Genomic DNA, 144,179 nt, shown 5'->3' on the forward strand with positions numbered 1-144,179 from the left:
TGCCTTCTCCACTGCCCTACACTGGGCCACTGTTTTGTTGCTTTAATGCTGTTATTTTAAAATTTTTAACCTTGCTCAATGTCCTGGAGTTTACCCAACCAGTTTTACCTCCAAGGAAAGAGCTAAACCATTAAAAAAATAAAGATCTCACTCTCCCCATCTTCAACTCAGCCTCAATTAGTTCATTTAATTTTTACCATTCATGGAAAATCTGATATAAACTTGAAGGGTAAACATCATGAATCCATTCTTTATCACCAAATCTTAGATTATTAGAAAGGGAATGTGGCAGTTTATCAAAGAAGCTAGTTGGCCTCCTTTGTCTTAAACCTTACCTTTGTGCAAAGCCTCTCAAGGGTTGACTCTTTTTTTTTTTTTTTTTTTTTGGTACCCTGTATTGAACCCAGTGGTGCTTAACCACTGAACCACAGCTCCAGCTCTCCTCCCCATCTTTGTTTAAAAAACATTTCATTTAGAGACAAGGTCTCTCTGGCTTGCATAGGGCCTTACTAAATTGCTGAGGCTGGCTTGAACTTTCAATCCTTCTGCTTTAGCCTCCGGAGCCACTGGGATTACAGGCATGTGCCACTGTACCTGGCAAAGGTTGACTTTTGAAGTCACATTTAATGAAGTGGTATGTGCAATCACAGAGGCACCGGAGAGAAGAGAAGATACCAGGTTACTGCAGTATGTATACTGCCGCAGTCTTGGCTGGGCACAAGATCACGAGCCATCACACCTTGTAGATTCAAACAGCAATTCTTTATTCCCGAACTCACACCGGCCCTGTACAAACACGTTCTGGGGAAATCCAAGTTCTCCTGCACAATTTACGTCCCAAATACTTTCTCAATTCCACGAGAACTCAACGGGAACTCAGGCAGCAGGAATGCCCCATTCCCAGCAGGAATAACCTTCAACCTGGAACTTCCCTAAAACCCAGATTGTCTTAAACCGGGAATGCCTTAAACCCAAATTATCCTAAACTGGGATACTTCCTAAAACCTGCAGGATACACCTTAAACCTGGATCCACCCTGGTCCTTGAGCAGGGTCACCTTTCTCAAAGACACATGCAATGTCACAGCAAATTTCCATTTAACATGGGGTACGCTGGCAAGGAAATTTCCATGCGTCATTCCTACTTGGCAATGGCCCTCAGCAGTGTACTTGCATTTTTAATAAATCTTTGGAAAATTATAGAATTATATTGTATATTTTGAATTAAGGTGTACATATTTGAATTAAATCACATTTTAATGTAAATATTTAAAGGATCATCATATATTATAACCAGTTTTATCATATCTTCATATTTTAAGGAAAGCTCTTCATCTGATATGTGCTGCTTCATGCTTCTCAATTTTTTTTTTAATAAGATAGTATCAAAACAAAAAAAAAGAAGGTAGAACAAAAGTAAAACAAATAATACACCACTCTACACACAGGTAGTAAACTTAATAAATTCATGATTACATGAATCAGTATCAAAATACAAAATATTCCACAAAGACTTGAATCAATATATATCATACTGACTTATTTGGATGATTAAGGGGAGCTGGGGATACAGGGCAGGAAGGAAGAGGGATATCCAGTTCATTTCAAATGATACCATATAAGTTGATTATGCATCCATAGACCTTTCTTTGGTACTCAGATAAGACAGTTTCCATGGGCCATCACATGCCCCAATATATGTTGTTTTGTCTTTTGTTTTCAAATCATTTCTTGGAGTCATGGGAGCATCTTTGACTCTGTATTTGAACTTGTCCTCTGCCTACCCTGAATTTTATAACACCTAAATAAATACCTCTAGAATTTTGTCTATATTAGCATAAGGAAAATGTATAGAATATTTTTTCCACTAAGACATTATGTAAATTAACAGTAAATGTGTAGAGCTTTGGTGAAACTGTGCCATCAATAATGTTTCCATAAACATATGTTTCTCTTTTGTATAGTAATTTTACTATAAATTTTCAAGTTTTTTATTCTTTTCCTCTTAATACTTTACTTAAATACAATATGGAATGCAATTTCTAAGCTTCTCAAGAATCATGTATAGAAAATAGTAACTTCATTATTTCATTTATGAGTATTATTGTGCCAATAAATCTATAAATATTAGTTTTTAAAAATAAATGCGTGTTACTTATTAGTGTGATATTTTGAAAGCTTTATGGTGGATACCAGGCCACCAATACCAACTTAGACTTGGCTAAAGTTAGTTTTGCTTTCTTTTAACTCAAATCAACAAATAAGATGTGAACGAGTTCTATACAAGATCATACTTAAACCTGTATGAGAAATGGGGTGCAAGGGGGAAAAATAGAGAAGCAGTTATGACTTCTCATTCCCTCAAAGACTTAGTGAGAATTCTGGGGTTTCATCAGCCCCCTCAGAATGGGAAACCTTCCAGATCACAGGAGCTCAGAACCAAGGCTTGCTCCTATTTCATCTTTGTGTGTGGGCAAGTGGGTACATTATCCCTCAAGACTGTCTTGATCTCATGATAAGAATTTCTTGTTCTACATCATGCACATCTGCTTTTTGTTTCTGCTATGCCATTGAGCCTCTTTGAGGTTCTAAAGCAGGTCTGGCCAGAAAGTACTATAAAGTATTCTGATTTTTTGAGAGAAGTTCATGAGGAGCTTTTGGTTGTCTATTTTTTTTTTTTGTTTTGTGTTTAATTCTACTCTAAGCTGGAAGGGATAATTCTAGATATTCCTAGAAGCTAGTTTTCCAACTGAACACAAATTTTCTACCAAACAAGATTGGTTAAAATGATCACATATTTACTCTGCAATTTCCCCTTACTTGCATTCATTATTGAGCTTTCTTCTTTCACTTGACCATGCATCATTGTTTTTTTTTTTTCATTTTATCATGTAATGGGTTACAATGTTAACATTTATAAACTTTACACTGATCATATACACTTGGCTGTCCATATCTGTAGGCTCTACATTCCACTGAGAACCAAAAATATTCAGAGAAAAATATTGTGTCTGTACTGAACATGTCCAAACTTTTTTCCCTTGTCCTTATTCCCTAAGCAACATGGCATAACAACTAGTTATGTTGCATTTATGCTATATTAGATATTATAAGTAATCTAGAGATGATTTTAAAGTATATGAGAGAATGTATACATGCATTTTATATGTAGAATTTCAACATTTGCAAATTTTCATAACCTCAGGGGTCCTGTAACTAATCCTTCTTGAATATAGAGGCTGGGCTGTCTGCTTCCTGATACTTAATCTGATCAAAAATCTCCTATCTGAATCTTGCAGAAGAAAGGGAAAACAAATCATGAAAAAAAAAAAAGGCTTTGCGGGGTCAAAGCATGTGTGTATTTTATATAATCTTATATTTAGAAAGATTTTAATGAATTGTTTTCCCAAGAGGGAGAACAAAACACTTTCCTCTTTTCCCTACTTTCTGTCCTTGTCAGTACCAGATGTCAATCTCCTATCCCCAGTAGCACTACTATTTATTGTGAAATACTGTGTTCCCTGACATTTATATAGCCCTGACACTTGTTTTTCAAATCATTACTTACCCTTAGTTTTAGATGAGTCTTTTGTAAATAGACAATACTGTACCTGGATTTTATTTTCTGTTATGCATCCCAACTTGGGTAGGCCCTGGGATTTGACATTGGCCCTCAGCATTTTTGAAGGCATAAAAACCAAAGCTTCCAATGTCTGCAGATGAAAACTGGCCTTGGTGTTTGGCTTACCCCTAGGGTTTCTGCCTCCAGTTACATTTTGGTCCATGAATATTCCTTACTAATATTCTTGGTTATCAGTGAATTAAAACAAATTTTAAATAACTTCATTTTACATTTCTATTAATTTTTATCAGGAAGATCAATCAAGGTGCCTAGTTTAATGCATTCCCAGAAACTATAATAATTTGGTTTTCAATACTCAAATTTTATCAATTTTACATCTGAGGCTCCTTAGGATGTAAACTGGTTTGCAGCATTGACTGTGTTGCATTGATTTCTCACAAATAAGGTTGTGGGATGCTTAACACCATATCACACTTAGAAAATTGGAAATAAAAACAGATCATTTGGGCTGGGGTTTTGTCTCAGTGCTACAGCGCTTGCCTGGCATATGTGAAGCCCTGTGTTTGATCCTTGGCATTGCATATAAATAAGTAAATAAATAAAATATCCATTGACAACTAAAAAATACTTTTAGCAAAGGCAAAAAATAACAATCATTTGTGCAGGATATAAATCAGGAAGTTTTCTAATATTCATGGGGAGAAATGGCTAGAATGCCTAAGAAATGCAGAGTTAGCTAAAAATATAGAAAAATATTTTTATTTATCATTCACTTCTGCAAACTTTACTTCCTAATCATAAATTCAAGATCTTTTGCTAATTTATTCTCCTATCCTCAAAAGTCCTAATCTTCTATCATGCTCCCAGATTGGAAAACTGGTTTTCTATTCTCAGTGCATGACTCAATAATTCCCATCTTTAGGTATTTACTATCATGATTTTATACCACTGTGAGGAATTTCCATATTAATACTACCTGGAATATCATCCCTTCAGTCATCCAAGCACTATCTCTGCTAAAATTATAAACCTCATTTTTAAGTAGGCAAAAAAGACTTAAATAAAGGACATTATTTCTTAGTTTTAAAACTGTACCCATTTTTAAACACTGTTGTCTAATAACACGGAATCTGGAAATTCTAACTCATTTCTAATACTTTGAGTTGGAGCTGGGATGAGGATAGATAGGACATTTTTTAAAACTGAAAATGCACAGAGGCTAGGATGGGTTGTGGGAACTTTTTCTAAAAGGGAAATAATTTTTTCATGGCATAAGGTTGCTGGCATATAACTTTATCTTCTTTTTATTTGCACCTCCACAAGCAAAAACTAGGAATCTTTGAAAAAAAAAAAACAGGGCTTTTATTTAACTGGATAGGTGTAAACAAAGAGACCAAAGATGTAGGAAAAGATCTGATATGAAATAATCATGCACAATCTGTATGAACCAGACAGAGTCCACAGTGGTGAGACTGTGGTTCTGGGCAATTTAACTCATATTCAGGAATGGAGTTAGGGATTACTTAGACAACGATGCATAAGCTGTTGTTAATAAAAAGAGGTTTGATAACATTTAAAGATTTGTGTCTGTATACTCTTTTTCAAAGTGGTGCCTTGTCTATGGACACTAGTATCAAACCATAGTTTTTAAAAATAATTCTATCTTATTGAATAGTCATTACCAAGTAGGGAAAGTACATTATTCTTCTAGTGTCAGATAACGATGCCTCTAGAAAGCCCAATTATTTGTATTTGAAGACTAAGGATAACATACCAACTATTGGCTTCTTTCACTGAGGATCTAGAAAGAAAGAGCACCAACAGCATTGGCCTTGTAAATCTTATCCTAAAAAGGGCAGTCCACCAAAGGAAAACTCATGGATTTTCATTAAAATATATTTCCCCTTAACCAGTCACCTTCCTTTTACGATTTCACCACTACAGATTTCTTCCTTTGGGCGACTAAAAAGGTAAAATACTGAATTGTATCTCTCATTAGTCAAATTTTAATTGTGGTTTTAAAAAATATTTATACTTAATTATTTACAACTGCTTAGAAAAGGACTCTGAACATGAGAAAAGGAATTGAAGAATGGTTCTGTAATGAAGAAAATAGCCTGAGAAGCACTGGATGATAGGAGGGTTTGGAGGGCAGTATCTGTCACTTACTCAAGTGTATTTATATGTATAGATAGCAAGTTGATAAGTTTTTGTTGACTATAAAGAAGTGTCTGGCAGTAAGGAAGAAAATTAGCAAATGAAACCTAGAACTCAGAGACAAGCCTACTCAGCAATTTTTCTTAGCTCATCCTTCTAGTACATGATTGTACACATCTGTGTCGGTATCATGCATTATGTATGAATCCTCTATGCTTGTCCTGCTTAGCCCAATGGTGTGTAAGTGCTTTAAAAGCAAAGCTTTAGCTTTCGTTTTTAGTTCTTTTTGGTGCTCTGCACACCACAGGCCCTCCATAAATATTGCTGAGTGACTGACAGCCCGTGTTGGCAGCCTTCAGAAAAACACCTGAGTCAGCTGAGAGTTGGCCAAGAATCATAGTGAAGAGTTATTTTCTGTATAAATATTACAGGACTTTCTCATGCTAAAAACAAACAAAAATTTGAAGAAAGCATATTACAGGAAGAAACTTTAGGTGCCATTTCAGCATACTATAAAGGAAAAGGAAAACTAAATCAGAATCTCCAGGACTAAAAACAAGTCTCTAGAAAGAAAAAGTCATTCAAGATTTCCAGTTAGAAATAATTTCCAAAAATATTTTTTATATCTCCTGACTTTTACAGAAGGGGGCCAATCATTCATTTTCATGACTGTAGCAGGTCCCATCATCCCTGTCACTCTTCAGCCTAGCTAGGCCCCTTCTGTTGTACGGCTTAGATGCCAACCCAGCACTGAAAACTTTGATTTCTCAGGACATCACTATTTTCAATTATTTCTTTAAAATATATTAGCATTATAGACTGTTTGCTATCACACTATATATTGTATACTTTACTATATTTTATGAATCTAAACCTTTTTCATGTAATCTACACAGTATTAAAATCTCATAATTCACACATCTTTAGAGCTGACTTTGTGCCAGTCTCTGTTCTAAGCATACTTAGGTATGTTAATTCATCTGATCCTAACATTTGCCCTATAAATTGGGTTTGCTCTCAGTTTACAAAGGAGAAAATGAAGTCCAGAGAGGTTAAAAAATTTGCCTCAATCATGGAGGTAGGAAGCAGCAGAGGCAGATTTTGACCCTTATGAGTCCACCTCCAGAGGCTAGCTATCTACTTTAGTCCTGGACTGCACCCCTTGTACCATAGGCCTCCTACAGTATAGGGTTAATTGAGTGTTACCTATGCTACAGTACCCAGCAGTACTAGGTAAAAATGTTTTAGGCCATATGTTAGATCTATTGAATCAGAATTCAGTACAACAAGGACTAGGAATCTGCTTTGTTAACAAGGTTCCTGAGAGATTCTAATGGTCACGAAAGTTTGACTATAACTTTCAGAGTGAAGATTTCATTCTAAGCATTTCTAATAGGCTTATATATCTATTAGAAAAAGATGGAGATGATATATTTGTGCATGCAGGACTTTCTACAATTCTCTATTTGTAAAAAGGCCAATGTTGAATTGAACAAAGCCGTACTTTTAAAAATGGTAGCAGCTAGCTGCAAAGCAAGCAAATTTGCTTGTACAATGCTGAAAGAGCATGCAATTTACATTACTATTTCATTTAAATCAAGAATGGTTATTGGTTATTTTAAAATCATAATCTCAAGTCTTTTATTGAGATATAATTTACTTGTCATATAAATAACACATTCAAAGTTTACAAATCAGTGTTTCTTAGGATAGTCACAGTTGAGTGTGACTATCAGAACATTTTTTATCATCCCAATAAGAAAATCTGTACCTATTAGCAGACTGAAGAGGGAACCACTAATTTACTTTTTATCTCTGTAGATTTACCTATTACCTACTATAGACATTTCATATAAATGGAATAATACAATATACAGTCTTCTGTAACTGGCTTCTTTCACGGAACATAATGTGGCATGTTTGAGGACTTTGTTACAGTTCTTTGCTAAATAATATTTCCTTATATAGATATTCTACATTTTATTTTCCCGTTATTTTATTCACCAATTGATTAATATTTGTGTTGTTTATACTTTTTGGCTATTATGACTAGCGCTGCTATGAACTTTCCAGTACAAGTTTTGAGTACACATGTGTTTTCAATTATGTCAATTATGTAGGGTATATACCTAGGAGTGGAATTGCTGGATCATATGGTAACTCTAACTTTTTGAGGAACTGCCAGACTGTTTTCCAAAAAAATGGCACCATTTTACATTCTAGCTAGCTGTGTTGGATGCTTCCAATTTCTCTGCATTTTTATCAACATTTACTATTCTCAGGCTCTCTGATTCTAGCCCAAGTGGAGGTAAACATTGGGTCAGGGAAGTTTTTATTTGCATTTCTTTGATGGTGAATAATAGAATTTTAGTCTGTTTTGTGTTGCAAATACCAGAGGGTGAGTAACTTAAAAGAGATTTACTTAGCTCATGATTCTGGTGGCTAAAGAATTCAAAGAGCATGGTGCTTGCATCTGGCTGTGTCACAACATAGCAGAGAAGTGGAAAGGGAATTCAGCTGCATGCAGAAGGAAGAAAGAGGTAATATGGCAAGACAGGAAGCCAGACTGGGAAGGGGCTAGTCTCACTCTTTTTATAATTCGCTCATATGGGAACTAATCCAGTCACAAGAGACTAGACCCACTCTAGGAGACTGCATTCATTCATTCATGAGGCTTGATCCACCAGGACCTTATTACCATCCACTAGGCTTAAAGATTCCACCAGTTCAATACCACCATATGGGGCAGGCAAGCTTTTATTATTTTTTTATTTTTTATTTTTCCTTTTTTTTCCAGCTTTTTTATTTTTTATTTTATTTTATTCTATTTTTTAATTGGTTGTTCAAAACATTACAAAGCTCTTGACATATCATATTTCATACATTATATTCAAGTGGGTTATGAACTCCCATTTTTACCCCAAGCACATGAAGCCTTGGTGGACATACTCAAACTTACCAGATACTGCACATCCTTTCATGAACTTATTGGTCATTTGGATATCTTCTTTGAATAAATTATATTTAGATCTTTGCCTCCTTTTAATTGGATTACTTTTATTATAGAGCTATAAACGTTTTTAAATATATTTTAAAAACAAGTATTTTGTGTAGTATATAATTTCAAAATATCTTCTCCCATTCCATGGGCTGTCTCTTCCTTTTTTTTTTTTTTTTTTTTGTTGGGCTCTCTCTATGTTGTCCAGGGTGGCCCTGGCCTGGATTTCACATCTTCCCACCTCCATCTCCCTGGTGACTGGGCTTCATTGCCCCCAGCTTCTTCTCACTTCTTCATGTTATTCTATTTTTTTCCATATTTTTTTAATTGGTTGATGCTATTCTTTAAAGTCAATTCTATGTTGGTACTTATTCTCAATCTTATTTCTGTTACAAGGATATTGTTGTGAGTTGAGTAGTGTCCTCCTACAATTTGTAAATTAAATTCATAATTCTCAGTATCTCAGAATGTGACCTTATTTGGTAACAGGGTTGTTTCAGATTAATTATTTAAGGTAGTGTTGGATCCAAAGCATGGGCCTCTAATCTGACTTGTGTCCTTATGAGGAGAAATTTGTACATAGATATGAACACAGGTAGAATGCCAAGAAACTACCAGAACCTGGGGGAGAGAGAGCCTGGAACAGATCTTTCTTTAATGCCTGCAGAGGGAGCCTGGACCTGCTAACACCTTCATCTTGGATTTCTATCCTCCAGAATTATGAGACCATAAATTTCCATTGTTACTCAAATTGCAGTAGTTTTTATGGTAGTCATAGCAAACTAACAGAGATGTCTAATGCAAAAGTTAGATTTATTTTTCAATTTTAGCAGCTATATCAGATCAAAATTCATGGTTTAATAATTTACCATTTCTTGGATTTTAATCTTAGTTATGTTGCCCAATTACATGAAATATACATTGGATTTAATGGGCTCTTTTTTTTTGCTATATAAGTGTCATAGGATTTTTAAAAATTATCAAAATGGTATTAAAATATGTCAGTGTCCACAAACCCTAGTGAACATTTCTTTTCCCTTTTGAACTTCCCTTTTCCCTTTTGAGTAAGAAAAGCAATCTTATTCAAGTTCTTCCTTCTTCTCCTATGAGACAAGGGAGATGACTGAAGTCAGCATTTCACAAGAACTTTGTCTAAGAAACTAGTCATGGTAACCTTTTCATTCCCAGTATTTGGTTTCGATATGTACAAAACACAGTTTTAGCATATGAGACCCAAGGAGAATTCTAATGGGTGATATTTGAGAAAAGTTTTCTTGTTCTTAAGAAAGAAACACAAAAGAGAAAATTTCCTTCCCCACTGCAGTCACCTTTTGAGCTATATGGTAGTTAGTCTTTTGGAAAATTACTTATACAAAGGATTGCTGGCTGGAGTGAGAAGTTGATTTCTTCATGAGGTTGGGAAATTACAACTGAAGTTTGTCTTGTATCTGGGCTTTTAAAATTTTAATTTAATTTTTTAGTAGTAGATGGACACAATAACTTTATTTTATTTATTTTTATGTGGTGCTGAGGATTGAACCCAGTGCCTCACTCATGCTAGGCAAGTGCTCCACTACTGAGCCACAACCCCAGCCCCTCTGGACTTTTTATGTGAAATGATAAATATCCTTGTTGTTTAAACTAGTTTGGTTCAGAGCTTTGGTTTTTCTAGTACAAAGCATCTAAGCTAGTATATAACTATTCCTTTCTAACAATAACCTTTTCCTTTACTTAGCTGCATTGCTTTGCTGATGTTAGAACTCCACAAGAACATCGTTGGATAATTATTTTTTTTGTGTGCTCTCAACATTTCTTAGTTTGACATAACTTCAAATATCTCTAATTAATGCAGAGTGTGTGTGCTACAAATGGGTTACAGGAGTAATGAGATATTGAGTCCTTCATTTGTTAGAGTGACTGGAAACATTGTGGTGGTCATTCTTGTTTTGGCATCAGGTAGTGTCCTCCATTTACTGAAGAGTGCTGAATGAATAACATTTTCAAATGTGTGTACTGAATTAATGTATTGTTAATTGGCTTATTTCAAAACAATTAAACTACTCAATAGTACAAATCCAGATGAGATATGGACTATCAATATAATAATGGAATAGCCTTCTTGTAGTCTTAAGTTTGCTCCATTTTTAAAAATTCATATCTTTTTTACATTGCCATTGATCCCAAATTCCTTCTAGATATAAGGAAGCAACAGCAAACTTCATAGCAATATTTTTAGAGTGCATGTGGCCCGAGTTCCAGCTTATGTCTTCCCCTGGGCTGCGAGTAAGTCCTCTACTCTTTTTAGACTGTGGTTCCATCATTTGTAAAATATGAGGCTGATATAAGCCTCACGTTTTATGGATCTATGTAAACACATCTATACAGGTACAGATCTTAGAACTATGGCACACAAAATGCTTTTATTTTGATTTTAAAAATCCTATATTCATCCATTGTTAAGCTTAATTATTTTAAAATTAAGTTTTTATTAATTTAAATGGAATATAAATATTTTAATTTCAGCTGAAAAATTTAAATGTCAGGGTATTTAAAAATTATTATTTTAAATGTACATATTTATGGGGTACAGTGTGATGATTTGATACATGTATATAATATTCAATTATCAAATCAGGGTAGTTAGCATTTCTGTATCTGTAAATTTTTTTAAAAAAATTTTGATTACCACATAATAATTATGCATATTTATAAGGTACAGCTGGAGATTTCAGTATACATTTACAAGTGTTCTGATCAAGTCAGGGTAATTAATGTTTCCATCTTATTATTATTATTTTGTTTGAAGACTTTGACTCCTCTCTCCAAGTTATTCATAAAATATATGTTTTTGAACTACAGTAACCCCACTGTGCTGTAGAACACTAGAACTTACTTCTACCTAATATGTCTTGGTTTCCATTATTCCACTTCCCCCTCACCCTGTCCCTATCCAGCCTCTAGGAATCACTATTATATATTCAGATTGACTTTTTAAAGTACTGACATATGACAGAAAGAGTACAGTAATTGTCCTTCTATGTCTGACTTATTCCATTTAACATATTGTGCTCTATTTCTACCCGTTTTGCTGCAAATGATAGGAGAGTGTTCTTTTTAGTGGCTAAATAATTGTGTGTACATACCACATTTTCTTTATTTGTTCATCTATTAATGGACATCTAGGTTGATTTTATACCTTAGGTATTGCGAATAATGCAGCAATAAAAATGGTCATGGAAGTCTCTTTTTATATGCTGTTTCCTTTGTATATATAATCCAAAATGAGATAGCCGGATCATAAGGTAGATATATATTAATGTTTTGAGGAGGCTCTATATTGTTTTTCCATCTGGCTATATTAATTTATATTCTTTTTTTAAATAAACAAATGTTGTTTATTATTCAGGAGAACCGATGGTTTTTTTTCATGTTATTTTTTTTTTATTTTATAATTCAAACATTAAATGGCACACAGAAATAATTCTTAAAATGGTAAATGTATGTAGTAGATAATGTCACACTAGCTTCTTTGATAAAGAGTAGTAACTTCATAATATTTTGAAGTGTTAGAATTCTTAAACTAAAGAGTAAGTGCTGTCAGGGAGGGTGGGAGGGGTTAAAGATAGAAACGTAAAATGGGTTTCAGTAGTGAAATTGTAATACTTTTCCTCAGATTTTATGAAATTAAATATAAAACAGCACACAACATGACAAAATTCATTATTATTCTTTTGAGGGTGGCTAGGATGCTGAAGCATATTGTTTTGTTTACTTTTTTCCCATTAGATCTTAAGTCTTTTAAAGAGTCCTCAATGTCTTTTTATGTATGTAAGAACAGGAAGTGTGAGGGGCAAAGAAATTGTTTGCTTCTGTCAAATCTCACTAAGATCTTGATCCACCTATATTTGCTAGTGCAGTGGGGAAACATTTTTGCCACAAGTCTGCAGAGTTGAAGTATTTAAAACAAAACACAAGACCACATGTTTCACACTTAAAAGCATAATAGACTGTAGCTGAAGGGTGAGGTGGGGTGGGGTGAGGTGAGATGAGGTGAGGTGGTTTAACAAGCTATGGAGTTTTAAATATCTCTGATACTAAGTGCAATGGCTGCAAAAATAACTCCAGAGAAACATGACATGACCTAAAATAAAAAGAGTCTCTTAACTAAGCAATGCAAAGAATCATTTTAACAAAATCCAACTTTGCTTATACTGTGTAATATCTGAACATTGACACACTAACCCTTGTGGTTCACTTTTTATTTTTAGTTGTGAAGTGCCCTTACAGGGTCCACCCTAAGGGCTATTATCTTTCACACAGTGGGAAGAGAGCAGCTCTGAAATGTCATGTAATGGAAGTATTTTCTCTCTATTGAACACAAACACATTAATTAGAAATATTCAATATAGATACACTGTTTTTTTTTAACATTGGCTGTGAATTATAGCTCTAAGTATCACTGTATCCATTCACTCATTCATTCAATAATTATTCATCTGATACTTATCTAGGCATCAGGATATAACCTTAAAAGGGGCAATCACTCTGTCCTCAAAATTTTTGCACTCTCAAGAGGAAGATTGATAATAATTAAACGAAGAACCAAAACCATTGTTTTGACAGAGTTGAATGCTGTAAAGAAGTAAGGCCAAATCTTTATAGAGCAGACTGTGGCTGTTTTAGATGTGTGGTCAGAACAGCGTTCTTTGCAGAAGTGATATCTGAGCTGAGACTTAACGGACAAGAAGAAATCAGCAGACAAAATATCAAGAAGGAACAACTAGTTCTTTTGCAACGGATATGCAAATGAATGGTTAACAATGTCGTATGGAATTTGGCACTTTCAGGAACAGCTAGGAGGCCTCTGTAGCCAAAGCATGGTGAGCATGTATTGATAAGGTCCTTCCTAGAGTTAGGTAAGGAGTTTCACTTTTATTCTAATTAAAATTGGTATTCATTTGAAGTTTTAAAGCGGGGTGGGAAGTAAAAGGTGTAAGACAATTGACATTTTAAAATACGATATTGCACTTCGATTTCATTTCTCTGAACCCAATTTCTAATTCTGGTGTTGGTCGAAAAACATCCTGGCCCTCCGTCCCTGTTTGCCCTCGCCTAGGCTTGTTTGCACCCGACGCCCTGCTGTTGACAGCCTCAGAGGACTGCGTGACAGTTGGCAGGCGCAGTGAGGTGCATCCGGAGCCAAGTCGCTGCAGGGGCCAGAGCTGCGGGAGGGGAGGAGGGAAAGGAGCGGTGGCTGCGCCTTGGGAGGGGGGAGGCCTTTGCCGCGAGGGTGGAGGCGATGCGCACTCGGAGAGAGGGATGAGGAAGAGGGCGGAGAAGAGTTTCCCCGGGGTTCACGGGTCCACCGACGATTCTGTCTCGAAGGCTCACCAGAGCTGCCGGGATTTGGCATTGGAAACAATGGAGACTCGGGGCTGGAGACAATGGCGCGAGTGTTGGGGGACAGGAGAGACTAGGAGAGCGTCTTCGGCCTAGCGCCGCAGGGCCTGGCCCAAGGCCCCAGAGACAGCGCCCCAGGGAACCGCAGGTGTTGATTTAGAGCTGAGATCAGGCGAGCCTCTGCCCACAACCTGCGGCGCCTGGGGCCCGGCCGGGAGATCCGGCGCCGGGTTTTTTTATCCGCCCGCATCTTGAGGCCGCGCCTAGAGCCGCCAGCTTGCGGACGCGACCCCGAGCGCTGTGGGGTCCGTGGGCGTCCCCGCCCTCACTTCGGTCTCCTAGCCAGCGAGATTCAACTCTGGGACAACTCTGCAATCGGCGGGCAGCTCTGCGGAAAAGACCCACATCACTCGCTCCTTTGGCCTCTAAGCGATTTGCCTGGGGCCAGTCTCCCTGGAAACCGACATTTCGCGGTCCGAAGAGTGACTTTTCCTCCTCAGGATCCTGCTCTGCCTTCAGATCTCGACTTCAGTGACACATCCTCAGCGAGGCCTCACATCACCAAGCCAACTGAATGAACGACCCACTCCCTCTCCATCACATCATCCTGACTGAATGCGCGGTGGGGCACTGATTTTACTCTCGCGTGTCTTCTGCGTTTGTTTATTGTCTGTCTTTGGAATGTCCGCTCCACAAGGGCGGGGCGGTGCTTTTCTGGCGCAGAGCCGGCCTAGCGGCGCCCAGGAACTGAAGGGCCTCCACGTTGGCTGAAGAAGTGAGCTAGCTTCGCGGTTAGGGAACGCTGCGGCCGCTGGCACTTCTGGAAGGGGCGGGGCGGGGCTCGCGCTGGCCCCGCCCCGGCCGCTCTTTCCCCGCCTCTCCCTGAAGTCCTCCGAGGGTTGAGCTGAAGCTTCGGGCTCCGGCCTCCCTGGCTCTTTCTGCAGCCGAAGCGAAAACCCGGAACGGCGGAGCGGCGCCGCCCCACGCGGCACCTCCCCGGCAACCCTCAAGGCCCCGCTGGGCATGCTCAGTCAACAGGGCCGCTTCAGCTCTCGGAGTAGGAAGCTCGGGCGCTCCGGCTATAAGGAGCCGCAGCGGGGGGGAAAATGGAGCCCTTCACCAATGGTGAGTGGACCTCGAAAACCGGTCTCTGGGGGCCTCGGTGGATCGTAGACTGTGGTGACACGCGGGGCCGGGCTACCGTCGTCCGATTTCCCACGAGGGCTGGGGGGCGGTGGAAGGGGGTCCGGAGGCAGCCTGCTGGAGGCTCGGGCGGCGGGTTTGGCCACTGGGGGCTGGCGTGAAGGTCAGCACCAATGCCTGCTCGAGGTGCGGCCACGACCCAGCGCTACTTTACACCGCCCAACCACAAAGTTTGGGCTGGTGCGCAGAGGAGGGGGCCGCGGGAAAGTTGGCATCCTGGCTTTGCCCCCGTAGAAGGCGGTGTCAGCCTCGACTCTCCAGCAGGAAGGATTAAACTGTGGCTGCCGCCAAACCCAACTTCTGCCGGTGGGTGAGGAGCTGTCCCCCTGTCCTTCAGCGAGTTGCGGGACTGACTTCTTTTAGTAGGGCGCGGTGGGGATGCGGGGCATGGCAGGGTAATTTCGTGGAAGGAAGGGAAACTTACGGGAAGATTTCCTCGCCCCTGCCGTGAGCCTGCGAAGTGCTGCCAGCATTGCCACTCTCCTGTTTATTTCTGGTGCACTCTGCAGGGCGATCACGCTTCCTTTCACTGACTCCTGATATTATCAGTTTTTCAATCAAGAACTCTTTGAATATGAAGCATCTGTCACGATAATATCACAATTTATGGCAGGTGTTAAAGCGGGAGCCTGTATCCTGAAAACAGCCACAGCCTTTTACCTAATGGAGTGAATAAATCCCACCCTACTTAATAGCTTTTGTTTGGACCAGAGTCAAAATACAGGAGTGAGATACCTGAACCATTTTGCAGCATTTGAGCTTATGGATTCCCCTTTAGGATAGAAAGTAAGAAAACTGCTAATAAGGGAGCCTACATACTAAAATTAGGGGATTCACTCTAGGTGACACGTGTTTTCCTGCGGGATGATTGGTTACTTCAGGTAGAGTATCGCATTAATAGGATACAAAAGTCTATACCTTGTTGAGTTAGTTCACCCAAAAGACAGATATTGTCCACTATATCCCAAACTCCAGCCAGACTTGTATACTTTGCTTCATTCATGGGAAGAACTATTAATTATATTCTCCTTATCCCTAATTCAGACTGCTTTATTCTACTGCCATCTTTCTGTCTGTACTGTTTAATTAGGCTTAATGATGATAACTTTAATTGTGAATTTTCTTTCATATTCAGGTTCTACCTGTAAGTGCTAAGGTTCTAAGAATAGTCTAGTAAAGAGTTAAGGAAGATATGAGCTGAAAGGAACAGAGACCATCTAGTATTTGAGTGTAAAATATGTATTAATACAGGTCATTAAGTCATTGTAAGTATTTCAAACGCCTATTTTTTATCCTAGGAATAATTGTATCTTCCATGTTTGTAGGATTTTAAATGTGACATTTCATCTAATTAAAAAAAAATCACAAGACTAAATCACTTATTTGATCAAGACTAATGCGAATTGTTTTACTGAACATTTACCTACAGGATTAAAATACATTTCCAAGTCTTAAAATTAATCTTCTCCCCTCAGAATATCTTACTCTAGATGTGAATAAATACAAATTGTTACAATTGGAAGGACAGTGGCAAAATCCCAGGGAAACAACAACAAAAAAGCAATACTTAAATTTTCATGTAGAAAATTGGATTTCTAATCCTTTTGTGTCTATTATCCATATTTTCAGAGTTGATGCTAGAGACAGATTGACAATGTATCATTTTGGTTACTGTAGTTTCACTACTTGGAACTTGAATGATCATTCTTTAGCAAGTAATATATAAAGTACAGCAAGAAATTATATGCTGGCAGTTTGAGGTACTTTTCAGTTTTTAGGTAGGTTTAATTCAAAACTTTGGAAGATTTGCTGTAGAATTTTCTAATATCTTCTAACATGACATGACATAATGGTAAATATGCTTATCTTTGTACTTAATTCTTTTGAATGCAGAAAATATGCACATATAATTTTGTCATCTGGGTGTTTTGTTGCAGAATAACTATTAGAATTTATTATTGAAGGATTTATCAAGCTTGGTATTGGCTTTTGTTACATGTTCATCCTCATTTAATAAAATCTTTACCACTTATGTTTTCTCATATGTCCATATTTAGACAAAGAGGTGTGGAAACTTTAGAACAGCTTCAGTGGTTCAGGACCACATATCTTTCAGTTAAAATCTTGTCAGTGGTTCCACCTCCTGACCTATAAATTTGTAAAGGAAGTGAATTTAGACATTCTGGCCTTTAAGATTTGTCTATCCAGTAGGGATTTCTGTCATTCCTCCATTTCCTGTCAAAAGTTGCTGCTCTCCCCAGCACCACACACACACACAGACAAAAGTTGCTGCTGATGTGGCTCATTTTCTTGGGTTCTGCTCTCTACCTGTTGATGATGAGTTCATTTGATGAATATCCTATGTTGTTAACATGTCCGGGTAATATGCTGCTACAACCTATATAACATGCGTGTTTCCAGAAAGAACTTATAAGGATGGACCTTAGGGTCGGGAATTCCCATTTGGTCCAGAAGATATTTTTGGCTTTGCCCTTGGAGAGGGACCGCTGACTGTTAAGCTGAAGACTGGATATCTAATTTGCCTTTGGATCTCTGGTGATTGTTTTATGGGGAGAGAGATTTAAGATTGGTTTCACAATAACTCTTGTGTCTATTAGGCAGGTAGAGGTGAAACTTTTAGGAAGTAGTGATTTATTCACTACAACCAAAAATTCTATGGCAATTATGTAGGTTTTTTTTTCCTCCCTTTTTGGACAGGAAAATGATACTACTAAATGAAGAGAAATAATTATTTGGTGTCTATCTTTGTCCTCATTTGCATGCAGGGTTGGCATATTTCAGACTAACTTAAATTCATATTAGGAAATGCTAAAGCCAAGGTTTACCTTCTGAATCTGATTGACAAGTTCAGAGGTTGGGCCTAGATATCAGCAACTTCATTTTTAGGATACTAGAAGTGTTCACAAGATTTGGAAACATGTTGATGAATAAATTTCCTGCTCTTATATAGGAGATATTTTGTCACTACTTCGTAGTTTTTAGTGTGATCTGAAGTAAATTTAGAGGTTGGAAAAGCATTGGTATTTGAAGAACCAGAATTGAAAAAATAATTTAAACAGCTTTATTTTTTTTCATAGGAAAATAACTGCCATAATTACCATATTGCTATAGCTTGGTATACAATTATATATTTTCTTATTTAAAAAAGTTGTTTTTGTTTACATTTTCAGATTGGTGTCCAGTTGAAAGTATTTTTCATTTCTAAAATGGAAAGTCTTGGCAATAAATTAGGTTTTTGTGGGTTATAAAGCAATATAAAATTGTAGCTTCATATGTATACATATATGTATGTGTGAGTATATATATATGTGTGTGTGTGTGTGTGTGTAGATATATAACATTCTACTACAAATTATTGAATTGAAAGAAAACCCTAATGAAATAAAAGCTCATAGTTTCTCTGTGTGATAGAATATAGGTTAAACTGTTTTATCTTTCTAAGTTTTTTATTTCATTTGTGGAAAATCAGACTACAGTAATTGAGGATTAGCATCATTAACAATTTAAGGCTGAGTTAGAAATTAGTGCAACTTTTAATTAGAAAGTAGTGGTAGAAACAGTCTTTGTTATTACTTAATACATTTCCAAGAGTGTCTTGAGACAAGATAAAAAACAGCATATTTTAGAAATAGTTGTAACCAGTGATTCTTATTTTTCTATAGGTGGTCTTTGAGAACTCACTCTGAAAGATACAGAACTAGAAAGAATAGTATAAAGAAATTATCATATGGAAAATAAGCAGAGGTGATTTCCTGGTTAGTCAGACAGACACCATCTTTGAATGCTCACTTACAAGTACATTTTCTGCTAGGCAGCAAAACCCAAAAAATGATAATAACAATAAAAAGCCTCAAACTAAAATGCAAATCTGTCATCAGACAGTGCTACCTAAGAGAAATGAACTGAGAGAATCTAGTTTTATTTTTCATGCTATAATAAAAATATGGAAATGTAGAAGAAGTTAAAAAAAATGAGGCGTTGTCCAAGATAGTGTTCTAGTGATGGAAGAGATGTAGAATTGTCTTTTTATAACCTGTTTATATAATATTTGTTATCAATAAGTTTCTATTTCTACTGACTTAGTGTAATATTCTTATTAGGGAACTGATATTCTTTTTTAAAAAAAAATAACTTCATTTTGTTTATTTAATTTGGTGCTGAGGAATCCAGTGACTCACACGTGCTAGGCAAGGGCTCTACCACTGAGCCACAACCCCAGACCATGGAAATTAATATTCTTATTAGCAGAGTTGTGACCCTTTCTGTGAAAACATTAGTAATTGAAATTCTATCAGAATTCCGGATAGAGCTAGATTAGGTCTGTGGTTCTTGGCAATTGAGGTGACAGTGCAGCCGTGTTCTGTCAGTTATCTCGTGTCTTGAAAGCTAGGAGTTGAGCTCATGCTACTTGGCTATAATACCGTGGGAGCAGCCAGAAAAAGTCCTTTTTTTTTTTTCTTTTTAAAAAATCCCTAGATATGTACCTTTTCTGAATGTTCACAGGAAACCCAGATTGGAAGTGGTGAAGTTTTTCGAACCCCTTTTCATGATATAGGTGCTTTTATATCTAGTAGCTTTTGTAGAGAAGGCTGCTCATTGTCCTAGTGTTTCTGAACAGAAATCTAACATTAAGATTCCTGAGCCCACAGAATGGTGTTAAGGAGTCCGTTAAAACCTAATCTGTTGTTGTAATCCATTTGTGGTTGTCCTAGAAGCACCTTTAAGAGTTCAAATCCTTCAGATATCTTTGGGAAAAATTGGTATTTGAGAGCAGAAGCTGTGATAAAGATGAAAAGAATGTAGAGATTTGGGAGTAAAGGAGGAAGCTGCTGGTCAAAGAGTTTTAAAATGGTCATGCCTTAAGCCTTGCAAGTCTTTGGTTTAAAAATGATCCTGCAATGGAGAGTAAAGACACTGTTGTATAGGGTTGAAAGATAGTCAGGGATAGAAGAGGAGAGGTAGGTGGGTCTGGTTGGATAAAACAAAATTGAGGAGTATGGGGATGAATAAGTTAAGACTGGCATTTGGATGCCCTGGCAGAAGAGAAAACATTTGCCAGGGATTTAATCATACTGCTTTCTTGCTATCCTAATCAGAAAAATAATAGGTTACTTATAAGTTACTTTCCTGAATATTTTATATTTGATTTCAAAGGAGAAAAAGTACAAAGAGGACTATAGACCCATCCACATTTTCCCACCCTGGTGGTAGTTGCTCACTGTTTTTATTGCCTGGTTTTGCTGTCTTTTTCACTGGTGTTTATGGTTGAACAATGAACCAGTTTTTTTTTTTCATTTGTTTTTGTTTATTCCCACCTTAGCATCTAAACTAGGAGGAAACCCAGTCATTTGCTAAATAAAATTCAGGTTTCTAAGAGAGTTTCAAAAAACAATGGAAAATGAAGTTTAATTGTAGGGAGACCCTTTGAAGTTCTTTTCCTTCTTGTGTGTATTGCTTAGTGAAGGTCCTCCTGGACATTCCATTTATTTCAAGAATGTTGTCACAGAAACAAAACTTGAGTCTGCTGTCTGGACTTCTCTAAATTGGGGGAATCCAAGTCTTTTTCAGCTCCACAGTGCTACAGGGGGAGGCTAAGCAATGATATGGGATAAAGAAAGTAACAAAAGTCTTCCTGGTGTTTCTGTGTGGAAAGCTTCTTTAGTGGAAGGGAACAGAAGAATGGGGAGTACAATGAGAAAAGGATTCCTCTGTGTGTTGAGTTTCTTCCTTCATTTTGCAGCAAATGATGGCCAGGGCTCTGCAGTGCTGTTTCCCAGACAACTGCCTCAGGTATCATTTAGTGTCATAGAGGAGATTTCTGGTGGAGGAGGAGGCTTTGAGCTATGGTGTTTCTTACATCCGAAACTCTTACTTTGTAAGATTTAAAACAACTGTCAGAATATTCATCACTAGAACAGCATTATATTATTCTAAAATTGTTCTTTAGAGGAAAAATGCATAAAGATTAATGGGAGTGGTTGGGGAGAGCTAAGGATAGAAAAGGTCTTTTTAAAGTTGATATTGGTGGTATGACTTGAAGAGAGAAATAGTGTACTACTTGTCCACGTTTAGTTGTCAAAAGGGCTTCCATCCATGGGTAAGTAAAAAAGGCTGTTACAGTCTGGAGTCTCAGTGAGAGCAACTGGTATACCCAAACTTACAGAGATCCCGAGTTTGGGTTTACATGCCCTTATATTTATCTGATCTTTGATGCTAAGCGCATCTGTCCTTGGGGCTATTGATATTGTCCTTTCAGTGTTTAGATTAGGTTACTAGATTAAAAACACAACTCAAGCTGAGCATAAAATATTGGGTACTTAGTCAGTGGGAATAAGAAATATATTGCTTTCTTTTTGTGTATGGTACTGGTAGGGAATTGAACCCAGAAGCTCTCTACCACTGAGTCATATCCCTATTCCTCACTACATCTGCTGTGTGTATGTGCGTGTGTGTGTGTGTGTGTGTGTGTGTGTGTGTGTGTATGTAATTCTCCTGTCTCAGCCTCCTGAGTAGCTGGGATTTCAAGCATGTGGATAGAAAGCAACGACTTCTCTTCTATGTCAGTACTGGCTTGAGAGACTTGGTAATTTCTGGTTGAAGGAAGGTCACAGGAAAAAAATTGAATGTGAAGAGGAGGGACTAGTTTGACTCAGTTTGATATACTTTGACTATACTTTGATAATATCGTATAATATGTTGAGTTAAATATAAATAAGCACACTTTAAAGCATGATTTAGCTTTGTTCAAGTTCAGGTGTTCATTGTAGTGGAGCACAGTTACGGTTTAATTAATTTGGGAAATAGTATTGATATAAAGAATTGACGAATGCATGCATAAAAGCTTTTTCTTGGGCACAGAATTAAATGAAGATGATTCTTGGTATAAAAAGATAGGATGGGGTTGTGACTCAGTGGTACAGTGCTTGCCTGGCACCACATAAAAATAAAATAAAGGAATTGTGTCCAACTATAACTAAAAAAAAAAAAAGAAAGAAAAAGAAAAAATATAAAAATGTGGTCACAATCCAAGCCTTTTGAGTAGTCATCATTAGTTTTTAAAAAATGGGTTAACGATTAGAAAACTGATCCTCAGTTGCAAATTGATGGGAAAGTTATTGCTATAGAGGTTTAAGTATGACACACACACACATACACACACACACACACACACACACACATACACACACCTTGGCTTATTGGTTTGATGAGTCAGATTAAAAAGTTTTTCAGAGAATTATCAGTAAAATAATTCTTTGTTCAAATTCATCTGAGATCAGGTTTGGAAAATGTACTCAACAATTGAGATATTTTCTAACAGATCAGCTTTCTGTATATACATTAAAGAGTTCTTATAGATTTCCTTTGTAGTGATCCTATTCAGTGATCCTTATTTTCTGCTAAAGAATTCACAGATATTCATTATGCCTAATGCCATATTTTCATTTTAAATAAGGAATTATGATAGGTTCAGATGTTCTTTGAAACTATATCTAGTTGATGGAATTAGAAATAAGTTTTTACCTTTAGATTTTTACAAAGGTATTTGCAGGTATACAGATTCACCTGTGAGATTAATGGGCATATTTATGTCATCACTGACAGTTCAGTTGCTTGTTAGGAAGTGCCCTGAGTATTATTAAGGACTGTTATACCTATATTAAGAGGAAGGATTTAAAATTATTTTACAAGATTAAGATTGTTAATTTGTTTGGGCACAGGTTTGATATAAACAACATAAATAATTTAGCCTAGAAAAAGAAAATTAAAACTAATTTGATATTTCTTAGCAAGAATATTGGCTGTCTCTTAAGTTAATTAAGTGACATATCTTTACATGGATTTTTATCATTATCATAATGATAATGATAAATAAAACAAACTGGGCATGGTGGCTTACGCCTGTAATCCCAGTGATTCAGGAGGCTGAGGAAGGGGGACACAAGTTCCAAGCCTCAGCAATTTAGCGAGGCCCTGAGCAAATTAATCAGATACTAACTCAAAATACAGAATTAATAGGGCTGGGGATGTAGCTCAATGATAAAGTTCCCCTGGGTTCAATCCCCAACGCTCCCCCCCCAAAAAAAAAAAGGGATGTGATACTTTCAAAAGTATTCACTGTGGTACACATTGTTGTGTTTTTTTAGTTTGTGGGATACCATGTTGTACTTGGTAACTTAATGGTTGTTGGAGATGTCCTAGCCATAATTTTAAGTAGAAGTCCTTCCTCTGTGGCATTGGCAATACTTTTGTCCTTTTGTGGCATTGACGATGTTTTTGAATGTCTATTCAGCAATAATTCAATGATGTAGTATAGCAAATTTTAAAATTTTCTCTTAATTCCATATTAATCCCATTATAGATTATGCATATATATGTAGACTTTTTTCTAAAATTTATTTGTAATATATATATAAACAATTTTTAGAAGATGTATGCTTGGGCTTAATTCTACTTTAATGAAACCAAAGAATAATAGAGTTCAAATTTAATTAATTTTTTTCTTTTTAAAACTTTTCATTTTTTTCTTATTAGATTTCTTCCTTTTTGCATCATGTTAATTGTTTGTTCTTCATTGTTTATTTTTGTCTTGTAGAATAATAGTTTGTTCTTGTTGCTTATTTTGTCTTGTCTTGGAAAACAGACTTTAATTAACTTTTCTTGCTTTGGAGGCAGTGTTGGGAACTGGGATCAGGGAAGAAGCATAGCGTGGAAGTTTTAGTACAGATTTTCTTTAATTTTTTTTTGTACTGGAGATTAAACCCAGGGGTGCTCAACCAGTGAGCCACATCTCCAGCTCCTTTGCCCCCCTTCTTCTTTAATTTTAAGACAGTGTCCCACAAAGTTGCTTAGGGCCTCACTAAATTGCCGAGGCTGGCTTTGAACATGGGATCCTCCCAAACTGCTGGGATCATGGGAGTGCACCACCCATGGCACCCAGTTTCGACACTGTTTTCAACTGCCTCCTTTTACAAACATTTAATTTTTTTTTACTTGTGCCCATTTTTCTTTTTAGAAATATGGTAGTATTTAAATTATGCCCTTCCAAATAGAATATGTTAAAATGTACCTTTATTGTATACTAAATTGTTTCAAACTCTGTTCTTAAATATGGAGTAAAAATATGAATGCAACAGGACCCCTGCCCTTGAGAAGCTTACATTCTGGCAGAGCTATTTTTTTTTAAATGAACTCACAAGTTAGTATACTCTTTTTGAAACCTGTCAAGCTAAGAATTACATGTCCCATCCCACAGTTCTTCCCTCAGATATATTTGATTTTGTACTTTTCTTTTTTCATCTTGGACATCTATCCATAAATCTACCTATTTCACTAGACTATTGCATGGTATAGCATAATGACAAAGAACAATTCAGACTGCTGCATTTAAATCATGACTCTTCACTCACTAACTATGATTTTTACTTAAGGATATCATAGGATGTTTTCATATCTTTAGTTAAAAAACTAAAATATACACAGCAGCTCAATTTTTTTTTCTGATATTAGTAGTGGTTAAGGTACATGGTAGTGTAAGCATGTTCCAGCCACACATGGTGAGATTTTGAACATTTGGGAACAAATGGTATTTATTGTATCCTAATTTAAAAAAAATTTGTTCCTTTCGGTTATACATGACAGTAGAATGTATTCTATGTTATACACATGGAGTATAACTTCCCATTCTTGTGGTTGTACATGCTTATATCCTAATTCTTGACTAAAGGTTTGAGGACAACATAGGAGGACTCTTTCCATTTTGTATTTACTAACAAATCATAAATGTGGGACACTTTCAAGAAAGTGTTGCCTGAGGATAGAAGAATCCTTCATTCCCACATCCAGTTTAATTTTGGCCTAGGTAAGTTTTTCTGGCCTTTTAAAGCAAATGTAATATATAACATCTCATTATTCACAGAAGTAGAACTTGTTTAATCTTAGATCTGGTATTAAATGTAATTTATCTGTTAGGAGGAGTTGAAATAGACCAAAAGGGTTAGTGTTCACATGAAGGTATAAAAATAAACGCATTTCTTTAACTGGTAACAAGGCTGTTTTCACAGGCATCAGGAATGCAAATAAAAGTACCCAAAACACAGTGTGTGCTGAAGTTCAAATCTGTGTTGTTATATTTCTTCACAGGAGCTGGTTTTACTAATGAATTTGTATTTTTGCTGGTTACTGTGATGCCCTCTTTATTGTTTTTTCTTAATGATTGTAACTTGGCTGTAGTTTTTGGCTCTGAGAATCTATTATGAATTGTGGCAACTTACCTCCCTACCTCCACCTTTCCATGAATCTCTCAATCATTTCCCCCCAGTCCCCCCAATTGATAATATTTTAACATATGAAACACAAAATCTAGTATTTTGACCAAAAGCAAAGTGAAGGATGTAAAAAACAATTGTTTAGTAACTATATGGGTGGATTTTATGAGAACAGAATAGAAGTATTCCTTACCTTGGACCACAGTTGATCCTGGGAAATCTAAGGATAGCGATTATATTTTCCCACAGGAATAAGCTGGAATCTACATTTCTGCCCAGGGATGTTCAAAGAAGGATAAATGTATGTTACTAAAGCAGAGGTACCACTTATTAGGACTCCATATATTTTTTGGGCTCCATATAAAGAACGTTTGTTCTTGTTCTCCCAGGAGCCATTAATTAATTATAACAGATAAAAACACAATTCTGTTTTCTATGTAGGTAGTGTCTAACATAATGTTTAATAGTATTAAATACTCAATGAATGTCATTCAAGATTAATAATACTTCAAACAACTCAAAAATAATGGTTCTTTTTTGGTTGTACTCCTAATTTGGAGGGTTTTCTTTCATTCCCTTTTCCAAGAACGATCAAATTCAATGCCTTTTTCCTTTTTCTATGAACTTTTGTATAGCAAATATAGTAATTCCAAATCATGTTTTTGGAACACTCCTATTCAGTGTTTATTCAACTTCCTTCATATATTTATTGGGTACTTTATTTCAAAATCTATGCTTTGTACAGAGAAGACAGTGCTAAATAAGACAATGTTTCTGTTTGAGAAAAAAGATGATGATGTAGTTGGAAAGAAGCTCTTATTCTGAAGAATTTTGAAAATTAAAATTGAAGAGTGACCCAACATTTTCCTTTTTCTATCTTTCTTATTTGATGCTTACTTTATACCTGGAGAGCTTTATGAATCTGAGACTTATGTTAAATCAGTTTCTCCTCTTATCGTGTTGCAGGGCTTTCTGGGTGACCTATATTGGAGTACTTTTCCCTATATTGGAAAACCACAAAAGCAGTTCCAAACCAATTGGATTTAGCTTTTTAAAAGGAATTTTCTCATATTCTACAGAGTTCACAAGCAGACATGAATTGGTCACACACATCCTTTCATGTGGCCTTATGAAAAGAGTAAAGGAGGTGAAGATAAGATTTGTCTGTCCATTGGGCAAGGCCAGGGAAAGGCAGGGCTCTCTATTAGTGACATAAAAGAATAATTAGTGTGACTGGTTAATTGCATAAGAACTAAAATATGAAAACATGAATTTTAGCCTGACCATAACGAGGAGGGGGGGAAAAAGAATGTCTTGATGTTGGAGGATAAAAATATAAAAATAAAATGATGCTTCAAGAAGAACAAAGCTTAAACATTGCCTTAGTGGCTCCATGACACAAATTATGCTATATGGTACTGGGAAGACATTGATTCACTCTTCCCTTCTCCCTTAAAAATTTTTGCATACTTTCCGTCCCTCCTTACTCATCCTATTTCTGAGGCGATTATATAGAATAGTACAGAGAGTATTGTATTAGTCTACTTTGGCTGCTGTAATGAACAAGGTGCCAGCATGGTAAGTTTCTGTGAGGGCTCTTCTCTTGCTAAAGATGCCTTCTTGCTGTGTCCTCACATGGCCCTTTCTCTGCATGTGTGGAAACAGTGAGCTTTGGTGTTCCTTCCACTTCTTATGAGACTACAAGTCCTATGGCTTTGGGCACTCCTCTTATGATCTCATTTACCCTTAAAGGGTTCTCTCTCCAAATAAGAGTCACATTCAGAGTTGACTTTGGGGGACTTCAAAAAATGAATTGGAAGAGGGGACACAATTCAGTCTGTAACAAGTCCCTTCATTTTTGGACAATTTGTTTCTGGAAATTTGAGGGTAAAGGTGACTGTATTTCTCTATAGGAACCTGTTATTGGTATTTGTGCTGGGAGATGCTTGAAGAATATGGTCATTTTTTTTTCTGGATCCAGGTTTTCAGGATTACACCAAACCTCTTGTCTCATTTAAGTACTGTTAGGGAGTGATCCAGACCTTCTATATTTATTTTCTTTACTTTGTGTATTTGCTCTATATGCTTTTTCAAGCAGTACAATGAGACTGGCATGCTCAAATAAAGATGTCTGAGGTATTTAGGAGTTTTTCTTTACCTTTGAAGGTAGAGTTGTACTTCTCAATCCCTTTTATATTTTTAATTATTGTGAATCCCTAAGAGATTTTATTTATATGTTATAGCTTTAGATTATTATTGTTAGAAACCAACACTTGAGAAAAAACTTTAAATTTAATTTATGTAAAAACAATAAAAAACCTTTTATATGTTTACATAAATAACATTTTTATGAAAAATTGTGCTCTATATATGTAATAAGAATTATAATGCATTCTGTTGTCATATAGAAATTAAAAAATTTACATTAAAAAAAGTTTTCCAAAACAAAAAGACAAGTGGGAAGTATTATTTTATGTTGTTGCAGATGTTTGGCTTATTAGAAGACAATTGCATTTTCAGATTTTCTTCTGCATTCAGTGTATGTATATCACCTTATCATGTAGCTGGGGAAATGCTGCCATACGCTCATAAGATAAAGGAATGAAAATTTAAAATAAGATGTTATTATTCTGAAAATATTTTTAACTTTGAAGACTCCCTAAAAGGGCATCAGGACTTCTAAGGGTACCCATACCACATCTTGGGAACTGCTTCTCTAAGTATTAAATCTACTGGGGAAGAAAAACTAGAAGTGCATAACAGGTAGGAAGTGGGGCTATTGGAATGGGTGACAAGTTTCTCGGGATAGATGTACATCCTGAGGCAGAAATGCTCTGGCCAGGCACATCTGACAAGCCATGTTATCAGATGTCTTGCTTATTCAAGGATTTCAAAATCATATATTTTAAACTTGGGTGTTCTAAAGTGGGAAGGACATATGTTTCTTTTAGTTAATTGTCTTTTTAAAAAGGATTTTTATCCCTATTTCTGTTTATCCAAAAGATTTTCAACAAGCTGCTCCTTTTCAAACCACATGACCAGACCTCCAGCTCGCACATCCTAGAGATATATCATTTAGCTTCTTAGTTGTTTAGTGATTTCTGGACTTGTCTTAATTTTAATGAAATAAAAACTTATATAGCTAAGTTCAATTTTTTTTTCCCCGTACTTGTTCTTAACTAAGGATACAGGATGGTATAGAGTTCTTTGTCCCATTCTTGCTCTACCATAGAATGATCTAGGCTTTTTTTTTTTTTTTTTTTTTTTAAGAGAGAGAGAGAGATAGAGGAGAGAGAGAGAGAGAGAGAGAGAGAGAGAGAGAGAGAGAGAGAGAGAGAGAAATTTTAATATTTATTTTTTAGTTTTTCGGAGGACACAACAACTTTGTTTGTATGTGGTGTTGAGGATTGAACCCAGGCCGCACACATGCCAGGCAAGTGCGCTACTGCTTGAGCCACATCCCCAGCCCATGATCTAGGCTTTTAAGAGAACTAGAATTAACCCTCTCTTTTTTTTTTTTTTTTTCTTTCTGGGCTCTTTGGGACCATAAATTACTAAGCTTGAGGCATGTTCCCAAGCTTTGACCCTGGGCCTAAGCAGGTCATGTGGGACCAGCCTGTGGAGTTTAATTATATATGGAACAGTTCATCTGTAATTAGCTTGCTATAATATGATTTCCATTTGGCTGGCAGTGAGGAAAGGAGGGTACTACACTGAGCCACACAATGATTTTCATCTAGGTGTTCTCCTGGAGGGCTAAATTCTCACATTTCTGATTGGCATTTTGTCACAGTGAATGCTGATAAGGTATACATACAGACAGGTCTCCTCACAAAATTGTTAGAGGTGATTTTATTCTCCGCTTTTTCTGGAGTTTAATTAAACTCCTGATAATTAAACTCCAGAAAAAGCGTAGAATACATACATAATAATCTATACAGAAGTTTAATTATCACCTATGACTTCCTTAAATCCAAACTACTAATTAGTAGTTTCCAGCAACTACTGCCACCCACCATGTCTCTCTCTCACACCATACACATAAGGCCATTTCAGATCCAGTTTATCCCATAGAATAAAATGAGATGGAGAGGAACATTCACTCACTTCATTGGCTTCCCTTTTATGGGGCATAATATGTGGTTAAATAATATGTCTCCATATATAGAAATGTGTGGTTCTTTCATTTCCAGGACTTTCATGTGTCTTGGCTGTTGGTCTGAAAGTGTTCTCTTGCCCGATCGTGTTTTGGTATTTTCCTTTTCAACTACAATAAAAACTTTAAGAAGCAAACTAGAACTATTTCTTAGTTTGTCTAAACTATTCATGTTTTATTTTATAATCCAGATGTGTTATCAGAAATTAATATAAAAATACTTGCATGGCATAATGCAAAAAATATTTCTGATTCTGAACCTGCAGCAGTTTCTAACTAGTGTTTATGACTTTATGTTTACTTTATCCTTGAGGTTGAGGAATGAACACCAAATAAGTTAAAGAAATCTGTCAAGCCTTTGACTACTAGACACATTGCAGAATAAATAAAATTGTTGCTAGAGCATATCTTAGGTTAACTTGAACATAGCAGGGTTGTCAGTGGTTGTAAGTTCGTTGTAGAATTTAGTATTGTGTTATGATATGGTACAAGAAAGATCACTGAAGCTGTGAAGTTCAAAGTTTAAGTTATCATTAATAATCCTAAAATTGTCTTTCTTCCCCTGTTCCCCCAAATAAGATATAGGGCAAAATTATCACATGTAAACGTGTATGTTCCAGCAAATGCACATAGGTTTCCCTGACTGCACTAGAGCTCTAGAAAAGGCGGTTCAGTACTTCTATATTCCTTGAAAATACCTTGAAATACCTATTAACGTGATAGGATATTAGTCCTTCACTCTGCTAGTTTTTTAATGTAAGTGTCATTAATACTTTTAATCATAAGAACTTGTACAGTTACTTTGTGTGAGGAGATTGAAATAATTGTGGAATGAAAGCTTGAAATATGACATGTGAAAGTATGATATTTGTTCAAATGAATAAGCCTCTCAGGTTTATTTGTATAATTAAAATCACAGTACTGCAATGTTGTATATTCTTGGGGTGGTGTATTTTCTAAACTTAGAGTTAAGGCAAAACAAAAAGGAAGACTTTACAATCCCAGCTTTTCCTTTATCACCCATTCTTTCATAATCACTGGTCTGCTTTCTGTGAATATAGATGATTTTGTACTTTCTTGAGTTGTATATAAATGAAATTATATGAATTTTATGTAAATTAAATAATTTTGTCCTTTTTTTCTTACTCAGCAAATAGTTGTTTTTTTTTTTTTAAAAAAAAGCACTGAATAGTATTCTACTCTAAAAACATATAGTAGTTTATTTGTTTACCTCTTGATGGACATTTGTTTTGCTTAGGGCTATTATAAATAAAGCTGCTGTGAACACTCTAGTCAAGTCCTTGAGTGGACATTTGTTTTGTTTCTCTTGGGAAATACCTGGGAATTGTTTGGTTGGGTCATCTGGTGGCTGTATGTTTTAACTTTTTAAGAAACTGTCAAACTTTCAAACCATTTCATATTTTTACTAGCAGTATATGCATGTAATTTGATATGGTTAATCTTTTAATTTTAGGTAATCTAATGGTTGTGTAGTAGTATTTCAGTGTGGTTTTAATATGCATTTTCCTCACCACTATTGCTGTTATCTTTTCATGATATTTTTTTTTTTTTGGCATTAGGGATTGAACCCAGGACTACTCAACCACTGACCCATATCCCCAGCCCTTTTTTGTATTTTACTTAGAGACAAGATCTCACTGAGTTGCTTAGGGCCTTGCTAAGTTGCTGAGGCTGGCTTTGAACTTTCCATCCTCATGCCTCAGCACCCTCTCCCCGCCCAGCTGCTGGGATTACGGGTGGAATGTGCTACTGTGCTTGGCCATTAGTTCGTCTTTTATGAAATGGCTATTCAAATCTTTTGTTCATTACTTTAATTGAATTATTTGTTGTCTTATTGAGTGGTAAGAATTCTTCATATTCCAGATCCACATTTATACAGAGACAGTAAAAAATATATAATAGTTCTTTTTTATATAAAAACACTGAAGATATTGCTCCATTGTTTCCAAGTCGTCATAGTTTTCTATTAAGAAATCCATGGTAATTTGAATTTGTTATACTGTTTGAATTTTTCAGGGTTTTTTTTTTGTTCTTTTTAAATTATACATGACAATAGAATGTATTTTGACATGTCATATATACATCAAGTATAACTTCCCATTCTTGTGGTTGTACATGATGTAGGGTTACACTGGTCATGTATTCATATATGAACATAGGAAAGTGAGGCCCGATTTATTCTTCTGTCTTTCCTATTCCCATCCCTCTTTCCTTCCCCCTCTGCAATCCAATGTGTTATTGTTTTTGTTTTGTTTTGTTTTATTTTTCCCATCTAGCTTATGTTTTAGGTTTACTTTTGGCTTGGTTTGATTATTTATGTCTTGGTTTGGTTTTCTTTTTTTAAGTTTCATTGTGTTTCTTGAATATCTAAATTTATATGTCTTTCACCATTTTTTTTTAAAGTTGGGTTCATTGTTTCTTCATATAATAATTTTTCCTTTGTCACTGTGAAACTCCAGCTACATAAATATTAGTCGTTTTGATATTATCCTACACATCCCTGACATTCAATTTTTCCTCAATCTTTCTTTTCTAGATGATCTTCAAATTGAATAATGTCTGTTAATCTTTACATTTATTGACTTTTTTGCCATCACCATTATTTTGAAGCTGTTCAATAATTCATTTTTATATTTTTCAGTTTAAACATTTCCATTTTTTTGCTGAGAATTTTAGTCTCATTTATTGTACTGCTATTCTTTATCTCAGTGTATTATTATAATACATCTTTAAACTATTTGAAAGTTCCTTTATCTGTTGTTTGTCTAATCAAAATAGTCGTGAAATAGTTTGTATGTGAAGTAATTTTGGATTGTATTCTAGACATTGTGTATGTCATATTTATAGTTTCTGTTTTAATCCTCTGAAGAATGTTGTTTTAGCAGGCAGTCAACCTGCTTGAGTTCGGAACTTGAGTTCTGTTTTGCCCTCTGTGGACACGTCTTTTAGCCTTTATGTGATAGGCAGAACAATGACCCCCAAAGATGTTCTCATCCTAATTCCTGGAGCCTGGAAATATTTTAGGTTATTTTGTATAGGGGAGTTAAGGTTGTGATTAAGATATAGTTACTAATCAGCTAACATTAAAATAGAGATTATTCAGGATATCCACATGGGTCCAATGTAGTTATACAGATTTTTAAAAGTGGTGGAGAGATACCAAATAGTGTCACTGTTAAGAAAGACTCAACAGGCCATAGCTGATTTTGAAGATGGAAGAGGGACACAAGCCAAGGAATGCAGTTTCTAGAAGCTAAAAAAGACAAGGAAATGGATTCTGCCCTAGAGCTTCTAAAGAATCTTAGAACCATTGACATATTGATTTTGGCCTAGTGAGACTCATTTTGGACTTTTGATCTCCAGAACTGTATATTAAATAAATGTATGTTGTTTTAAGCTCCCAAGTTTGTGGTAGTTTGTTCCACCAGCAATAGAAACTAATATACTTTCCTATATTGGTGTTGATCACTCATGTACATGTGTAGCTCAGTGGCTTTTCTGTAATTTTTTGTAGATTTGTAAACAGATATAGGAGATCCTCTTTCCCATTCTTTCCCCTCTGGCATTCCCTCCAAACTCTACAGTCTGAAAGGACTATTTTTTTTTTTCTTCCTTTATGGAAGGCAGAAAATTTGGAACTCCCAGTTTTACCTGACTCTGTCATATAACTGATTTTTACTGTAGCTTGTCTTCAAGGCAAAACAAAGAAAGAAAAGAGAACAAAATTAAAGCATACAGTCATCCCCAAATTTGTCTCTACAGTCCATCATAAGGTGAAGTGAAAATCTAGACACCTGCAAAGTAAACTGAGTGCAAAACTTCTCTACACATTCAGTTTTTTCCCTAGTCTCACACCTAATTCAATGAGTTTTAGTTAGCTTGGTTTTATTCAGTTTTTCCAAAGATTTCAGCTGATCATCTCAGAAAGGCTTTCTTCCTCTGTTTTATAAATTAGTTGAATTACCTAATAGCTATACCACGCATAACTGGAAATGTCACAGCTTGGTCTGGCCAAACTTCTAACTAACCTGCAGTGCTGGAGGGGAACTTGCTAGTCATGAATGATGGGTATGCTGTGAGTACTCGTTTATTAGACTTCCATTGTCACAGTAACAAATTATCACAAATTTAAACAACATAACCCAAATTTATTATCTTACAGTTTTGTAGGTCATATACCTGACAGGAATCTTACTAGTCTAAAATCAAGGGATTTCTAGGATTGTCTTCTCTTCTGAAGACTTTGGGTAGCATCCATTTCCTTCACCCACATTCCTTGGCTCCTTGCCCCTTTCTCATCTTTGAAGATGGTAAAGGCAAGTCAAGTCCTTTTGATGTTACTTCACTCTATTTTGCTTCCTTCTTCCTTCCACTTTCAAGGACCTTTGTGATTTCATTGGACCCAGAAAGTTTCTATAAGATCAATTTTGTTTTTCTCTATAATTAACTTTCAGCTACTGTAATGATCTCTGTGTTTGTTGAGGTATTCTGTGGGTAGAATTTAGAAAGAGATGGGAGTGGGATTATTTGGGTGTGGTTCATAATACTGCAAAAATATCCTTGGTCAGTTAGCCAAAATAGCCATGTAAATAACATTTACCTAATTTAATCTTCTGCTAGTATTTTTTAACTTCTGCTAAAGTTTTGTAGCCATTTGTTTATATTAGACAAGATGATTTTGTGTGTGAGAGATTGAACCCAGAAATCTGCATACTAGACCAGTACTCTACCACCGGACCCAACAAAATGTTTTTAAAACAACATTTGAAGATTCAAATAATAGATATAATAGTTTTAATATGCTTTTAGCTTTAGATTTTTAAATTCTGGTTTAGTTAAAGTTGTAACTCTTTTTAGCTAACTCTCCACATTTTACCAAAGTGGAGTTTTGGGGGATTTTCTGAACCTGAGAAAATAAAAGAATTTTTGAGAATTTATTGTCTATTTAAAATTATAAGTATGGTTCTAGTATCAAGGATGATAACTCAAGTGTATTTAAACACATCTTAATCCATCCTACTGCTTTTTAAATTTATCTTTTAATTTCCAGATTATAAAATTGGCTATATGAAATAAATATTTGTAAGTAGAAGAAATTGTTTACTATTTGTTACTGTGAATCATAATCAGAACTGGCTTTCACTTGAACTTACAAATCCCCTGAAAAGTAAACAGCTGCAGTGAAATTCCATCCAATGAATACATCTAAACTAAAACTTAAAAAGCAAAATAAAATGCATGCAATATTATTTACTCTCAAATTTAAGTTGTTAATTAAAATACATTTTTGGCAAATTGGTCAAGTTATAGGGTTGGGGTTAGGAAGTGTCATTACCTACCCTTTCAGCCAGGACACTAAACTAAATCCCAACAAGTGACAGTATAGTCATTGATTTTTCCTCAGTGATGACCATATGTTCAGAATATTGTTTGTAAGGACAGAAAAATAGTAAAATGTGTCAGAAATATCTGTAATAAAAAACAAATTAAAAAAAGTTAGAAAGTAGAATTTTATCACTGAGGCAGAAAACTTTATATTAAAAATTATAGTCTCTTAAGTCTTTTATCCTATCTCAGTGTACCAGGAATCAGCTAGTGCTAAAGGGGAAATACAAAACAACAATAACAACAAAAAAACAGCAAATAGATTTTTGTCAAAAAAAAAAATCAACTACAGTACATGAGAAGTTTCTCTAAAAATCCTTTCCCCATGATTTTCTCTGTGATTTTCCAGGCTCTGTTTTGTCTGAGATCACTATGGAACTTTGTTGTTTAGAACTTATTGCTCAGTTTGTTTGTTCTCTGTGGTGATTTTTATACTTCTGATTTGTCTTAAAGTCTTGAAAATTTATTTTCTTATAAAATGTAAAAAATTATTTAAAAAATGAGTCCCATTTCTCTTTTTATAGAAATAAAAAAATCCAGAATAGAGCAATAACTTGTAGCGCCACATAGACGTCCTTCAGTTCATGAATGCTTGGGCGATTTTGAGATATATTATTATTTGAAAATAACTCACTTAAAAAAATTGTCTGTGGTACAAAAACAAATGATTTCTCAGAGGTTGCTTAACCATTTCCTGTGAGTCTGGGAAAGTGGTTGTTTTCAAAATCACCAAGCAGTATTTAGGTAGAAGTAAACTTAGCTGAGCAGTTCTATGGGTTGAATTTACCGTTTCACTTCTATCTTCCTGTAGAGACGTTAAAATTTTTAAAATGTAAAAAGGAAATCTAACAAATGGTAATTGTTTTATCTGTAAAATATAATAGAATTAGAAGTTCCAGTGATGTTCTTAAAGACTTCTCTGTGCTACCTCTCTGTTGTCTAGCCCAGTGTTAGTATGTGCTAAAGCCCTTAGTGAATATTGCTGTTTATCTTCATCATTGTTAGTGGTGATAGTGATGATGATGTTGGATTTACTTTTTTCAGTATCAAGACTGCTCCTATGCAAGGGTTCAGGCAACACTTATTCACATCCATTGACAAGGGAGTAACAAATTGTTAAATCATGTGTATCAAAGCCCTTGTGCTTAGGAGAAAAAGCTCACAGATGCACACGGGGGGTTTGTATAAAGAATGAAAAGTGTCCTTATACCAAGTGTTTCATTCTCTCCTTATCTTTCTGAATTGAAGTCCGAAGTCCCTGCATGTGTTCCCATTTTAAAGATACCACAGAATTGTAGAACTAGTTATTATACCCAGTGTAATTTCACTTTTGTCTTAGGGGACAAATAGTGTATAAGAATAGTTCAGGGGCTGAAGGAGTAGTAGTAGTTCAGTGGTAGAGCATATGAGGCCCCAAGTTCAGTCCCCAGCACATCTAAATAAATAACTCACCAAAACATTAAGAGTGATACTGTGTGAAAAAGGAATAAAGAGATCATTTATTGCTGCATGGCACATTACAACAAGATATAGCTGAAATCAACAGCCCTTTTATTTGCTTGTGATTCCTAGATCAACAATTTGGATTGGGTTTAGCTGAGTGTTTCTTTGACTGATTTTGCCTGAGGTCATTTTTATGGCAGCCATCTCCTGACAGCTGGACTTGAGACTGGATGGTCTAAGATAGCTTCACTCATATATCTGGTAGTTGGTGCTGGTTGTTTGACAGGATGGCTTTCCATATGGTTCCTTGTTTATAAGGAGGCCAGCTTAGATTTCTTCTCATGGGGCTGTCAAGGAAGTAAAAGAAGTATTGAAAGCTCTAAGGTCTCTTAAAACCTAGGATTGGAAATTCTACAATGTCCTTTTCTACTTTATTTTGTTTATTAAAGCAAAGCCAAGAAAGACTAAGCAGTTGCAGATATAGTCTTCTTATCTTAATTGGAGGTCTGTCCCATGGGAGAATAATAGCGGATTTCGTCCTGGTATCCAGGTTTCCTCATTTTACTGTCCAAGTTCAACAGTATTGGTAGTTTTTTCATTAATTTATCAGCTTTAGATTTTAGCAGATTAAAACATGATCCGTTCCAATTTTTACATATCAAAAGGATATATAGATAATAAAACACCCAACATATACAACTCTACCTATCAGAAATAACCACTGTTAAAAATTTTTATTTACATTGTATTCAAGTGGGTATTTATTTAAAATTCTAAAATCTGTTATTCTCTATATTTTTAATATCTTTCTGTGTTTAAGATAGAAGTAAATTTTGTCTACTTAGTATTGTATTGGATATGAGCTTACCCATCTCTATTATTAAAAAAATTAAGTTGTGCTATGATTTGGATATGATTTGTATCCCAAAAGTTAATGTGTTGGAAGCTTAGCACCCCATGTAGTATTGTGGGAGGTGACAGACTGTTAAGAGGTGGGGCCTGGTGGGAGGGAGGTCCTTAGGTTGTTCAAGGATGCCCATGGAGTGGGATTAACGTAGTTCTTGTGGGACTCTGAGTTAGTTCTCAAAAGAGTGTTTTTTTTTTTTTTTTTTTTTTTTTTTTTAAAAAAAGCCTGATCTGCATTTCTGGCTTCCTGTCTGACAATGTTATCTGTTCTTCCTGTATATGCTTCTGCTATTGTGATGCCATCTGCCATGAGGAGTCCCTCACCAGAGCTGGTGCTATGTTATTTAGACTTTCAGAAAGCTCCCAAACTGTGAACTAAATAATTCTCTTTTCTATATAGTACCTAGCCTCAGGTGTTCATAGTAACAAACAAACAAACAAAAAGGACTAACAGATGATTTCCCATTTTTTTCCTATATAAAAATACTTCTGTAAACATTCTTATGTAGCTCTGTGTAGTTACTCTTGGATTGAATTATTCTTGTACACCTCCTTAGTTGAGGAATGTATTTTAAACGTTGATATGTATTCATGAGGCATGATTTTAAGAATTCTTGGTTTAAAATAATCAGTGAGTGCAACTTTTAAGGGCTAGGTTCATTATATTCAAGATCATGTTAAAAAATTTCTAAAAACTAGTTAAAAATGGAAAACATAAAGAAAATACAATCCTTTAGAATTTCACTTATAATTTAAAATGTGCAAACTTAGTTGCTAATATTATCTGACTGACTATAGCTTTTATTTTACATATGGGTTCACTGATTAAAGTTCATCTTTCATCTTGTATATGATATGTTCTAATAATGATGCACCTGTAGTTTCTAGGTTTTTGTTTTTGTTTTGTTGTGGATTGAAAACTTCAGAGAATGAGTGCAAAAATCCTAGAATTCCGCCTTTTCCCCCACTTCCTTTCTCATCTCTTAAGTTTCTCTTGCTTGTATCTAATTTGCTAACAGTGTTATTTTGGGATCTCAGCTTTGTAGGGTCTTTCTGAGGTATAATTCAGTTTTCTTAGAAAAAATTTTCACTTAATACAGTATTTACTATATAAGTACCATTATAATTTTTACTACCATAAACTTGTTTGAGAACAACTAAATCTTGGTGATTCTTGATAGGAATATAACTACTTTGGTGGGACCAAAGGTGCTTGGATTCTAGACAGTAGCCCTGTAATTATAGGCATTCAATGGCTACTTGTTACCACATGTCTTACAAAGAGAGTAAAAATGTTGGTTAATTTGGAGTTTGGCTTAGTGGTCATAGGTTAGAAGAACTTCTGCCTTGTTTGTTGCAATAGACAATTTCCTTTCTTTTCTGACAGAAATGACTTCATTTTTTTTTCACTCCTGTTTTCTAGTTAAAATTTGTAGAACACTACAGGCATTTATTTGTTCCTTTCCTTTTATATTAAATTCTATATCTTTGAAGCATTTCACAACAGATTCTTCATGTACCTAAAGTTCTTATTTTTGATATGCTCTGCAGTAATTGTCATTCTTTAGTATAATTTCTCCTTTATATCTTAAGTAATCTTCTTCATAGATGATTAAAGCAATGTGCTTCTAAGCTACAAAACTAAACAAGAAAGTAGTTCAGCTTCTTTGCTTCCCTTGAGCACTGAAATGTTGATTTTTACTCATAGAACTATGAAACTGCACAGATAATAGCAGCTGTGATTAGACTCCGTAAATAATAGTACAGCAGGGAAACAAAATATGGTGGAAAGTTTACTACACAGTGTTTTAGTTTGGTAAAGTACATTTGATATCTATGTAATGTTACCTTTTAGATTATTTCAACCAGAAAAGTTGAACATTTGTAAATTTTAATTGCCTCCTTAAAAATTACAGCTGTTCTTAGAGTTTTATTTATCTGAGTTTTATTGTATTGTAGTTGAGGCAAATGAGCATGACTTCAGATAACCAATCCCTAGGAATGTCTTTGGAGTGATTCTGGCATCTTTATATTAAAGCAGCCATTTGAGAAATGTCTTTGAAGTCAGACAACTTAAAGTATAAAAATATGCATTAAATTCTAAAACAGATAATATCTAAAGTTGCACAGTGGCCGAGATCCTGCCACACTCTCTGGCAGACTTTAAAAAAGCATCAAGAGGACAGAATTGATTCTTTGATTTTTATGTGGCCTGAGACAAAAATGAAGTTTCTGGATCCTTCATTTTTTATGAAATTACCTATTAATATGTGCTGCAATGACAGTTAAACATCATCTTTTATAGTAAAGGTATAAAGGGGGAAAATTATGCTACTGGATCCTGAAAAGAAATATGAATATGCTTGGCTGAAAAGTAAATGATGTGTTAATTATGAATTTGAGGCTTCTACATTTATTTAGTATAATAGCTATAAACTCTATTAATGTGGTACTTCATAGTTTGAAAAGTGTTGTGACTCATCTTGTTTGATCTGTATGGTCAACTCTGGGTGCAGTGGCTAGCAAAAAGCAAGAGGGCAGTTATCCTCATTTTATCATGGAAAACTGAGGTTCCAAAATACACAAGGCAGTGGAGCCACAACTAAAACCCCTAGGTTTTTCTCTATTATTGTTAATGTTTTATGAGCCATAATTGATTTAAATTAGATGCCAACTTTGAACAAAGAAGAGGAAATGTAATGAGTGGTCTCAAGAATCAGTATCCAGTAAAATGCAGTGACTCTGTGCCCATAATCACTGAAGTAAACCTGGGCCCTATAGATTTAAGACCCAGCCCCACAGCAGGTATTAGAAGGACCTTGTTAAAACCTCATAGCTTACCTATGAATTCTGTCTTACTTCAAGCTTCAGTAAACTTGGGTTCAGCCTTTGCAGGGACATAGTAATTTTCATTAATTAATACTTCATTTTGTTGTGCTTATTACTGCTATTTTTATTTCAATATTTATTTTACGCTTCTTCCCTGCTAGGCCCAGGAATAAGTAAGAGAAAAGTCTTTCCCTGGAGGAAGTAACCATGAATGAAGAAAAATTTGTAATTGCAGTTTACTTTTGCAAAAATCCCCTTCTCTACAGAGTAAGCCAGGCCTGGAGATTTTTCTAAACTTCTTTCCTCAAATTATAATTCTTTAATAGGCAAAAAGTTACCAGGGTTTAAGGAACTGATTATTTTAGAAAAGTAAATATAGTGCAAGTTTTGAACTCAATTTTTCATCCTAACTCTTGAAGGTCAGGTTTGAGAGGCTGCTTGTGGTATATAGTGTAGAGAGGTTGAAGTGACTCATAATTCTGGAATGACTGTTTTGATCTCTCCCTGTAACCTCTGTGGAACATTGGCAGGGTGACCAGCATAATTAACACTACACAGTCCAATTATAAATAAAACTCTGAGTGCAGTGGCTAGCAAAAAGCAAGCTTGTATTTGATAATCTTCCAAGTTGGCAGGATTACTTTAGAATAATGACTAGATAATGTGAAATTTAGTATAAATCAAGTGACTTTTCCTTGATTGTCCAAGGAGTTAGTTACCATGAGGGGAAAAGTAGATTATAGTAATACCTGTGGAAGTCATACTGTTATTTTTTAAAATTTTTTTTGGTGGTTGGGGGGAGCACATGTTTAAGCATTTCTTTATTGCAGTCCTTCTAACCTTTTTTTTTTTTTTTTTTTTTTTTTTTTTTAAAGAGAAGAGTTATACATCTTATTTTTATGGTGTACTATCTTAGGGACAGGAGGAGAATTGGTCAGAGTAAGACATTTGTTCCAATAATAGTTGAAGTGATTTTTAAAAGATGAAAGAAACTTGTGATTTTTAAAAAAATTAAACTGGACTAGTGCAATCAATAAAAATGGGGGAAAGGAGGCCTAAGGGATGAGGCAGTAAAAAGGATAGAAAAAGGGTACAAAAATAAAGTGACAACAGGAACTATTCATGCTTAGGAGAAACCAAGATGATGGTCTTACTTGTGGGCCAGAAGCAGGACAGGCACTGTACATGGTTGTATGTACTTTATAGGTCTGTGGAAGAGTGGCTGAAAGCCAAGGACTGATTTAGTTTATATATAGGATTGACCATTGGGTCTCTGAGATTCAGACCAAAGGTGTCAGCTGTGAAGATTTCATTTTGCATAACTCTAACCTAAACTACTCTAGGATGGTTGTATTTCTGCAAAATGAGTCTCAGAGTTGTGGTTACATAAATGAAGTAAGAATTTAAAATAAGATGCTTAAAAATTGCCCTCCCCTTTCCTTTTCACAAACTCACAAGTCAGAATGTGTATATTTTCTTAACTGGAATATAACTAGTATTATCACTAGCTAATTTTTTCCTGAGATATTCTTGAGAGAAGGAAAGATTTAAGGTGGGCCTGTTAAAGTAGATCTCTGTCTCTATCTCATGACCCAGTTCTGATTGGTCCTTTTAATTAACCTAACTACCCTTTTGGGAAGAAATGAAAAACTGGTCTTTGAGATCCACCAGGACTGGATGATATATGTGGATTTTAGAGCAGTTTCTAAGACTATATGATTTAGATGCAATTTGGGCATGGTGGTGCATGCCTATAATCCCAGGATCACAGGAGGTTGAGGAAAGAGGATTCCAAGTTTAAGGTCAGCCTCAGTCAGTGATTTAGTAAGGCCCTAAACAACTTAGTGAGATCCTGTCTCAAAATAAAAAAATAAAAAAGATTTAGAGGTAAAATCCCTGCCTTCCTGCCCTCAAGCAGCATTTTTTTAGCTTATTTTTATTTTTTAACGTAGCTAACTTCTGTGTGCATCCTTTTATTTATATTTTTATTGGTACATTACAATTATACTTCCTTGTTACATAGGCATTCATGCACACAATATAACTATAAAATTTGGCCAATATCATTCCTCAGTGTTTTCCCTTTCCCTTCCCTCCTCCCTCCCTGACATCTCTTTGTTCTACTGATCTCTGTTTAAGTTTTATGAGATTCCCATCCACCTTTTTTTTTTCTTTTTCTTCTCTAGCTTTCACAAATGAGAAAATGTGCGACCAATTCAACTTTGTGAATTTGGCTTAATTTCACTTAACATAATGTTCTCCAGTTCCATCCATTTCCTGCAAATGACATAATCACTTTTCTTGATGGCTGAATAAAACTCCATTGTGTGTGTGTGTGTATGTACATTTTCTTTATCCATTAATCGGTCAATGGACACCTAGACTGGTTTTGGCTATTGTGACTTGTGCTGCTATTAACATGAGTATGCATGTATCACTGTAGTAGGATGACTTTAAATCACTGTAGTAGGATGACTTTAAATCTTTAGGATAAATACTGAGGAGTGGTATACCTGAGTCATATAGTGGTTCCCTTCCTAGTTTTTTGAGGAACCTCCATACTGATTTCCATAGTAATTGTAGTAATTACAGTCCCACCAACTGTGTAAGTGTTCTTTTTTTCCACATCCTTTTCAGCATTTATCATTTGTACTCTTGATAATTCAAGCAGCATTTTGTTTTTGCTTTAATTTATTGTTGTCTCTTTTCTATTTCATTGGATTTTGCTCTGTTCTTTATAACCTCTCTTTATTTGGGTTTTATTTACTATTTTGTAACTTCTTAGGGTGGAAACTAATATAATTGATTTTAAAGCTATTAATAATATAAACATTTTAAGCAATGTTTATCTCAAAATATGATGTTTTTTAAATTATTCATTTAAAATATTTTCTAAATTTCTTGTGGTTTTTCTTGTCTCGTGGATTATTTAGAAGTTTTTAAAATAATTTTCCAGATATAGAGATTATTTGCCTAATTTGGGAATTGATTTTTTAAATAATTTCTGATGTAATTGGAGAACAAATTCTCCAAAAGACCATTTTAGAGGCCAGGGATGTAGCTCGTATAGAGTAGACCACGTGCTTACCATGCATGAGGCTGTGTTTTATCCCTTCATTGCCACTAATAAAAACAACAGTAGCAACATCATCATCATCATAATGCTGTAGTGTTTTGAAGTTTATTGAGATCTTGTTTTATTCCATGATGGTGAATGTTCTGTATATATATTTTACAATTGTTTGCTTTAAGTTTCTATAGATATCAATAAAAGTTGATATCTATAAGTTTCTATAGATATCAATTAAAGACATCCTACTACAGTGATACATGCATACTCATGTTAATAGCAGCACAAGTCACAATAGCCAAAACCAGTCTAGGTGTCCATTTAAGTTTCTATAGATCAGATTGGTTAATAGTATGGTCCAATCTTCCATGACTTATGTATTTGTTGTGTACTTGTCCTATTAGTTATGAAGAGAAGGCTATAAATTCTCCAACTGTGGTTTTTCTCTTGAATTTCATTTCCCCTTTTTACAAATTTTGAAATTGGCATTAGGTATGTACATATTTAATATTTGTATCTTGTTGGATTTCTCCTTTTATCATTATACAACTTCCTTCTACTTCAAGACACTGTGTCTTCAAACTTAAAATGCATCTCTTGGACTGGGAATGTAGCTTCTTCCCAGCATGAGTTAAGCCCTGGGTTCAATTCCAAATACTTCAACAACAACAAAAACAAAATTGTGTCTCTTCCAGATAGTATACAGTGGTTCTTGCTTTTTATCCCAGTATGGCAATGTCTGCCATTTAGTTGGAATGTTTAATCTATTTTTAATTAATGAAATTATTTATATGATTGTGTGTAAGTCTATCATTTTGTCACTGTTTTCATTTGCTCCTTTTGTTTTTGTTTGTTTCTCCTATCCTGCTTCCTTGGTATTTTTATTGTTCATTTTATTTTCTCAATTGGAATCTTAGTTCTATACATTTTTTTTTTAAATTGCTTTCTCAGTGTTTGCTCCAGTGCTAGTACTACACATCCTTAACTTACTGAAGTCTATGTGTAGTCTGTTGTACCACTTCACTTTTTATGTCTGACCCTTCTTACTTCCTGCTCTGTACCTCCTACTTTTTACTTAATATGTGTCTTTTCCCTTTTTAAATTGATAAATATGATTTAATATAATTTCTCTTATTCAGTTTCTCCCTTCTTTGTGTTCCTGTTTTTGTCTCTTTTATTTCCAAATTTTATCAACTATTTACAATGTTATTTTTGGTTTTATGCATATAGTTTTAAAAAATAGTCTATTAAGATGAATACAAAACATGCACTTACTTTAAACACTTATATATCATTTCTGGTATTCTTCTTTCCTTCATGAAATCTGTGTTCCTGTCTGGTATCGCCTGTGTTCATTCTAAGGAGCCTTCTTTATAATTCCTTGTAGTGTATGATGACTTCAAATGAATCTGTCAGCTCTAATTAATCTGAAAATACCTTTATTCTAGGGCTGGGGATGTGGCTCAAGCGGTAGCACACTTGCCTGGCATGCGTGCGGCCCGGGTTCGATCCTCAGCACCACATACAAACAAAGATGTTGTGTCCGCCGAAAACTAAAAAAATAAATATTAAAAAACTCTCTCTCGTTTTTAAAAAAAATCCTGATATGATAACTTCAAATGAATCTGTCAGCTCTATTTAATCTGAAAATACCTTTATTCTATTCTGTTTCACTGATTTGAAATGCTCAGTTGACGGTATTTTTCTTCCAGCCCCTTAAAAATGTCATTCTGAAACTTTTGGCTCCCATTATGGTGAGAAGTTAACGTTCTTTATATGTTTTACTCTTGTATGTATGCATTGTTTTCAGCCTTCTTTAAAGATATTCTCTTTATCTTTGATCTTAAGCGGTTTGACCATGATATGCCTAGATATGAATTTGTTTGTATTTATTCTCTTTGGAGTTTTTGAACGTTTTGGATCTGGTAAATGGTGTTCTTTGTTAACCCTTGAATCCCAAGTTTACAATTCCAAGACTATAATAAATATTCAGATATGATTTCAGAGTTACCAGAATTGTTTTATTTGTTGCTCAATTTAAGTTTTTATAGATGTTCTACATCTGGGATGATGAGACAAAATGAGTTCAACTTAGAAATTTTAGCTATTTTTTAGAGATATTTTTCAACATCAAACTATTTATGGGGCTCCCAGTATATATATGTTAGATTATCTGATATTGTTTCACAACTGTGTAATGCCATATTTTTCTTTCTTTAACCATTTGTTTGTCAAATTGGTAATTTCTAACGCTCTGTCAAATGCGTGAAATACTTTTTTTTCCTTCTATCTCTAGTCTGCAGTGATACTTCCAACCTGCAGTTAGGTTCATTCAGTGTGTGTGTGTGTGTTTATTTTCATTTGAGTTATTCAACTATTCATTCCTACAATTTTCATCCCCCACCTTTTTTTTTAATTACTGGGGATTGAACCTCAGGTTTCATGCATGCTTGGCAAGTATTCTACCACAGAGCTACATCCCTAGTCCCCTTTTGTTATTTTTTTTTTTTTGGGGGGGGGCGTGGATACCAGGATTGAACTCATGGACACTCAACCACTGAACCATATCCCCAGCCCTATTTTTTTGGATTTTATTTAGAGACAGCATCTCACAAAGTTGCTTAGAGCCTTGCTTTTTCTGAGGCTGGCTTTGAACTCGTGATCCTCCTGCCTCAGCCTCCCAAGCCACTGGAGTAGCATGTGCTACCAGACCCAGCCCTTTTTTTTTTTTTTAATAGTCTCAATTCTTCTCCTGAGAATTCCTATCTAGTCACATATTCTCCTTTAAAAATGTTCTCCCCACCCAGGCCATATTTATAATATAGATATACATATATTATATCATATATAATATATAATATTCGTTGGGCCATATTTATAATAGTTGTGCTAATGATTTTGCTAAATGCAATATTTGGGCCATCTTAATTTCTAATGATATCTTTTTGCTTACAAGCCACATTTTCTTATTTCTCTGAATGTCTAGTAATTTTTAAATTACTATTGGACTGTACTGATGATATATTGTAGAGATGCTATGTTAAAAACACACACATATTTATATATGTTTTTATTTTAGTCAGCAACTTTGTTACTGTCTGATCACCTTCTATAGGTTTAGTTTTAAATTTTGTTAGGACAGATCTGTGGAAAGCCCAAGGTAATTCTCAGGCCCCTTTCACTTAATAAGAGTCATCCTCAGATTCTTCTTTCAATGTGGATATCATTAGAGGTTGGTTTTTAGGCTTTGATAATATTGGTGTACAGTAGGCTTTATGTGAGGGTGTGACTTTTGCTCCTAAATTAAGGGCCATTTCAAGGTGAAGCCCAAGGTGTTAATGAGTTCTTTTCCCTCTGGCTAGGTTGGACTGCCAACGTTTCCCTATACTGCTTTGACCTCTAGTATTTCTTTTTCATTTTAATTTTATTGGAGCCACTTACTTGTATTCCTCCTACATTTGGCTGAGGACTCTCAGGAAATCTTGTAAACCTCTCTGGCCTCTCTGCACAGCTACTTTCCCCAGTGCCCTTGTCTGTGCTGTACTTGAACTTCAGCTTGTCATGCTACATAGTGACTGAAGGCAGAGAATCAGAGTGATTGTGGGCTCACCTTTTCCTTCTCTCTGAAGTCACATTTTGTTTTTCCTTTTACAGTATGTGAAACAGTTGCATCATTTTGTCTAGTTTAATAGTTTATGAAAGAAAAAATAATCTGGAATAAATTACTCTGTCATATTGGAAGTAGAAGTCTCCCACAGAAATTTTAAGGGGTTGAAGTAAACTTTAGTGGTAATTTAAAAGGGAAAAGTAAACTTTTTCTTTCTTTCTCTTTTCTTTTTTTTTTTTTTTTTAAAGGAGTCTCACTATGTTGCCCAAGCTGGTGTTGAACTCCTAGTCACAAGTGATCCTTCCACCTCAGCTTTTGAGTATCTAGGACTATAGGTGTGTACTCACACCCAACTGGTAAAAGTGAATCTTGGTCTCTTATGATTAGAGTGAAAAAAAAGTAAAATGAACTTATGGTGCTCATGGAATGAATCATTTCTCTGTAATCTTTCTGCCTCCCACCACTAGTCACCTGTTTACTTCTCTCTTCACAAAGGAGACAATAATTGAGTTGTAAGTATGGTAGCCAGAAGTAGGACTTTAGTTGGATGATGCATCCAGCCTTACGATCTTGTGGTTTGTAACAAAGTACTATCTGCTACAGGTAAAGTAGTAATGCATGCAGGAGTTTCTGTTTGTGTTTTATAGTAATACTTAATATATTGAAATGTAAGGAAATGGTGTGTTAGAGAAAAGGACTGTTTATATACACTTGTTCTCTGTTTGGGATTGCCCATTAGATTCTGGTGATATAATGATATATCTAAACTTAGAACTTAATATGAGTGCAGTGACCAATGGGAAGAGGTTTTCTTTGAGTGCAGGTTAGGGTGACTGGATAATGTTCTGTCTGATTAGATCTTTGCATGAAAAAAATCACTTGTTCTAGTTTTTTTCTTTTTCTATTAAGCCTAAACTTCTTCAACATAAAATCCCTTTTTTGAGAAATTCTCACTAGAGAAATAGTTACTTTTTTTGATAATTAGTCATCTCTTTGGAAATTTAATGAAGTTTGCATTTGGAAATGATCTGGAAGATGTCAATGCTATCTCACCCTTGAAGCTTTTAGTTTTCTATAAATATGTCATAAAGACCTCAGAAAAAAAAGTAATGCTTTATTGTTAGGGCCACATTTGAATATAGCAAGCCTTGTGCCTGCCCAAAAAGACTTATTTATTTAGATCAGGCCTATTCTCTTTTGGCTTGTTTTGGCTTGTTATTTTGAAAACACATTTCATTTCCCTGGCAGTTTAGAAGCATTACAGCCTGTGGGAAGTTTGTTCCTTTTCAGTTTGCTTCAGTTTGCTCTCTGTGTTATGTGCCATGGCGTCATTTTTTTGTCCTATACACATGCCCTTGTCTTTTCACTCATATGTAACCCTGGAGTAACAATTTGATTCTTCTAGGTTTTAAATATCTTTTATTTATTTTTATGTGATCTATATATCACATTCTTTCTCTTTTTTTGGACCTGGGCTGGTAAGCATTGCTAAAGATGTTTTAAAAGACTGGTGGTCAAATTCCACCTGCTTTTTTAATAGAATATCTCAGGCATATTTTGACCCGGATTCACACTCCCTGATCCTCTTCCATGGTAACTGTGATTTCTTATTCTCCTCAATCACCTTTGCCTTCTTCATAGTTGCCAGAAGCTCAGGGCACAAGACCTTGTTTCTGCTATCCCAGAGGACAGAAAGGCTCTCTGCTGACCCACACCTGGACATGCCTCTTCTCAGCCTTCACCTCTTGTCCCCCAGGGTCAGAGGGAGAGTGTCTGGCTGCAGTTAAGGTTAATCTCTCTGTTGGAGTTCTTGTGACCTCTCTTCCCCTCTGGATATTCTCCAGTATTTTCCCTTTTGCCCTTCCACTTCCACTTTTTATCTTTCTTTTCTTTTCTCACAGAAATATGTGTCTTGAAAGAACTCTATGTTCTCACTATGTGTCTTGAAAGAACAGTCTACAGCCCTTCCATTCCCTTGCTCACTTTTCATTCTTTCTTTGGGCAACTGCAAACAGGCTTCTACTACTACTGCTCCCCAGAAAGTGCCTCACAGAAATCACTGGTTTGCTGGTTGACAAACGTAGGAGCCTCTCTAGGCCTCATTTTATTTGACCCTTTAAAGATATTTAATACTGAGCACTTCCTTCATGAAACCCTTCCTTCAATTTCTGGGGTGCTACCCTCATAATTTTCCTACCTCTGGTCCATTCTTCCTTATTCTTATTTTTTGCCCCTCTTGCTGTGTCCCACCCTTTTAAAGCTAATGCTCCCTGACTCTTCTTCCCTTTTCAGTAGTCTCACTCATCTGCATGGTTTGAATTATATATACCCAGGATTTAGAAATCTTAATTTTTCACCCTCATCCCTCTTTTGAGCCACAGATCCACATATAATCCTTATGACAGTCCTACAAAACAGTAATGTTCTTCACATTTATAAGTGAGGGAATGGAGCCTAACCCGTTGAAGATCAAACAGTCAAATCCTGGCTCTTTTATCTCCTATAAAATTTTACCTGTAAAATCAGGCCTTGAATTCTATAATATACTAATAATCAAACATTTCTACCCCACTATCTGACAAGTATATTAAGTATATCTTGTCCCATGCTAAAAGCCATCCAAGAATTCCTATTTTTACTCCTTTCTTTTGAGAGAGAGAGAGATATTATATTAATATAAAAACCTATATTTTCAATCTCAGTGATTGACTTTCCTTCTTCCAGCTATGCAAACAAGCTGGATCATGTATAGAACTTGACATCAACTTCCCTCTATTTCTCTACTCTCCTGGCCCATCCAGCCCAAGCGAGTATTAATTCCTGTGATTCTACCTCTTTACCATGACTTGTTCCCTTCTCTTCATTCCCACTGTTTTATTGTCATGGTTGAGAATTTTATCTTGACCTGAATGGTCACTCTGGTGACAATCTACCCCACTGCTTCTTTGAAGATGCAATGTTTCTTGTTTTGTTTTGCTTTATTTTCAATCTATTATAGAAATTTGTAGCACTTAAAAATTTATCACTAGAAAAATGAAATGTAAAAAGACATGCAGAAATAAGCTCTAGGGGCTGGGGTTGTGGCTTAGTGGTAGAGCACTTACTTAATATGTGTGAGGCACTGTGTTTGATCCCTGGCACCACATAAAAGAAAAACAAATAAAATAAAGGTATTGTGTCCATCTACAATTAAAAAATATTTTGAAAAAATAAGCTCTATTTCAAAACTTATTAAGTTCAGACATAAAATTACTCTGTCAAATTGAAGTAAATGTTTTTGAATACTAAACTTCCATGTGTATCCTGTCACAAATGGGAAATGAATAGTTTGTGTTTTGGTACTGGTCTATGAACAACATCAAGATAGTTCACAGTATCTGATATAAAGAAATGTCTTCACTTTTTAAAAATTGTAACCACATGGGTCCATATTATTTAAAACCAAAATATTTCATTTAGGAGCTTTTGGCTTATAAATAGCATGCATGTGTAGATTTGAGAGGTTTTAGATAATTGCCTGTTTCTTTTGAAAGATAGTGTATCTTTCAAAAGGAATACACCCCTTTAGAACAAGAAACAATCAAGCATTATATTAGTTTATGCTGAAATTAAATGTACTGATTTAAGAATCAAATTAATAGTTTACATTTTCTTTTTAAATAGGCTTGAAGTACAGTCTTTGTGAGCTACCTATAATAAAAGTAATTTCCAATAGTTTGCTATATTTAACTTTAAATGATTGCACACACCAGTAAGTGTGCTTCTAACATGCAATAGAATATAGTTGATGATTCAATATGCTCCATTTCTAAAATTCTCCTTAAATATTAATTTAATGGGGTATTTAATAAGGAGTAAGTTTTTTGGATTTTGTCAGGCACCTAACTAAGCACTTATCAGAAGATTTGTTGACCAAATGCAGACAGGAGTTGGTAAATGGTCAAATTATGGACTATCCCTTGGCTTTGAATAGGATGTGGTTGAAGAATCAAGTGAAAACAAAGTTTTGAGGGGACAGAATTCAGGAAAGGGAATACTTTAAATATTATACTGAGACTCTACTACAGTTAGTTAGAAATTTATTAAGTAAAAGTAGATCGACCAGCCCCCATTGTTGTCTATTCAGATCTGACACAGAAGAAAGCACGGAGAGAAATGCATAAGGGAGCATAATCGTCACACATTAGGCCAAAAGTTAAAGGGCTTCTAGACCTTTTTTTTTTTTAATAACAAAACTTTGATAACTTCTTAGCTAAATTATCGCACTGTGCCAGGTACTAAAAAACTACCATAGAACATTTCTAAACAGTAAGAGTCCATTAAAAAACTTTTAATAAAGGATTTAAGTATAACAGTTATTTGCTCTATTAATTAAGTAAATGACCCCAAATCAACTAAATTATCAAACAAAATAAACTTTGTCATAAGAAGCTGAAAATTGTTGGAAGCTTAGAAGATTATTCTCAGAAGCGGGGTGTTGTAACCCCCTTCCATTTTTAGACCACTCACAGGATGTGGCACAAATCCACAGCTAGAAAATGATTAAATTTTTTTCAAAGAAAACTTTAAAATAGTATTTCCTTTACAAAGTTCATGATGGAGAATAGATAAGAAAAGGCACTCTCACTGATACTCCCCAAAGCAGAAATAGATAAGGTAAAAAGGAAAAGAAAATTTGTTTTTGAAAAAAAAAAAAAAAGAAAATTTGTTTTTGAAAGGTAATAAAGAAAAAGGGAAAATAAACAATAACTTCATTTATATTCTAGCAAGTTAAGCTGAGTTATGCAATAACAGGTGTTCACTAGGTGAACTGGGGTAGCAAGGAGAAATGATATCTAGGCAGAAGGAGCAGAGGAAAAAAGATGCATGAAGGATAGAATGCACTGGCAACATCCAGGGAGGGGATGTGAGAATGTGCTTTTCTTAACAAGGTAAAATATGATATGGCTGCTGCTGGTCTGTATATCATTCTCTGAGTAGCAAAATTTTACCCTTATATTTATCAGTACTTTATTTCATTAAATACGAGTTGACCTTGTTTAGTTACTAAGTTGTCACCTTTTATTGAATTGAGTAGCAGGATGCATTATAATGAAATTTGAAATCATAATTTTTAAACTTGGGCTCAAATATTAGTATTATGACTAAATCACTATATATCTATGAAAATAAATCAACCCATTTCTGTTCTCTGTTTTCTCATGTCTGAAATAAAATGCTTGCCACTTCATATAATTGTTGTTAGTCCTAGAAATGATATGTATAAGTGCCTTGTAGGGAAAGGATGATTCAATTTGATAACTTCTTAAAAGCTGAAATTTTATGATTTTAAAATAAAGTACAGTGAATGGTCTAATCCTAAAAAGTATTGATATATGATGGTTATTTACCCTTCTTCTTTTTGAAGGGTATCACTTTTCTCAGTGATTCTTGGCAAATTGGAGAGATGGTTCTTTGTAGTTTTTGAAAGCTTCCACTACTTTCCTACCCCAAGACTCACTAATACTCATGGTGTAGTGTGGCTATTGCAGATGGGAGTATTTTGTACTTCTGAATGTTTATACAAGTGTGGAAAACAGGTTGAATTGTAGTTTTATCTGATATTTAGAGATTTTTGTCATATAATTTGTATTACTTCTTGCTTATGGAAATTTTCCATATAACTTGCTATTTTCAGTTTGGTATGGGACAAGAATAGCCCTCTTCTGGGGGGCAGAGGACAATAGTCCATCCTGCTCACCACTGGAGTCTAGAAATAGGGTAACCAGTTTGTGTTACTCCCCAGGAGGAATGAAACTCAGGGAGGGAAGAGAGAAACAAAGATCCTGAAAGGAGACTCAAGGTTTTTGGGGCAGGAATTCTGGGGTCCAGGTGTTCAAACCCCAGAAGAAGGACATGGACTGTAGGGGTGGGTACATCCCTTTGATCCTGTTGACTCCTGGCCCTGTGGAGATAGACACAACCAGGCAGGCCAAAGCAGCCACTCTAAAGCCTGGAACAGGGGCCCAGGTTGTTGGGTAGGAATATATGAAGAAAATTAATCTGTAATCTCAGCTGTATTTTTTTTTATTTTAGCCTATTTATTTATTTACTTTATACTGTGGAATGTTTTATTTATGTGTGGGTTTTTAATTAATGACTCAAGGAGGTCACAAGCATCTTATTTAATTCAGTAGCTCTGAGATAGAAATAAGTCTTAGTAAGTTAAAAATATCTTACATTAAGTGTTTTTGCTAGAAAACATCATACTATAAACTTTGTTCCTTAACTCTATGCCTGTCCTTATGTTTGGATTTTTAGATCGACTTCAGCTCCCCAGGAATATGATTGAAAATAGCATGTTTGAGGAAGAGCCAGATGTGGTGGACTTGGCCAAAGAACCTTGTTTACATCCTCTAGAGCCTGATGAGGTGGAATATGAGCCCCGGGGTTCCCGACTGCTGGTGCGAGGTCTTGGTGAACATGAGATGGACGAGGATGAAGAGGATTATGAGTCATCTGCAAAACTACTGGGCATGTCCTTCATGAACAGAAGCTCAGGCCTTCGGAACAGTGCAGCTGGCTATAGGCAGAGTCCAGATGGGGCCTGTTCAGTACCCTCTGCAAGGACCTTGGTGGTCTGTGTTTTTGTCATTGTGGTTGCTGTCTCTGTAATCATGGTGATTTACCTACTGCCTAGATGTACCTTTACCAAAGAAGGCTGCCATAAAAAAAATCAGTCAATGGAACTAATTCAGCCAGTTGCAACAAATGGGAAGTTATTTCCATGGGCACAAATTAGGCTTCCCACTGCCATTATGCCACAGCGCTATGAACTTCACCTACACCCAAACCTAACCTCAATGACTTTCAGGGGTTCTGTGACAATTTCAGTTCTGGCTCTTCAGACCACATGGAATATCATTCTTCATAGCACAGGTCATAATATTTCAAGAGTGACTTTTATGTCAACACTTTCAAGTCAAGAAAAAGAAGTTGAAATCCTGGAATATCCATATCATGAGCAAATTGCCATTGTTGCCCCTGAAGCCCTTCTAGCAGGACACAATTATACCATGAAGATAGAATATTCAGCGAATATATCTAGTTCTTATTATGGGTTTTATGGTGTCAACTATACAGATGAAAGCAATGAGAAAAAGTATGTAGCCTTTTCTATGCTGTATGATGACTTCAGCAATATGGATCCCTTTTCCACAACAGACCTATTAACTGAATTTTTTTTTTTAATTTAAGAAGTTAGGTGCCCAATAGAGTGGTGGTTTGGGAAAATATACCATTACTCTTCGGCAAAGCTTTGAGTATATATCATTGTGGGGTGCAGGGTAGGAGTTTGCTGATGGAAGGGGCTGGATAAAGTTTTTGTCAGTTATATTCTGCATCATAAACCTTAAGTTATCTTAAGCTTTTACTGGTTTATTTATTCTATGATTCTAATTTTCTATCACCCTATGAAGTCTCTATAGGAAGCAGAATAAAGAGGAAAATGGATTATTCTTTAAGACCTATGTGCAGAATTTTTAGGACATGCTTAGTCAGATGGAGAAAGAGGACACAAAGCATGGTATGCTTATATATGCAATTTTTAGTACCCTTATCTTTACTGATTTACTTTTTAAAGAAAATTGTAGTTTGACTATTGGATTCTGATGGAAATTTTTAAAAAGTCTAGGAGAAACTCTGTTTCAGTTTATAAAAAAAAAAAGTGAGACAAAGCACAAAAGTATTCAGCTACTTATTTGGATGATATATTTCTCCCTTTAATTCATAGCATATAGCTGGAATTTCCAAAAAGATAGATTTCACACTGTATATAGGTTATTCATAAATGGTTATGTCAGTTCTCTTATGTGCACAAAGTCTTTGTCATATCTGCTCAATGCAATTGGAGCATTCACTCTATTACTTTGTGTACCAGTATATGAATTACTGATGCAGGCAATTTGGCTAATGTTCCTTGATGTATTATGAGAAATAGTTAGAAATGAATATTTTAAATCTATCTTAAGAAAACCTTTTGATCCTTCCTAAATGAGGAAACAGGAAAAGCAGTATCTGTACTTCTCTTCAGTAAGTAATTTTAGTTTTTCTTTCTATATAATACTTTTTTGGGAGAGGAGGGTACCAGGGATTGAACTCAGGAGCATTTGACCACTGAGCTACATCCCCAGCCATATTTTGTATTTTATTTAGGGAAAGGGTCTCACTGAGTTGTTTAGCACCTTGTTTTTGCTGAGGATGGCTTTGAACTTGGAGTCCCAGACTCCCAAGCCACTGGGACTATAGGCTTGCCCACTTTCACAGCTTTATATATAATACTTTTAAAATAAATGACAATTCTGTTGTTACATTTCAATTCATATATTTGACATTGAACAAAAATTTATAATTGAAGTGGCAGTTTGGAGTTCTTGATTTTAGTCCCCTTTTTATAGTCATCATGATCCCTAAGAAATATTGGATGTACGTAAAAAGAATGACTTAATGTGCAAGCCCCTAACCATCTCATCTGATTAGATCATTGCCTCAGAGTCCTTGGGCCTATTACTATATGATGGGAAGCATGAATGTTATGTAGCAGAGTAAGGTGATTTTGGGTATGACTATTGACTCTTACCATGGACTGGTTGTATTGAACTTCAAGTGCACTTTCCTGAAAATCCAATGATAAACAAATCCATGTAGAACATGCTAGAAAAATGGAACATGGTTTCTCAAAATTAAAAAAATACAGCATTAAAATAGTATTTTAAAGTCTTAAAATAAATTAGCCACTGTGATACATTGCTTCCCTAGTTTACACCTCCTTTGTACATTGTTATCCCTAGCGCTTAGAATTCTCTTACCTGACCACCACCTAATTTAATTGTTTTGAGCATTACTTGAAGAAGCTCTGAAACCACTATTATAAAAATGTAGGTTCATTAACATACCTGTTAGAGTAATGAAGGCCCTACATGATATCTTGGTAAAGGTACAAGTTTAGAAGATTATTTATACCTTTTAATATTTTATTATTTATACATTTTACTTATAATTTTGAGCAGTTTTTCTTTTTCTTTCACTTTTGATTATGCTTAGTTCTACTGGAAAAGTTTTTATACTTTCTTCTCTTTGATGTATAATTAGAAAAAAATATTTAAACTAGTAGATAAAGTAATTAAGATATATATTCCTTAATTAGAAAATCAGCACGTATGTAACACCATGTATGGCCACTATGTGTGGTAAGGAAACTACCTGTGTGCTCTAAGTAGGGGACAGTGAGTAGTAACCTTGCAGTTAAACAGAAATTGTTGATGACAGACTTAAGATTCTAGGTGACAAAATGATACTAAAAGAACTAGCAGACAAATTTAAGATGGAAGTTATTTTGTTTGTTTCTTCATCCGTCAGTCTTTTTCTTGAACTCTTGAAGCATCCTCTTAACAGATCTCCTGATCTGTAATATTACTACAATCTTCCCCACAGCCCCCATTTTTTCATACTGATGTTGATTTGTTCCTATGCTTACTCATATTTCTGTATTTGTTTCTATAAGTTTAGATGACCATCCTGATCTTTGGCTTATAATCCTTCAGCAGTTCCTCATTTCTAAAATGATTTAGTTCAAGGCCTTTCATTTCTGGCCCTTGTTTTCCTCACAGCTCTTACCTGCTGTATTAAACTTCGTGTATACTTTCCTGAAAATCCAATGAAATAAAAGCCAATTTACTGGGAGCTGAAGTGCAGAAACTGTTGCATTATCCCCTTATCCTCTTATCCTTTCAACCCCACTAAGAAGTAGATATTAACATATTCATTGTATAACTGAAAAAAATGAGGCACATAAAGCAACTCATTTGACATTTATGGCTAGCAGATGGCAGAGTGGGAACTAAAAACCAGTGTCATTTGAATGACAGTGGGACATTCTTAGCCACTGCGATATATTGCTTCCCTAGTATACACTTCCTTTGCACATTGTTATCCCTAGTACTTAGAATTCTCTTACCTGACCACCACCTAATTTGTTAATTGTCTTGAGCATTACTTGAGGAAGCTCTGAAACTAACTTTCTGAAAGCAAACATAGTCACCAATAAAAGAATGTGCTTCAACGTATTCAGCCTATATAGAACAGATTATAATATCATTAAGAAGCAGCTTTCCCAAAGAGACTTTTGTATGAGATAGTTATAATTCCATCTCTTTTAATAGTAATCTAAGGTTTTATTTGTCTTAGAGTGTTATGATTTAATTTTAATCCATAAGTAGGCTCCTGTCTAAATAGTAGTAGAGATAACATAAAACTTTATTCCCTGGTCCCTTGTGGTCCTTCTGTTAACTAGGTAAGAACATTGGGGGCAAGGTAAAGAAATAGAATGTTAGAACACTGATATGTTTATATTGTTTCACATATGTTGATTGCTATCTTTTTTGCAGCTTACCCAATTAGAAACAGTCATTTGGGCACACGCTTACCAAGAAAAAAATACAGTAATTTTAAGTGTGGAAGAAGAATTGTGGTGATCTAGTATTTTTAATAAATATTAATATAGGACTTTGTGGCATATAAATAGTTTTTATTATGATTAGTCTTATGTAATTCTCTCAAATACCTTGGGTGTTTGGAAGGGAATCCTGTCACTGATTTGCCCAAAGTTACATAGCTGGGAAATTGTAGAGTTTGGGTCTTCAGACTCCACTTTCCACACTATTCCTTTTTTACTTATCATCTGACAATGAAAACTAAACCCCAAACAAGAAAGGTTGCTACACAGTGGCTGTAAATATGCCTTATGGCCTTGGAATGCACCACAGGGGCATACTTGCCCTGATTGTTTTATGGCCGTTTGGATAATCTCCCAAATGGAGATTTGTTTTATTTCTCTACCTAATTGGAAATCTGCATTTTCCCCCCTGTGTCTTTTTATACTTTCCTCCCAGCCTATAATTGAGGACTTTATATGTGTCATAGCCTTAATAGTTGCTACTGTGTGGGAGGGAGGAAATTTTTGATTCATCTCTGAGAGTAAAGGAAACCATAATACTACAGGACAGCTAGATTTTTCAGTCTTGATCAGGATGTAATTTGTGAACTTGAAGTTTAGTTCAGTGAAGCCAAAGTCTGTACAAAAGATTAGTGGCAATTAATGACAACCCTTCATATTGATCTTCCATCAGACACCTGTCCAAGACCTCCATGGCCAGCTGCAGCCTACCTTCCTGGCTTCATTTCTAACTACACTCAGCAGCTTCCCTAGTGCATGGACATACTTTGTTCTCTTTCCTTGTGCTGCCCAGTCTTCCTTGAGTCTACTCTCTTCCATTTTCTGCCTGCTCAAATATCCATGTTTTAAGGCCCTCTTCAGACTTTGTACCAGTTTCCTTAGAGTGTCTTTAGCTACTAGTCAGAATTTGTTTCCTACCCCTTGTCCCACTGCTTTTTTTTTTTTACTGCCAGGACATGATTTACAACTTGATATACCTCTGTGTATTGTATAAACCTCTACCTCTCCTAGTTGATTGTGGGTCCTTTAGGGACTGGATTGTACCATATTTATCTTAACACCCCTAGTACTTGGCAGGATGCCTTTGTATAGTAGATGGTCAATAACTTTTGGATTGAATTTGCATTTGTTTTAGGTACTTTGCAGCAACTCAGTTTGAACCCCTGGCAGCAAGATCTGCTTTTCCTTGCTTTGATGAACCAGCATTTAAGGCCACATTTATCATCAGGATCATAAGGGATGAGCAATACACTGCTTTATCAAATATGCCTAAGGTACTGTGTGTTCCTTGAATGAAAGATTTTTGCTCTCTTTCTCTAAACACACTTGAATTACTTAAAATACTTAAATAAGTTTGAATATAGATATTAGTTGGAATCAGTTGGGAAGTCAGCCTGTGGAGCACTTGAAAGAGAAAGATCTGCTGGACCTAGAAAGTAGGTATAGGAAATGCAAAGTGTCCTGAAGTTGTGCTGGTATTAATAGTGTGAAGTAGTACAAGATCAGAGACAGTGAATTTGCTATTCAAAACAGTGTTATTTGATTTTATTTAATCAAAATTGTTCTTATAATTTTACTAGTAAAGAAAAAATTAACATCCTTGTAATTTGGAGGTCAACAACAAGAATAGGAGCCTCTTTCTTGAAGCAGTGGGGTGAAATCAATTAGAGTAGTTCTAAATAGAATCATGAGGTCATTGGTTGTCTCAGACACCTGAGGGACTGTGTGCGGCCTGATAGAAGCCTCCTGGAACCCATGTGGCTAGTGGGGAGGAGCAGCCATACCCAGCAAGTCATGGAGCCCACCCCTCTAGGCAGCAGCCAACATGGTCTGTCCTTAACTAAGACTGTACTCCAACAGCTCCACTTCGAGCCATACTCCTCACCTTAGTCTTTTTCTGTAAGAGGTGGATGCCAACTTGCTTAGTATCATGGTTGGGAAATCCTGCAGTTGCAGGATTTGTGACTCACCATCTTCCAGCCCACTAAGTCTTTATAGGAGTCTTCAACATGGCACTCTACAAAGCCTTTTACATCATTCAAGGGATATCCCAGATGTAGTTTCTGCTTCTATGGATGTATTTATAGCAGTAAAGTGGAACCCTCCTAGGTTGTATAGAAAGATTTGTGTTTTAATGAAGTTTTAAAGATGAAAAACAACTACTTATATTTATTTAAAGCCATCTTGGAGCTAAAAATTCATGGATTTTGCTGTACTCAGTATGTCCTCACTACGAAGGATGGTAGAACAAACTGAGACTAAGGGCGATGCTCTGTCTGGAAATTCATGCTGAGATTAAAATATGCTAGTATCTTCACTTCTTATTTCCTATATGAATGTTCAGTTTCTCAGTGTCTTTGTCATTGTAATTCATTCCTGCAGTTACAGAACTGTCCTCTTTTCTCTTTGCCTGTAGAAGTCATCAGTCCTTATGGAAGATGGACTTGTTCAGGATGAGTTTTGTGAGAGTGTGAAGATGAGTACTTACCTGGTTGCTTTCATTGTGGGAGAGATGAAGAACCTGAGTCAGGATGTAAATGGAACCCTGGTATGTTGATGTGGTAATTGTCCGAAAGCCTGTTTCAGAGTGGGTTAAGAGGAATTCTGGCTTTATTGATTCCTTGTGGTGGTCTTATGAAGAGAAGCAAGCTTTTAGATCATGCTCAGACATTTTATACCACAAATATTGTTTTATTTATTATTAATTCTACTATTGGTTTAATAACTGAAAGTAAATAATTTTCAAGTTTCTTCATTTATAAGAGAAATCTAGTAAAACATCATTACTAAAGTTTCTAGAACTGTACAATATAGTGGTCACTAGGCTTATATAATTATTTAGATGTAAATTAAAGTTAAATAAATTTAAAATCCATTTTCTCAGTTTTATTTGCCACATTTCAAGTATTATAGTAGTGTTCCTGTGGCTACCATATTGCATAGATTGAAATGATTAGACAGATGCTGTTTTTTAAAAAAAGCAAACCCTGGCACCTCCCACTCATTATAATAGCAATCATTAAGAATACAAAAATAATAAATGCTGGCAAGGATGGGGGGAGGGAAAGATACACTCATACATTGTTGGTGGAACTGCAAATTAGTACAACCACTCTGGAAAGCAATATGGAGAGTCCCCAAAAAACTAGGAATGGATATGGCCCAGCTATTCCACTCCTTGGTATTTCTCCATAAGGTCTAAAATCAGCATATTATAGTGATACAGGCACATCAATGTTTATAACAGTGCAATTCACAGTAACCAAGTTATGGAACCAGCCCAGGTACCATCAACAGCCATAAATGAGATTATGGCATTTGCTGGTAAATGGATGTAACTGGAGAACATTATTCTAAGTGAAATAAGCCAGACCCCAAAAGTCAAGGGTTGAATGTTTTCTCTCACATGTGGAAGTTAAACCAAAATAAGGGGGGAAAAGCAAGGGTAGAAAATCTCATGAAAATAGAAGGGAGATCAGTGGAGCACAGGAAGGGGACTAAGGGAGAAGGATAGATGGGAAAAGGGAGGAACTGCAGAATGAAATTGACCAAACTATGCTATGTACATCTGTGAAAATACCACAGTGAATTTCACCTTTATGTATATCTATAAAGCTCTAATTTAAAAAGAACTATAAATAAATAGTTGAGGAGGAGAGGGAAAGAGGAAGTACTGGGGTCTGAAGTGAAACAAGTTATATTCCATATTCAATTTTTTCAAAATGAACTGTGTTATTATGTGTAACTATAATGCACTAATAAAAACATTTAAAAAAGAAAGAATGAAAGAAGAAAAGCAAATCCTTATTGAGTTTATTCATAGAAAATGAGTAAGATTTTTAAGGGTCTAATTTATCTACATGTTGCCAAAATTCATTCTAGTAAAGTAATTCTGTTTTTCTTTGTCATTAATACCCATTTTAAATGATTATTTGATTATATTTTCATACTCTAATTTTATAGCAGAGACCTAATATAGTGAATATTTTCACATAAAATAAATAAAGAAGAATAAAAAGCTCTTTTAAAGTCCCCCATTTGGGGCTGGGGTTGTGGCTCAGTGGTAAAGCACTTGCCTTGCATGTGTGAGGCCCTGGGTTCGATCCTCAGTACCACATAAAAATAAATAAATAAAACAAAGGTATTAAAAAAAATAAAAATAAAGTCCCCCATTTCCCTCCCTCCTCCCCTACTTCCATTCTTGCCTCGCCTTTCATCTTCTATGTTGGCTTCTTACTGCCTGTAGGATGACATTCAAATTCATCATTCTGATATTCTGATATTCAAGGCTGCCCTTACAAAGCTCAACTATCTTTCCAGTTGCTCCAATGTTAATTCTCCCATACAGCCAAGATAAATTATTCATAACACACATATATGCCTCATTTTTTTTTGTGTGTGTGTGTGTGTAGAAAGAAAGAGATTGAGAGGGAAGAATATAAGATATAAGTTGAATTTTTTTTCCTTTTGCTTGGAATAGGAAGAAACATGGTGGTTAAATATGAACCCTAGAGTCTTCCTGGATTAAAATCCCTCTTATGCACTTTAATAACTTTTAACCCTTAAGAAGACTACATTCTAATCCTCTGAACATCACCTTTTACAATTCTAATATTATACACACACACACAGACACACAACCATTTATTATAGATATAATATATATAAATAGTGTACATTTTATTTTTATCATATGTTAAATCTTTTGCATGAGATATAAATATTCTCATTCTTAGTGCTACCCAGTAGTAAATGTGTTTTTTAAGAATTAACATTAACAAATAAACAATAATTTTATTAATTTATTCTGTTTTTTAGAAAATATGGAAGAATGTAACATGTGGAATAATTCTGTATGTTAATTGTGGGCACTTGTTTATAAACATTTTTTTAAATTTTATATGTTGACTGAGGATGAAGCATTAGATCCATGTGACTGATGAGGAAATCATAGAAGTTAGATTGACCTGAGATGGCATATCAAGTTATAGTCAAAATTTTACTATCCAATAGCTATGTTGTGTCTTATACCAAATTACATGAATAACAAATGTAGACATAGTGACCAGAACTATTCAAAACTTGGAGTGTAGCAAAGGATTTTTGTTATGCTAAAATGTTGTAATCTTTAGACTGCCTTCTATTTTATAATATTTGATGAGTTCAATTTAACAAGGTTAAGGATTAAGGCAATAGGGATTTTCTTATTAATGTGAATCTTACCAAGCAACTAAAAAGTCACGGTTGACTGTAGATTATTACATGTGACCTGTAATAATAAAGACTGTGTCAGAGGCTTGAAAAAGAATATTTGTTATTTCTGTTCATTCTTCATTCCTTAAATCTCTCCCTGCCTTTAGGAATGCCAGAATTACCTGTAAAATTCTAGGCCAGTTGTAAATGTACTGTTTTATTTGTTTGTCTTGAGGTTTTTGTTTTGTTTTGTTTTTTTGCCACTGCACTGCCTGCCTTCATTTTTATTGTATACAGGACTAATTGCTAGAAGCAAAATTTAATCATGATTAGTCCCATGTGGTGTCTCTCCACATTTAAAAGAATCTTCAACTGTTTTATCCATGTGGTTAGAATTTTAATATTCATAGAAACATGACTCTGTTCAAAATTTCCTCAAAAAACTTTTCTACCTCAAGTGTCTTTCCACCAGCCTGGGACATTATGCACAATTCATATTATTCTTTCCCATCTAATCAATCATTTTTAATGGTCTTATTTCTGTTTGTTTATTTTAGGAATGTATGCTTTTTTGTTGTTCAGTTATTTGTTTGGGAAAGTCAGCATTTTTCAGAAAATTTAGTATGAAACCTCTAATATTTTCTGTCCCTATACAACTTGCAGTCCATAGTATTGTTTTGGTGGAGGGTGGGGCTGAAACTTGATTCTGCTTTTGCTTTTGTTAACAATGTTCATTTTTAATAATTTAAAAAACTGATAAATTGAACCTAAAAAATCTTTTATTCCTCAATCTTAAAGAATCCTTTTCTTTGGGAGCTGATCAAGGATATTTATAGTTGTGTTTTCAGAAATCTCCCATAAGGTCCTTGTAAGATGTTGGGCAAGAAGTTTTAAGTTGTAAGTCTTGAGACCTGAGTCTCAGTTGATTTCCATTTAACAATTTTTTTTTGAGGGGGGGATTGTTTTATGTGTTGGGGAGCAACAGTAAATCTCAGGCATGCTAAATCTCTCTCTGCCACAGAGCCACACCCTCAGCCCCCATTCAAAAATGTTTAGAATTCTCTTACAAAGGCAAGAATGCTATTCAAGACTTTCTTTGCTAAGATAGATTGCTCTGTTTATTTTTTATTTTATTTTTAAAATTTTGTTTTTAGTTATAGGTGGGCACAATATCTTTATTTTATTTATTTATTTGTAGTGCTGAGGATCGAACCCAGAACCTCACACATGCTAGGTGAGCACTCTACTGCTGAGCCACAACCCTGGCCCCTTTGTTTATTTTTTACTGCTTCTGTTGTTGTTAGATTAAGCTTGATAATAATTATAATGATAAGATGATTTATTTCTAGTAAGAACTCTTAGCTATGTTCTTTTAAGGAAAAGAAAAAGAAGTAGAAAGGAAGAGAAAATACCGAAGTACCTTCTTTTTATGATCATTTTATTCCAGAAATAGGAATAAATGAATCCTTTCATCAGATTTCAGTTTCATTGACAGTCACATCGTATGTATTTAACTTAGCATTTAACCCATAAAAGAGAAAATACCCATTTAAATAATACAGATGATTCTGTCTTCTTTCCCACTTAGCACATGTCCTGCAGTGAATGGGCAATGAGACACATGAACTGTTGTTTTCACTTACTGTGTGCCATCAAAATGTGTTTTACATGATTTATATATAAATATAAAAAATGGGACATAAAAACAAGCCCCGAATGAAAAAAAGCAAAGAGAATAAGTTGTCCCAGACTGAAAGAAAAATTGTGGCCATACTTTTGAAAGAGAATATTTTGATTTATAATCAGTTTTCTACAATATAATTTCAATAAATCTGCAATTTCTATTTTGTATGTAAACTTGAGAGTTAACTCTACTAGCAATATGTGACTCCTCTGTATTTTGTGCTTGCTAGATGTCAGTCTCTATGATAGGCGCTGAAAAGATAAAAGTTAAATACATATGATGTGAATGTAAATGAAACTGAAATCTAAGGCTCTTCATAGTTCGTAAGTAAAGAAAGAACTGCAAGTAATGGGAGAAGACAAATATCAAAAAATTTAATGGGCAAGTGCTTATAAACTACTATAAAATGACCAAACCTAATTTACTTGGGATGTTATGAGAGTTTCAAAAAGAAAAGGAATTAGTAAGGTATTTTTTGAACATTGTTGTATATATGGAAGGGACTTACTAAACTCTATGGAGACTAAAAGAATTGTAAGCAAGAGTTTCTGTCCTAAAATATCTCATACAACTGTGTATTTCTTAGGTATGCCAGTCCTGACAGTGCTCACCTGAATATTGAGGCATTTTAATTGTATCTCTCCTTATATCACATATAATGTTTCCCTTTAGGTTTCGATATACACTGTGCCAGAAAAGATTGGTCAAGTTCACCATGCCTTGGAAACAACTGTGAAGCTTCTTGAGTTTTATCAAAACTATTTTGAAATTCAATATCCACTTAAAAAATTGGGTAAGAATCACCACACTTCTGATTTTTACTGCAATTGTAATAAAGATTTGTATTGCAAATGTTTTTTAGAGATAGTTTTTACTAAAGTTGCTTTTAAAAGCCCAGAAACATTGTTAATGCTTTAAAAATTATAATTATTAAATTATTTACATTCTATGAATATAAATAACTTGGAGCTTAAAACACTTATAGGTTATGGGGCTGTCGCAAAGGTACTATGTAAGTGCAAATAGCTTAAGGGCTTAGTCTGAAATTTGACTGACTTCCAAGAAATTTTGTAATTCAAATAACAAAAACTGCATAATGGGAAATCAGGAGAGCAAGAGGATTTTAGTACTTTTCAATGTAGAGCTGTTCCTAGAGAGCTCAATATGGATGGGCCCTGAATTTTGTTCCTCTTGCTCTAGAAAGCTGATTGGTTGTGGAGGCATTTTTTTTTTCCCTTTGGTAAGGGACAGTGAGTCACCTGAAAGGAGGTCAAATCTTTCTTAGCTGACAACTAGTTAAGGAGTATGGAGAGCAAGAATAAGGATGGTGCATGCCTGTAATCCCAGTGGCTCAGGAGTCTGAAGCAGGAGGATCAGGAGTTCAGAGTCAGCCTCAGCAAGGGTAAGGCACTGAGCCAACTCAGTGAGACCCTGTCTCTAATAAAATACAAAATAGCACTGGGGATGTGGCTCAGTAGTTGAGTATCCCTGAATTCAATCCCTATACCAAAAAAAAAAAAAAGGAATAAGGATGGTTCCACTTTCTAAGGAATATAAAAATAACTCACTGTCTTCACCATGATAAGCCAATGAATAACATATTTTGTTTTAATTAGGGGGTGTGCCTTATATGAGGAAAAGTTGATAACTTTTTTCCCTGTTATCTCTAGATTTGGTGGCCATTCCTGATTTTGAAGCAGGAGCAATGGAAAATTGGGGTTTGATAACCTTCCGAGAAGAGACTCTTCTGTATGACAATAATACTTCTTCGGTGACAGATAGAAAACTGGTCACTAAAATCATTGCTCATGAACTGGCCCATCAGGTATTAACAACCAGTGCTCTTATATCTTATAATTGTGTCTACTTCGTATACTAGAGCTTTAGAGTACATGTAGATGTTACTAATTATTCAGCTTTTTTAAAAAATATTACCTTCTCTTATAATAAAAAGGCACTTTTTAGCACAAATTTAATTTCCAAATGAAAATGTTTTTGTTTGTATAGGATGTTTAAAGCATTATAATACCTCAAGATTTGTAATAGTCTCATTTTACAGATGAAGAAACTTGAGAATCTGCTTAAATAAATGATTTGCCCAAAGTCACATGGCTAATAAGTAGTAGCATTTGGGCTTGAAGTCACTATCTCTTTGAGACCCTTTTTCCCTAACAATTTATAGCTTCTCAGTGTAACTTTTTGTAGGTGGGTTCCCTAAATTGCACTTTCTCTGACAACTCTTAAATCCACAGCTAGGACTAGATTTAATTTTTCTTCTTCTACTAGAATGGGGTTCTGTGTTAATGTAGGAGAGAGAGGTTCTGAGTAAAGTGTGAAGGCATCTTTGTATGACACAGAGAAAAAGAAAGAAAATTTTGTGAGTATACAACGTGCCCTCTTCTTCAATACTTTGTCTCTGCTGGGCTCTGGATGTGGAGTCCTTGCCAGGATTGTGTATGGTTCAGGGTGTCATGAGGGGCCCCTTGTGGAGGAAGACCAGGAAAGGAATTGGTCTGCTTACTGTCTACCTACACATCTGTGTAGGACTTGGTAGCCCTCGTGAAGACTTCTTGGCAAGCTGGAATATGAAGCATGTATTCACTGTTATAAATGGGCCATAGATAAAAGGTGTCTTTGTGGATTCTTCTACATCTATTATTTCCAGGGCTAGCCATTGCCACTTGGGGAGTAATTTCTCTCTTATTCTTCTTTAGGACTTATAAAACATCTTCCAGTGAAACAGGGTTTAGCATAAGTCTTAGAAAATTTTCTGTTATAATTCTGTAAAGTGTTTTGTTTTAGTATCTTGCAACTTGATTTTTGCTGCTAATTTTAAATAAATCATAGGCTACCTTAGCTAAATTGCACACCCTACAACCACTTTTTATTTCAAAGATTTTTAACATACATTTTTTTAGGGGAGTCTCATTATTTTTTTCTTTCTTTTTATTACCGCATAGAAGAAAACGTTTAAAGATGTTCCCAATTTCATCTGTTTATATAAATGGCAACTTTCTTAAAGAATGTTGTTTGAATTCAGGTTTGAATCATGCAAATGCTATCTCTGACTTGGCCAATTGAGGAGAAACCTAAAGCATGGACCCCCTGACTATAGGAAAAGCTCTCACATAGAAAGAAACTTCCTTAGTTAACCTGCATTGTTGTAGATATAATGGAAAATAATACTATTAACTTAATATTAGAAAGTCAGTTTCATTATCTAGAAAACCTCATTTCCATGAGGTAGCTAAAAAAGTTTTTATATCCCTATTTGGCATGTTATATAGCCCGTTTTTAAAATTAATGAATATACTAATAAATATATTAGTACTCTTTCTTGCTTTTTTTCCCATTCAGTTAAGGTAAAATATTAAAAGTTTTATTTTACTTGTAAAGGAAATTTACACAACTTTTACAAATCTCTGATTAATTCAAGTATAGTTTGTTTGAACTGTATTACCAATATATTTTTAAGATATCTTAATCTGGTTATGGACAGTTAATATGACAGTTCAGCCAGTTTTTTGAATATTCCTGAGAATGTAATTATCATGTTGGTTGGGACTTTATTTTTCCCACAGTGGTTTGGTAATCTGGTAACAATGCAGTGGTGGAATGACCTATGGCTAAATGAAGGTTTCGCCACTTTCATGGAGTATTTTTCTTTGGAAAAAGTATTCAAAGAGCTCTCCAGTGTAAGTATAATATTTGTATTACTTGGAATGCTAAGTGGAAAAATAGTCAAGTTATGTTTTCTTTGCATTTGTAGAAATGAAAATGTTTCTAGAAAACTACACTAAAATTCATCCTTGTTAATGATATCCATACCTTTTTGGAAATTTGACAATGAAAATTACACTTTTATTGATATGTTTTACTGAAATTATGTAAGTTTATATGTTTTTGTAATTAAAATGAATATTTTAAATTGCTTTCCTACATTCTGTTTTTAACAGGTATGGCTCTTCTGCTTGATGGGATTTAGATAAGGTTGAAAAGCCTTTTTTGCAAAGCAAAATGTTTTTTTTTTTTATCTCGTCTATAAAGAGAGAAGAAAATTAAGACATTTTGTAGTAATTATATCACTCTGTTGTCACTACATGAATACATTCTTATAATAGCAATATATAACTTCATACAAACAGATAATTTGTCCTTTTATGGTACAGACCATATTTTGTATTTCCCCAAAATGTGGAATATCCTTCCATGATAGACCTAATAATGTTGTCACTGTTATTAGACTCTGGAGATATTCTGAATTTAGGGACATTTGAAAACATTAAGCCATGATGTGCCATATTTTGCCAAAATAATTCAAGCTATGAGTAGAAAAGTGTAAATATTTTTTTCAACCCTTAAATTCAGTGACTTTCTGTTAAACTTCCTGGAGAAATGAGTCAAGACTGCTTTAAAGCAAGAAGTGTTCTTTGAGCTTTCAATCTGAAGTTTTTGTTTAGGACTTGTTAAAAATTTTCAAATAAAAAGAATTAATTTTTAGCTAGAAAAATAAGGCATTCCGAATTTGTATACCCTACATAGTTAAGCAATGAGATATATAGTTTCACCACTTGGTGGTGCCCAGAATTTTGAAAACCCCCTAATATGTATTCTTTGGGAGCTCATCTGCAGAACTATCAAGAGTTCCTACTGTTTAAGAGATATTTTACTTTAATTGGCTCTCAATTAAGAGAAATGTATATTGTCTTGTTAAAAATCCTGTACTCTCTATGAGAAACCAGTTTAAAGACCAAGTTTTTTTTTTAATTTCAGTTTTTATTTTAAAAATTAACTCTAGCCATTTTAGAATATTTATCTTGGATACTCATATTTGGCATTTGTTTACTTTAGTAATGGGCTCTTAACTCATCTGTATTCTGTTCAGGAAATGCTGATTTTCTTGTGACTAGGTTATAATTATACTTTTAAATTTAAGGGATGTGCATTGAGGTCATAATCTTTCTGGATTTTCAAAAGTTTATATTCTGAAATTTAGCGTAGCCAATTGTTTTTTCATCATGACTTTTAGTAATAATTAGCAATAATATCAATAACTGCTGTACTTAACCTTTGCCTTGGATACATTCATGATATCCTAATCTGTTTAATTTTTTACTAGTATGAAGATTTCTTAGACGCTCGATTTAAAACCATGAAGAAAGATTCGTTGAATTCATCTCATCCAATATCATCATCTGTTCAGTCTTCAGAACAAATTGAAGAGATGTTTGATTCTCTTTCCTATTTTAAGGTATTGCTACGCAGAAAGAAAGCAACGGCAGTAGGCTTCAAGTTAATTTCATAATGTCAGCCAGTTGCATGATTTAAATTATTTTAAAAATTAAGTGAATATTATTTTCAGATAGCCTGCTAAACTTTAAATGTTTAAATTTTTAGCATTTGTATCTATTGAAATTTTAGTCTTAACTTTTTATGAGGTTTCCTTTATCTGTCTCTTTTTAAAGTTCTGTGACTAGTTCTCCAGGCAGTTACCAATATTATGTAGCAATACATCCTTCAAAGTTGATTTATGCTACAGATCTGCAAATAGAACATGTTCAGAAAAGGACCTAAGTAAGCCTGGAGTTGTGTTACTCAGCATTGAGGGATATTCTAAAGTTAGGATTACTAAAACAGGTAAGCAGAAAAACATTTTAACTATTGAAGATTATAATGCAGGATCAAAAAGAAACAGGCTCTAGGTTCAGGGATGAAGAAAATATAAAAAATTAGGAATCCCATTAGGATCACTATAAGAGAACAAAGAAATCAAGAAGCTATCAGCATCATTGTTTTGAGGGCAGGGGTAAATGTTATGGCTTATTTACCTCCTCATTTTGGCTCTTAAATTAATTAGTTAATAAATTCCTGCAATAGAGCTGTATGCAATGCTGTATACCTGTAATCCCAGCAACTCAGAAGGCTGAGGGAGGTGAATCAAGAGTTCAAAACCAGCCTCAATAATTTAGTGAGGCCCTAAGGAACTTGGTGAGACCCTATTTCAAAATTTAAAAATGAAAAGGGCTGGGGATGTGGTTCAGTGGTTAAGTACCCCTGGCACAACAATAAATAAATAAATAAATTCCTACAGTAAATAGGGAAGAAAATACATAAAACTTAAGATATAATTCATATAATCAAAAAACTCAAAATTTAGGAGGTATTTGTGGACCAGGAAGAGAAATAATGTATGCTGAAGTGATACAGAAACTTTTTACTTGGGATGCTGAAGAGAGATTCTTTGGAGGAAAATGGGAATTCAAATGAGTTAAATAATAACAATACTGGTTAACAGGAATGGGAGAAACAGGGTAGGACAAGAATGAAATAATGGGGTTTCCAAAGAAAAAGTCAGGACCACTGTCAGGCAAGAAATGCTTATTTAGAGATAACATATGACTGCAGTGGAAGCCACATGTGGAGTACAGAAAGATGAGAAAGGTAGCAAGGCCCAGTTGCAGAAGTTCCTGAATGCCATCAGGAGTCCGGATGTTTTTTCTGTATGTAGTGGAAAGCTTCAGAAGATTTTTGAACAGAAGAATTACTTGATTAAAGTTATTGTTTAGAAAAATTAAACTGGTTTTAGTTTATAAAGTAGATTTAAGTGAGGGGAACCCTTAAGTCAGGAAATTGCTGCTGAAGTTTAGGCATGTAATATAAAAGATATATATAAGGTATGGTAGTAAGAGTAGATAGAAAACAATGGGCATGAAAAACTGAGTTGGGGTAAGTACTTAAAGGACTTTGTGATGGGTTAATACAGATAAAGAAGGAGGCAGAAAAATGTTTCCCAAGGCCAAGCCTGACTATGAGAATTAGTACTGCTAACAAGAAAATCAGGAGTTTCATTAGCCATATTAAATATATAATAGGCTCCCTTTATCTGCAGTTTTACTTTCCATGGTTTCAGTTACCTGTGGTTAATGGTGTTTGAAAAAACATTAAAAGGAAAATTCCAGAAATAAACAATTTGTCAGTTGTAAACTGCACACCATTCTGAGTAATGTGATAAAATCTCATGCTGTCCTGGTGTGAATCATCCATTTGTTCAGAGTGTTCACACTATGTATGCTACCTGTTAGTAACATAATACCCATCTTAGTTATCAGATCACCTACACAGTATCACAGTGTTTGTGTTCAAGTAACCGTTATTTTACTTTATAGTGGCCCCATGCACAAGAGTTGTGGTGCTGGCAATTCACATGTACAAAACAGACACCATAGTGCTTCCTTTGAGTGAAAAGACGAACCTTCTTAACTTAATATAGAAAGAAAACAAATTATGTGCTGAAGTTGCTAAGATCTGTAAAATAAGACATTTTGACAGATTACATTCACATAAGTTTTATTGACAGTATATTATCATTATCCTAATTGTTCATTTTATTATTAGTTTTTATTGCTGATAATCTCTTACTAGGCCTAATTTATAATTTAAACTTTATCATAGTTATGTATATATTGGAAAAGGCATAGTATACCCAAGGTTTGGTACTATCTACTGTTTCAGGTATCCTCTGTGGGTCTTAGAAAGTATCCCTTGTGGATAGGGGAAATTACTGTATTTCAGTTAGAGCTACTGCAGTGATATGTGTGTGTGTGTGTGTGTGTGTGTGTGTGTGTGTGTGTGTGTGTGTGATGCTGGGGATTGAACCCAGGGCCTTGTGCAGGCGAGACAAGTACTTTACCAGCTGAGCTATATCCCCAGCCCTACTGCAGTAATTTTTAAAACCTATTCTGGAACTTTCAATAAGGAAAAATTTTAAACTTGTGGTTCTGTTGTTGTATAGAACATACTGCCTTTAATATAGAACTTAAACAGAGCACTTATTTTAGGATGTATTGACAGAGCTCTGTCTGCCTCCAGTACCTTCCTTCCAAATCCAGAATTCATTATCTCCTGGTCATGTTGTTTCCACAGCATATTTAACCTCTATTGATATGGTAACTACTTGTTTCAGAATGAAAATCTGGCAAATATCTCCCATCATTGAGAAAAGCAGGAAACTGAGTAATTATCAATATTTTGTGTAAAAAAAAGTAAATGACAGTAGGGAATGTGTTTGACAAACATGTTCTGTTTGTTCTTATAATCATCAAACCCAGGTACTAATGGAGGTATCTTATGAGGATTCATTCATGCAGCAAGTTTTACAAGTACCAACCTTACACCAGCTATTGTTCTGGGTTCTGGGGATACCACAGGAAACAAGCTAGACTAGCTTCTGTGAAGCTTCCATTTCAGGGGTCAAAGATCGAGACAGACACTATACAGATGAATGAATAAACAGGTGTTATGATACCAGAAATAAAACATGTAAGGAAATGAGAGTAACAAAGCAAATGTTGGTCTATATACCACAATTGGGGAAAACCACTTGAGAGGTGGTATTTGTATACTATTTGAGGAATTTTGAGGGGAAGAATGTATCAAGCAGAAGTAAACAATGTATAGAGTTTGTGTACAAAGAAGAGTTAATGTTGCAGGAATGAGACTGCTATCTTTTGAAAAATCTGCTTGCAAGACTGGCCCTTGGCTGGCATCTGGGAATCTGGATTTTGAAAAAGTTTTTATCATTCCATGTGCCCTCAGTTGTACCAACAATGTTGTTTATGCTAAACATTCTTGCCTTTCCTTGAGTCTGGAATTTTGATATATGCCAGGTAGAGGACACCTCTACAGATAGTATCTTGGGTTCTGAGTCACTAATGAGCATTCCTGGTAGAAAATATTTTACATATGTTATCCTGTCTTGCTGGAGGGAATAAATATATCCTGTATGATTGTCCTGGGAGAGGACTCCTGAAGGTTTGAACCTAGTTTTCTCTTGACTTTATCCCATGCAACTTTTCTTTTAGCTGATTTTACTTTGTAACCTTTTACTGTAATAAATTATAGCATGAGTACGACTGTCAGCTTTGTTTTCTGAGTCCTCCTAGTGCATCATCAAACCTGGGACTGGTCTTGGGGAGTCCCATACAGCTTGAGATGAGAGATTGCTTTCCATGTTCAAGCACCTGCAAGGAGCCAATATATCTGGAGTAGAGGAAGAGGAAAGGAAAGTAGAAGTGAAATCAGAAGAATTATAAGAGATCAGATCATTGTAGAGTCTAAAAGGAGGCCATGGCAAGAATCTTGGTTTTATTCTAAGTGAAATAAAAGGATCCAGGAAAAATCATGATAGATTTTATTTGTAAAAGATTGTTCTAGTCTTCAATAGCACATGGAATCAGGAGCACTAGTTAGGAAGTTGTTGTTGTAGGACTAAGGTGGCAGTAGTGAAGGTGATGAGATATGGTTGGACTTGAAATATTTGTACAAGTTGATCCAGTAGAATTTGCTAATGGATTAGATGTGGAATATAAGAGAAGAGTTAAAAACAAGGTTTTTATCCAAACAGCTGGAAAAAAATGTATTTGCCATTTGCTAAAGTGGAGAAGACCACAGGAGGAGTAGAACTGGTGAAAGAAGGAAAAAAAATAGTTTAGTTTTTCAGTATGAGATGCACCTTAGATATACAAATGGACCAAACTGGCTGTTTGATGAGTCTGGGATTCAGAGAGGAAATATGGTTGTATATATGTGAATTACAGAGTCATTTAAAACCCCTGAAGTTGAGAAGATCAACTAAGAAGCAAATTAGGTAGAGAAGAAAAGAGATTTAAAGAGAAAATGCCAGGATATACACCAAAATTTACTCACTGGGATGATAAGGATCCAGCAAAGTAGACTAAGTATGATGCCAGGGAATAGGGAGAAAGTCAAGAGTGAAATCACAAGGCCAAGTGCATAAAGACTTTCAAGGAATACTGCCAGTGGGTTGATAAGTGAGTCTGAGAATGGACTTTGGTTTGGTACCAGAGAGTTTAATAGTGACCTTGATAAGAGCACTGCCAGTGAAGTGACAGCTAGCAGAGGGCTCAAAAGAAAATGCAGACCACATTTTTGAAGAGTCTTACTATAAAAAGAGAAGGGGCATGAAATGCAGTGATAACTGGAAAGAGCGTGAAGTTAAGGAAAGGTGGGGATTTTTAAAATTTGTAGGAATGCTAAATAGTTTTTATTTTGTTAATGGTAATGCTACAGTACAGAGAGGAAAGGTGGTGATATAGGACAAAAGGGGAATTGTTTTGGAACAAGAATGAGTACTTAAATTTATAGAAAAAATAATAGGTATAAAATGTAGGGCATTAAATTTCTATGTACTGATAATCTTTTATTTTATCTTCTATTTGCTGATGGACAGCATTGCATTTATTTTTGTTTATTTTTATGTGGTGCTAAGGATTGAACCCAGTGTCTCACACATGCTAGGCAAGCACTCTACCACTGAGTTACAGCCCCAGCCCCTGTACTGATAATCTTAATGAATTAATACTGTTATATTTTTATCAGAAGTGAAAGTCATTCAAAAAATATTAGTGCCTATTACTGGGCATTGAGGTTCTGTTTTAATTACTATAGTTGAGTTTTTTTAAATTATTCCCCCAACTGGTGTGCAGCTTAAAAGAGGAAATAAATATATAACCAATGCAGAAAGTAATATAAATTGCTATTGAAGATGGACAGAAATGATTACTATTTCAAATAAGGAAAGGCTTTACAGAGGAGGTGGAGCCAGAATGATGACGTGTGCATGAGTGAATATAGTGTGGTCTTAATAGTTGCATGGCTGGTTATGAATTATCAGTGTATGCTTGCTGCTCTGTACATATTTGAAGTGACTCTGTAGGAAGAAGAGAGATTCTGGCTACTTCAGCAACATGGCATACTAAAATTAGAAAGTAATACACTACCTAGAAGACAGGCTTTTGGGAATTCTGCTGATTCATTGTGTCTATAGCAGTATATGCTCACAAATGGAGCTGGCACTTCAAGAATTGGGGATGAACATAGGGATGCCACATAAAATTGAGCATGCTCTTCTATTAAAATATGAAAACTGAGCATTTCAACACTAATACTGAAACAGTAAGTGTGCTGATAGACCACATAGAATGGCTCATGGAAAAAATAGTACACATGAATATGTAACTCCATTAATTCTTTTTCAAATTCCTTAAAATAAGTTGAAGACATTTGAACATAATCCACATCTAGCTATGAGATAGTATAACTACATTGAACATGTAAAAGTACATTTTCAGAATGTTTTGAATATTAGATTTTTGGTTCTATTGCCTATAATATTCTATTGTTTTCTTCCTTTTTCCTCGCTTTTTTGTTTGTTTTTGAAAATAGGGAGCTTCCCTCTTATTGATGCTGAAAACTTATCTTAGTGAAGATGTATTTCAACATGCTATCATTCTTTACCTGCATAATCATAGCTATGCATCTATTCAAAGTGATGATCTCTGGGATAGTTTTAATGAGGTGAGTGACCCAGATAATTTATTTAAATTCTGTCTTCTTACAGTAGGAGCTCTTCTGTTTATATTTTTATCACATAAGCAAATAAGTCTGTGGTTGCAAAGTATTTTATAATTATTTAAGAGAGAGGGCTATGGTATATCAGTTATACAATTGGCATAAAAATATTTGTGAATACAGTACTGAATTTAAAGTCATGAAATGAAAGTGCTGTGCTTAATTGTTGAAAAAAAAGGGTGGGTTTCCATACTTTATTCTCCATTCCTACTTTGTTAGGAAAAGGGAAATTATCCCATTTTAAAGGATATTACTGTATCTTTGTTATTTGATTTTTTAAAAAATCTCTTTTCCTAGTTTTTTTTTCTTTTTCTTTTTTTAATCTCCCATTCACCATTCTGTATTGTCCCCTGTAATCTCTTTGTCTTTTGAGTCCACATTCCTCTAAGTAGATGATATGTCACAGGCTAACTTCCACAAACTGTATGCTGCCCTAGGATTGTTTAACCCTTTGGATTTTGTTACCTACAAATATTCTAATATACAGTGTAGTTAGGTAGATGTTATGCATTAAAGCAGTCGTGAACCTAGCCTGCTGCATGAGTGTATGTTGACTGCACAACATTGACAAGCATTTTAATTTTTGACTCTGATCTAGATCAGTGGTTCTTCATGCTCTGAAATATTGCATGAAATTTCTGGCCATATTTCCTAAGAAAACCATAAATCATTGCACATTTTCAAAATTTTATGAATGTTGGATTAAGAGCCCTTGTTTTGGCTCCTTTCCATATGCTTTTTCTGCTGCTACCTAATGTGAATTCTGGTATTTTCTAGCTGTTAAGTTTTTGCTCAAAAGATATTCCTTCCCTACTCTGAATTCTTTTTGAAAGGTTTCAGTTCTTATTACCTAACACTTGATTTCAAATTCTATAATCATATAGTAGCATTTCAGTTGAAAACCATGTTTTTTACTTTATAACCATTATCTTATCTCTTGGGATTTAGAAAATATTTCTGTCTTCCTCACTGACTCCAACTTTTGGACCATAGTGTAGTCCCATCCCAACCTGGTCCATAACATTATACTCAGCTTTTTCCAGCATCCACATCAAATTATGCATTGGGCTCTTCACTTCAGTATTGCTTCAAACACTCCAAAGCATGTTGCTTTCCTTACCACCCTCTGGTTCATAAATAAGGAGGCCAGAGCCACTAGAAATATAAGAGTAATATCACAATGAATTTGGGAAGAATCACTTTATCCTTTTGTGCTTTAAATAGGCTTATGGTGATTGAGGTAAGGTTTGCATAGTAGCATAACATGAATTTATCTGCATGTGACTTAGTTGCTAGCAATCCAAATCTAGATGTAATCTAGAAAAATAATTTTAATCATAAATTCAACCCTTTAAAGAGACAATTGTTCAAAAATTGCTTCCTAAACATTGATGCCAGTCATAGGGATAGTGGCATTAGAGATCGGCAAACATCTGACAATAGATTCTACATTTTTCAGATAAGTTCTTGTGTTTTCTGGGAAAGACTATATGTGTGACCATCAAAAAAGTTTACCAATATTCTCTAAGGAGACTTAGTCAAGAGAACCAACTGCTTTTCCTGCTGCTGCTCCCTGGCTAACACAAACCAGAGCATAGGAGAATGAAGAAAATCTAGCCTTAGTTGATTCAAGAATTGAACAGCAATTTTTTCCATTCTAGAATACATATCATTAGTCATATCTTCTAAATGTTAGCATTGTAACCTAAAAGAGCACTTCTACTTTCTTAGGAATTTTAATTTTAAGGAATTTAGGAATTTTTTTATCTTAATGAACCCTGTTAGTTCATGCTGTTTTTTGACACAGTGCCTCTCTCACTCCCTCAGTTTTCAGTCAGTTCTGTTCCAGGTTCTTTTCTTTTAGAACTTGCTTGTGTACCTAAATTAGATGTGTAAACTCAATGCAGTGTTAATGCTTCTTTTTTACATTAAAATTAAATATTGTCTTGATAGAATGTGCTTGGGAACAAGAGAAGGGTACAAATAAAACTAAAAATTTTAACTAATTTTTTATCTTTAAGTAAAAATACCTTATTCTTTTTTTGTAGGTTACAAACAAAACACTAGATGTAAAGAAAATGATGAAAACATGGACCCTGCAGAAAGGGTTTCCTTTAGTGACTGTTAAAAGGAAAGGAACAAAACTTTTCATACAGCAAGAGAGATTCTTTTTAAATACGAAGCCTGAAATTCAGCCTTTAGATACAAGGTATATACTCTTCATTTCTGTGTTGTGTCTTTTGTACCCTCAAATGAAGTATATTTAAATGTTTTGTGATCATACATTCTAATGAAAGTTAATACGATTATCCTTCTCTGGGAATAGGTTAAATTTCTCCTTTCTACCCCCAAACCAAGAAGTCATGTGTTAACTAAGTGAAATATTGGGAAGAGATATAATCTTACAATATCTTCTTTTTACAGTTACCTGTGGCATATTCCAATATCCTATGTCACTGATGGAAGAAATTATTCAAAATATCGATCAGTATCACTACTGGACAAGAAATCAGGTTTGAATATAACTAATACCTTCCTAAAAAAGAAATTGCTAATAGCATAATTTAAAAAATCTGACCAAAGATTAAATCAGACATTACACTTTCCAGTGCATATACCCTGCCAACTTATTTTATGAGTCATATATCCAAGATGTGATTAAAATGAGATTGATTCTATGTTCACGTTCACACAGAATTGGTCTTTAATTATAAGAAATAAGGTACAAAAAGTCACAGGGAATGTGCTGGCAGTCTTGACAAGAAATAGCAAATGTTTTATTTTTATTTCCTGGATAAATATTTCACATTTACAAAATAAGAAGTAATAAAAACAGAGTAGTTTATTAAAGTGTTATCTACTATCTACTGTCTAGGGAAGGAATATAGCAATTGCATTTTAACAAGAATCCTAGATGATTCATATATATAATATAATAAAGCCTGATTCATGACCTAGATTTAGAGCAAATAATTATTATAATATGTAGTGCAGATGTAGCATACCTTTTTTGCAAGTAGAAAATGGAGCAGGAAACTATCATAGCAAGGAGAAGGGAGATAATGAAATGTGAATGTGATATAGGTTCCAAAATTTAAAACTTTTAATTTAACGTGACATTCAAAATGTTTCAGATTTTGAATCATTTCAGATTTCTGAATTAGGGATGCTCACCCAATAAAATTTAGGCAAATAGTCCAAAAAACAAACAACTGACCCCTGCCAAAACTCCAAATATAAAACATTTCTGGTCCCAGGCTTTTCAGATAAGGAATGCTCAATTTGTACATGTTGACCTACAAGCAAAGCAGTCTATTAAAAGCAATTGAAATGTGTTTTCTGCCCATCTGTTAACAACCAATGTGATAAACTACACCATGTATCCTAAAAATTTCCATCCTAAAAGGGTTCTGTAGAAATCAGTAATGATGTTTTTAATTTATGAAAAAGGGAAAGCTTCTTTGAATTTGGATGTGGTATTCAAGTCCATGTATTTCAGAAGCAAATGTACTTAGGATGAAGGAGATGGCTTTTTGTAGCCACATTGTCTGGTTCACTACTTGACTCTATCATTTATTACATGTGTGATTTTAATTGAATCACGTAACCTCTCTAAAATCTCAATCCTTTGACTATAGAATAAAGATAGTAATTATACTTACTTTATAGGGTTATGATGATATTGCCTGGCAAGAATTATGTACTATAAAAAAGCAAGCTGTTATCATTGCTGTTCTTTTTCAAAATGTAAACTTTTAAGCATAGTGTATCCGTATCACAAAAAACTGAGGAAATGAAGAACAAATGTTATCCTATCATAACTATTATCATGATTCTTTCCTTTTTTTTTTTTTTTTTTTGGTACTGGGGATTGAACTCAGGTTCACTTGGCCACATCCCCACCCTATTTTGTATTTAGAGATAGGGTTTCACTGAGTTGCTTAGTGCCTCCCTTTTGCTGAGGCTGACTTTGAACTCATATCCTCCTGCCTCAGCCTCCCAAGCTGCTGGGATTACAAGGCATGTGCCACCACACCTGGCATTTCTAGTCATTTTTAAAATAAGTTTTTCACTTGGTTGAAATCATTATGTACATATGCCTTCTTAAAAAAAAGATATATACAATAATTGACATAGCCTTCCCTTATTAAACATCTGATTCATCACTTTTCCTTTTTTAAAATAAATTCCCCAATAAAATTTTTGCCTCTTTAAGTTTTTTCCATTATATAAACTTATTAGGAATTCTTCTCAAAAATGAAGACTGTGTCACCACTTGTAATTCAATACATGTAACTACATTGTTTTTCTTCTGTGGGATAACAGTTGAATGCCACTTGAAATATATGAATGTGCCAGTTTTATTACAAAACTGCAATGAAGTGTTACTATAATAACAACAACAGTTTAAACTCTAGGAACAGTTGGTGATGTCACCCTATTTTGATTAATCTAGTGTGGCTAGAAGATTTAAAAAATGCTGCCTTCTCTGGTGTAAAACAAAACTATAAACTTTAAGTGATACTTGGAAAGACACTCTGACCACAGAGAGAGTAAATGAATTTTTTTCCTTTATCCAGCATCACAGCCAAAACATGGCTGCAACATTTAAAATAAACGTATAAGGATAAACTTAGCAAACCTCCTGATATTTTATTAAAATTTTGATGGTATTAGAAATAATTGGTCAATAAGAAATATCTTTTTGTCTATTTATTTTAGGTCAGTTTACATGTGAGCTTGTTTAACTCTTTGAAATTCATACTGCATAGATTAGCTCACATTTTCCTGCTTTAGATTTCTCTTTCTTAGCCTTTAATGGATGTTCTCTTCTTTATTCTTATTTATTTATATGCAGTGCTGAGAATTGAACCCAGTGCCTCATACATGCTAGGCAGGCGCTCTACCACTGAGCCACCACCCCAGCTGTTCTTTTGCTGGTCAAAAATTCTTTCAACAACTTAAAACACGTCATACTGCCTTTCATCTCTGGGTCTTTGCATGTGCTATTTACTTTTCTTGAGAAGTAACCTTGCCTCTTTACTTCCTGGATCTCCTTTTATTTAGATCTTAACTCAGCCATTGCTTGCTCTGGGAGGACCTCCCTTGCCCCAAGACATGGTAGTTGTCCTGTTTGTGTTTTTTAATAACATCCTTTACTTCTCCACTTGTTCTACAAGTACTGTTTCACTTAATGTCTATTCCTGTGTTTGATATATACCCCCATTGAGGGTAAGGATCATGGCTGTATGAGTCACTCTTATAAACTTAGCACTCAGTAGACAAATAAAAATTTATCGAATGAATAAATGTTGGTCTGTAATGAGATGACTCAATTTCAGATGTAACTATAAAAATATAGAAAACATATTCAAAATATGATGAAATATTTTATTGTCCTTTATTTGAAAATAATCTCAAATTCTTTAAGGGGAATATACAAAATGCCATGTAATATAGTTGGTTTAATCTAGAGACAGAACTTGGCCTATATATGACCCATATATGACTATTACTTCCTCTTCTCAACTGCTTATTTCCCTTGCTGCTGCTGCTGCTGCTCTAATTTCTGCCAGTCAGGTTTTGAGAACCCACATTGAAAATATTTTGTTCTTACAAAAAATGTTTGATGCTGAGGGCAGTTGAATTTCCTTGATTTCTATACTCCCACTGAGAATTACACTTACTTTATTTGAATTTTCATTTTTTTTTCCTATTCAGAGAGGGTGGCTTCAGGCCTCTGCTATAAGACTTGACTATAGCTTATTATTTTGATTTCTTAAATCTATAGTATATTATCTGATATTCTATTTCCAAGGTTGCTTGTGAGTTAGTTCAGTCATATATAGGAGTTTATATTTGGTCAATGTCTTTGTCAATTTTCCCCATATGTATGAATTTTAGACAGTTATTTGTGTGCATAAGAATACCTAAATGTGACCATTTTTCAAGGCTACATGTCAAAGAAATTACACTAAACCAATGTTTCTTTCTCCACTTTTTTCCCCCTCCCTTTCCTTCTTTTATCCACATCTTATTCAAATGTAACCTCTTTAACTATAGGAGATATTTATTTTAAATCTAACTAGAAACATTCACATTTCTGAAAGTGTATCATTGTTCCAGAAATATTTTTGTGAAACTAAAAGACATGTGATGTATGGAAAGACACTTGGAAAAAGAGAAGAAAAGGAATATAATGACTAGGCATGGTGGCGCACACCTATAATCTCAATAGCTTGGGAGGCTGAAGCAAGAGTATCTCATATACAAAGCCTGCCTCATCAATTTAGCAAGGACCTAAGCAGTTTAGTGAGACCCTGTCTCAAAATAAAACAAAAAAGGCTGGCAATATGGCTCAGTGGTTAAACACCTCTGGGTTCAATCCCCAGTAAATCTACCCCATGCCCCGATGCCAAAAAAAAAAAAAAAAGAAAGGAGTATAATGAAGTTATTCATCATGTGCCATTCTCTGCTCTTACCATTTTCCTAATAAAATAAGAGAAAGGAAGATGTATTAAAGAATATATTAACAAGAGGGGATGTAGTTCAACTGCATGTGTTATGCTAGCCTCTATAAGCAAATCAGATATGAAATTTTGTAACTATTTGTAGTAAAATATGTTTACTGTTTCAGTGCTTTAATGTTTCTCTGTAAAACAGTAGTTGATTTTCATAGTTTATTAAAAAAATGGCTTTTTTAAAAAATCACAGATTACTTCATCTGGGTTTCTTCCATCTGAGTTACTCAATGGACTGTGAAATTTGGACTGTTAATCTGTTAATGATTATAATAAATTAAAAACATATGAGAATAGCCTCATCCATATTTGAACTGCAGGATGTAGTTGCCCTTCCTTGTATGCAGAGCTGTTACTTTTGATACCTGTGGTTTTAAGGTCCTCCATTCTAGATCATTCAGAAGACCCAAAAGGGACTAGTTTGTTGATGCTTTAAATGATAGCTCTCTATACTATTGGCTGCATTGTTTATGTTCTGTCAACTTGATGACAGTAATAATTTCAAATACACTCCCAGCTGGGTTCCTCCTTTCTACCATCTGGAATTGGCTAGGTTTACAACAGGGCAGGTTGCTTATCAGCCAAGATACTCAATATTTCATAATTTTTGTGTCCATCCAGTAGAACTATTGCCAATCTTTGTCTCCCTTTTTTTGGGCAATGGAGATTTGGGGCTCTGTAGCCCTTCCTCCCAAGGTCTTCTCTTGGAAAAAGCTTTATAGGAGATTGTTTGGTATCTGGAGAATGTTGATATTTTTTAGATTATCTCATGATAAAGTTAACTTTATTAGTCATAGGTTTATTAAAAATGATTTCAACTTGGAGCAGCTGCTGTTGCCATTACAAATACTCCTTAGAAGTGCATTCTGCCCTGGAAAAGAAATAAACTGATTTAATCTAATTGATCTTTCCCACCTGCTGCTATATCAGCAATACAACAGAAATGAGTATGGAGTTTTTTAATTAACGGATATGTCCTGTTAAGACTTGATCAGAATGTCTTTTTTCATAGAATCGGGTTAATAAAGATATTAAATGAATCTGATAAACTTAAATAATTCGTGCTTTTGAAGTTGACAAACCCTAAAGCTTCAGATACTAATAAATAATCCTTGAGTTTACAAGGATTCTCAAGCATTTTTATATACAAAAATAATTCACTAAAGAGTTAGATGATGAAAAAATTTAAAGTCTGTATGTTTCAAAATAGAAGATTGTTTAAACTGTGGTAGGTCTTAAAGTGGAATGTTATGAATCTTCATATGCACTTCTGAACAGTGCATATGAGAACAATGGAAAATGGAGGGATGATCTGATAGGTGAAAAGCAGCATAAATATAAATGCATATAAATCCACTATATGAAATTGTAGTTCAGTTAAAGCATACATGGGAAAAAGCTTGACAGGCAATGCACTCCAAAATGCTATCATTATCTGAATTTAGATTACTTTTCTTCTCTCTCCTTTCTCTTGTAATTAAAAAAAAATTCAAAGTATTGATTACTTTAAAATGGAAAAATTATATCACAAATATCTACAAACTTTATTTACATATGATAAGAAACTGTTTGCCATGATATAATCTTTATTAACTCTTTCATTACTTCAAAGATGTTTTTGAACATCTGCTAGATACACTGTTCTAGGGATTGATAGATTAGCAGGGAACAAAATAGTAAGCCCATGGGGCTTATATACTAATAAATAGTAAACGTCAAGATGCTTAAAAGCATACCCCTATTATGTTGAAACCATATCCTTGTTGCCAACTTTAAGGGACATTCTTGTTTAGTAATTTTAAGGATTTTTAAAATTCATACATATATCTTGTAATCAGTTAAGCTTTTCATTATTTGTATATCAATTGAAAAAATTGGTTAGAAATTTTTAACAATTCTCTCAATATGTATATGTGAGTATTAATATATTATATATATTATCATATGACATGTATGTGTGTATATATGTGTGTATATGTGCATGTATGAATATATATGTATGATATGTGTGTGTGTATATATATATGCATATATATATATATATATATATATATATATATGTGTGTGTGTGTGTGTGTGTGTGTGTGTGTGTGTATGCTATAAAAATGGTAGGGGTCCAAAAAGCACATATGGCTTTCTATTATTATTCTATTATTCTATTATTTGTACCTAATGAAACCATAAGCCTTCCCTAATGTTATTTCGCTAACTTTAAATTATGTGACTTTTCTGAATGGCTTTGTTGTTCTTCCTCTCTAACTTAACAAAAGACTGAGTGGTGCATGCACTTCTCTCTCTCTTTTTCCTTGCTGTCCCACAGTACACATACTTTCCCTTTCTCTTCCTCTCTCCTCCAGCTGTAATGAACTAGGACCAGTTCACTGCAGGGGTACTGTGGACACTTTGGGGGCCTTGAACACATAGGGTTCCTACTGAACCTTTGTCACTTGGCTAACATCTACATAATCTGAAATCACTTACAAGAATAACAACTTAGACATCATTTCTTCTGAGAGACCTCTCCAGACTTTTCTACAGGATGAAACGTTCTGCGTGCTTTTACTGAATTTCATATTTTCTTCCTCCATTGATGGCACTTATGTGACATTGTGCTTATTGGGCTACATTAGATCATAAAAGCAAAGATATATCTGCCTGTTCACCATTTGCTCTCCAGTGCCTACCCTAGAAACAGCAATGCCCAGTGAATAAATAATCCTTAAGTGAATGAGTGGCAATCTTTGTTAACATGAAAATAATTGCACCAGAAGACTGGCATTCACTTTCTTAGTAGAATGATTAAAAATAAAAATATGCTATATTAACTATAAAAGTGCCCATTTAACTTTTTTTTCTTATATTTCCTTCTCAATGTTTCTCTCACTCTCTCTCTTTTTTTGGTCTGTCTTAGATATCATCAATCTTACAGAACAAGTACAGTGGGTCAAAGTCAATACAAACATGACTGGCTATTATATTGTACATTATGCAGACGATGACTGGGCAGCACTAATCAAACAGTTGAAAATAAATCCTTATGTACTGAGTGACAAAGACCGAGCCAACCTCATCAACAGCATCTTTGAACTTGCAGGGTAGAGTATGCTTGTTTTGAGTTTTTGTTTTGATGAATTACTGAGGGTAAATAATAGTTCAGAAAAATGGTTTACTGACAGACATGGTGGTATATGCCTGCAAAACCCAGTGACTCAGGAGGCTGAGGCAGGATTGATCTCAAGTTTATTTCAAGTATAGCTTTGGCAACTTAGTGAGACCCTATCTCAAAAAAAAAAAAAAAAAAAACAGGGGGTGGGGTGGGGTCTGGGGATGTAGTTCCGTAACAGTGCCCTTGGGTTCAATCCCAAGTACCACCAAAAAAGAAAAAGAAAAATGGTTTCGGAACATTCAGCTAAAAAACATATTGAAAAGTTAAGAAACATACAACAGAATTTAATAATAATTCAAGAGCAGATACCAACAAGCAGAATACATATTTTTGCTGAATAAATTGCTGTAAGAGTTCAAACTTCCTTTGGTTTCACAGAGAGAATTCTTTTTAATCAGCAGTGGGATTTAAGTGTGATGTTTAGTGCCCATCTGCTGGCTTGATGGACACCACTAATGGCGAGAGTCTCCTTATCTGTGGACTGCTTGCCTTCCAACCACTTCATATATTATACAATCCCACAGCCAAGAATGACAGTGGCCTATTGTAAAGATAGTCTTTGAAGATATTACCAGTTTAGATTGATAAATTGGCCTAAAAGCATTAGGAACATTCAATGGGATCCTACTTGACCACTCTTAACTTCAGTTTGGTTCATTTTTTATGTAGTGGCCTTCTTGTATTATCTCAACCATCACTGCTATGATTTTTATATAGAGTGGCTAAAGTTTAAAATGTGCTCACCATAAATTCACAGTGGATAAATTTCCACAAAACAACAAATAAAATGTTTTTTTTTCTGATTCACATACTCTCTGTGCCATTCCCTTTCTTCTGTTAAATACAATTATTAAATAAATAAAATCAGTGTTGTTCATCTTTTCTCACCCAAAACATTGGGATACTTTTACTGAATCAGAAGAAATTCACAGGTGACTTGTAGAATAAAACATGAGATATTGTATATCTTTCTCTTTGAATGCATCTTTAACCTTTGGCCACATGAACATTAAGTTAATAATACTGAGTTTTAATTGTACAGGATGCTACTCTGTGGTTAAATTTCTGATCCTTGAGACTAGCCATCTAGCTATAAAGCTCTCGAGAATTCATAGAATTTTTCTGTGTGTTTCAGTATATTTACATTTCCTGTTGTTTCATCCATTAGCCTAGGCAAGGTGCCTCTTCAGAGGGCCTTTGATTTGATTGATTATCTTAGAAATGAGAGCTATACTGCACCCATCACTGAAGCCCTGTTCCAGACCGACCTTATCTATAACCTTCTTGAGAAACTGGGGCAAATTGATCTGGCCTCAAGACTAGTGGTAAGTCTGCCTTTCTGCCAATTTCCCTTATTGCCTGCCTTCAATGTTGTTATTTATAGGTTTGGGTTTGTTCAGCCAGTATTGGACTAAAAAAGCAACCAACTAAATACCATTTTCTTCATTTTCTTGATTGTGAACTTTTTACTTTGAATCAAAATGTAATTGCTTACCATGAAGAGATAATAAAAGTTTAGTGTAAGGTACATTTGTTTGATTATCCAAATGCAGACTTTTGACACTGGTCTCGGTGTGGGGTCATATAAAAAGAAAATGTCTCTATTTGAATCCTAGTTATTTTTTACACAGTGAATTTTTGAAATAGGCCCCTTTTCAAAGTAGGTATCCTATTAATTTGCTAGTTGCCAGGCCATTATGTTTGTGATGAGAAAATCCTGGTTAGGAGTCCTGCTGGTTGCCATCCAGTGGCTGATGACACTGTTGGCAAGCACTAAAGGAGTCGATATTGCAAGCTGTTTACTATTTGTTCTTTGTTTTGCTCTGAATTTTAAAAATTTATTTATTCTAATTTGTTATACATGACAGCAGAATGCATTTCAATTCATAGTACACATATAGAGCACAATTTTCATGTTTCTGGTTATATACAAAGTCACACTATTCATGTCTGCATACATGTACTTTGGGTAATAATGTTCATTTCATTCCATTGTCTTTCTTACTCCTCTGCCCCCTTACTTCCTCTCCCTCCCTTTTGCCCTATCTAAAATTCCCCCATTCCTCCCATGCTTTATCTCCTCCCATCTCCATTATTGTGCTACTCCACATTTTCTATGATGATCCTTTCATTTATGGGTGATTCTCAGTGAGGGGATGGGAATACAAGGCATTTGGGCCAGAAGAGGCTTGAAAAGCACCCTCTCCCACATTTCTAATCTGACCCCAAAGAAGGCACCCTATTTTTAGTGCATGAGATTTTAAGATTATTTCTGAGGACTCTTTAGTGAATGGTTAAGATTTTTATCACTTTCTGTTCCATTAGGCTTTCAGCTAGCAGCTCTCATAAAATAATAGTAATAATAATAATAAAAAACTAGTGCCTAGATCGAGACCTGGCCCAGGGTGACACTCAGTAATGTTGAATGAATAAATGAATAAAGCACACCAGAAACAAAAGCATCTGAGTACTTATTATATTCTGTACATTCTGAGTGCTTAATGGAGATTACTTTATGTAATCCTCACACATTATCAAAATAGGTATTTCTGTCCCCATTAAATAAATGAGGAGACTGAGTAACTTCCCCAGGCACTTACCTAGTAAATTATAGAGCCAAGATTCAATCCCAGATTACTTTCACTCCAAAGCCTACTGTCTGTGTTGTGTTCCTATATTTTGTGTTCCAGAAATATTTCTTCAGGATACCTTTTGTTTGAAAAATTAAAGCTTCTTTCTTGCTATCATTTTTTTTTCCTTTTTAAAATTGAAATTTTACCTAAAAGTAGTTTGAAACATTTATCGACTATACATTTAAGATTTAAAGTAACAGACCCACATCTAGTTGTTTTCTTGAAAATGAGATCATCAATTTATAATATATCTTTTATACGTATAATATTAGTAATAGAAATTTTTTACAGATTTTATGTGCATTTCCAAGAGATATGGAGATAACTTGCTAATCTCTAAAGCATATGTAAAATCTAACACAGGATTTCTGTGGTGGGATATAAAGAGACTGGCCATTTATTTACCAGTTTGGCTAATGTTGATAGACATGGGGTTGTTTGTAGTATGGAGCTGTCACAGGTAGCACTATTGTGAGTGTTCTTGTGTCTGTGGAGAATATTTATATGCATTTCTGTGGGGTATGTGTCTGGAAATGGAATCACTGACTCATAACATGTGCCTAGTTAATGCTGTACTGTCAAGAAGTTTTTCATAGTTGTACCAATTTACATTCCCATCAGCAGTGTATGCAAATTCTAGATCTGCCATTGTTAGTATTCATAATAAATTATTTTTCTTTTAAGCAGTTGGGGGTTATTTACCAGTGTTGCAATTTTGGTTTTAATTTTCATTTTCCTGATGATTAGTGAAGATGAATTTCTTTTGATATATTTACTATTTTAATGTTGGATGTTATCTTTTGTAAACTGCCCAAGTCTTTTGCTAATTTTCCTATTAAATTATCTGTCTTTATCTTATTAATTTGTAAAGTTCTTTACCTATTGCAGATATGAATCTTTTGTTAATTATGTGTATTTTGAAATACCTTATTTTCCTCTCAATGATGTTTATAATTACTATAAACTCTTAGACTTCAATGTAGTTTAGCATACAAAATTTTTTGCCTTCACCAAGATATTGTGTTAACTTCTGAACTTAACCTTTTATATTTAAAACTAGGTTAGCTCTGGAATTGATTTTTGTGTATGGTATGAAGTAGACACCAAGTTTTACTTCATTGTGGCTATCTGGTTTTCCCAGTATATTTCATTTATATCTGTATTTTTAATTGTGAAATTACTTTGGAAGTGATTAGTGCCATATTATATCAGTACCAACTGAGGTAGTATATTAGTTTGCATAATAAATTATTATAAATTCAGTGTCTGAAAACAACAAATTATTTTTTTCACAGTTCTAGAAACTAGAAAGCCAAAATAAGTTTTTGCAGGGTAGGGCTTGTTTCTTTTGAGGAAGAATCTATTTCTTGTCTCTTTCTTAGTTTTAGGTGGTTGCCAGCAATCTTTGGCATCCCTTGGCTTTGTAAGATGAATCACTCCAGTCTCTGCCTCTGTCAACATGGTCTTCTCCCTGTGTCTCTGTGTCCCATATTTCCCTTTTCTTCTGAGAACACCATTTGATTAGAACTACTGTATCCCAGTATGACCTCATTTTAACTCGATATCTGCAAAGACCCTATTTCCAAATAAAAGTTATATTCACATGTTCAAAGCAAACATGAATGTATGTGTGTGAGAGGTCACTGTTCAACTAACTCCGTAGAAGTAGCAACAAATAAGATTAATATATTTAATTCATTTTTCCTCACTATTGAAGGACAGTATTAGTTTTGAATATAAAGAATGTCTGCCTACTCTAAAGCCATAAACCTAATTACGTTTCATCATGGTAGAAGCCATTTTCTCCCTGACTGTCTCCATTAGATTTGTTTAGGGCTTCATCTCAGGAAGCACTTATATTTACCTCAAGCTGCCCTATGCTGAGAACACAGATATTAAACTCAATTCACAGATCTGGACCTTTGAAATTCTTTCCTATTGGTACTCAGTAACTCTTCTTTCTACTGTATCTTCATCCTGGATGATTTCCAATTTTCTGGGCAGGTGTGTGTTTATTATGAACATACTTCAGGGTAGAATCCCAAGGACTGATGGACAGATGAGAAGGACAGGAGGCTTAGTATATGTTTCTATGAACCCAGACCCTTTTGCTGCTGTAGGTCTTCATGTTGTTAACTAAAATCCAAGTTGGCTTCAGTTCATCATTAGAGAGAACCTGTATCTTTTCAAATTCTTTTTCTAATCTTAGGGCATTATGGTAGCATCAAAACTCTCAAACTATGAAATATGACAGTCTGTAGTGAGGAACTGAGATGGCAGACCTTTCTAATTCCTTGAGTCCAATGTTCAAAGTATTAGTTTTTAAAATTAGTGTCTAATTATTTTTGTCATTTTAACCAAAGTATTATATATATTGGATATTTTTGTGTAGGCTATACATGATATATGGCACATATTGTGATGTATACTGTGCTATTGCGGTGAAGGCACATTTGAATCTTGTTAAATTGTTCACATCTGATGTTAATGTCTGATCCTAGCCATATTCCTGTTTTATCACTTAGAAATCTGTCATTCTCTTACATATGAGGCATTGGTGGGATAAACCTTTTTCAATAAAAACTGACATTTCACTTTTAAGAAACTCAGTTGACCTAGGAAAGAACTCTCTGGGCGTATCAGTGTAAAATTAGGGCAATAAATCAAAATGTAATATATAACATAAGTGCCAGCATCTTTCCCTGTCTTTTATTTTTCAAACCATTTTATATTATTGTTGTTGTATTTTATTTTACATATCCATTGTTTGTTTCTTATATAACCCAACAACTTATTTCGTCTCCCCACTTCCAATTTTTACTTTATGAAATCATATGGTTGGATTCTGTTGTTTAATGAGCTAAAATTTCAAAACATTAATTTAGAAACCATAGAAAAACAGATTTCACTTTATTTCTGAAAGGGAAAGGTAATTTGAAGTACCTGCTTCATTAATATTAATTCAAAATATAACCTGAATTGCTAATAAATGTTCATATTTCATAATGGAATTTCTCTAAAAATAGAATTATTTTTAATAAAAGTTATAATTTGAAATATAATTAAAATAAACTCTTAAGAATTCATCTTGATGATGTAATCTAGAGAGACACACTAGTAAAACTGTACCCCATAATTGCAGTAGTGTAACATCTTCAAGGGTCAGGTTTTCTTTGCTTCTAATATGTGAAGTGCCATTTTTTCCTTGAGCTCCTTTTGTGTAATTATAAGCCCTCAATAAGCATTGCCATGTTTCTCCACTGAGTTTTTTAAAGTAGGATTTCAAACATAACTTTTTTTTCCCTTACATTCTTCCTTTGTTTCTATTTGACAGTTTGAGTAGCTTTTAAATTTCTTTTATTATTTAGTCACTTGGGACAGTGAGCTCTCAGGATTCTATTGAAAAGGTTAGGCCAGTTGTAGACAGCTGCTACCAAGGCAGTCAGCATTGTCCAAGGGGGATCCTGTCTTGGTTTGATGTTCCTTGCATTATCAGTCTGCATTGCAAATATTTTTCCACTTCATGTCGTCCTTCCAATAACTCCCAAGCTTTAGCACTAACACGTTACACCAGGTGTCTGTTTTCTATTTCATTGCTTTTAAACAAACAAAGCAAGTTAATACATTATCACAGACTTTGAGTCCTTCTTTTTTCCATTCTCCTGTTAAGCTCCATTAAGAGACTTATTCAGAGAAGATCTGCTGAAAAAAATGGCCTCAAATTTAAAACTCTCCAAATAAGACTCATTTGGGGTATTGACAATGATACACAAGAAGAAAATAATGCTTTGTGAGGAACTTGAACTAAAATTTCTGGGTTGAGAGATTTTTTTTTAATGTGATCATCTGTGGTCATAATGTGGTCATCACTTGATTAGTTGAGACATGAGAGTGATGGTGATGGAAAAGATAAACCATCAGTAAAGGGAATCTGCTTGCCTGAGATCCCTGAAGGAGAGGGGCACCAGTAAGGTTTTTTTCCCATTGATCTTTCTTTATATAGCCATAAAACTTTTCTCTTTTAAAAAAAATCTTGTAAACATTTTTATATTAATTTTTTTCTCTTCTAGTGGATTTAATAAATGCGTATTTCATAGGCAGTGTTTTTTAATCCTGTGTCTTCACCCTGCCCCCATGCACAACAGTTTGCATTATAAAAATACTTCACAATATGAAAATACTCTAGATAGTTTTATGCTTTTATTGTAGAGAGAGATGAAAAATTTGGTGACTCCTAAATATAAAAAATATGTATTTTACAATGATTTCCTATTCAGAAGTGTGATTATAACAATGGACTAGATAGTATAGTAGATATTATTAAATAATTGTCTGTTTTCTTAAGTGTGATAAGGCATTTTGGTTAAATAGGAGAGTATCCTTATTTCTGGGAGTTGCATGCTATAGTATTTACAAATGAAACATCATGTCTGTAACTTATTCTCATATGGTTCAGCTAAAACCAGAAAAAAAACAAGCATGTGTGTGTTTTTACACACATATAAAACAAATGAAAGAGTGTTAAAAACTGGTAAATCTAGATGAACAGCATATGGATTTTCACTGTATTATACTTGCACACTTCTGATAGATGTGAAATTTTTTTACATAAAAAATTGTGGGAATACTATAAATAATTATTCTTCCATATAGTATTCATTTTCTTGTTAGTTTGGTTATATTAATTTACTATAGTATTAGACTAGTTCATATGTTAAATATACCTTTAATATTGAATTTAAAAACATTTAAACATTAGTCATCAGTAAAGAAGTGCATTTTTCCCTCCTTGCTTTATGAGCTTATGATTCTAAAGCATTAGTTCAGGAAATTTCAAGTTCCTTTCATCAGCGAGTTATAGGTGATAATTTTTGGCAAGAAAGTAACTTCTAGCTGAGTATACACAGGATACTGCACAGATGCCATTATTTTTTTCTGAGTTTATCACTAAAATCCCCCCTTGTAGCAACCTTATGTACAGGCTATGTTATTTAGTGGATTTCATTCCAGCTTTACATGGGATTCATATGTCATTTGATATCTAATGAGAAATATCTGTGCCCTTTTTCTTCCCTAATTGAATAAATGTTGGAGAAAGATGTGATTTGATTCTACTGATTATTTTAATTATTATTACTCCTTTATAATCCATTTTCTCTCTCTAGACCAGAGTATTTAAATTGCTTCAACACCAAATTCAACAACAAACTTGGACTGATGAGGGCCCCCCATCTATGCGAGAGCTTCGATCAGTCTTGCTAGAATTTGCTTGCACCCATAGCCTGGAGAACTGTAGCACTGAAGCCAAGAAGCTCTTTGACGATTGGATGGTATCCAATGGAACTCAAAGGTGAAGTGTATGTCCACTCAAGTGAATTCCCTTTACTTCACATAATATACTGAAAACAAATCTTCTTAACCTGGGTTGTAAATGTTATAAAACTGCATGTTAATGTAGAAGAGCTCTATGCACCTATGTTCTCAGACAAGACATTTTTAAAAATTTGGGTCAAATACACATAACATTTACCATCTTAACCTTTCATTAGAGTACAGTTGAATAGTGTTAGGTATACTCACATTGTAGTGCTCCAAATTCCAGAACTTTTCTCCTCTTACAAAACTGAAACTATACAAATAAAACCCCTGGAAACCACTTTTCTGCTTTCTGTTTCTGTAAGTTTGACTACAACAGATATGTGATATAAGTGAAACCATACAGCATCTATCCTTTTTTATTTAGCATAATGTCTTCAAGGTTCACATATGTTGTAGCATGTGTCAGAGATTCCTTCCTTTTTGAGGGCAAGTAATATTTTACTATATGCACTAATGCATTTGTTTATCCATTTATTCATGGATAGACCTTTGGATTGCTTCCACCTTTTTAGCCATTGTGAGTAATACTGCCATGAACATGGGCACAAATTCTTGGAGCCCTTGCTTTGAATTCATTTTGATATATATCCAGAAGTAGTAATGCTGGATCATAAAAATTCTATTTTTAATATTTTGAGGAACTGCTATGTTGTACCATTTTACATTCCCACCAAAATTACATAAATGTTCCAGTTTTTCCATATCATTGCCAATGTTATTTTCTGATTAAAAAAAGAAAGCTATTGCAGTACTAGAAATTGAACCTACAGCCTCACACATGCTAGGCAAACATTCTACCACTAAACTACAATCCTAGTCCCTATTTTTTTTATTTGATAGCAGCCATTCTTATGGGTGTGTGATGACAAAAATAAGTCTCCTTTAATTTAGAAACAAAACATGGCAGGTGGAGTGAGCAGTTAGTAGCAACACTTTGGGTGATGATCGATTGTCTCCAGGCTCTTTCTTGGGCATTATGGAGAAAAGATTCAAGTATCAGATAGGAAGTTGGGAGTAGAGGATTCGAATAACTCTTCTAGTTTTGCCCATTTCAGAGATCTTGAAGAAACCAGACTGTGTTTCATCCTCTCTTCTTATTATATCCTGCCCTGTATACCCACTTCTGAATTTATACCATGAAACTTGCTACATGTTATAATTGCTGTACACTTTGAGATAGCCATGAGTTCCTGGAGGACAGGGACTATTTCTCATCCCTTCTCCAGTTGCCTGCCTGATTCTTAATAGTGCTCGGTGAATAATTACTGTATTAAATTGCACTGTGAACTGATGTTCTTCAGAGTCCTACTCATAGGAAAGCAGAAATCACTGAATTAAACTTTTTCTTGACTCTAAATTGTATAGTTAAGACTTTTGTGATTATTGCCTACCCTACCCCACAACACATCACTGCCACTCAATACCATGTCCTTGTCTTTGTATTCAGAATGCTTTCTTATTTTTCTTATGTTTGATCATCTCTCTTACAGCCTGCCTACTGATGTCATGACTACTGTGTTCAAAGCTGGAGCAAAAACAGAGGAAGGCTGGTTATTCCTCTTAAGCAAGTACAAATCTGTAGGCTCTGAAGCAGAGAAAAACAAAATACTTGAAGCTCTTGCCAGCTCAAAGGATGTATGGAAACTTCACTGGTATGAAGCTAGTCAAGGAATGTTTGATATAAAGAAACCAAAAGATAAAAAACACTTTGCTCCTCAGATGGAAGTTCATTTTCTTTGAGGTCTCCCTCTTCCTTTTTGTCATAAGCCAGACCTGACTTGGGCAGTATGACAAAATGCTGCAGGTGCTGGGCTTCATCTTGGGGATTGAACCTTTACAGACAGGCAAAATATGCTTTATTCAAAAGAGGTTGGAAATGTTAGGATCACAACCTTCTACCCTCCCCTCAAAAATGTCTCTTCCCTTTGGCATGTTTTAAACTACACAATTAGTACCTCATTCTTTTGGGCCAAGGCATTTCTCTGTTCAAACTGTCATTTTACAAATGCAGACACTTCAGAAAAAGATAATGTAGGGTGGGGCTTTAGCTCAGTGGCAGAGCCCTTGCCTAGCACATGTGAGGCACTGGGTTCAATCCTCAGCAGTGCCACATAAAAATAAATGAATAAAATAAAAGTATTCTGTCCATCTACAAAAACAAAAAAAAATTAAAATAGAAAAAGGTAATGTTTAAAAACTTAGAAGTTCTACCTTCATGTGAATTTATTCGTCAGACTTCTTTTTAACATCCAGCTGATGAAGACTTGGGAATGGGAATTTCACATGGGTGAAAGAAGGGCTGTAAGGAGGCCTCCAAATAGGAGGAACACACAATGGCAGGGTAGAGGAGCTCGAGCCAAGAGAAGTGAGAAGGTATCTGCAACATGGGACACAGAAGCTGAAAGCCACACAGGAAGGATAGAAGGAGGCTCCTGGGTCTCCTTTCTTCTCTTATGTAATTTCATTGAGATAAATCCTAATGGTGTCACAGAGATGCCCTTAGCATGTGCTCACTTTCTGCACAAGACACTGCAAATAGGCATTTTATTTAGAGCAGTGGCCAGCCTTTGACCTAAGCAGATAGAGAAAACTTTATTTCCTGGTGCACCACACGTGCAACTCCCATTATAAGGTGTTCAAATCATACCTAGAAGATGAACTAAAATGGAAGTCTTTCTCATGACCCTTCACATTAATTCTTATTTTCCCTTCTCTCTGTTAATAGTAGCAGTTGTGGCCTACAGCTTGAGCATTTGTCATACGAAAAATTCTGCAAGAGAAGCACTCTGACTCCCACATTTCAGAAAAGGATGCTCATCCTGCATATGCATTCAGACATGTCTGCATATTTAACCACATTTTTTAAGTACTGGGAATTGAACCCAGGGGTGCTTTACCATTGAGCTAGATCCATAGCCTTTTGATTTTTTAGTTTGATCTTGCTAAGTTGCTGAGGCTGGCCTCAACTTGCAATCCTGCCTTAGCCTCACAAGTCACTGGAATTATAAGTATGCACCAGCGTACCCAACTTTAATCACATTTTTAACATAGATTTATCCTATATTCAGTGTTTTCTTTTTGATTAGTAATCAATTATTGAGTTGCAAAGTCAATTCATAAAGCCTACTTTTATTTGTTTTTATGGATACATGGTATTCATAAGTATGACTGTTTAATAATTTATTTAACCTGCCACATCTTGTTGGACGTTGAGGATTTTTTGCCCTAAAAAATAGTGCCACATTCTTTTGGGAGGGTGTGTTTTCCTTACTCTCAGTAAACCGTATAGTATACTATCTAAGAACCACATACATTCCAAATGCTAGGCTTCAGTATTTGTCAGTTATAAATCATGGGGCAATTATATAACCTTAAGTTTCTTCAACTATAATGGAGATGGATAATAAATGCCTACTTCATAGCACGGTTGTGTGGAAGACTTACAGCATTATCTAGTACACAAAATCAATAAATGCTACCTACTAATTAGTATATAATGAAATGTACCTTCATTGTCAAATCATTTAAACAACCCAATTTTTAAAATTAATTAAAGTATTTATCTGCCTATTCAAATAAAAAAATGATTTTGCTGGAAAGAAGTACCAGTCTCAAGAACTGTAATAAATTCTAACAGAATATATTCCCTAAATATCCTTCATATATCAAAAATTATTATGTGACAGTATATGTAAATGCCTATGTTGAGTTCATCCTTTATGTTTTAAAAATGGCAAGCTTTCACTCTTCAACTAATCCAATATTTATTTCCCTTGATTTGCTATCCAGCTTTACTTAGGAAACCAATACTAATTTCAGTGGAGCCACCATGTCTTCACGAATGGTTATTTTGGAGATTAAATCTGTTTTGCTCTTCAGGTTAATGAAAAGCAGCCTTGATGGAGATATCATCCGAACACAAAAGTTGTCATTTATCATTAGAACAGTGGGCCGACGTTTTCCTGGACACTTATTGGCATGGGATTTTGTCAAGGAGAACTGGAATAAGCTTGTACAGAAGTAAGTTTCTCAGGGAATGACTGTTAGTGTTCTCAGACTATTTAGAAAAAGCCATCAATGTTGTGTTGGTTCACAGGAGTTGTGATTTGCTATGAGAGGAAAAATGCTTCCTTGACAGTTTATCGAAACACATTTATAAACATAATTCACATTTATAAACATAATTCTGTAGCTAGAGTCATTTAACAGGGTATTCCATTCAAGTACTAATCAAAGCCAGCCATGCATGACACCAGTCACTTAGACCAGCATGGCCACAGACAGTTTCAGAATAACAATTTATTTGGTGTGTTTAAAATTCCTCTCCATTGCCAAGGCATTGTGAGAACTCACACCTAGCCAGATAGCACATGCTGGCTTCTTTCCTCCCTCCCTCCCTCTCTCTCTCTCTCTCTCTCTCTCTCTCTCTCTCTCTCTCTCTCTCTCTCTCTGTGTGTGTGTGTGTGTGTGTGTGTGTGTGTGTATGATCTTTGAAAAGATCAAATGGATTAAAATTCACAGGGCTATCCCAAACTCTCCTGGCCGAATCTGCCTACCTTCCTTTCTCCCTGGCAGCAAGCATATGTAGCCTGTCCTTGACCCTGAGGTGCAAGTTCCCAAGAGGCTTCACCTTGCCTTTGGCATTAAAACAAGTCCTTTGCACTTAGAAACAGTGCTTTGCTTACGTGTAGCTGCCTCATTTTTCTCTCTTATGTTTGTGTTTCTTCAGGTTCCATCTCGGGTCCTATACCATACAAAGTATTGTTGCTGGATCTACTCACCTGTTTTCAACGAAGGCACATTTGTTTGAGGTTGGTTATATAAAATGCTAATGGGGAGCCTCTGTAGCTTTTCCCCTAAGTTTGCCTGGTATAAGTGAAATGGTGTCTTTTCATGCTAATTCTCATCCCTTTTCTGTGTCTCCCTTCATCAGTGTTAATGATGCTATAATGAGATTACCTGTAGAGGTTTGGATGTATGGCAAGGAGAAAGCATTCTGAATCCATCCTCAACACTATTCCCTTTTCTTTCTGATACAAATAATTTCAGTGGTAATAAAATTACTTTGAGAAATTCCATTCAAAAGGTGAATTTAAACTTTAGGTACCACTCATTGTTTCTTGAACATTTTTTAATATATATTTTAAGTTAGAAAAATTAATTCTTGTGAAAGTAAAGGCAATTCATTTTTAAAACCACTTCAGATATCACCATGCTTGGTTGAGAACTCCATGTAGATACCTTCAATGTTAAAGCACTTCTCTCTGCTGCTTGCAAGGAATCAGCAGAGCCATTGATAAGTTAAAGCTCATTTTTAAAGAATGGTCAGGTTGCTTGTCCTTTTCCTTTACAATTCTTCTATGTGGAACTTACAGGTCCAGGCATTCTTTGAAAATCAGTCGGAGGCAACGTTTCGGCTTCGTTGTGTCCAGGAGGCCTTGGAAGTCATTCAGTTGAATATCCAATGGATGGAGAAGAATCTCAAAAATCTGTCTTGGTGGCTGTAGCATGCACAACTGCACCTCGTTTTGTCACCCATTTAGAGAGCTTGTGAATTTGGGCTCTGTTGCTTCTGCCAAAGCCAAGGTGAAGCCAAGACTGTGGCAGAGTTGTTTGCACTGTTAAAAGTTCTAGTTAGCTCAGGGCCCAACTGTCTTTTCTGAAATGTCTTTAGGCAGTATGTAGTTATTTATTACAAAATTATATTAATCTGTATGCCAACCATCTACAAAAACAATAAGTAATTTTTCTACCTTGAAGATATATGGGGGAAAAATCATTTTTGGAATTCTATCCTATTTCTCAGTGTCCACGAAGTTATTGAACCAGTCAAACAAGGAAAGGTCTGCTGTAAGACCCACCGTCTTTGCATGCTGCTGGTTTGGCAGCCCTTTGTTGCTTCTTATTTTCAAATGCTATCGAAAGGTGGCTCAGAGCTGGCCTTGAAGGGTATGATAATGAAGATGGTGACACATGCAGCTGCAGAGAACTGATTTGTGTGCAGATCTACTTTTGATTTTAGGGTTTTGAGTAATCCTTTATTTTCTGAAAAAAAGTTTAAATAATATCTATTATATTTTTTCCTGCACAATAGCTGGGTGCTACAGAATTTTTAAAAAATTTTTGTTGTTATTGAACAGATAAATAACCAGGACAAAAGGTTAAATTTTCCAAATATTTAATACTTTTTGTTTCATCTATATAGTGTTGCCATAGGAAAATGTTCCAAACTGAGTTAGATTTAATTATAATTATTTTTTTTTATGAATGCCAATAATCCCCAAAATCTATACACTGTCATCTCTCTTGTCCTAGATAGGCCTTTTTTTCAGATAAATATTTGTTTTAGATAAATATTTCTGTGTTTGTGACAAACAATCTGTTGGCACTGGTGTTTTTCATTGTGACTTGTATCACTAGTACTAAGAATGCAATTTGCTTCAGTTGTCTTTTGACCTCACAGATCATAGATACTTTCTCTCTAAATCACACCCATGTGTGGATTTTCATTTTATATGATACAGTGGCATATTAGAAGCATATTTTAAAATAGGGCCTTTGAGAAATTAAAAAATTTTATTTGAAGTTCACCATAGTACCTTAAAGAAACAAAGAGAATGTGGGATAGGAATAAATCAAATTCATGCTTAATATGGTGGGCTTTGAATTTTTTCACTATTAAAAACAGTACTATACTTTGGTTGAAAAAAAATCATATTCTTCTTTTATTATGGCCAAACTAACATTAAATGGAGTGGCCAAGGAAAGACAGAATGAAAGAAAGAAATCCAAAATTGTATGGCATTTTACTCCTGAAGGAGAAATACTGTACTTGAACTTTTTGAGCTATGCAGACTTATAAGTAGATTGTTACGTTTCCTTGATTCTTAGTAGAAAAGTTTTCTTCATAATAACTCTTGAGAACTTTATATTTTCTTTGAAAACAGCATATATGTACATAAAAAGGGGAATGACTTGTTTGTGAGCACTTAAAACACTCCACACAGTCAGACATTGGGAAAGGTCACCTTTTTTTATTCAGCAGATATGAAGTTAGGATATGTGGGGTTGTGTACAAAGTTATATTTTATTTTATGAAAATATTTTTATATAACAAAATTTAAAAGGCTGGCAAGCTAAAAGATAGCCTGCTTTAATCCTAGTGTGTCTTTCTCAGTTTAGTCTTTTCTAAACATTGATTTGTTTTTGAAAATATTATGAGAATCACAGAATCAAATGAAGATGTCTTATTGAAACTGAGATGATTGTAGATCTTTATTCCCCTGTGCTTTGGTAAATGAACGATAATTTACTTGATATTTAAAGGTAGTATGTTTTTGTACTTTCAGAGTGAAGGAAAAAATACTAATCTTTTAGGGAATTTTTTGTTACTGGCATTTTACCATCTTATATTACTAAGTTCCAATTTGATACAGAGTTTAAAGTTTGCTACTTCTTGAAATCAGTTAAGATTCTTCAGTTTTATCTCCCCATCTTCACATTGTTCCTAAAATACATGTTAATTCTGCATTCGGCAAATCTTGTATTTAATTGATATAATTTTTTTTCTGTGACTGTATGAGGGGTATAGGTGGTAGCATGTTGTTGTAAGAAAAACCTTACCAAAACATGGGCTGAAAAAGAGGTAACTCATGATCCATTACTCTCCCTATACCCAAAGATGTTCATTCCCATGATACTGGATCCATACTATCTGCAATTTTTATTTGTAGCCCTCACCTCAGTTTTTTTGTCATGTTAGTAGGCCTCATCTCTATTTTTCCCATGGATTTCCATAATTTTTAATGTTATGCTAACCCATTTATATGGGAATTAAGTCAGGAATACAAGGTTAAATGAGAGGTATAACTTATAGTTATTAATTATATTGGTAGTTTTCTGATCCCCTCCCCCCCAGTTTTATGTTATGCATTGAATTTCTTGGAACGCAGAAGCACAGAAGTCGTAATATGCCTTCACATAAGCACACAGCTATCTGACATAATTGAGTACTTGTTGAAATGAGTATTCAGTTCATTGAAGAGAGACGATCTACTTGAATATACTATAAAAAGGCACATGCTACTAAATCATTAGGAAAGACAGAATTGGAAATCTAGAATTGTATAAGGAAAACATGTACCTTGGAGACCTGAAAGGTTCAGAAAAAAGAAATTGGAGGAGTTCAGATTGTTCTGTTGTTATGAAGGGATTAGACATTATACTGCAAGTACTGGCAACTTCCATCATAAGCTTATGCCTTCCTCCATCTGTTTTTTTAAGTTTCTTTAAATGATATTGTATTTGTCCTTGTTTCAGTGTTCACAAAATTACTATATCAGGCTCTATTTAACTTTTTTTTTGCTATATGTTTTAATTTTATGGGACTTTAGCCACTGTTACTGTAGGAATAAAAATGCTCTCAGAAGAGTCCTGGGTATAGAGAGCAAATCAAGCTGCATCAGTATTTTTGGGCACCAATTAGAATCTTTTCTGAATATTGGGAAGTAAGAAGTCATATTAAGTGCTAAGTTGTTTAGAATACTGCTAGCCTGTTATTGAACAGGATTTTAAGAGTCTATGCAAACTAAAGCATTGGAACCAAAATTTGAAATTAGGCTGCTGAGCATTTAAATGACTCCCTTGTGTTTCATGGGACCACAGGGAAGGTATAATGCATCTCAGATGTATCATCACCAAGGACAGCAGTTCCTGGACTGAGGGGCAAAATTAGACCTGGATTTTGTTACATAGGCCTAAGAATTGGGGTCATAGGTATGATGGAGCTCTTCTCACCTTTGCCTTTATTACTTTTGTTTTTATTGGAATTATCTCTTTTTTTAAAAAAAAAAAAAAGCTTTTTCCCCCCTAACCCCCATTTGTATTTTTTAAAACTAAGGTATATTTTTTGCTGAGTTCTGCATTCTTTTATTTTGTGCTCTGTTCTCTTCATTGGCAAGTAGGTACCAAGTGAAAAGCGGAGGTCCAAAAAAGGATGATGAATCCCCTCGTCTCCCTTTCCCATTTGCCTGCATGGCAATAGCTAGTAGAATAATTGATTTTTTTTTACATGGTTTGGGAAGATATATATAATTTTTAAATGTACATATGTGTTTTTTTGTTTTTATATCTTTCATCTTAAATATTTTGTCTTGATGAAAAATGAAATACTGTGCTATGAATCTCTCTCTCCCCTTCCCATATTACCTTTGTAACAATAGCTACAGAGTAAGTATTTGGTTTCTTTTTCTAAAAGTAAATGGTAGTGCTGGAAGGAATGCAGAGTAGCTTCTTTTAAAAGTATGAACAAATGAACTAGGTACAGTGGCACACGCTTGCAATCCCAGCAATTTAGGAGGCAAAGGCAGGTGGCTTGCAAGTTCAGGTGATCCTGGGTAACTTAGTGAAACCCTGTCTCAAAATAAAAATTAAAAAGAACTGGGAGTCTAGCTCAGTGTTAGAGCACCTCTGGGTTCAATCTCCAGTAACTCCCCCCCCCCAAAAAAAAATGAGTACAAATGTTTTTGCTGCTATTTTGTTTTGTTTCATTTTGCACTTCATTTTTCTTTTTCATGGGCATGTCAATAAACTGTGGAGGTCCACAAGTATGGAATTGTCCCATTTACCTCTCTTATTGCCTGCATGGATAATAGCAGAGTGGTCATATTGGCTGTTGCTTGGATTTAGTCTTAGGGACTATTGTTCTTTCAAGTGTATATAAACATTATGCTACTTCTTACGCTTCATTTTATAGGTCTTTGCATGGTTGCATATATGCTTAAAAATTGAGCTTTAGAATATAATAAATCTCCTGCTTTCCCTTTTCCTTTTTGTCTTGTTAGGCAGTAGCTAATAGAGTAGTTTGTTGTGTTTGCGGTGAATGGGATTTGCACTCAGTGTATATAAATGTGCTTGCTACTACAAGGTATTACTAATTCATTTTGTACTGTGTCCTCCTCAAGGACATGAAAATATCTAGTGAAACATGGAGGTCCAGATGTGTATCAGTTGCCTCTTCTCTCCACCTCTTAAGCCTGTTGGGCAGCAGCTAGAGTAGTTGTGGAGTGAGGTATTTGGAGGGTAGGGGAAAGGGGAAGTGCACTTAGTGTATATATGTGTTCTTACTGTTATCTTGTATTAATTCATTGGGTAACCAGACTGGAAGCTACCTAATGAACCATGGAGTTCCAGATGTATAACAATCTCCTCTTCTCCCTTTCCCTTACTGCCTGTTTGGGCAATACTTTTTAAAACAATTTTGAGTTTTTTGAAGGTTTTTATGCTAGAGGAGTGAAAGTGGTTTTAAGGTAAGAGTATATACTTTAAACATGTATATAAATGCTTTTGCTGCTTTTTTATTATTTTTTCATTTCCTATCTTGTCCTTTGTGAAGAATGTTGAGGATTTTTCCATGACAAATCTGCTCTTCTCTTTCATTGTATTATCTGTGTGGGCAGTGTCTGGTAGTATAGGCAGTTAGTTGCAAGGCTTCTGTAGGTGCCAGAGCATATACTTTTTAAATGTATGTGCATATATTTACTTCTTTTTTGCAGTATTTTACTGGCTCACAGTCCTTCACTTGGACATGTGAGGTTCCTAGTGTACCACAGATTCTCTCCTCTTCTCCTTTTTCCTTTTTATTTGTGTGGACAATAATTCTAAAGTATTTTAGGTTTTTAGGGATGAATGGGGACTAAGGACAGGATATATACTATAAAACATGTCTGTGGTTTTTGTTACTGTATTGTGTTTTTTTCATTTTGTGCCAGGTCTTTTGTGTGGACTTTAGGTATCTAATGAGACATGGAGGTCCGGATGTATGAAAATTTCCTCTTTTCCCCTTTCCTTATTGCCTCTGTAGGCAATAGTTGTAGAGTTTTAGATTTTTTTTTTTTTACTCCACACCCCAGAAGGATGGGGAATGTACTTTTATATCTGTATATAAATGTTTTTGCTCCTTTTTATGTTATGCATTTTGTACCTAGACCTTTCTATGGACATTTAGGTACATAAAGAAAATTGAGGTTCATTCTATGAAAAATTATCCCTTCTCCCCTTCCCTTATTGCCTATATGGGCAATGACTAGTAGAGTAGTTGTTTAGTTGTGTTTTGTTTTTGGTTTGGGATTTTTTGTTTGTTTTTGTTTTGGCAGGGCTGGGAATTTTCTGAGTATGTATATATATATATATATATATATATATATATATATATATATATATATATAAATGTATATAAAAGTCTGCTAGTTTTAATTTTTTTCACTTCCAGTTTAGTGTTTTGTTTGGACTTGTAGGTATCAAATATAATGATGAGAGACTCAGACCCAGAGGTATGATGTATCTTCTTTCTCTTTCCTTATCACCTGTGTGTACAGGTAGTAATATCTAAGTAGAGTAGGGCTTGTTTTGGGGTGTGTGTGTGTGTGTGTGTGTATGTTTTGTTTGGGGTTTTTAATGGGGAATGAGCTTATTAGGAAAAAAGGCTAAATGTGTATATTTTTAATATGTAAATATTTTTTCACCTTTTTGAATCTTACCCTTTGCATGACTATTTAGATACTTAATGAACATTGAGATTGACTCTATGAAAAATATCCCACATACCCCATCCTTCATTGCCTGGTGGGCAATGGTAGAATAGATATTTGTTTTCTTTGTTGGGGGGGTCTGGTTGTACATATATTTTTAATATATATAAATATTTGCTGCATTCTGTGTGTTTTTTCACATTGTACCCAGACCTTTACTGGGACTTGTAGATTCATAATGAAACATGGAGGTCCAGATGTATGATAACTCTCCTCTGCTCCCTTTCCCTTGTTGCCTGTAGGGGCAATACTTTTATAACTTGGGTTTGCTTTTTTATGGGGAGGGTTTTTTGGGTGGGTTGTGGAAAAGGGATGGGGTATATACTTTTAAAAAATGTATATAAGTATTTCTGTTATCAGGCTCCTTGTCCTTTGCATAGATAGATACATAGGTGCCTAATGAAAATTGAGGATCAATGTATGACAGCCTCCCATTCTCCCCTTCCCCTTACTGCCTGCACAGGCTATAGTGAGTAGGATACTTGTGTGCTGTCTACTCAGTTGTTTGTTTTAGAGGAAGTTTTGGTAGAGGGATAGTCTTACTAAGTATAGATATGTTTTCATTTCTGTGTTGTTTAATTTTTTATTTAGTGTATGGCTGTGTAAGAACCTAATGAAAATTGAGTTTCATAAGTTAACAGAGCACTTCTACCTTTCCCACATATTTCCTCATCTAGTGGTAGTTAGTATAGTTGTTTTATGGTTATTTGTCTTTATTCTTAAGGCTACATACCTTTAAGGATATAAATACACACACACACAAACATACACACACACACACACACATATAATTTGTTTCCTTTCCCTCCATTATTTCCCTTTTATACTTGGTCCCATGCAAGGCTCTGAATGTACCTAACAAAAATAAAGGCTCACTAAGTCCTTGCCAGATGGCTTGAAGGTGTAGCAGTGTGGTGGTGTAACTAATGCCAATATGCATGCAGCAAATAAAACGAGAAAGGACACTTGGATATGGTTGAGTAGCAAAAACTTATCAGATCTAGCATTTCTTGTGTTGATTTACACTGAGTGAAATGGTGAAAAGGAACCTGTACTTTTGTACAGTCCACAAAGGCAGAGAATAGTACTAAGTAGAGGTGTGTTTAATCTTCACTGCTGATTCATCATTCAGTAATTGGCAAGCTGTTGAAGCAGGTAAGCCAATTGAAGACCATAAGAGTAGGTTACTTTTAAGGCCTGGAATTTTGATTTATCTACAGAAATCCTTTATAGATCAGTAACATATTCTTTCAAACCCAGTAGAAATTATTTTTGACTGTTGGAATGAATATTTTGAGTAATTTCCATTGCTTTGGTGAATGACAACATGGGCCCAAAAACTAATCCAAAATAAATTTTGGGGACAAACCCTTCCCATCTTTCAACATCCACATGTGGCAGGGCAAGTTCGCCCTTTTCTACCCAGAACTCTTTTGTGTGGCTTATCTCTTTCTTCAGTTCTCCTTAGGCTGGATCATCCCTGCTCTTTTTTTCTCTTTTGTCTTCAGTGTCTGCACAGTTAGATTATCTTCAGTTGTGCTTAGAAATTTAAGCCAGTGTTGCCTCATTAGCTTTGTTCTTTTTGTGTGTGTGTGTGTGTGTGCAATTCATGCACCCAGGCCTGTATGTTTGCTTTTAGCCTTCTTATATCATATTTCACATTGTGTCTTCATTTGCCACATGGTACATGTTATGACTGCACATTTGTCTGCATCACAGAAAATGCATGTGTAAACCTCCTTCTTCTCACTGCAGCATATTACAATTATTTGTTTGGTTTTCACCTTTGTAATGATGCTGTTTCGTGCTTAAGATTTGCCATATCATTATTTTAAAAACATTGAGTGATAGGATTCCTAGAAAAGTTGGAAGGACATATTATTTACCATATCAAACTCTCAGGTTTTAGTGTTGAAAAATTAGCTTATACATTGCTGTTACTTATACCTGCTGTTGTAGGAAAAATAAGAGTTTATTCATGACACACTTAACTTTGATCATAAATAAAAGAGAAACGGGCACCTTTTCGCAGTTAGTCATGGTAGTCATTAGTGATATTTCTGAACAGTTTTTAATTTGAAGTACTTCAAAGGAAGTAAAAGGTCATGGCTTAGCTGAATGAAATGCTCCAGAAGTTGGACTGTGTAAACCACCAGTACAATAATATACTTGTTTGTGTATGTGTATATAAAATGAGAATTACAGCATAATTGGAGCATTTTCATTAATCAGCAAACTCACATTGAGACAAACCTTAGTCTTACAGCTGTCTTGATTAAAGCCAAGTGTTCCATGTTGCTGTGAAAATTAGGCTTTTTCAAATACTTTGAAAAGTAATTACTTGGAAACTTGTAATAGTATTACATTTTTGTATTTAAACACCTATAAAGATCTTCAATTCCTTCAGTCTGAGCTTGTTGGTGAAAAATCTAAATTTGTACTACAATATGTCTTTTGTGGAAGATTTTGAAAATAGTGTGTATATATATATATACATATATATGTATATATATAATATTATATATGCAAATTGTGTTGCTTCACCTCTAAAGGGAAAAGGTTTATTTTTCTTTATACTTCTCATAACTTGTTTTGCATATGACCAGCACTGATTGAAAGGCATGTTAACTGCAAACACTGTTGCTTATTTTTTTTCCTTTGGGAAATGAAAATAAAAATATTTAAATACAAATATTGTGTGGACTCTTCAGATTACGAAAGATACCTCCATAAAGCAATAGTTCTTCTTAGATTTCATAATCTGGAGATTATGCCCTACTCTACCAGGGTAGCTTCTATATACATTGTCTTTCCTGATTTGCTTTCTACCTAACCAGTACCCAAGTATTCTTATTATATTTTAACTCAAGGTTTCTCAAACCCACACTATTGACATTTGGGGCTGGATAATTCTTTGCTATGGGTCACTGTCCTTTGTGTCATAGGATGTTTAACAGCAACCTCAGCCTCTATTGTCAGTTGCAACCAGAAGTCACTAGATGCCAATAGGAACTCCTTCTCTCCCCTTCCCCCTGTGTGACAACCAAAAAACACCTCCTCTACACATTGTGAAATGTTTCCTGGAGTGGGTGTTAAAACTTTCAATGGATATTGGGACAAGGGACTCAGTAAGAGGAGCTCCATCTAGCAGTTACTTCTTTTTGGAATGAAGAAATTCTTGAACACTCAGATTTCTCAAGGAGTAATTGGTTACAGTAATATACATACCTAGGTCAGTATGAGATAGGTAGCTTACTATGGTGGTGAATCCAAGGAACACTGCTAGCTTAGTCTAAAGGTGGGACCCACTTTGACTTATAGATAACTGAGGTGTGAATGTGCAGCTTGTTTGGAATGACACTGCCACAGTTATGTTCAGGACCACAAGATTTATCCCCATGAGTAATCTTGAGAGATAATTGATAATTTCTCAAGCTTCCAAAAAAGGGGACTAGAACCAATGTTCTTTCCAGTAATTATGAGGACTTAAAGTTGGTCATTTGAGGGCAAATTGAGTAAGACTCTTAATTCTCATACCCAAAGCCCAATTTCTGGAGTATAAAAGCTTGATTCTATGCCCTTTTTGAATTTCTTATTGTGATTATTACTTATATATAGGCAACACACTCTTAGAAATTGCAAAGATTTTTTTTTAATTTTTTAGTTGTAGATGGACACAATTTTACTTATTTTTTTCTTTTTTTTAAATTTACTTTTATTAGTTGTTCAAGACAATACAATGATCTTGACATACATTTGATTCAAATAGGGTATGAATTGTCATTTTTCCACGTGTACAGATTGCAGAATCACATTGGTTATACATCCATGTGTATTTATTTTTATGTGGTGCTGAGGATCAAACCTGGTGCCTCACATTTGCTAGGCAAGTGCTCTACCACTGAGCCACAATCCCAATCCCAGGAATTGCAAAGATTTTGATCAAAAAATTCTGCTTAAAATTTTTATTCACATCAACCATAGGCCATGGAACTAAAACCCATTATAAGTGTCTAAAATATTTTTACTCCAATAGTCTTTGGATGGAGAGTAATATACCTTTTCCTATTTTTCTAAACTATTTTTAGAACTTATAGTACAGAAGAATTTCATTTGGCTGTGTCTTTTTGCTTTCTTTCAATTCTTATTATGAGGACTTCCTTCCCCAAACAGTGTTTACTAAAACATGTGTGTAAATTCAACAGTAGATTTATATGCTGTAAAGATGTGTTTTATTATCAGAGCAAACACATACTTCTAAGTTATTAATTACACTTATCCTCTACAGCTAATGATTTATGATAAGTTTTCAATATCTTGTGCTAATATACTTTTCTTTTTCTTCATAGATGACATCTAGTCTACTAGTCAAAGTCTATTTGAGTCTAAATGCACTTTGGGGACTATTGTGATTTCTATTATGGTTGAGATATGAGGTACCTCCCAAAAATTCATGGGTTATCCAAAGTGTCAATGTTCAAAGTTGAAAGGATTTAATTATTAGAGCTGTAACCTCATAAGTGGATTAATCCATTTGATGTGTTAATAATTTGAAAGAACTACTATACTAGGTGGTAACTGTAGATAAGTAGGGTATAGTTTGAGAAAGTAGGTTACTTGGGGAATGCCCTTAGGGATTATATTTGTACCTACTCCCTCACTCTCTTTGCTTCCTGGCTGCCATAAGCTGAGCAGTTCTCCACAACTTACTTCTGACATGATATTCTTCCTCATCTTACCACAGGCCCAAAGCAATGGAGTTGGTGATCATGGACTGAACCTCTGAAACCATGAGCTCAAAATAAACTTTTCCTCCTCTAAATTTTTCTTGTCAGGTATTTCATTCATAGTGACAAAAACTAAGTAATGTAATTCTGTTCTTAACTAAGCTTCATTATATTCAAGACCTTTATTTATACATAGAATGATCTCAATCTGGTTTTCCCATTCATAAAAGAACATGATGTAATAATGCAGTAATATAGCAGAGTTGTCAATTTGAACTGGAAGCACCACAAGTCAAGAATTTGAAAGGATATTTGGAGACATACAAGAGGTCATATCTGCACAATAGATACTATTGAGGGATGTTAGTATATGGTTTATTAAGTTTCCATTATGTATAAGCCAAAGTTGGAAAACTGGAAGTCCTTTCTTTCAATGTTTTCTGATATTGTTGCTCTCCTCTGTAAATCCTGTTTAATAGATCCTGGGGTGCTACATGGAGGATTGCACACTGGCTGCCCTATGGATTTAGTGTGGCTATTTATGTCTTTATTTTCTTTGTCTCAAAGGCCCCTGCAATTTTCAATTTCTGAAAAATTATTGAATTATTTCACATGAAAACAAAAGTAAGGATTTCAAGAAATTAAAACACTTGAAAGACTATGGAGCATAGACTGTAATCAATCAGGATGGGAACTGATTTCAGGTTCAATTATTTTTCACTTAAGAGAGAATTGTTGTTAATTCCTATTAAACTTAGTTTTATCCACTTGTAAAATTAGGATACTGCCTACCTACAGTATCCTATACTGCAGGATTGTTAGTGTTCAATAAAATACCTGTAACTTTCCTAGCACAGTATCTGGCACAGATATACTAGATATCAACTACTATTGTTCAAATTGCCTGCTGCTTTCTGAGTTATATGGATGTTAATGCCTTGAGTCACAAACAGAAATGGATTTTTAAAAATTTAATAGGGTTATATAAATTTCCATTTAGTAAATTACATAAATAGTCTAATCTGCTGTTTATACACTTAAGCCTTAAATTTGCCAAGATTTTGTTTGAGTGCCATTGTGGTATAATAGAACAAGCATGCAGGTATATTGGTTTTATAACTGAAATAAAATCCTAACTGTTGGTGAATTTTGGTAATGTCAGTAAGTACAAAATAAAATTTAGATTTTGTTAACTAATCTAGTGGGGGTAATAATATCTACTTTGCAGTAAAAACATGAGCTAGGTATGTGGTACTTCATAGTAGCTCAAATATTCTTTACTTCTTTCAATTTATTTGCCTCAAATATGCAAAAGAATCAAGCATTCCCAAGTTCAATTCTAGCTAGAAAACATTGTATGTAAATTATGCCTTCTATGGTGTGGTGCAGAGATATTGGCCAATGGTTTAGGATCTCTGATAACTAGTACTGGAAGGAACCTTTTACATGACCTGCTCTAGCTTTGTCATTCTTGAAATAATGGCACCAAATATTACACCTTACCTAAAATCCCACATAATACCATAGTATGTTAAATTTGTATGTGTGTTTAGGTTAAAAACAGTTTGTACGCATCACCTTTGAGACAATTGATATGCAATTGCTTAACAAATTCTGTTTCCTTGTAATAGAGAATTAGAATTTGAAAGAGATATTTCATTACTTTAATGTTGAATGTATAGCTAAATTAAACTCTCCAGCATTTAACATTTACACATGGTGATGATCTCAATAGAGTTGCTCTTTTGTGTGTGTGTGTGTGTGTGTGTTTTACCAGGAACAACTCAGAGCCTTGCACGTGCTGAAAAAGCACTCAACCAAATTGTGCTCCCATCAAGCTACCGTCTCAGCCCTTTTTAATTTTATCTTGAGACAGGGTCTTCCAAAGTTGTAAAGGCTGGCCTCCAACTTGCAATCCTAACTGTCTAGGCCTTTGCAATCCTAACTGTCTAGGGCTAAAAGATTAACCCTTTTGAGGTACAATTAAATGAAGTATATTACATTGAAGTCGTCTGTCTAAGGTGGAAGGTACTAATGTCAGGAGTTTCAAATAGACTCTCACCACCAAAGGGGAGACGGGAGGGAGAGGGTGGTTTCCATTACTGAAGTGACAAGTGATAAATGTTTGATGCGTCAGATGGAAGTACTATCTTCACTGACTACAGGTAGAAAATAAAATGAACCATCCTAAAGTAGTTTGCACTCAGACTGAGATGGACTTTGGATCCTTGGCCACAGACTCCTAGATAGATCATGGGTACATATTGCTGTCCTTTCAACAGATCCCCTTTTGTTACCAGAAGGTCAGGACCTTCAGCAAAGTCACAGTTAAGAGAAAAGAGGCAGTATTACAGAATTTTAAAATCAATAATTTCACTTATTTGATTTTTTTTTAATGTCTTAAGATGCTTCTCTGTCGTGTATGGGTCAAAGTCTCTTTTCTTCCTTGTTCTTAGCATCTTCTCAAGAATCCTTCCCACAAAATGACTAAAGCCAAAGTATGACTGAACAGCATGGGTTCCCCCAAGACATTATCTCTATTGGGGATCCTGAGGGGGAAGTAACCCTCTCATGCCACATGAGCTTCATCTCCACTCAGTATTTCTCTTCTCCAGAGCTTCCCCTGTACCTGGGCATTTATGAGGGATCTTTTTACTTACCCATCACATACACACACATACACACACTCCTGCACATATGCACACAAACATACCCAGGCCTTGTTTACTCTTCACTCCTATACTTAGACATTCTCCCGACCTTAAAATTTCTCTATCCCTGTTCATCTACATCCAAATGCTCATGGTGAAGTATAACAGAACAAAACTAAGGGCTTACAGTTTGCTGGTAGCCACACAATTTAGAAGACCAGTTTGTGGCCTTTTTCTATTTGGATATATTTCTCGAAGTCTCACCCTTAATTGCAAGCAGCTTATCAATTACTTACATCAAACGAACACATTGTTCTCATTAAAACAAAATTTCATCTACCTCTTTAGATTGGCAGACAGATTTTTCTTCCTATGCTTTTCCATGCTAACATGAAAATTGGCACATCCTGACTTTGGGTGGGAGAAAACATCCATAAATTGAGTGGGCAGAAGGGAGAAGCCAGAATATACTTGTAAAATGTCCTTCATGGGTCATTTATCCAATAACTATTGTGATCTACCTACCCACTAAGCAACTTGCTAGGTGGGTGCACAAGGCTTGGCTGTAATGTGAGCAGTTGGCCCTAGCCAGGAGAACGCCACCTGGGTATTACAAGTACTGCCTACATGGTAGGTGGTAGTGGAGGGCATTTGGGTTCACAGGGAGCTCTGCCTCTATAACAGCATAACTGGGTGGAATAGGTTTGGGGAACACTCATTCTCCAGCCAGAGTTCTCTCTCTGCTCATTTGGGTGTGGGGTGGAATGTGAGAAGTGGAGGCCTCTCTGCAGATAAGGCTTACATGCTACATATAATGTCCTGTGTTGCTGACTAGAAACCAGAGGGGCTTTTGACCTGTGCTGAGTAACCACACAGATTCATTCCTAAGAGTGTTTCGACTAAAGGACAAGAGGTAGAAAGTTAATTGCCTGTTTCAGTTTCACTTGAGGTTTCCCTAAATTCTAATTAGCAATAAATGAGCCTGACTTGCCCCAACCTGAGTTGTAAGAGTGCTTTCTTGTCTGAGTCCCTGTGTGTGTCTAAGCAAGAATAAGGAAAGTTTCAGGATAGATTTGTAAAGCCGGAAGCCTTGACATACAATTCAGTAAAAGTAAAGTCTGTAGCCATCTGTAGTTAAAAGCCTAAGGGTGAACTCCACAGCATAATCAATTAAATGTGCCATACAGGAAATGCACTGTTTGTCAGCTTGGCTTCTAGATGATAGACATTCATCTCAGTTATTTCAACTACTGCCCTCTCCAAGTCCTTGTTTTGAATTAAAAGCAATCTGCTCACATCTTTCAGAATGTGTTTGGGATGCAGCTTCAGCTGAGCTGAACTGGGGTGGGGAGGGAGGGACTCTGGTGGCTTTGTCCTTGCCCACTGCTCACCAGGAGTGACCAAAAACCCCAGAAATACCTACCTGTACTGAGATGGCCTAGAGTCCACACAGCCCTCATGGAAGCAACCCCAGACCAGAAGAATTTGGATGAAATTGAAGGAATCCTGAGAAATATGTTCATGGTGAAAGGATACTAAAGAAAGTTAGTTTTATGTTTTCTCTGATATGCAAATGCTAATTCACAATAAGGGCGTGGGGCTAAGGAAGAATAGAAGTACTTTGGATTAGACAGAGGTGAGGGCAGGGAAGGGAGGGGGAATAGGAAGCGGGATAGGGAGAGGGAATGATAGTAGAATGAATCAGACATTATTACCCTATATGCATAAATGATTACTTGACCTGTGTAACTCTACATCATGTACAACCAGAAGAATGAAAAGTTATACTCCATTTATATATAATGTGTCAAAATGCATTCTACTATCATAACTAATTAAAACAAAAATATTTTAATTAAAAAACTCTTTCATGCTTAAACATAAGATTGGGAAGATGTATTGGAAAAAGAAATGGCAACAAGAAAGCACAAGTCAAATCGTATAGAAATTCCTATATTAGAAATTCAACAAGAAAACCATTTTAACAAGATCATCATGTTTTAAGTAGTGGACCTCTTTTTAAAGTGCATACATATACAAAGCAAAAGCTAGAAGTAAGAAAAAAGGTCAATTTAACTATATCTGATAATGATATGCTAGATTTTAAAAGACACATTGAGATAAATTTCCATCAATTTAAGGTCTGTGGTTTCCCCTTTAACACACAGAATATAAAGAACTTTTTGTAAAACTGGGATTATTTACAATGTTTAACTCAATATTATATACAATTGTAAACCATTTTATATATAAATATATACATATATACACACAAATTTTGAGATATTGCAACCTTGAAGATGCTCTGCACCCCACTCCTCCATACATTTTTGCTTCCACACCCTGTGACCCCTGTGTGCTGGTATCCAAGCCTTTATGTACTCCTCCATACCCTTTAAGTATGGGCTAGACATATTAACTTGCTTCTAATAAAGAAAAAATGTCAGAAGTAAGGAGATGTTACTTCTGATATTAGATCATAAAGAAACTGTGACCTTTGTCCTTGGCACTGTGTCTTGCTGTCTTGGGCTGCTCAATCTGGGAGAAACCAGTCAGCATGTCACACAGCAGCTGGCATGTTAAAAGGCACTCCACATTACTCTTCTTAGCAGCAGATCTTTAAAAGCATGCCAAGATTGTGAGAATAAGCTTGGAAATGAATCCTACCCTACTTAAAATATGAGGTGATTACAGTCCATCTGTCACCTTGACTGCAGTCTCATGAGAGGCTGTGAGGAGAAATACCCAACAAAAGTGCTCCTAGCTTCTTGACCCACAGAAACTATTAGATAATAAATGTTTACTCTTTACATCAACAAATTTTGGAGTAATTTATTAAACAGAAATAGATTGCTAGTATAAATTTTGGTACCTGAATGTGAGGGTTGCTTTTACAAAAACATAAAACATAGTGAAGATTTTGAAATTGAGTAGTGTACATTAAGCATAGTGTTAATGACAACTTGAACACACTATGTGTGTCAGGATAGGTCTCTGCAGGCAAGGAATCTTCCTTGGGATTAGTGAGACAAGGGTCCTTGTGGGGAGGCAGAAAGAGTGCTAGTTTTTCTTTGCTTGTAATCAAAGCCGGAATCCTGATCATTGACCTCTCCAAGGTCCTTGTTTTGAATTAAAAGCAATCTGCTCACATCTTTCAGAATGTGTTTGGGATGCAGCTTCAGCTGAGCTGGACTGGGGTGGGGAGGGAGGGACTCTGGTGGCTTTGTCCTTGCCCACTGCTCACCAGGAGTGACCAAAAACCCCTTACTTGGAAATGGTGATCTCATCATAGCTCATAAACATGCTCAACCCATATCAAGGCTGAAATAGAGACTGTTAATTTGCCTTGAAAAGTAAGACCAAGTGGCATTTACTCCAGTTTTCAAAGAGAACTGCAGCTTCTTTTACTTCTTAGTGGACCGGTTTGCAAATAATTGGCAGAAAACTGTGGAAGACGCATTCAGCCTTAGAGTAGCCTAATAAGAAGAATGGATATTTAAGAATATTAATCACTGGCTTTGGGGGATAAGGACAGTTTGGCAAATGTCCTTTGTGTATTTTTTATTTCCTTTTTTTTTCTTTGTAGCTCCAGTTTCCTCAAGGGATTGTTCAGGTTATGTTGTTTTAAGAGGTGCTTCATGACTTAGAATACCGAGTTTGTAGATGTTCCCTGTACACTAATGTTTCACCTTTGCAAACCCTTCTGGGAGGGCACAAAACATTGCTGAAGTGCTTCACTTGCTTCGTGCAGGTCAGCAGTGACTGGGAGAAGGGTATATCAGTGAGGGGTGTGGGAGAATAGCAAGAGAGACAAATTGTGGTGGGGGAGACTGCCAAGAAAGTGGGGAAAAAATAGAGACAGATATGTAAGCAAATGCTGAAGTGAGGAGAAAAAGAACCCTTAAAAGAGATGTTTAGGAAGTTCAGCCATGTCGTGTTTTACATGATGCAGCTCCTTCTTCAATCATTACAGATCATAAGTAAAGATCTTTGTTTTTCAATAATCAATATTACTCACATGGCTAGAGCAATTCTGAATACAACACAAAATGCAGACAAGAATGGCAAAATATCCTTGTTTCTGGAAATGTGACTCTACTTCTAAAATTGCACTGAGTGGTAAAATTCACTTTCTGCTTTAACATTGGTCCTATTTATTTCATTCACGAGGCCTTATATTTGAACTTCATCTCTGACCACTGGGTTTCATAGAACTGTTTCCATAAATGTGGTAGTTATAATCTGGTTCACCCATCTATCTGCCAGGAGAAATTTCTCAGGTGAGCAAATACTTGCAGAACCTAATGAATGTATACAAGGTATCAAATCAATATCTTTCCCATCTCAACCTGTATGTAGTAGGTGATCAATAATTTATTGGGTGGAATCATTGAGGCAGCGTGTAGAGGAAACACACACTTTTTTTCTTTAAATGATTCATATTATTTGAACTTTTTATAGCTAACATGTGCTGCTTTCATAATATAGGGAAAAGGAAAACCCACAATAAATTTAAAAATTATCATCTTCCAGATTTACTATAGAAAATGTTCAGGGTGTAATTACAGAGAGCTGTCAGTGAAAAAATAGCAGATAAAGGACCTCTGAAAGCTTACTCATTCACAAAAGGCAGAAGAAATCTGGAAAAAAGTAACAACTGTCTTTTTTTAAAAAAATTGTTATATATGACAGCAGAATGCATTAGAATTCATATTACACATATAGAGCACAATTTTTCATATCTCTGGTTGTACACAAAGTAGAGTCACACCATTCATCTCTTCATACACGTACTTAGGGTAATGATGTCCATCTCATCCTACTGTTTTTCCTACCCTATGCCCTTTCCCTTTTTCTCCCTCCCCTTTGTCCTATCTAGAGTTTATCTAATCCTTCCATGCCGCCTGCAACCACATATAAATCAGCATCCTTAAATCAGAGAAAACATTCAGCATTTGGTTTTTTGTGATTGATTAACTTCACTTGGCGTTATATTCTCCAACTCCATCCATTTACCTGAAAAATCATGATTTTATTCTCTTTTATTGCTGAGTAACATTTCATTGTGTATATATACCACATTTTCTTTATCCATTCACCTACTAAAGAGCATGTAGGTTGGTTCCGAAATTAGCTATTGTGAATTGTGCTTCTATAAACATTGACATGGCTGTGTCCCTATAGTATTCTCTTTTTAAGCCTTTTGGGTATAGACTGAGGAGTGGGATAACTGGGTCAAATGGTGATTCCATTCCCAGTTTTCCAAGGAATGTCCACACTGCTTTCCACATTGGTTGCACCAATTTGCAGTCCCACCAGCAAAGTATGAGTGTGCCTTTTCCCCCACATCCTCATCAACATTTATTGTCATGTGTATTCATAATAGCTACCATTCTGACCGGAGTGAGATGAAATCTTAGAGGAGTTTTGATTTACATTTCTCTAATTGCTATAGATGTTGGACATTTTTTCATATATTTGTTGATTGATTGTATATCTTCTCCTGAGAAGTATCTGTTCAGATCCTTGTCCCATTTATTGATTGAGTTATTTGGTTTTTTCTTTTGGTGTTAAGATTTTTTAATTCTTCATATGTCTTAGAGATTAGTGCTTGATCTGATGTGCGTGAGGCAAAAATTTGTTTCTAAATTGTAGGCTCTCTATTCATCTCACTCATTGTTTCTTTTGTTAAGAAGAAGCTTTTTAGTTTGAACCCATCCCATTTATTAATTCTTTATTTTAATTCTTGTGCTACAGGAGCCTTATTAAGGAAGCTGGGGCCTAATCCGACTTGATGGAGATTTGAGACTACTTTTTCTTCTAATAGAAACAGTGTCTCTGGTTTAATTCCTAGGTCTTTGATCCACTTTGAGTTGAGTTTTGTGCATAGTGAGAGATAGGGGTTTAGTTTCATTTTGTTACATGTAGATTTCCAGTTTTCCCAGCACTATTTGTTGAAGAAGCTATCTTTTCTCCAATGTATGTTTTTGGGGCCTTTGTATAATATAAGGTAACTGTAATTATATGGGTTAGTCTCTGGTTCTATTCCATTGGTCTACCAGTCTATTTTGGTGCTAATACCATGCTGTTTTTGTTACTATTGCTCTGTAGTATAGTTTAAGGTCTGGTATAGTGATGCCACCTGATTTACTTTTCTTGCTAAGGATTGCTTTAGCTATTCTCGGTTTCTTATTTTTCCAGATGGATTTCATGACTACTTCTTCTATTTCAATGAGGAATGTCATTGGGATTTTGATTGGAATTGCATTAAATTTGTATAGTGCTTTTGGTAGTATGGTCATTTTGACAATATTAATTCTGCCTATCCCAAGACCAAGGTAGATTTTTCCATCTTCTAAGGTCTTCTTTAATTTCTTTCTTTAGTGTTCTGTAGTTTTCATTGTAGAGGTCTTTCACCTCTTTTGTTAGGTTGATTCCCAAGGTTTTTTTTTTTTTTTTGAGGCTATTATAAATGGGGTAGTTTTCCTCATTTTCCTTTCAGAGGATTTGTCATTGATATACACAAATGCTTTTGATTTATGGGTGTTAATTTTATAACCTGCGACTTTGCTGAATTCATTTATTAGTTCTAGAAGTTTTCTGGTGTAATTTTTTGGGTCTTCTAAGTATAGAATTTTATCATTGGCAAATAGTGCCATTTCATCATACATTATCAAAAGAAAGTCATATCCATTGTTATAATTTAGATATGATCAGTTCCCCTGAGCCCCTGTGTTCATGTAGGAATGTTCAAAAGTGAAATGATTGGATTGTGAGAGATGTAATTTAATCTATCCATCAGAATTTGAATGAACTGACTGGATGGTAACTGGAGGCAAGTAGAGCAAGCCTGGAGGAGGTGGGTCATTGGGGGTGAGCTCTGGAAGGGCTCATCTTCTTTGAGGTTCCTTTCCCTGTCCCTCTCTCTCTGCTTCCTGGCTGCCATGAAACTGAGCAACATCCCTCTACCAGACCCTTCAGCCATGATAATCTGCTTTTCCAGAGCAATGGAGTTGACTGACCATGAACTAAATCTTTGAAACTATGAGCCAAAATGAATGTTTGCTCCTCTAAATTGTTCTTATTGAGTATTTGGTGATAGTGATGAAAAGCTGACCCATTAATATCGCCAAACCCTCATCAAATAATATGCCAATAGGTATTGTGAAGCCATGGTGCTGTGACAAATGAAAGTTTTACAAAGTACTAATTTTCTCTTGAATTTTAAAATTTTATTATTGGCAACAAATGCTGTCCCTTGTTTTGGTTGAAAGGCTCCATTCATCATTTTTAACCTTTAAAAATTATTTATCTTAGCTTTTTTATTTTGAAATAATTATAGTTTCACAAGAAGATGCAAAGTTAGTACCCTTAACCCCATTTGGGGTGCCATGGGAGGTCAAGGCTGAAACTTACATAACTAAAAACAATATCAAAATGAGGAAATCTACAATGGTTCAAAATGTGTTGGTTCTGTGCCACTTTGTCACATGTGGACTTGTACAACCACAATCACAACCAAGGTACAGAAACTTTTTATCAATAAAAAGAGCTCCTTTGTGCTGTCCATTTATAGTTAACTTTCATTCCATCTCCCCTCTAGCAAACAATATGATTTCCATCTGTATCCTTTTATTTCTATAATGTTATGTAAGTGCAATCATATATTATATGACCCTGTGAGCTTGACTTTTTTCACTCCTCATAATACCCTTGAGAACCTCTTGTTACATATTTCAGTGGTTGATTCCATTTTATAGCTGGATAGCATGGTGAGAATGTTCACTGATATGAATATTTTTATTAATTTTTGAGGAAATTTCCAAAGTACTGACATTTGACTGAGAAAGTGTGATTTGTCAGTGTAATTTCAAGTAGACATGGTGTTCCATGAAAAAAAAAAAGTGGCTAGTTTAGCTTACAACTTCATTGTGCAAATACTTTGCCTTCATGTGGGAGACCAGCTCCAACAGGGGGTCTCAGGAGATGAATGGGTGGTGAGGAGTCAGCGAAAAGGGGGGTAGAGAAACTACACAGACACCAAAGTGAAGGTGCTGAATCCCTATCTTTACTTGTGAAGTTGATCATATATACTTTTCATTTTGGCAGGCTCACAGTACTTTGTAATTACAAAACAGGAATCATTATTCAAAGAAACAAAGTATTACCTAGCTACAATTAGAATAGAAGAATGTTTCTTGCCTTATGCATAAGCAAGCATTTTTCCTTTCAGTTCGAGTTTTGCTTTGAGCTGTTTCTGCTTAGTTAACTTTTAAAAATAGTTAGAAATATCCAGACTATTGGCCTATACCTTGACTATTCTTTTTTGACTTACTGACTGGAACCGGTGCCATGGTTACGGCAAGTGGTTAACTTGTTATTAAGTTTAATCAAACAAGAGTAAGAGCACAAACCATTGTGCACAGGAACAAGAACAAGTTGCCCTGTACTAAGCACTAATCTGTCTTCTTAACATTAATTCTTCTTCTCTAGATTTTAATGTAATTTCTCAAAAACTTCCTTGACAGGAATACAGGGAGTTTTTCATTAAACATTAACAATTTACACTCCACAACTGAATCATTACATTTAGAGCAAACAGATCTATCCTTTAGAAATAGTTGCATTAATTAGGAAAGTCATGTTTTTTCCTTCATACTTAATGGTCATATGAGAAGTCACAACTATACTTATTAAAGGAATACAAAAACAAATCAGCCCATTCCCAGAAACATACTGTGCTCCTCCAGAGGATGGACGCCTTGTGCCACCCACCTCAGTAGGGCCTTGCCATTGCCTGAGTCAGGGGAGGGGCACAGCACCTTCAGATGACCATCTGTTTCAGGAAGGAAGAGAAATACCTGTGGATACTTTCCAGTTCACCATGCAAAATATTGGAAAGATCTATACTTGATTATTAGATTTTCATTGCTGTGACTAAAATACCCCACAAAAACAACTTAGAGGGTGAAAGAGGTGGGTCATTGGGGTGCCTTTGAAAATTATATCTTTTCCCAGTTCCTCCTTCTCTCTCTCTTTTCTTTCTGGGTGCCATGAGTTGAGTAAATTCCCTCTGTTATACCATTCCACCATAATAGTCTGTTTCACCCATGTCCCAGCTGCCTACAGTTACCATCCAGTACAGTAGTCCTTTCAAATATTAATCCATCAAATGGTTCAGCCCATTAATGAGGTTACAGCTATGATAATTTAATCATTACACCTCTGAGTGGTTTTACTTTAACAGGAGCTCTGAAGTGACACCTCATATCCAAACCATAATGGTACTCAAGGGTTAAGACTAGATGAGATTGACAATTTTTGCTGTGCCATCAAAGACATTCTTCAATTAAAATGATATTATGTCCTCTTTAAATAAACTATTTTTTAAAAAAATAATTTTTAATTTGCAAAAAAATCTGAAAATGGTATGGAGAGTTAATATAAATTTTTATATTAAATATTATTTATATTAAATATGTTAATATAAAATTCCAATAAATTTCATTTTTCACTTAATGAAAATGAATACTCTATTCATTATAATCAAACCACACCCATTTGTTGTTTTTCTACTGCTACCACCCACTTTTGAAGAATGAAATGACTACCAGTATAGTTTAGTCACTACTGTCTTAATTCATTCTAGGGTACTAACAGTTTTATCCACCATTGCTTTTATGCTATCAGAGAAAATGTCAATATAGTAAAAAAAAGTTTAATATTGATAAGAACATAATTTTCAACTCAGGGTTTCCCCAAAACAGTCTTGGGTACCTTCAAAGTATACATGCACTACTCCCACATTAAAAGAATATGAAATCTTGTTGTACATTGTCCTCAAATACAGTTGAAAGGTAGATCAGTAATGGGAGGAAACAAAAGAAGGTGGAAGAAGGAATAGAGAAAAAAAATCTCATTCTGAAAACTCAACAATCCCACCATTCTCCTCATCCCTTCACCCTTCTGATCCTGGACAGACCACTTTTGCTGGGAACTCCTGCATGATGTGCTCAGTCAGGTCTACAAACTGCAAGTAGCCAAAAATGCTTTAACACTCCTCTCTTAAGAGAACTTGGCATATAGAATTGTAGATGGGTAACATGCCTGCCCATTTCCTTCACTGTGTTTCAGCCAAAGTTGATTGGACCAAGGATGAAAACCCAGTGCAGGGGAAACAAACCACAGTTTGAGCTGATGCCCTCAGGTTCTTCCAACTTCAAGACCACAGAAGGACTCAGTGCATTAATTCAAAAGGGCTGTTAGGGCTCAGTTTGTTACACTAATTTGTAAGGAGCCCTCTGAGATTATGCTAGAGGGTTTGTTTTCAAAACAATTTGGGTTTGCCTGAGACTTTCCTGGTATTACCATTGAAAGTCTTATGTCCCAGGAATCCCTCAGTCCCAGGCAAACTGAATGGTTGTTCATTCTAAAAAAAAGCACCAGTGTATAGCAGCCACACATCTGTGCAGAAATAGACAAAGAAAGCAGGCACATGCAAGCAGAGTTTTGTAAGATGGGGCTAAGCAAAGAATTGATGAGAGTATCTACCTTGATTCTTGATGTCTTTCTGTTCCTTCTTCTATACACCCATTCATCTATTTATTGGACCAAAGCTTATTGAGCATTCCCCTGTACCTGCCAATTTGGTAGGGATGAAATGGTTTTGAGGCTTGGGTATACTTCTCACTCTTGGACTTTTCTAAGATACCTGAAATTCTTCCAAAAAATTTCATTTTTCACTTAATGAAAATGAATTCTCTATTCATTATAATCAAACCATTCCTAAAAAGAAGAAGCTTGTTTATTAAGATGATATAAGGCACAGTAGGAGAAAGTTTACGCTTAAAAATTCTACAACTTTTTGAATCAGTGTATAAAGGACTCTCTTACTTGTGGCATATATTTATTCACCTGCATCCTCCTATAGGGCAGTTTGAAAAGGGTGATGTACACGGATCTAAATGGCTAGGTACAACAAAATTATGTAGACAGTTTTGAGTAAGGAAAGTTTCCTATGTTGCTCCACAAGTTCTCCAAAGAATCCTGGATGTACCCCTAGATCAGTGACTTTCAAACATTTTTTTTTTACCTTGTCTCAGAGAAAGGTGAAGTATAAATGGCAAATAAATGGCACCACAGATTACTCTGCAGAAATGGAATGGAGTAGGTGTATAGATATTATCTTTAATTTGCATAACTTTGTGTAGATTATAAAACATGTCCCCAAGGTAAGACATTTTCTAATAACACACACATAAAAATAATGATAGGACATTAAACACATTTTAATGGTTACCTGTTGTGGGACAAAGGGGCAAATGGAAGTAGAGAATAGGCGAAGAGAAGAAAGAAAGAAAAAAGATAAGGAAATAATGTTGACTAATGTGAAGATAAAATACTTAGTGTTATCCTGATTTTTAAACATGCATTTTACCTTGAGATTCAGTATGCACACACATACACACACACATACACACTGTAACAAATCTTTCCCAAATTGTTTACCTTCCCTAAGTTCAATATTCTCTAGTTTTATTCTACTTGGTTTTTAAAATGCTTAAAACCCACTAAATTGATTTCATTTCTTCAAAGTGTAAAAGGACACATAGTTGGAAACCTCTGTACCATACCTCAAATTAAAAGTGTGTGCCCTCAGTAGCAGATCATCTAATGTCTCTAAATTTACCTGACAAAGAGTTCAAAAATCAATTGAGCACAGAAATGTTTACAGTAAGCAAAAACAGTTTGTCTTTTTTTTCCACTTTATATAGATACATTTAGGATTCATTTCTTTTTTTTTCCCAGAGTTGGGGCTTGAACATGGGGTCTCACACATGCTAAGTATTCACTCTATTCACCAAGCTACATCTTCAGTTGCATTTCATGTGTGTGTGTGTGTGTGTGTGTGTGTGTGTGTGTTTCTGGAGAGTGAACCCCCACAGTTTCATGAGTACCAGGCAAGTGCTCTACCTCTGAGCTACACACACACCTTCCCCATTTCTATTTCTAATCAGAGGTTAGAACTACAGTGTGGTAGACAAAACTGTGGTACCCCAAAGATGTCCATATCCTAATCCTGGAACCCATGAACTTGTTACCTGAAATAGCAAAGGAAAATTAAGTTTGCAAATAGAATTAAAGTGGTTAATCCACTGACCTCCAAAAGGGGAGATTATCCAGAATCTTCCAGTTGGGTCCAATGTTGTTCAGCCCCAAGTTTGCAAATGCCCAAGAATATTGTTTTATTTTCCAGTCCCAAGGAAAGAACTGAGGAGTCAATGGGGAGGTTTTGGACATGTTATTACTTACACACTCCTTGGTGCCAACAGACTGGAATACACTGGAAGGCCACACTGCACCTACGTGCAGTGGGAAGGGGTGCAGGCTAGGTCATGTACCCACTGTGAAGATGGATTCTTTTACTTTACAACCAATGCTTTGATTCTCACCTGAACGTAGGCAATAAAGGAGTGGCCAGCTTCCCCTCACCAGTTCCTTCATTATCACATTCTTCAGAGTCCTTCTTAAGTCATGGCAAACTTTCTCAGGCATTGATTAGTGTTTACCCCAACAAACATAATTATAAGAATCATTAAAAGTAGAGTCCTCTTACCTTTACCAGGTTTAAAGAGGAAGGAAGTAGGCACCAGCTAAGAAATGCAGACCATGTCTAGAAGCTGAGAAAAGTAAGGAAGTGGGTCCTATCTGCCGGGAGCCATCCGTGAAATGTGTGTGAACCCAATGAGCATGGAAGCCATTGGGTAGGAAAATCTGGTATTTGGGAACTCCCAATGGCATTCCTGCTGGTTTAACTGCCCAGTACATGTGACATCCTACCTAGCTCTGCTGCAAGTTCCACTCAGCACCCGAGATGGGGTGACCTGCTGGAGCCACGTAGCCACACAGCCTCTCAGAGATGAGTGTGGCTTGTCAAGATGCTAGTCAACCTGTTGCCTGCAGGACATCATGAAGCAAGACTCCACCTGCTGAAACTGTATCTTTGCCTTTGATGTATTCTCCCTTAATAAGGGACCATAGCCATTTTATAGTCACTCTGTTCCAGCTCCTGTGAGGACTGAAGAAACTATCAGGCGCTCCTCTTTGAACCTAATTTCTGCCTCTGTCTCTAATTTCTTCACTAAATATTTCAGATTTTCTTTTTCTCAGGTGGCTCACAACTTTCTGTGCAGGAAACTACCCTGGTGGGATGCTGGCCACCCCGTGATACCTACCCATAACCTACAGAAAGGATGCACCAAAAGGCCTTGATTCTACCTCAGTGCTACACATGTCATGTGTCTGATCTACATGAGATGATTTTGTGTGTTTAAGCCTCTGAAATGTGTGATACTTTCTTTTAGATGCAAATGAAAAGTTAATACACAAGTGTATCTGTTAATGTAGTTAGAAAAGTTGGATCTAGTCGCTAGCTACAAAACTGGTAACTACCAATCCCATAATTCTTAGTTCTGAGGAAGGAGTTCTAAGCTTCAACAAGCTGCTGCAAATACTAAGGAAAGTTACTTGGTAACAACAACAACAAAAAGTTTCAAATGCAGCCAACTGGAGATCAGACTTAGCTCTTTCAGACTGTGTCTCTCAGTAAAAACTTATGCTTTTCTTTTCTTTAACTACTTTACTTTTTTAAAAAAAAAATCTAGAGACATTCAAAAGATATGTAGAAATCATCACTCATGATAATTTTCTCAAATACAGGAATTCACTGGGTGGTAAAAAGTGGAGAAACAATGTCTCACCCAGGGTTCCCTCAGTAGAGGTAATATCTAAATCAGCCATTATTAACATCTCTAGAGTCATTGATGCATTTGAAACTTTTTAGAAAAATATACATACACACCTACCTACACACAAATTTGCTTTTTAAGGGTTTTTCCAGTCTCTACAATGTTTATACACCCACATTGTAAATCGATATTTGATTTTAGTGAGGCAGAAATTTCTTAGCAAACATTCATGTGATGAAGCATAAATTAACAAACTAGAAATGATATTGTTTTAATTTTAATTAACTGTAAGGGACTAGATGTTCCCTGAAGGGCTGATGCTATTTGTTTTTTGTCAACAAAAGGATCTAACTTCAATATTTTATTGAGCAATGATATGGGCTCTGAAATCCTATAATTGTGAGAGCTGTGGGAGTGATTTTGTCAGCCACAGGACTCTCAAGTATCACTTTCAGTTGAAGCATCTTGGAAAACTTCACTCTGGAGAATGTGGCCAGGAAGTCCTGAGGGAGAAGCTCCAAGATCACAGAAAGGTACAGGGGGTGAAACTGGTGTTTTTCCACTTTTTCTAAAACATATATATATGTATATATACTTGCTTACTTTAGTTTTTAACTCTCTTAATAAAGAGCTATTAAAATCAACACAAAATCTCTCAGGTATAGGATGGATGGTGGGGTGTCAGGGTTGAAGCTGCTTGCCTCATTCTCCTTCCTTAGCTATGAAGTACCCAGCTCACAGGTCTGCTATTAAGGACACTTGGCAGAATTCCCTGGGCATGAGTGCTATAAGCAGGGCAGCTACTGTTGTAATTATTACTCCAAAGTGCTTTCTTTAGTGATATGATTCTCATAATCCTAGAAGTTTTTACTTTCAAAGTGACCTTTGTGATAGCTTAATTTAGTACTCTCAACACTTCTCCCCATTTTTCAAAAGACAAAAAAGACCCAGTGAGGGTAAATTTTTCCCAAGGCATGCCAGAAGTAAGACAAGAACTAGAATCTTATTCTTCTGATTTTATGAAACAAAATCTAGTGCTTTTTTAAAAAAAAAATCTTTTTGCAGCATTCTGGTTCTTATAGATCATTTCTTTATTAATCTACAGCAGTTTTCTATGTATAGCATAAGAACTAATGAACTTTGCCTTTGTGGGGTGACCAGCACCCCTCCAGGGTAGGTTCTGGCTAAAGAGGTATAAGCCACCTGAGAAATAAAAAAAGTCTGGAATAATTAGTAAGAAATAAAGACAGAGCCAGAAATTAGATAGAAAGGGAGTGCCAGATGGTCTTATGGGAGCTGGAATTGAACAACTGAACAAAGGCTCTGATTATAAGGGGGAATACATCAAAAGCAGGGATAAGGTTTCAGTGGGAGGAGTCTTGGTAGTCTTGGTTGGTGGTTGCTTCTTGGTATGCAGTTGCTTCTTGAAGTAAACGGGTTGATTGGCATTTTGGCAAGCCACACTCAACTTCGAGAGGCTGTGTGGTTCCATCCCTGATGCTATGCTGAACTTGTGATGGAGCTGGGTAGAAAGCAACATGAACAAGGCATACTCAAACCAGCAGTGTTGCTGCTGGGAGTTTCCGTTACTAGGCTTTCCTGCCTAATGGCTTTAACATTGTTTTAGTTCACAAATGGCTTCCCCACATTGCTATCTTTGAGAACTTCAGAGGATGAGTGAACATTTACTATGCTTATGGATGGAACATTTAGCTGGAAACCAAATGAAGACCAGCAGATCTTACAAATATCTCTTACAATTCCTTATTAAGCACCTGATTTTTCTCAGTCTGTGCATGACAGGTTAGCCATGGAGATGCAACAGCTAAATTGGAAAAATCTAGAAGAAAGGAAAATAATGCATATGGCTATAAAAATATCAAAAACCTATAGGATGTGTTCTAGGCAATTTCGAACAGTACTTAGTCGGGAGAACCATGAAATAAAAGAGTATCACTTCACAGACAGTAAAAGAGGTAAAACTAATGCTTGGTGCCTTCTTTTTGTTATTGTTCATACAACATAAAAACCATATTTTGGGTTTTCTTCATTGTAAGGCATTGTGGGTTGTTTCCAGGAATAGAAAATGTAGCTGGAGTAGAAAAGGATGGAACCAAGATGTGACTTGAGACTTGGAGAGGTAGGGGTAGAGGACAATCCTGCAGAGCCACATAAAAGGAGGAAGAGGGGAAACTGAGGCAAAGATCAAAGAAACTATATAGTCAGAAGCACAGTTCTAGAGATACACAGTCAGAAATGGGATAGATTATCAGGCATCTAAGTGGAAATCATGTGTGTCGGCCACTCATATTCAGAAGACTCAATTATTCATATCATAATCTCAGATACTAAAGAAAGTAGCAAGTAGAACTCCAGTTCCAAGGAAAAAAGCACTGAGCAAATCAGAATTACTGCCACATGTGGTCATGGGATCTTAGGGGCAAGATCCCATGGCAGAAACCATCTTTGTACAGGAAAAACTAAACTGTGAGTTGGACAAGTTGGGCAGTGTGAGATATGAAGCTCATCTATTCAGGGATGGCCCTGCGCGTGGGAAACACTGGGGAGCAGGACTTCTTGTGTTGAGCAAAGGAAGAGATGTGAAGTTTGGATTTTCATGCAAGGATCAGCTAGGTTTGGAAGAGATTCTAATGAACCCCAGATACTTGAGGCAGTTTGTCTCAGAACTTGGAGTAGGGGGTAGCTGCTCAGGGTCTGTGCTTTCTTTCACTGACAGATATATCTAAGAGAAACAGCTTAAAGGAGGACATGTTTGTTTGGGCTCATGGTTTCAAAGGTTTCAGTTTATGGTCTCTTGGCCATATGGGACTGTGGTGAGGCAGAACATGATGGCAGGAGATCATAGCAGAGGAGAGTGTTCATCTTACGTCAAGCAGGAAGTAAAAGAGAGAAGGGCCAGGGTTCCAATGCTTCCTTCAAGGGCACACCCCTAACTTCCTTCCACTAGGTCCCACTTCCTAAAGTTCTACCACCTCCCAAGAGCACCATAGGGAGGGACCATACCTTTAGCACATGACCTTTGATGGACATTTAATATTGAAACCACAATGGGCTAGAAAGAGGAGCAGGCACCTACATCTGAGAGAAGGCAGAGATAGAGAAAATAAACCCATGAGATAGAAACAGATTCCATGGGCTGAGCTTGAAATCTGTAGAGGATAATGAAGTAGTAGGTTTGCTCTAAATAAGTAGTTATTATTTGTCAGGCAGCTTGGGGATCTTGCCAATAATCTTCATATACATAATTAAGCCAATTTTCAAATGTTGACATGAATGGCTTCAGTTGAGAGTCAGTTGAATAGACTGAGAGGACAATGCTGGCCTTTCCGAGGGGGACTGGGTAGGCAGTGATTGGTTCATAATCATCCCCAAATACTTTTGCCAAGTGTCTGAATGTCCCTCCCTTACAGACTTTTTTTTTTCTTTTTAGATGAGGACATTATTGCCTTATAATAACTACTTACAAACATATACAGGCATATTGAACTAAGAAGAATACTTTTGTGGATTAATACAAATAACCTTATCACATTAGTCCATTACCATTTTAGAAAGCAGATCTCTGAGGGAAAACTTTTAAAAATGAATTAAGTGTGAGAAGGATGAGTCTAGAAAAGTGGTTCTCAGATTTCCCCGCTCGGGACCCCTTTTATTGTGTCACACATTCCATTCCTTGCAACCTCTATTTCAAAAGATTTAATTATAACGTGTTGGGGTGTGATTTATTCATTTAATAAGAATTCTACTATTCTTAATCCCATCACCCTATCACCAACTTCTGTGTGCCAAACTCCTTTGCCCTAACATGGTCATATTAATTTGGTTCAGGTGAAACAGATGCCTGAGCCAGGAGCAGTAAATTCATAGTGCTTTAAAACAAAAAGAAAAGAAAAGAAGAAGAAAAACCACAGTTTGCATGCCATGAAAAATGCCAGAAGCTATTTAACTTTGGAGTGGGCATCACAGGGACTAGGAACCTTGGTTCCCATTGAAGCACTCCCTCTGACAGGCAGTAACAATTCAAGAATTTGGTTTCTTCCAGGCATGGGGGCACATACCTATTGTGCACTCCCATTGAAGCACTCCCTCTGACAGGCAGTAACAATTCAAGAATTTGGTTTCTTCCAGGCATGGGGGCACATACCTATTATCCCAGCAACTCAGGCTAAAGCAGGAGGATCCCAAGTTTGAGACTAGACTGGGAAACTTAGTGAGGCCCCATCCCAAAATAAAAAAATAAAAAGGACTGGAAATGTAGCTCAGTAGTGCTCCTAGGTTCAGTTCCCAGTATTCAAAGGAAAAAAAAAATTCAGTGTCTTCCTGTGAAGGGTGAAGTCAGTCTTGCCTTGTACTGGCTTAAAACAAACACCAAACACCTCTGCTGTCCCATTTCAAAAGAATTTGCTCTCTCTTGCTTTCTAAATGTTGGCTCCATTGTTTCATTTTGAAAGCATAGTGGAGGTCAAACCTAAACTTCTATAGATAAGATAAAACCTATGGTTTGAGAATGTGAAACCCTCACATGATGGCTTAGTTTGGAAGTCTTTACCCTAGAATCATTTTATTGAAATTTGTTGACATACATGTTTTTTAAGTAAAAGATTAAAATGATTTAGTAAATTGGAGCAACAATTTTTAGGGGGAGGGGGGCATAAAAATGTCTGAATATCTCAGTTTTCTAAATTATTCAGCTGTTTGCCTAAAGGAGACACAAGGTTAAAACGTCAACCAGCATGGTGGGATTAAGTCTGCTGGTTCAAGTGATGCTGCGGCAGCAGGGAGACACCATCTCCCTGTTTGCACAACAAGGCAATCCTGATGATAAACTAGACCTAATTTGCATACAGAATTGGATTCTTGCTTTGCCTCCCCGTCCACTTACAAATTTATTTCTGTACAGTGAATATCAAATGCTGATCATTTCTCTGTGTAGTCCAAATGTCCACAGGATTTTCACCTCATAATATGTTGAAGGGTAAAAGTCCCCAAGAGCTACAGAGATTTGCAGAGGAAAAAAAAAATTCATCCTGCTTTAGGTCCTCTGAGTGCTGCTTGTGTTACTGAAATTGGTGCCTTAATCAAGCTGATCCAGAGCTGCTTTCCAGTACCAGTATCCCATGTGATCCAGGTAACCTGAACCTGCTCTTAGGCAGGCCAGGCCAGCCCATGCAACCGGAAGGAAGCTATTTCCTTTCTCTTGGAGGTAATGCATGTCAACTGGGCAGGGCCATGGGTTCAAAGGCATGATCACGTTCTGCCTGGGGGGGACACTGCCCTGGTAGGAGCCTTTTGAAAAGTCAAGATAGGCTGAAGACTGGCTGAGCAGGCACTCAACTCTGCAACAGCTGGAACCCATTAAAGTTGGCAATTTTTGCCCAAGGGATAAAAGTGCCTCTACATTGGCAGAACCAAGGACTTGGCTCACACTTGACCATATTTGTAAAGGGATGCTGAAGGGAATTTGAGACAAAGGAGGTGAGCTTTTTCCCTAGGGTGCTGTTTCATGTTGGAGCTACCTGCCTGTGGAAGTAATTAGGTACTGTGCTGATGGGCTCCTTGTCAACTTAATGAAACTTCACTATGCCCAGGAATGGTAGTCCACAGAATGCACAGCCATTCTGTGAGAATTTCCTTGAGGGAAAATGACTTACGCATAGAGAAGGGATTCAAACAAGAATGCTAGTATGGTTTTATTTCTCCTCCTCTGCCTGTCCTTCTCCTTTTCTTCTTCTTCTTCTTCCTCCCCTGCCTTCTTCTTCTTCTTGTTATTATTAGTGGTAGGAATTGAACCCAGGGCTCTGTGAAGGCTGAACAAATCCCTGGCACTGAGACCTCTGTTATTATAACTTTTAATGCTAATGGTTATTATTTTTATTGTTAATGTCATCAGTGCATTCTTTCTAATCCATTTAGAAAAACTATAAGATATTTCTGAAGGCATTATACTGATACCTTTTGCATTCTTTCCTTTAAAAGTGCATGCACAGCTGGGTACAATAGTGCATTCCTGTAATCCCAGTGGCTTAAGACTGAAGCAGGAGGAGTGTAAGTTCAAAGCCACCTGAGCAACCTAGAGAGGTCCTAAGCAACTCAGTGAGACCCCATCTCTATATATAATATAAAAAAGGGCTGGGGATGTGGCTCAGGGGTTAAGCATCTCTAAATTCAATCTCTGGTACCAAAAATTTAAAACAATGCACATTCAATGTCATAAAATCATTTTGATCATCAATTTATTTAAAATCAAAAAGTATCTTTTGATATAATTCAATATTGAACACCATTTGTGAGTATGATTAACTTTGTAAAAAACCCAGCTGAGAGCCTCTCCTTCTAACTATTCCAATGATTCCCCGAACTAAGCCCCTTTCTGCTTAAAGTAACTATAGGTGTCTCTTACCTGTGGCTGACCTCTTCCTGGTACACTGTGGTTCTCACTCTTGGTAATGATGCTGTTAAATATTTTTCATGATCATATGAGTTGGGAGAAATACATATGCCCTTTCCCTTGAACTACAATGTTTTGTTTTGTTTTGTTTTTGTAGATGGTGTTTGTTTCTCTATTTTTCCTAACAATAAATGTTTCTCATAATCTATGAACTCTCCCCTCTATCTTTCAGTACTCTGGTCAAGCCATCATTTCTCTCTGAAGAGCACAGTATCCTAGGCAGGCTAGGGAGATTCCAAGACTTAAAAATGGTGCATTCTTTCTTATTGCAGCACTCAACACAGTGCCAGACTGATAGAGCTGTTGGATATCTTTAAAAGATTATTTTGTAATCAATGGCAAAGAGCTAAGATCTTCAGAATGATTTAGAACTGTTATGATTTTGAATCTTTAATGACTCCCTTAAAAGGTCATGTGTTAGGCAACACAGATGTTCAGAGGTAAAATTATTAAATTAGAGATCTGGCTGGGTACAGTGGCATACTCAGGGATTCAGGAGGCTGAGGCAGGAGGATCCTGAGTTCAGAGCCAGCATCAGCAACTTAGGGAGAGCTTAAGCAACTTTGTGAGATGCTGTCTCTAAAATAAAATATTAAAAGGGCTGGAGATATGGCTCACTGCTTGAGTGCCTTTTGGTTCAACCCCCAGTACCAAAATAAATAAATAAATAAATAAATAAATAAATAGAAGGATAGATAGATAGATAAATCTATAACCTCATCAGTGGATTGATTCATTTGATGGACTAATAATTTGAATGGACTACTATACTGGATGGTAACAGTAGGCAGGTAGGATAGGGCTGGAGAATGTAGGTCACTGTGATTATGCCTTTGGAGATGACAACTAGTCCCCCTGGATCCTTCTTGTCTTTCTGTGCTTCCTGGCCACCATGATCTCCTGAGCACCTTTCCTCTACCACATCCTTCCCCCATGATGTTCTGCTTCATCTCAGGCCCAAAGCAATGGAGTCAGCTAACCACAGACTGAAACTCTGAAATTGTGAACACAGATAAACTTTTCTTCTTCTAAGTTGCTCTTGTCAGGTAGTTTTGTCACAGCAACAAAAAGCTGACTAACATATTAACATCATGTAAAATTGCATTGTCACTTTATGAGTGACACTCTACCTTGAGTACTGCTACTACTTTATGGGCACAATGGTTTCAAATTGTTCCTTCTACTGTCAAAGAACCTCTTTTGGGAACTGGCATCCTAGAGTTTTCTTGAATACTAAAAAAGGAAAAGATATGCAAAACTTAGAACTTTGTTATAAAAACTACATTTAACAAAAGCTTTTATGGAAATTTGCATTAATTATAATTATAGAATACTTAATTAAAATTACTAATGATATATTTAGGAACATAAGAAACAAATATCCACCAGAAACATCAAGCACTTATAGTTCTGATTTAATAGGTACAATCTGTGTTATAATACCTATGCATGGGGTTGTCCTCCAGGTGTGTACTGAGGGTTACTATGTGTGAATCTTGCCTGGGTTCTGGGGTATGGTGTTATTTAGTCAGCTTCCTGTTACTATAACAAATACCTGAGATAAATAAGATAAATAGTGCCACATGCCACTAATCCCAGGTATTAGGGAGGTTAAGGCAGAAGGATCACAAGTTGAAGTCCAGCCTAGGCAATTTAGCAAGATTCTGCCTCAAATATTACTCAGTAATAAAAGAGAATAAAATCATGGCATTTGCAGGTAAATGGATGCAGTTGGAGAAGATAATGCTAAGTGAAGTTAGCCAATCCCCAAAAAAGAAATGGTGAATGTTTTCTCTGATATAAGGGTGACTGACTCATAGTGGGGTAGGGAGAGGAAGCATGGGAGGAATAGACGAACTCTAGATAGGGCAGAGGGGTGGGAGGGGAAGGGAGGGGGAAGGGGGTTAGCAATGATGATGGAGTGTGATGGACATCATTATCCAAAGTACATGTATGAAGTCATGAATTTGTGTAAACATACTTATATACAAACAGAGATATGAAAAATTGTGTTCTATATGTGTAATAAGAATTATGATGTATTTTGCTGTTATGTATTTAAAAAATAAAAGCAATTAAAATTTTAAAAAATAAATAAACAGGACTAGGGACGTATTGGATATATCTCAGTGGTAGAGTACACCCTCAGTTCAATTTCTAGAAAGAAATAAAGGAAGAAAGGAAAGAAGGAAGGAAGAAAAGAGGAAAATAAAAAGGCAAGGTTTATTTGACTCACAGTTTTAGTCACTGAAGTCCATGATCAGTTGAACCCATTGCTTCTGTGACTATCATAAGGCAGTACATCAAGGTGGGAGCAAGTAGTAAGGAAACTGATCACTTCTGGACAGTTGAAAAGCAAAGAGAGAGGGAAAGCAGCTGGGGTTCTGATACCCACTCAGGGATATAACCCCAGTGACCTAACTTCCTCCCACCAGGCTCCACCTCTTAAAGGTTCCACCACCTCCCTATAGTGCCACAGGCTGAGACCAGGTCTTTAAGACATGGGCATTCAGGGGACACTTATTCAAACCATAGCAAGTGATAAATTTAATTCTGGCTCCTATAGGTCCTCACACCCTTTCAGTTTTCTTTCTTTTTTTTTTTCTTCAAACTTCTTTCTTTTCATAGAACCTTGATTATCAGTGAAATATTGTTGAATACTTTCTCCTCCTGGCTGCCCTCTTTTGTGGGGAGGGTAAAACTGGCATATATTTAAGTTATGCTACAAGGCTAATTTATTCTAAAAATGCTGCAACTTGAAATCTGTGCTTCCCTTAAAGTTACTTCAGATTTTCCCCACACAGTGTCTTTTGTCTTCACAGGCTCTTAGATTAAGGGAACAGATACTCAACAAAGCTCTGAGATTGACATAGTGTTGTTTAGGAACTTATTTGACTCTGGGAACAATTGCAAAAAGCAACTGAGAGAAGGATTGGATGCTCTGAGAAAAAACTTGAAGCAAACTTCACTTGGGAATAGGTCTGGGTGAATATGTTTCTGTGAACTATCTTATTCCACAGGTGGAAAAGATTGTTAAAGAAACTCTTATTAGGGCACAAAAGAGCATTATCAAGTAATAACTATTTGTGTATGCTGATGTTGAACTGTTTAGAGAAATCTTAGAGAGATTACTCCAGATGCATTTTTTTTAAAAGACTTACAGCTCCACTTTTGAAGAAATTACATGAATTTGAGATCCTATGATTTAAGGATTAATTATGTGTTCGCCAAAGCACCTTTATTTAATTTCCATCCCGAAAGCTGAAATGTGACTCTGAGGAATGCAAACAGGAAGGGGTGGGAAAGGTGCCTCCAAATACTGAAGTGTCTTTGAGACACATTAGGCTGCCAAACATGCCCTTCAGGGTTCTCTTGCTGATGTGGCTTTGCTGACATTACACACAACCTCTCCTTGCCCCAAAGGTTGAACTAATCAGGCCTGTTTTGTGTGTGTGTGTGTGTGTGTGAATTTCAAAATCAAAGAAAAGAAAGATAAAAAAGAAAATGAAAAAAGAAGAAGAAACACTGCTACTATGTTATTTTTCTTTGTGTTTAATTTTTACCTCTCTTGCTATGTTGTTTTTTTCAGTTGAGTGAATTGAGGATGCATAAAATTGCATACAACTAGGTTAAAAAGGAAAAACACATTTTTTTTTCCTTGAAAAACAGGCCAGACAGTGTGCCACTTGAATTCCAAAATAAGATCAATGTTTTAAAACAATGTTCAGAACTGTTTATTAATTTAAATAATAGATTCATTACCACGTCTTGGCTTCAACTGAGTATGGAGAACTAGTTTGAACATGTCTTTTAATGAAAAACATTATTTTCAGGAATACCAAACACCTACTAAATTGTGCCAGTTAGCAAAAGATGACAGATGACTGGCATGGCAGTGACTATAATGAAGTATGTTGGGGATGGTAGGGCAGAAACGGAAATGATGGAGTTTCACTTACAATCACACTTTGGACAGGAAAGGACCACCTTTAAGAAAAGAAGAAAAAGGAGAATGTGTTTTTCATTTTTGACAATGGCTTCTTCCAAGTTTTCCCCCATTAAATGTGTAAACCGTGGGGTACATTATACCATGGTTATTATTTATTTATCAAAACAGGACAGTTAATATTCTCTAAAGACACATTAAACATAAGTTAGGCTGTACCCTTTCCACGGTGACCTTATTTGGAATCAGACTCTTTGTTTTTCACTGCTATGTGCTTTTCCTATACTCCCAGCCCATGGAACTTCAGAGAACATGAGCCAGGCATTTCCTCTATCTCAGGCACCCTTCTCCTGAACAAAACAGCACTTGAATCTTTTATTCTGTTAGATTTCCAGAATGAATTTTGAAGTAGAAGCCATGAAACATAACAGCCTCAAAAAACTTAGTTCATTTGCTCTAATTGTCCCTGACTGAAAGCAAGCAGATTAATTTCCTAACCTATGTTCCTTTTTTGCTTTTAACTCATTAAATAATCTAATTTGAAAAGCCTTTAAAGCTGAACAGAATTCCCAGGTAACCGTCCTTTCCTTTGAGCTTAGTAAATGCTTGCTTTTACCCCCGCTTCCCTTGGAGTGGTTTTTCAAGGGGCTAATGGTTTTAATTCTGTGTGCAATATATTTTATCCCATGTTTTGTTTTGTGGAATTATTTCTGTGGCAGAGAGAGGTGCATAATTAGAGAGGAATGGGCCTTACGGTAGACTGAGGGAGGATTGTAAAGTAAAAAAAAAAAAAAAAAAAGAAACGATCTACCAACCGTGTTTCCTTGTACTGAGATCTGTACATAACAGTCACATTTTTCTGGCTTTCTTCTCTGCTACTCAGAACAACCAAGACTCACTTGAAGGGACAAATGAATTAAAATGGAAAAGAAGCAGATATGTGAGTCTGACAGTTGGTTTTGACTCCCACCCACTGAGAGAGTGAAGGAGTTTATTGTTTCAGTTGATACCTGGTTTTTGGTGATATATTGTTTGTTGCTGTTATTTTTAAAGCTATTCAGTTACTTTATTTTGAAAGGTGGGTGTGAGAAAAGCCTTTCTTCTCCCTTGGAACCAGTCCACATTTTAGCCTACAAGCAACAGAAACTGTTCTGTGTCAGTCATTTTCCGGGCCCTGCTTGTGAATGAAATCTCAGGAGACTTTCCCAGTAACCCCTGGGTACTGGAACTCATTTACACACCAGGCATGCCTGCTCCTTTCTTTACACGCCAGTGGGCTTGTCATTGAAATCCACAATGGGGAAGCATATTCTGGGATTCTGAGGAGACTGTGTTGTTAAAATGTGTGACAGACTTCTAGGAGTCATAGGTATAATTGGGATTTCTGCAAAGAGATAATCTCTTTGACCTTATTTTGAGTTAAAATTATTGAAAAAAAAAAGAATATTTTGCCAGGCACTGTGGTGCATGACTATAATCCCAGTGGCTCAGGAGACTGAGACAGAGGATCTTAAGTTCAAGGACAGCCTCAGCAACTTAGTGAGGCTCTAAGCAACTTAATGAGACCCAAATAAATAAATAAATAAATAAATAAATAGGACTGGGGATGTGACTCAATGGTTAAGCACTCCTGGATTCAATCCCCAGCATATATATGTGTATATATAGGCATGTGTGTGTGTGTGTGTGTGTGTGTGTGTGTGTGTGTGTGTGTATGTTTCTGTATAGTCTCAGTTTAGGTAATCTTCAGGCTCCTTTTGATGTCACCATATAGGACATATAGTTGTTATAACTGGGGTGACAAGAAATAACATGTGGCAGAAGATACCACCGGAAGACTCATGACCAAACACTGTAGGACCCATGACCTATTTCCACTTGTAATAACAACACAATCTCTTGGGATATTCTTTGGCCAGCAAGGTTTATGTAAGTTGACCTAGGATAGTGCTAGCATTGTTGTTAACCTTGACCCATTCTGACTAATCCAAACTCCACAACTGATTGTTTTCCTTATTCGGGTTCCCTGTTATCACCCACCTAAGGCCTTATCTCCAAACATATGATTACCATGTGGGGCACAGCAAAGTCTGTGTCTGAGTTATGTCAGGAATGGGGAGCTGTTGATATATTTTAACTTCTCCTAAATTCCCCACCCCGAACTTAGAGCAAAGGCTATGCCGATGGGAAAAGTGTGGTGACAACATTTTATAATGATTAAAGACATTCTTTTTGTAGTACATGGAAACAATAAGACTTCATAGTCTTGATGTTAAATGAGTATATTCAGGGGATATCAACTTTCAGAAATCTCTCTTCAATGTGAGTGCAATATTGGACATAAAATATATTTTATTTTACTTGGATAACAGCTATTGACCTTAGAAATAAAATTCTCTCTTCTGATGTATCTGATTGTTTTATAATATTATCTACAAAGTTCTTAGTTCAAATGTTATATTTTTCAGTTCTAGAATTTCAACTCAACTCTTTTTATAGTCATAAATTTCTGGTTTAATTCAGCATCTTTCTCTCTGTTTTCTTGAACACAGTAATTAAAATCCTTACCTGCTAATGCCAATATTTGAGTCAATATGGAATCTATTTATACAGATTTTTTTCTTAGTTTTAAATCTAAAAGTCCTGTCTTTTTTGGGGGGTGGGGGGAGCCAGGCGGAGCGTACACTGGGGATTGACCTCAGGGGCACTCGACCACTAAGCCATATCCCCAGCCCTATTTTGTATTATGTAGAGACAGGGTCTCACTGAGCTGCTTAGCACCTTGCTTTTGCTGAGGCTGGCTTTGAACTCCTGCTTCAGCCTCTTGAGCTGCTGAGATTACATGTGTGCACCACTGTGCCCACTAAAAGCCCTGTCTTTTGAAATTCCTAGTGATTTTTATAGATTAAAACCAGTACACTGCATAAAAAGTCATAGATGCTTCAACCAATCTTTTTCTAGCAGTATACTTGTCTCTCACTAAGTGGACAAAATGAGAGGTAATCAGTCAGGTCATACTTTGTACCAATTAAATAAAAAGTTCCGGGGATGAGAGCTAGGTGTCAGTACTTTTTAAGATTCTTAGGTGATTTTTTTTGAGGGGGGGGAACCCAGGGACACTCTATCACTGAGCCACATTCCAAGCCCTTTATATATTTTATTTTGAAAGAAGGTCTGGCTAAGTTTCCCAGCCTGATCTTGCATTTGCCATCCCCCTGCCTTTTGTAATCCCTGAGTTGCTGGGATTACAGATAAGCACCACTACACCTGGCTTCAGATGATTCTAATATGCAGCAAAATTCAGGAACTGCCATTATAACCTAGTGTGGGCATCAAGGGCTCTTCTTAGTCCTTGTGGCTCAGCACCCTAACCCTAGTGGTTCCTCAGCCTAACAAGTCTACCAAAAACTCCATTGAACTTTCCCAGACATTCTGCTCCAGTTCTTAATCATACTTGATTCAAGTATCTTTAGAATTCAGCAAATGCTTTGAGGGGAAAGCAGGACAAGTTTCTGTCTCCATTCTAAACCCATTCTCTTTTACCAGGATCATGGCCTCCACGTCCCCTGTATTGCCTCATAAGACCCATGAGCCTGACAGAGTTCTGCTGGTTCCTTTAATTCCAGAAGCTTCCCCCTGCCTAAGTGAAGTCCGTATTTTCAACTTCTTATTTATTTCCCACATTAGCATGTGTCTCCAGGAGAAAAGGAATGGGATATCAGTTTATCTCTCCATGATCTTCCGTCTCCCACCCCACCCCCACTAAATCATGGCTTCTCTGGCATCAACAATTCTCCAATACCTCTAAAACACATGCGCACATATTTTTTTTTAAAATCTGATTTTCCTGTTGTTTTCAATGAGCATGGTCTTCTCTTAATAACTCCATTATACCCAGAAGTAGAAGTTTAACAATAGACTTTAAAATATTTTAGCTATTTATGTTCAAGATTAACAGTAATAGCTTGCATCCCAAGCCTTATTCAGATAATTATTTATTTTTAATTTTTTTTTATCGAGCACCTACTATACATAGGGCATGAAGATAAGCAAATAAATAAATTTTTTGCTCTTGCAGACCTAACATTACAGTGCAAGAGACAATAATCAAACAATATGATGCCAAGGAGTAATTCAAGGCTAAGAGGAACATAAAATAGGGCAAAGGAACAGAGAGTTGGGAGGGATCTCTTGTTATAAAGGGTGTATGAGAAAGGCCACATTGTGGCCTTCTTAAAAAAAAAAAAAAAAAAAAAAAAAAAAAAAAAGCCTGAATGAAGCCAGAGATCAAGCCATGCGAATGATCTGAGATCAGTTTACTCCACAAACTCAGAACAGCAATCATGAAGGTCCAAGAAAGAGAACATTCCTGGTATGCTAAGCAGCCACCTGATCAGCAAAGCCAGCAACATGATGGGGAAAGGGGTAGAAAATACTAAGGTTTTTGTTTCTCTTATTATTTCTCATGCCCTATCTTTTTTCTTGTTCAAGGATCTTAAGGGGGAAGAGGACACCATTGTCTTTAAGATTCAATTTTCTGTGTATTGAAAGTCTTCACAGTCATTCCTTTGAGATCATGGCCTACTATGATGTCCTAGGGCCTTAGCCCTCCATAGGTGAGATTTATGTGTTTTTTCCAAAGAAAGGCTCTATAATGTCTACTCACTCTTCCCATGTTTATGGAGGGCTGACACAATAATACACCGAGCCAGGCTTACAGAATCAGGCTTTCTGTGGTTTGAAATGCTTGGTATTCTTGAGTCACTTTTTTTTCCCTACTTTAGTACATAAACACTACATATCCTTATATTGCCATTTTTCAATTTTAAAAGAATTAGGTATTAACCATTTGTCCAGTATAAGAGTAGAGAAAGGGCACAAAAAGAGTATGGATTCTGCCTTTGAGGAACTTCATCTTTGAACAGGCATCCCAGTATGAACCTAGATTAAGCCTGTTCCAGGATTCGGGTGGGAAAATGAGACTTTTTTTTTTTTTTAAATAAAAAAGACATGCCAAGTGTAGTGGCAAATGCCTATAGTCCCAATGACTTGGGAGGCTGAGGCAGGAGGACTGCAAGTTCAAGACCAGACTCAGCAGCTTAGGAAGGCCTTGCCTCTAAATTTGAAAAAATTAAAAGCCTAGGGATGGGGTTCAGTGGTTATGCACCCCTGGGTTCAATCCCTGGTACCCCTCCCCAAGCCCAAATAGAAAAGACAAGTTAGGTAAATAGTTTTATCTAAAGGCAACAGACCAGTGATGAAGAGAGAGGTGTTTAACACACCTACCCCATGTGAACTATTGTTTCTCTGAGAGAAAGATTTAAAAATGTTGTGTAAAAAAAGAAAAGAGCTATTTCCTGTATGTCTTCTAAGACAACCAGAGCTCCAGGCAGGCCAGTTTTGCATCCTGAGTGTCAGAGGTATGCTCCCCAGTTACTATGAACAGGAAGGGGACTAAAAAAGGTCAGAGAAGCCAGGGGACCAATCCTTTCCTTAACTGAGAAGATGCAGGAGCAGGCCTCTTTCTTTATGGTCTTGGTTCTCTTGCACTGGCAGGAGCAGTAATGCCTTTGGGCATGACTGGCTGCATTACCTTCTTGGGTGGGACCAACAGTGCTTTTGGTATCAGCAGTCACAGTACAAAATAGGAGAAGAGGATGATGGTAGATACTATGTGGTACAAAAAGAATTAGCCTGTAAGCATGTCCAAGATCCTCCCTGTGCATGTCTTCACAAGGGGAAATTTGATTGAGTTAGAAGTCCTACCAGAAGTGGGGTGTGATAAGGATAGAGCATAACATTCTTGGGTCCCCTGGCCACCATACTAAGGATTGACTCCAGGGGTGCTCTACCACTGAGCTGCATATGCATCTCTCTTACTTGAAATTCTGAGTCAGGGTCTTATAAGTTACCCAGTCTGTCTTCGAACTTGCGATCCTCCTTCCTCAGTCTCCCAGATCACTAGGATTACAAGTGTGTACCACTGTAGCTGGCAAGAATGATTTTCTTGATGATACTAGGAATTGAACCCAGGGGTGCTTTAACATTGAGCTAAACTGCTATTCCTTTTTTTTTTTTTTTAATTTTAAGAGTAAGTTGCTGAGGCTGAGCTCAAACTTGCAATACTCCTTCCTCAACCTCCCAAACTGCTGGATTACAAGTGTGCACCACCATGCCTAGCTAAAAATGACCTTTTTTTTTTTTTAGTTATTGTGGATTAAAATTACACATTTAATTTTTTAAATTTATATATGACAACAGAATGCATTACAATTCTATATTACACATATAGAGCACAATTTCTCAAATCTCTGATTGTATAGAAAGTATATTCACACCAATTCGCGTCTTCATACATGTACTTTGGATAATAATGTTCATCACATTCCACCATAATTTCGAACCCCACACCCCCTCACTTCCCCTCCAGTCCCTCTGTCCTTTCTAGAGTTTGTCTATTCCTTCCATGCTCCCCCTCCCTACCCCACTATGGATCAGCCTCCTTATATCAGAGAAAACATTTGGCATTTGGTTTTTTGGGGATTAGTTAACTTTACGGAACCACCATTTGACTCAGCTATCCCTCTCCTTGGTCTATACCTAAAAGACTTAAAAACAGCATATTACAGGGACACAGCCACATCAATGTTTATAGCAGCACAATTCACAATAGCTAAACTATGAAACCAACTTAGATGTCCTTCAGTAGATGAATGGATAAAGAAAATGTGGTATATATACACAATGGAATATTACTCAGCAATAAAAGAGAATAAAATCATGGCATTTGCAGGTAAATGGTTGGAGTTAGAGAAGATAAAAATGACATTCTTATGGTCATTGTGATATTATTTTTATCCCTAAATAGTAGTGGTATCTGGAGGTATTCCTAAGGGGGATAAAGTAAATCCACTTTACATAAGGAGATTAAGGCTCTTTATACTCTAAATTTTAGTATACTCTCAAAATTTGTATGTAAAGCCCTAACTCCCAATGGTTGGTATAAGGAGGGCCTTTGGGTGATAATTAAATTTATCTGAGATCATGAGGGTGGAGCTCCTTGATGGAATTTGTGTCTTTTTAAGAAGAGTCACCATAACCTCCTTACACTGCCACAAAAAGATACAATGAGAAGGCAGCCATTTACAAGCCAGGAAGAGAGTCCTCATTGGAAACCAAATCTGTTGACCTTCATCTTAGACTTCTCCACCTCCAGAACTTTGAGGATATAAATTTATGTTGCTTAGGCAACTTTGTGGGGTTTCTATAGCAGCTAGAGTAAAAGCCCAAATGAGTAAGTGATTTATATAAATGTAAATGTAGTATGTTTTCTCTAGAGAACATGAGAGTTAAGTCTATGTTTCAGCCTCAGTTAATACATTTATATATTCTCTGTGGCAATGTGGTGGAACTGAAAATGCTTAGCAATTTGGTAACCAGCACATCATATCAGGTGTTTCAGTAAACTTCCTGCCCCACTATAACAAATATCTGAGATAACCAACCTAT

The 144,179-nt window shown here is 35.6% G+C and overlaps 1 protein-coding gene across 1 annotated transcript; it reads left to right on the top strand.

Annotated features, from left to right (window-relative positions):
* Positions 1-14,736: 14,736 nt before the first annotated feature.
* Positions 14,737-104,711, top strand: Lnpep (leucyl and cystinyl aminopeptidase). Its single transcript, XM_026385915.2, has 18 exons — positions 14,737-15,262; positions 53,344-54,184; positions 58,671-58,809; positions 59,952-60,083; positions 65,085-65,205; positions 66,083-66,237; positions 67,994-68,107; positions 69,532-69,663; positions 75,657-75,788; positions 77,891-78,051; positions 78,267-78,355; positions 85,275-85,458; positions 86,698-86,854; positions 93,328-93,512; positions 95,032-95,193; positions 97,421-97,561; positions 98,271-98,352; positions 98,917-104,711. Exons 1-18 carry the CDS (start codon positions 15,244-15,246, stop codon positions 99,046-99,048), a joined length of 3,078 nt encoding a protein of 1,025 aa, XP_026241700.2. The 5' UTR covers positions 14,737-15,243; the 3' UTR covers positions 99,049-104,711.
* The last annotated feature ends 39,468 nt before the right edge of the window (positions 104,712-144,179 follow it).

This window comes from Urocitellus parryii, chromosome 1 (genome assembly GCF_045843805.1).
Source record: "Urocitellus parryii isolate mUroPar1 chromosome 1, mUroPar1.hap1, whole genome shotgun sequence".
In the NCBI taxonomy this organism is placed as follows: Eukaryota; Metazoa; Chordata; class Mammalia; order Rodentia; family Sciuridae; genus Urocitellus; species Urocitellus parryii.

Excerpts from the sequence above, each read along its gene's own strand:
- Lnpep (XM_026385915.2), top strand. Across the intron at positions 60,084-65,084 it reads AGGATGTAAATGGAACCCTG|GTTTCGATATACACTGTGCC; the intron begins GTATGTTGATGT and ends GTTTCCCTTTAG. Across the intron at positions 75,789-77,890 it reads TCTGGGATAGTTTTAATGAG|GTTACAAACAAAACACTAGA; the intron begins GTGAGTGACCCA and ends CTTTTTTTGTAG.